Source organism: Triturus cristatus, chromosome 1_1 (genome assembly GCF_964204655.1).
Source record: "Triturus cristatus chromosome 1_1, aTriCri1.1, whole genome shotgun sequence".
Taxonomy (NCBI): domain Eukaryota; kingdom Metazoa; phylum Chordata; class Amphibia; order Caudata; family Salamandridae; genus Triturus; species Triturus cristatus.
In genome coordinates this window covers 359,887,290-360,031,468 of record NC_140579.1, presented here as the reverse complement: position 1 = coordinate 360,031,468, position 144,179 = coordinate 359,887,290, and the positions used below count along the sequence as shown (strand labels likewise).

Sequence of the window (144,179 nt, the reverse complement as noted above, 5' to 3'; positions counted from 1 at the left end):
TAATGGTTAAAGTGGAAACTCTACTGCCAAACTCATATATTGTAGCAACAGCTACAGGTTATTACTGTTCACTAACTCAGAAAATATCTACTCTTATTGCAGCAAAGCGTCTCTATTGGTCTTTTCTCTCTAAAATCAAAAACAGTCCTTCTGTGTGACAAAACACACAGCCGTCTCCCATCGCATCTGAACTTCACGTTGATAAAACAGTTCTGGCAAAGCACATCCTGTAGTTCCCTCTTTTGTTGTTTCTTCACTGTCACACAAGCAGTTACCCAGTGTGAAAGACACACAACCTTCATGCATGTAAAGTTGGCCTCACGTGAAGGAAACAGTTCCACACTTTGCTGATACCTCTTTGCTTGGAAAGAAGCAGTCCATCATGCTCTCTGGTATATATCAGCAGCTGTATCTCCTTGACAAGGGAGGGAAGGGGAGGGAAGGGAAGGGGGAGGGGGGGAGAGGGAGGGCCCCACTCACACGGGAGAAGGGTGTCCCACTCACAAGCGGAGAACTGGGCGAATCTGAAAAAGAAACAAGCATCACTCTTCTTGCAAAAAACATTTTTCAAAAGTACACTTCTTCAGTCTTGCGTTTCTAAAAAAAAAATACAATATTTTAATTTCTGTCTACATAGGTCTCCTCCAGCTCTGGGGAATTGTCTAAGAATACTACCAACGCTTTAGCCTGTGAATTCTTGGTAAAATCCCTCTTTTTCTATACACAGCAAGAAGGGCTGGGGCAGTCTCCTTCTCTCACTTCTCTCACTGCACCCCTCACAGGTGCTGTCCCCCTTCACAAATCTCTGCGGACACTAAATGGCCCCTTGCCAAACATAACAAGCAGAGACTTCTCCGGCTGTCTCTAGCTCGCACCTTATCTCCTTCAAGGTGGGAGTGATCTGCACTCCTGCCAACTTGCGTCGACTATCTGCGACTCTCCTCATTGGGGGGGGGGGGGGGGGAAACCTGCGCCTTTGCAAGCCTCCCAGACATCTATCTCCATGAAGCTGTCCCTGCCTACCGGGGAGAGGAGCTGGAATGGCCCCTCCCGTAGGAATTCCTCCTCGGACTTCACAGAAAGCCTGAACTCTTCTCAGCGTTGCTGGATGATCTTATTACAAGCCTCCCAAACATCAATCTGAAAGACGCTTTCAAATGACCCACTCCCAGAACAACTCTTTACATGTCTGAGAGGAAAAACGGCTTTAACCACTCCTTACCTCCAGCAAGACTTCACATTCTTTAATCTGAAAATGCTCTCCCATTCTGTCTAACTAATTCTAGCAAATTCTTAACTGACATTAGTCTATCGCCTCATGAAAAAAAAAACTAAACTGCTCTTGACATATCAAAAAGAAAAAAGCATTGGCAATATCAAAAGTCACATATCAAGTCCCATGCTACTTCTGTAACAATATCTGGGACAGCATTAGTCAAAGAAGGTATATATTTGTCCAATTCGCAATAATCAACTGTCATTGGCCAAGAATTGTCACCACCTCAATCTGTCAAGCCCTGAATGATCTCACTGATCCCTTCACGCCCATCTGGCATTCTGTACTGTTTCAAATTAATTTCCTTTATAACATAGGGCACCTTCACTGGGAAATCTTGTGTTTCAAACTCCACTTCAGGACTTTCTATCAAATCCTGTGCAAACTGTTTTTCTGTCTGTACATGCCACTTAATAACCATTGCAATCTCCCATAGGCAAACCACATTTTCTCTAACTCTGTTCTGTCCAGTATCTGTTGGTGCGCAAAAGCACAACATTTGTCCAGCATCTGAATTTAAAAGTGACCTGTTATTTCCCTGCACTTTCCTGTAACTAAAAAGGGCACATTGCTCTTGAATTAACTCATCAAATAAATGTTCATGTTTATGAAGTGACCACATTTCAGACTTATTTTACACAATCTGCTGTTCACATTCAAAATCATATTGTTGCATTTCTCTTTCAAAGCAAAATGTATCATTCACTGTCATGTCTAATTTATGGCCGCAACCGGTGATCGTTAAGCCTAAAACATTAGTCTGTTCACTTTCCTGCACATTCCTTTCTGAATCATTCTGGCAGGTCAAAGTAAACAGCTTCAGAGCCTGGTACACGTTTAATTCTGTCTTCAAAGATATTTTTCAAACTGGGCATCAACTAGCTCTGTTTTCAACTCACTACGTTCTTTTTGCAAATGCCCACATGTTTGATGCATATTAACCAACACATTTGAAATAACACCGCTGTCTCTGTCTAAAATGTCATAAAACTCCTGCTGATTAACATCCTTCATTGCAACTCCGGAGTCTTTAAACTCGAAGGAGTCCCACGCTTCAGAGTTATGTTCTGACATTTTACATTCACTTTGCAACTGAAAACATTTGATATGCATTCCTTAGCAAACACTTGAAAGGGATCCAGCCCTTTCTGCCTCACGTAGCAAGCTATTTATAAGCACTTTTTACAAATCACACTTAAACACACACACACACCAATTCTAACTCAGCACAATTAGCTCACTTCACGAGCCAGCACATCATATGGGCTACCCCCATGCAAATAAATCAATTGATATCTTAGAGTCTGCTTTCAATTTCTAAAAAAAATCAAAAAAAAATGTATTTCTTCCCCTTTTAAATCAATGTTCAGATCCTGCAACCGACTATGCCAAAAATGTAATGACAAACCTTACATCTCCCCTGGACCAAGGAATGTACCGTCACTTTCCCAGGGCGAGAATATCAGTTCCAAACTTATGGAATATAACATATACACAGCACTTCCTAAGGTGGGCAAACTTTCAACACTCCCCCCAAAGGCAAGGCAAGAAAACAATAATTTGTGCATCACTTGTGAGGAGTAGCGCCAACTTCCTATAACACAATTACCTGCTAGAAGGGAATTCACCCATCCTTCTACAACAGAATACTTGGCCAAGAAGAGTCCACACCTCCTGCTACAAGGAAAAGACGAATTGGTATATCTGGGATGTATTTATTAGTAAATAGCATCACACAGTAAGCCAAATGCACCTAACATAGCAGACTCTAACATATCAATAGTATGATTGCAAATATCAATCATGGATATAAGAATCAGAAAATAAGAAGGAAAGGAAAGAATTTAGAGACAGTAGCAGAGACACCTCACCTCATCATTTCACCCCACTTTGCTCAAGGGGAGTCCATTGCTTGAACCGGGTGAAAGCTCAGAGGTGACCCCACTTTCCGTGACAACACGTCTGCTTCACGGATGAACTTCCACCGAGCCAGTGTAGACTCCCCTTTTTAATACACATTCAAAACACAGCGAAGCTTCTAGCAAGCCACGCCCCCTAGTTCTCATGAGAGCCAGTACCAGCCTGCTTCAAGGTCAGACCAAGTGTTGATCAGGCCCCTGTTATGACTAAAAGTCAAACCATGTACATTCCTCTGATAAGAACCAGTTCACTCTAGTCAGTAAAATGCGAAAAACAGCAGGAAAGCAAAACATGCCCTCTTCTTCACAGAAAATGGCTTCAGAAGCCATGCACACAAAGGCCCAAAGCAAGATGGAATCAAAAAAGCAAGGAGCACCTATAATTCTCATCCACACAACTTACAAGCACCACTGTGCACACAGAAAAGTTTGAAGCAAGGTAACGTCAGAAGGCAGAATGACATTAGACCACGTCAAAGCCAATAGGTCAAAGTCATAATTCACCTAACCCAAATAACATTATACACTAAATCCCTCAGTATACAACATTGAGCACATGTGTGCACCACCACCCACAAGACTGCACCTCAACATCCCATACCTTCTATTCTTGGAAAGACTATTCCACTAAAAGGCATAACACACTTAAGTCAGTACAGAATGGTGGTGGTTGAGGGTCATCATAGGGTGTCAGACCACAAAAGTGGCTGATTCACTACAGAAGGGTAGCAAGGATGATTATTTTCAAGGGCTTCTTGATGTAATGGCATGGGAGCACTTGTTCAGTAATTGTTTTCCTGAGCTACGCCAGCACCTGATTGATAGTAGGCTGACTAACCCTTGAAAGCTTGCTGAGGAGGCGGACCGCTGGGTCAGTACCAGGGTCCACAAGGGTCCAATGGGAGATTCTGCCAAAGGTGGGCAGGGTCCCCAGCAGAAGAGTGGGGGGGACAGGGGTAACCAGAGGGAGTTCCCAAAAAGGCCCCAAAGTAATCCCCAAGGGAACCAAGGGAAAGGTTCTCATCCTCCCCCACCCCAGAAACCGACCGGGGCCCCGACAGGTCCACCTGTTCAGAAGGGGCCCCTAAAATGTTACAAGTGTGGTACCATAGGGCATTTTGCCTCTGATTTAAAGTGTCCTTTGTATGGTAAACCAGCACCCACTGGTGCTCCGCCCCGGCAGATGGCTAGTGTAGCCTTGGGGGAGGAGAGGGCAGTCCAATGTGGGTGGGGTCCCGCAGAGATGTCCCTTGTCTCATTAGGAGACTGTGAGATGGTCCCCCAAACCCAGCTGCCTGATAACACTAAGAAATACAGGCAGTGGGTAACCATCAATGGCCGTCGGGTGGAAGCTCTAAGAGATACAGGAGCTAGTGTGACAGCTGTCAAGTATCACCTGGTGTCTCAAGAGTAGGTTGTCCCAGGAGCATTCTATCCAGTTGTTGCCGCTAACAACACAGAGAGTCACTGCAAGGTGGCTCAGGTTCCCTTTGAGTGGGGGGGGTCTCTGGTACTCTTCAGGTAGCTGTGAGGCCCGCCATGCCTGTAGACTGTCTGTTGGGGAACGATTTGGAGAGCTCACCTTGGGCTAAGGTTGAGCAGAGTGCTCACCTGGAGATGTTGGGTATGCCGGATTGGGCGTGTGTCACCACACGGTCCATGGCAGCAAGTAGAGGTGCTCAAGAGGTCCTGGAGCCTGAGAGGGAGGCCCAGGGACCGGCCTTAGAGAGAAGAGGCAGGGAGCACGGGAAACCGCCCCCTGAAGTTCCCACGGCCCAGGAGGAAGCAGACCTTGAGGGGGATGCCCTGGAGGCTACCGGGGAACAGATAGCTGAACTGGGGGACCTGCCTGAGCTGACCCATTGGCAGCAGGAAGGAGGCCCCTCCAGGGAGGACTTTTGTAAGGCACAGAAAGAATGCCCTTCTCTCGTGGGTATGCGGCAGCAGGCTGCAGACCAGGCCGCAGGTGATCAGTCTGGGTCACATTTCATTTACTGGGAGAAAGACCTCCTATATACAGAGCCTAAGGTTGCTGAGCCTGGGTCAGCCCGTGCGCTGGTGGTACCCCAGGACTTCAGAGCCTTCCTACTGGGGCTGGCAGGACATTTGGGGCAGGACAAGACCTTTGAAAGGCTTGTCACCCACTTTTATTGGCCCCAAATGCACAGGAGTTCAGACACTCACTGCAGGACCTGTCAGACTTGCCAGGCAAGTGGAAAGAGTGGGAGGAAGCAGAAGGCTCCTCTCCAGCTATTCCCTGTGGTCGGTACCCCATTCCAGCGAGTGGGGATTGACATTGTGGGGCCACTAGACCCCAGGACAGCCATGGGCAACAGGTTTATCCTGGTGGACCATGCCACCGGGTACCCGGAAGCCATCCCTCTGAGGACAGTGACGGCCCCCGTGGTGGGACGTGCACTGATGGGAATTTTCTCCAGAGTGGGATTCCCTCTAGAGGTGGTGTCTGACCGGGGTACAAATTTCATATCCAAATATATGAAATCCCTTTGGCAAGAGTGTGGTGTAACCTACAAATTCGCCACACCTTACCACCCCCAAGGAAACGGTTTGGTTGAGAGATTCAACCGTACCCTCAAGGGCATGATAATGGGTCTGGAAGAACCCATGAGGCGTAAGTGGGACGTCCTCTTGCCATGCCTTCTCTTTGCGTACCATGAGGTGCCACAGAAGTCTATAGGGTTCTGCCCCTTTGAGCTCCTGTATTGCCACACAGTGAGAGGACCTCTAAGTCTGGTCAAGGAAGACTGGGAGCAATCTCCCAGGAAACCTCCCCAGAATGTATATAGCTACATGCTGGCCTTCAGGAATCAGACTAGGCGATTCAGGCAACTTGCTGAGGCAAATCTGGAAGCCAGCCAGGAGGAGATGAAGCAGTGGTACGACCAGAATGCCACTCTGGTAGAGCTTCAGCTTGGACAAAAGGTGTGGGTCTTGGCCTCCGTGGAGCCTTGTGCGCTCCAGGATAAGTGGACCGGTCCCTTTGAGGTTGTGGAGCGCAAGAGTCCTGTTATCTATTTGGTGGACTTGCGGTCTCCAAGGAACCCCTTAAGGGTTCTTCATGTCAACCGCCTCAAGCCCCACTTGGAGAGGTCCCAAGTGGGCATGCTCTTGGCAACAGATGCTGGGATGGAAGAGGAGACCGAGCCTCTTCCTAACCTCCTGTCAGCCCAGGAGCAAGATGGGTCAGTGGATGGTGTCATCCTCTCTTCCGCCCTGACCCCTGAGCAACAGAATGATTGTCGCCAGCTGCTGGGACAATTTTCTGATCTGTTTTCCCTGGTTTCCGGTGTCACTGATTGGTGTGTCCATGATGTGGACACTGGGGATAGTACACCTGTGAGGCACAAGGCCTACAGGGTGACTGACAGGGTGAGGGCATGCATCAAGGAGGAGGTCTCCAAGATGTTTGTACTCGGGGTAATTGAGTCCTCCAGCAGTCCTTGGGCCAGCCCAGTGGTCTTCGTCCCAAAGGCTGCAGCGCCAGGAGCCACACCCGAACTCCGGTTCTGTGTGGACTACAGAGGACTCAATTCAGTCACCAGGACTGACGCACACCCCATCTCCAGAGCTGATGAGCTCATAGATCGGCTAGGGGCTGCCAACTAACTCAGCACATTTGATTTAACGTCTGGGTACTGGCAGATCGCCTTGACCGAGGGGGCCAAAGAGAGGTCAGCATTTTCCACCCCAGATGGGCACTACCAGTTCCGGGTTATGCCCTTTGGAATGAAGAATGCCCCTGCCACCTTCCAGAGGTTGGTCAACCAAGTGTTGGCTGGACTGGATTCGTTCAGTGCTGCCTACCTGGATGACATTGCAGTCTTCAGCTCCACTTGGGAAGAACACCTGCGCCACCTCGGGGAAGTGTTGATGGCGCTGCGGAGGGCAGGCCTCACGATCAAGGCGAGTAAGTGCCAGATCGGGCAGGGTTCCGTGGTGTACTTGGGCCATCAGGTTGGGAGCGGCCAGGGGGCGCCCCTTCAACCCAAGATAGAAACCATCCTGAATTGGGAGTCGCCCAAAACCCAGACAGAGGTGAGAGCCTTCCTAGGTCTCACCGGGTACTACAGGAGGTTTGTCAAGGGGTATGGCAACATTGGTGCCCCCTTGACAGCGCTGACTTCCAGGAAGCAGCCCTGGAAAGTGATTTGGACTGACACCTGTCAGAAAGCTTTTGAGGCCCTGAAAGCTGCTATGTGCACGGCGCCCGTGCTCTTGGCTCCCAACTTCTCCAAAGAGTTTATCGTTCAGACAGACGCTTCAGAGCATGGTGTGGGGGCTTTTCTTTCACAGATTAATGAAGAGGGCCTAGATCAACCTGTAGTTTCCTTAGCAGGAGGTTACTTCCACAGGAACAGAGATGGAGTGCTATTGAGCGTGAGGCATTTGCTGTGGTCTGGGCACTGAAGAAGCTAAGACCCTACCTGTTTGGGTCTCACTTGCGGGTTCAGACAGACCACAGGCCCCTCAGATGGTTGATGCATATGAGGGGTGAGAATCCAAAGCTGTTGAGGTGGTCCATTTCCCTACAGGGTATGGATTTCACGGTGGAACATCGCCCTGGTACAGATCACGCCAATGCTGATGGTCCGTCCAGATTTTTCCGCCTTAGTGATGAGGAACTCCCTGGGGTAGGACAGTTCTCCCCACATTTCAGCTGGAGGGGACACGTGTTAGACCTGGCACCTTGGCGTGAGTCTCCCTTCCACTTTTTTGTCGCTGTGCCTCATGTGTTTTGCTGGTGTTAGCTGCTCAGAGCACTGTGCCACTGCCAACTAGTGCCACAGTGCAAGTGCTCCCTATTTAAAATGTATATGTTGGTTGGATTCCATGATTGGCTTATTTGGTTTACTGTCAGACCCCAGTAAAGTGCACCAGGAGTGCCCAGGGCTTGTAAATACAAATGCTGCTGGTGGGCTTGCATCACTGGTTGTGCCACCCACAGAAGCGGCCTAGTAAAATGTGTCTAAGGTCTGCCATTGCAGAACCTGCGTGCAGTCTGGTACTGTCATGCTGACTGGGCAAGGACACCCACTTGCCAGTCCCTAAACCTCCCTTAACTTCATATTAGTCACCCCTATGGTAGGCCCAAGGGCAGGGTGCATTGTAAGCATAAGGTAGGACAAGCCCTGATGTGTGTGGCATGTCCTAATAGTGAATTACAGCGATTTTCGTTTTTCACTATTGTAAGGCTACCTGTTCTCCATAGACCAGAATGGGCTGTTAGAATTGTTACATTCTATGATCCTAACAGACCCAGGGAACATGGTAGAAATTCGAGTTTAGTATGCCTGAACTCAGAATAATAAAATACATCTTTTAGTAAAGTTTATTTTAATATTCTGTGTTTGCAAATGCCTCTTTTAGAAAGCGGGTATTTGCTTGCCTAACCATGTCAGCCCGCCTCTGCTAGGATGTGTATCTGCTGTCTGGTTTCTGTGAGTGACAGGGCTGGGGAATTCCAGGAGACAGGCTGGGGCAGCCCGGTGGTGAATAGAGAGATCTACATCCAGATGGGTGGGAGGAGTACACCTGGACTCTGAATAGGGCTGTGCTCTGCCACCACAATGCTGGCTCCACCTCCTGTGGAGCGGCTGATGTCTCTGCCCTGCACCCTGAATAGAAAGTCAGAGTCATGTCAACAAAGTGCTCAGGAACTGGTTTGGACTGGGCAAAAGCCCCTCTACCCCAGAGGAACAAAGGAATTAGGGGTATAAGTATTGGGACCCTGCTCCCAAGAAATTAGATCCTTCTTGACAAGAAGAACCTCAGCCTGAGGAGAAGGAACTGGGAAAGCTGTAAGGAGGAGTACTGTCCCTGACCTGGGGGATTGGCCTGCAGTGGTTGCCTTGTTGCTGAAGGAGAGGAGAAAGACTACAAAAGACTTTATTTCAACTTGTGCTGAAAAAGATCTCCAAGGGCCTGAGTAGAGCTGACCTCCTGTTATGAAGTCCCAGGAACAAAAGGACTTCACCCTCAGCTTCCCCCTGAACTCTGCTGTGTGAGTTCTGCCCCTCCTAGAGTGCTGGAACCAGTTCTGGGGCCTCTGGGAGCTGTGCCTGCTGTTGGCAAGCTGGCTAAGAAGAAAGAAACCAAAGATCTCCACTTTTTCACGCACAGCCGGCTTAGCGAGAAAATTTCCTTCGCACCGCTCGTTAGCGTGCAGAATTTTATCGCTGAGGACATCGTCGCAGAGCCTGCTGCCGCTGAGCCAGATCAGCGCTGGAAAAATCATCGCCCGCTCGTTAGCGGACCGAATTTGATTGCTACCAGCCAAGATCCACGCTTCGCCTGTTAGCGGGAAGAATTCTATCGCTGCGAACTTCGTCGCAGAGCCTGCCGCTGCTGTGTCGAATCGTCGCAGAGCAAGCCAAGATCATCGCACCGCTCGTTAGCGTGAGTAATTTTATCGCTGCGAAAATCGTCGCAGACTCAACCAAGATAACCGCTGGTGAAATTGTCGCCCCGCTCGTTAGCGGGCCGAATTTTGTCGCATTGTGCCTTAGCGAGTAAATTTCTACCGGATAAGCTACACCTTGATTTTCAACGCTGAAGTGCCGCTAGGAACTTTTTATCGCATCATAAGGTACTGTGGGTTAAAACGGACGCTAAGGTGAATGATTTTGTCGCTAACCTAAGAACTCTTTCTAAAATCATATTCTTGAACTGTGTATGTCATTTTTGTCGTTATTTGGTCTTGTGCTAAGCCCTTATATAAAAGGGCACTGTTTTTTATATAAATCTAGTGTGGTGTCCATTTGTGGTGTTGTCACTGGATTACTGTATGTGGTCACAAATGCTTAACCTATAACGCTCTGAGATAAGCCTTGTCTGCTCGCGCCAAGCTGCCTAGAGGGTGAGCAGGGGTTATTTTAGGAGTGTAACCCCTTACCCTGACTAGAGGAGAGGGTCCCTGCTTGTCATAAGTACCTACCTGTGCCAACCAGAGATCCCCAATTCTAACAGTCAGTGTCAATCAGTCAGTCAGTGTCAGCTAGAGCAGCTCTGCTGACCTGGTTCTCTGGCTCTAAAGCAGCTCTGTTGACCTGGTTCTCTCCCTCTAAAGCAGCTCTGCTGACCTGGTTTCTCTGGCCCTACAGCAGGTCTGCTGACCTGGTTCTCTGGCTCTAGACCTGCTCTGCTGATCTAGTTCTTAGGCTACAGAGCAGCTCTGCTGATCTGGTTCTCTGGCTCTACAACAGCTCTGCTGACCTGGTTCTCTGGCTCTAAAGCAGCGCTGCTGACCCGGTTCTATGGCTCTAAAGCAGTTCTGCTGACATGGTTCTCTGGCTCTAGAGTAGCTCTGCTGACCTGTTTCTCTCCCTCTAGAGCAGCTCTGCTGACCTGGTTCTCTCCCTCTAAAGCAGCTCTACTGACCTGGTTTCTCTGGCTTTACAGCAGCTCTGCTGACCTGGTTCTCTGGCTCTAGAGCAGCTCTGCTGACCTGGTTCTCTGGCTCTAGAGCAGCTCTGCTGACCTGGTTCTCTGGCTCTAGAGCAGCTCTGCTGGCCTGGTTCTCTGGCTCTAAAGCAGCTCTGCTGACCTGGTTCTCTCCCTCTAAAGCAGCTCTACTGACCTGGTTTCTCTGGCTCTACAGCAGCTCTGCTGACCAGGTTCTTTGGCTCTAGAGCAGCTCTGCTGGCCTGGTTCTCTGGCTCTAAAGCAGCTCTGCTAACCTGGATCGCTCCCTCTAAAGCAGCTCTGCTGACCTGGTTTCTCTGGGTCTACAGCAGCTCTGCTGACCTGGTTCTCTAGCTCTAAAACAGCTCTGCTGACCTGGTTCTCTGGCTCTAAAGCAGCTCTGCTGACCCGGTTCTATGACTCTAAAGCAGTTCTGCTGACCTGGTTCTCTGGCTCTAGAGCAGCTCTGCTGACCTGGTCCCTTGGCTCTAAAGCAGCTCTGCTGACCTGGTTCTCTCGCTCTAAAGCAGCTCTGCTGACCTGGTTCTATAGCTCTAAAGCAGCTCTGCTGACCTGGTTCTCTGGCTCTAGAGCAGCTCTGCTGACCTGGTTCTCTGGCTCTAGAGCAGCTCTGCTGACCTGGTTCTCTGGCTCTAAAGCAGCTTTGCTGACCTGGTTCTATAGCTCTAAAGCAGCTCTGCTGACCTGGTTCTCTGTCTCTAGAGCAGCTCTGCTGATCTGGTTCTCTGGCTCTAAAGCAGCTCTGCTGACCTGGTTCTCTCCCTCTAAATCAGCTCTGCTGACCTGGTTCTCTGCCTCTAGAGCAGCTCTGCTGACCTGGTTCTATGGCTCTAAAGCAGCTCTGCTGACCTGGTTCTCTGGCTCTAGAGCAGCTCTGCTGACCTGGTTCTCTGGCTCTAAAGCAGCTCTGCTGATCTGGTTCTCTCCCTCTAAAGCAGCTCTGCTGACCTGGTTTCTCTGGCTCTAGAGCCACTCTGCTGACCTGGTTCTCTGGCTCTAAAGCAGCTCTGCTGACCTGGTTCTCTCCCTCTAAAGCGCTCTGCTGACCTGGTTCTCTGGCTCTAAAGCAGTTCTGCTGACTTGGTTCTCTGCCTCTAGAGCAGCTCTGCTGACCTGGTTCTATGGCTCTAAAGCAGCTCTGCTGACCTGGTTCTCTGGCTCTAGAACAGCTCTGCTGACCTGGTTCTCTGGCTCTAAAGCAGTTCTGCTGACCTGGTTCTCTCCCTCTAAAGCAGCTCTGCTGACCTGGTTTCTCTGTCTCTACAGCAGCTCTGCTGACCTAGTTCTCGGCCTCAAGAGCAGCTCTGCTGACCTGGGTCTCTGGCTCTAGAGCAGCTCTGCTGACCTGCTTCTTAGGCTCTAGAGCAGCTCTGCTGACCTAGTTCTCTGGCTCTACAACAGCTCTGCTGACCTGGTTTCTCTGGCTCTACAGCAGCTCTGCTGACCTGGTTCTCTGCGCTCACGATACACGCACCCGACTTCGCAAAAATATATTTAAAAATAATATAAGTTTATTATAAGTACAAATATATTATTTTTATGAATATCTTAGATAATCTCTTGCCCTAATATGTGTATTAAAGACACATACATATCATTTTGGAACATAATTTTTTTTTGCGGGAGTCGCGCACCCAGCATGTATATGACGTCAAGCAGGACCCGCCACCGCGCAAGCATCTCGTACCGTAATGTGCATGTGTCGCGAATGCGCAGGAGCAGGAGTCGCGGACTGGTCGCTTACCAATTGCGCACATCACGTAATATTAAATGTATATGATGTAACTGAAAAACATGCAGCCGTCGCACATCGTACGTGGATCCTTCACAACTTTTCTGAAATGGCGGCTAGAATCCACGCACCCACCATGATGAGTACGCTTTGAGTGCGCGATTCCGAAAAAAAAATTGATTTTTTTAAAAAGAAAATAATATAAATATATTAAAAAAATGTATCAATATTTCAGTTTGAATGTTTTTTTTTAAAAAAATGGGCAATTTTCAGAAAAATATATAATATTGTTTAATGAATAAAATATTTATAAATAAACAGTTCAAAAACTGTAGAAAATCAGTACAAAAAAATAGGTATAACTACTATCACACTTAAAAATTTGCATTTAAAAAAACTTTGAAATTCACTGAAAAAAACCACAGGTTTCAGAGACGTTATAGTTAGAAATTAGCATTTAAAAAACCATAGAAATTCACAGGTTTCAGGGGTGTTATAGTTAGGTGGCCATTTCACTCGTACAAAACCATAGAAATTCCTCCGTTATAGTTAGTTCTGCTAACTATAACTCGCGCGCCCGCAATGCACTGCTGATGATGTCACATATTGCATCATTCATGAAATGGTCAGTGACATCACTGATGACATCACTGATGACATCTCAAATGACATCACTGATGACATCATCCACGTGACAATCTGATACACCTCATCTTACACTAGTATAACCTTTCATCACTCACTGTAAAATACAGAGTACCATATTTGAACCCATTGACACACCAATACCAGTTACTACATACCCACTCACTGATTCCTATGTCTACACACACAACTCCCCATTCAACAACAGAATCATTTATACATGCAGTCACTAATTATTAGAACACTATCAAATGCACGTATACACATATATAGACATTGACACATCAGCAGTCATCTTAGTCGGTTATGCAGTCATCCTACTCACTCATGAAAAAAATTAATCACACTTACATTTACTCACTTACACAATTATCCAACAACACCTCATTTATTCAAACACATAGTAACTCATAGTTAATATGTTAAAAAATCACCATTACAATTATACACTCATTCATATAGTTACTCTCACAATCACTGACTCTTACACATACTTATTTATATACACCAACTCTCACATACAATACCTTTTATTTTTTTACTTTGTTGAAGATGTACAACTAAAACATATATTCGCTCACCAACACACCAACACACACATAAATACACTCAGTCACCCAAACAACTGTTTCCACATGCACTCTTAAACCTATACACCTAGTCAATCAACCATTCACACATCTATGCATAGAGTTACACACACCCCATCCAACCACACACAAACTCAGTGTCCCATACAAATACTCACCCAACTAATCAATAACTAAAATACACACTCATGTAGTTAGTGACCAACTGATGCAGCATGTTATACAACAACAGAGACAGTGATGCACACATTCACATAGTTTAGTTACTAATCCATGTATTAAGTGAGACACTTTTAATTACTCACTTGAACAGACAGTCAGACAGCTACTAAATCCTCCATCCAGACAGTTATATATCCACTCAATCTTCAATACAGATTGGTATATATATAATACATATTTAAATTTCAAACTAAACCACATTCACTGGATGATGTCATCAGTGATGTCATCAGTGGTGTCATTTGAGATGTCATCAGTGATGTCACTGACCATGTCATGAATGATGCAATATGTGACATCATCAGCAGTGCATTGCGGGCGTGTGAGTTATAGTTAGCAGAACTAACTATAACGGAGGAATTTCTATGGTTTTGAACGAGTGAAATGGCCAGCTAACTATAACACCCCTGAAACCTATGTTTTTTTCTGTGAATATATATATATATAGATATATGTATATATAGATATATACACATAGATACATATAATTTTTCATTTAACAGAGGGGGAGATGTAGTGTCCTACGGGTTAGCAATGACAGAACCTTTGTGTTAATGTCAGGACTGGAGTTGAGAGAGTCAGATTCCCCCGATTACAACTACTACACGGTAGTCAGACCAGAGTGGGAAGAAGGAAGCGGAGACGTGTGTCTGCTAGATCACTTTCCGCTTTCCTTCGGTTACTATTAGTTTAGGTAGTCGCTTAGTTCCATCCCCTTCCCCTCCTTAAGATGGCCGCTGGTTGGTTCATCACTTCCCAGTTACTTCCGCTGTGGCTGCGTTGCAGTGTTTCATTTTTGATTTAGTGCGCGCGTGGCCAATACGCGGCGCACTTCAACCGTCAAACTCTGTGAAGAGGCGGTTTTCGTCTGGAGATCCGACTCTTTCCCTCAGGTTATTTTCAGTCGGATTCTTGGGAAGTAAAGCAAGTGTTTCCCTGTTTTGTGACTTCCATTTGGCTCTATGAGCGGAGCGTATTTTTCGAGGGAAATCTCCACAGTGTATCCAGAGAAGTTTTGTCAGCGAGAAGCGGAGATTTTAGCTGTCAGCATTTTCTGTGACTTCGTTCTTCTGAAAGTAAGGAGGCAAGGTGGCAAGAGGGAGGCTATGACTCTTGAGAAGTAAGTGCAGCCTCTCATTCAATTTGCTGTTGCCACATCTTTCCAGTGCCTTTATTCCAGAGACAGTTGTGTATTGAATTCAGTCATTCAGAATCAACTACGAGTTCCAGCCAAGTCCTGCAGTAGTTCGATTTTCTAGTAGAGAGGCGTTTTCCATCATCTTAACATTGACTCCAGAGTACCTGAAAATAAAGAGACTTGTGAGGAAAACTTTCTTCAAGTAGAGACCTATCTACTGGCCACAAAGAGCTTCTTAGTAGTATATTGATATATATATATATATAGAGTATACATTAGTTCAGTAACCTATTGTGGAGTACCAAACTCTAAAAGAAGATTCATTACTACTTCAACTCCACCTTCAAATTCAGCGATAGATTCAACTCTCTCAGATGGTAGCCAGGTAAAGATAGTTACTAGAAAGGGTAAAGGGTGGGGAAGGTCTTGGGTAGTTTTGGTTCTCACATGTGAATTTCTATTACAGGAAAAGTTGCATGCCATCCACCCACACCAACTTCCACCTATGAGAATCTCGCTGAAGTTGTATAGAGAGCAGCTACCCACTGTATCTGGACAGGTATAGTGTAGAAGGTGGTAATTAGAACTTTGTGAGTTAGAAGCAGTAGAGCAGTAGTTAATGAGTTTTCTTTGCAGGATCCTTGACGAAGAGGTTTCGAGGCCAGTCCAGGAAGAACGTACAGTGCTGTCTCTCTTGTCTGTCCAATTCCCCTTTCCCCCTCACTGCTGCTCGTGAGCCTTAGAGTTCGCGGTAGCGGAGTAGGGGAGTGGAGAACCAGCATCTGCTCCTGTGGATTAAGAACTCAGCTGAGGAACTTGACAGATTGAAGTGCCTTAAAACTGAATTTTCCACCTGAGCACGATGGCTGAGGGAATTGATGTCAAGGCCCTAGCCACAGTATTAGATAGTATCCAAAAACAGTTAACAGATACTATGGAAGAGAATAGGTCCCTGAGAGAAGAAGTTAGGAAGTCAGTCTCAGATGCTAGTCATTTGCGCCAACAGTTTGAAGAGTTTTCTGGGGGAATTCGTTTACCTGTCAAGGAAGATAAGTCCCCCTCTTTCGCTCCCGCCCCATCTGCGGCGGAACTCACTACACAGGTGATCCACGCAATCTCGCCAACTATCCCTTTGGCAGCCCCTGAGAGATATAGTGGGGACCCGAATAAGGCCCAAATTTTCCTCACACAATGCTCCTTACACTATCTCTGTCGGCCCATAATATTTAAGGAAGATCAGTCTAAGGTGGCGTTCATGCTGTCGTACCTGAGTGGAGATGCCGCCGCTTGGTCCATGCCTTTGGTAAATAACAATGATCCCATTTTATATGGTTTTGAAGAATTCAAGAAAGAGTTTCTACGGATTTTTGACAGGCGGTCCATCTCTCAATCTACAGATAATGAATTATTAGATCTGAAGCAGGGGAATCGAGAATTAGTTGCGTATTTGGCGCAATTTAATAAATTAATTGTTGAAACTAACTGGCCAGAAGCAAAACGTGCTGCAATCTTTTATCGAGGTCTCAAGGATGAGATCAAGGATGGCCTATCTCAGATCCCAAAACGTCCCACAGAGGTTTCCGAATTGATTGACCTCGTCCTTCAGATTGATCAGCGTCAGAATGAGAGGAAGAATGAGAGGAGAAGGGAAACTAGGTTTATCCCTCCTCGTTTCGACAGAATGAAGGCAGAAGGTGCTAAGTCAAGGGAAACGACTTCTGAAGATGAGCCTATGCAGATTGGTTCAGTGCGAGGACCCTTGTCAAAGGAAGAAAGAGAGAAGAGACGTCTGGGTAAGCTGTGCATGTACTGTGGGAATCCAGGTCATTTCGTGAAGGAATGCCAAAAGAAACCTAAGAACAATTCTTGGGTAAAAGATCGGCTCCACCAGTAGAAGGGGTTGCCCTGGTGGAAGCGAAGGAACAGCCAACTCCAGATTTGAAATTGGCGGCAAACACCTTGCAATCTTCGGCCCCACATTTGATCTTATTGGTACGGATAAGGTTTGGTGGGCAAGTCAAGGAGGGGATTTCTGTCATGATTGATTCAGGGGCCACAGGAAATTTTTGTGACATTGGTTTTGCTAAGGCTCTTGGAATCGCATTCGTGAGAAAAGAACGGCCAGAGCCGGTACGAGCAGTAGATGGAACGAGTCTGTCCTCTGGACCCATAGTCTATGATTCTGAGGAAATTTTGTTGTATGGTCCAGGAAGACATTTAAGCTCTGTCCAATTCAATTTGATTGATGCTCCGCAATTCCAATTTATCTTGGGTCTGCCCTGGCTCACTGAGCATAACCCTCAAATAGACTGGGCTCAACGATCCATTCGCATGAATTCAGACTACTGTCTGCAACATTGTTTCCATTCAATTCCAGATACATCAGTTGCAACACTAGTTTCTCAGTCCCAATGTTTAGCCAGTATAACTCAGACCATTTGTGCAGTAGATACACAAGAAATTCCCCAAGACTATGAAGATCTCGCCCCAGTGTTCGATGAAAGAGAAGCGGAACGTTTGCCCCCCCATCGAGAGTACGACTGTCGAATTGAGCTGGAGCCTGGTGCCTCACTGCCCTGTAGCCGAATATATGCACTGACCGAAGCAGAAAATGTCCATCTGAAGGAATATCTGAGTAGATACTTGGCCAATGGCTTCATACGCCCTTCTCAGTCTCCGGTTTCGTCTCCCCTCTTCTTCATTCCGAAGAAGGATGGCCAACTGCGTACTTGCATTGATTATCGTGCCCTCAACTTGGTGACCAAGAAGAATCGTTATCCACTACCTTTGATTTCTGAGCTCTTGGACCAGGTTAAGGGAGCGAAGTTATATACTAAATTGGATCTGAGAGGTGCCTATCATCTGGTACGCATGGCAGAAGGAGAGGAGTGGAAGACGGCTTTTCGTACTCGGTTTGGGTTGTACGAATACCAAGTCATGCCCTTTGGATTATGTAACGCCCCAGCTGCGTTTCAGCACTTCGTGAACGATGTGCTACGCGAATTTTTGGATCGTTGTGCAGTGGTGTATATTGACGACATCCTAATTTTTTCAGCCAGTTTAAAGGAACATGTCCAGCATGTCCGAGCCATCTTGAAGAAGTTGCTTGAGAACCAACTTTTTGTTAAATTGGAGAAGTGTGTATTTCATTCCACCCAAGTTGAGTTTTTAGGATTTGTGCTGTCACCAAATGGTGTGTCCATGGATGAATCCAAGGTTAGAGCCATCAAGGAGTGGCCCTCTCCGAGCTCAGTGAAGGAAGTTCAAAGTTTCCTCGGCTTCGCCAATTTCTACCGGCGTTTCATCGTCAACTTCTCTGAGCGAGTATGTCCTCTCACGAGACTACTCAAGAAGAAGACCAAGTTTGAGTGGAATGCAGAAACTGAATCGGCGTTCAATGAACTTAAGAGAATTTTTGTATCCTCCCCTGTGCTGCTCCATCCAAATCCTGAAGAGCCATTTTTTGTGGAAGCAGATGCCTCCAATCTGGCCATTGGGGGTATCTTGTCTCAGCGCCATAAACAGACAGGTCAGCTGCATCCAGTTGCCTATCGTTCAAGGAAATTATCAGCTGCGGAAATCAACTATCCCATCGCTGATAAGGAGCTGTTGGCAGTCAAGGATGCGTTTTTAGAGTGGAGACATTACTTGTTGGGTGCCAAGCATGTTGTAACTGTCTTTACGGACCATCGAAATCTGCAGTTCCTAAAATCCGCTCGCACCCTAACTCCACGTCAATTGAGATGGTCTTTATTTTTTGCAGATTATGATTTTGTTTTAACCTACAAACCTGGAACAGCTAATGGAAAAGCGGACGCGCTTTCCCGTTTGAATGTGGGTGAAGAAGTCCACACCAGTGACAAAGGGGTAATTATCCCTGTAGAACGAATCATTGGAACACTCTCCTATGCTGACATTGAAAAGAAGTTAAGTGATTCGCAGTCCCCCGAAGAGGTGAAGATTTGGACAGCCAAGGGAAAAGAATTCCAAGTCAAAGAAGGGAAACTCCATTATCTTGACAAGGTGTTGGTGTTAAATTTGGATTTGCGAAGGCAGATCATAGAACATTTCCACGACGATCCACTGGCAGGACATAAAGGAGTGAAGAAGACGTTGGAGCTGATTCGGAGAGAATTTTGGTGGCCGGCAATGGAAGCTCAGGTGCGGCAGTATGTAGCCACTTGTGTGTTATGTATCAAGGGAAAGACACCTAGAAGGGCTCCTCAAGGTCTTGTACAGCCGTTGCCTATAGCCCCATACCCTTGGCATACCATTTCTATGGACTTCATAGTTGATCTTCCGTCCAGTGGAGGTCTTTCTGTCATCTGGGTGGTGGTGGATCATTTTTCTAAGATGAGCCATTTCGTCCCATTGAAAGCTCTCCCCAATGCCACACAACTGTCCAAATTGTTCACACAACACATTGTAAGGGCACATGGAATCCCTAAGACAGTTATTTCCGACAGGGGCCCGCAGTTTGTCTCTCGTTTTTGGAGATCCTTTTTGAAGAGGTTGGGTGTGGATTCTCGTCTGTCCACCAGTTTCCATCCAGAGACTGATGGACAGACAGAAAGAGTAAATCAGGAATTGGAACAATACCTGCGCCTGTTCTTGATGGATCAGGAGGGAGAATGGCCAGATTTGGTTTGGGCAGCTGAGTTTGCTTACAATAATGCTCAGCATGCTTCTACCGGTTACTCCCCATTTTATTTGAATCAAGGTAGGCATCCAAACACCCTAGTTGGGAAAGAATTCAGTGATGTTCCAGCAGTAGAAACAGTAGTACAGGAGTTACACTTGGCCTATCAGTCAGCTTCCAAAAATCTATCTAAGGCAAAAAGTTCTTTTAAGAAGCAGGCAGATAAGAAGAGGCGTCCAAATCCAGTTTACAAGAAGGGAGATCTGGTTTGGGTTTCTACTAGAAATCTACGTATGAAGGGGAACCGGAAGTTTCAACCAAGGTTCGTGGGTCCCTTTCGTGTAGACCGAATGGTGAATCCCGTCAGTGTCAAGGTTAGACTCCCACCTAGGTTAAAGATTCATCCAGTCTTTCATGCCTCCCTGCTCCAGCGTAGTCCCGAGGGTTGTAGGCTAAGGAAGTCTCCTTTGTCAATTCAAGTGCAGGGTAGTGAGGAATTTGAGGTGAAGAGAATCTTAGATTCTAGGCTACAGAGAGGGAAGATTTTCTACTTAGTGGATTGGAAGGGTTATGGTCCTGAAGAGAGATCATGGGAGCCATCATCCAATATTCATGCACCACGTTTGCTTCAAGAGTTCCATCGCACTTATCCCGCTAAACCCAAGGAGGGTAGGAGGGGGGTTTTGGTGGGAGGTACTGTCAGGACTGGAGTTGAGAGAGTCAGATTCCCCCGATTACAACTACTACACGGTAGTCAGACCAGAGTGGGAAGAAGGAAGCGGAGACGTGTGTCTGCTAGATCACTTTCCGCTTTCCTTCGGTTACTATTAGTTTAGGTAGTCGCTTAGTTCCATCCCCTTCCCCTCCTTAAGATGGCCGCTGGTTGGTTCATCACTTCCCAGTTACTTCCGCTGTGGCTGCGTTGCAGTGTTTCATTTTTGATTTAGTGCGCGCGTGGCCAATACGCGGCGCACTTCAACCGTCAAACTCTGTGAAGAGGCGGTTTTTGTCTGGAGATCCGACTCTTTCCCTCAGGTTATTTTCAGTCGGATTCTTGGGAAGTAAAGCAAGTGTTTCCCTGTTTTGTGACTTCCATTTGGCTCTATGAGCGGAGCGTATTTTTCGAGGGAAATCTCCACAGTGTATCCAGAGAAGTTTTGTCAGCGAGAAGCGGAGATTTTAGCTGTCAGCATTTTCTGTGACTTCGTTCTTCTGAAAGTAAGGAGGCAAGGTGGCAAGAGGGAGGCTATGACTCTTGAGAAGTAAGTGCAGCCTCTCATTCAATTTGCTGTTGCCACATCTTTCCAGTGCCTTTATTCCAGAGACAGTTGTGTATTGAATTCAGTCATTCAGAATCAACTACGAGTTCCAGCCAAGTCCTGCAGTAGTTCGATTTTCTAGTAGAGAGGCGTTTTCCATCATCTTAACATTGACTCCAGAGTACCTGAAAATAAAGAGACTTGTGAGGAAAACTTTCTTCAAGTAGAGACCTATCTACTGGCCACAAAGAGCTTCTTAGTAGTATATTGATATATATATATATATATATATAGAGTATACATTAGTTCAGTAACCTATTGTGGAGTACCAAACTCTAAAAGAAGATTCATTACTACTTCAACTCCACCTTCAAATTCAGCGATAGATTCAACTCTCTCAGATGGTAGCCAGGTAAAGATAGTTACTAGAAAGGGTAAAGGGTGGGGAAGGTCTTGGGTAGTTTTGGTTCTCACATGTGAATTTCTATTACAGGAAAAGTTGCATGCCATCCACCCACACCAACTTCCACCTATGAGAATCTCGCTGAAGTTGTATAGAGAGCAGCTACCCACTGTATCTGGACAGGTATAGTGTAGAAGGTGGTAATTAGAACTTTGTGAGTTAGAAGCAGTAGAGCAGTAGTTAATGAGTTTTCTTTGCAGGATCCTTGACGAAGAGGTTTCGAGGCCAGTCCAGGAAGAACGTACAGTGCTGTCTCTCTTGTCTGTCCAATTCCCCTTTCCCCCTCACTGCTGCTCGTGAGCCTTAGAGTTCGCGGTAGCGGAGTAGGGGAGTGGAGAACCAGCATCTGCTCCTGTGGATTAAGAACTCAGCTGAGGAACTTGACAGTTAAAGTGTAATGCAATGAAGGCTCATTTAGAATGCTGAGTTCTCAGTAACACGCAGAAGAATAAAGTTGTGTAATACTAATCCCCGTGTGTGGCATAGTCATTGGTGCGAACCCAGCAGCTGCGGTCCGTGTAGGTAACTGCGGTGGGGCGGTGTAAGGGGGGATTTCGAGGGATGACGCAGAGATACAATTAATTATTTATTTAATTTTTTCTCAGCATTGTGCCTCGAAATCCCCCCCTTACACGGCCCCACCACAGTTACCTGCACGTACCACAGCTGGTACAAAGGCTGGGGAAGACGCTACAAGTACAGGCACCAGAGCCTATCTTCAGCTCCAAGGAGCCCAATACCTTCCTGCTAATTTACCTATAGAACCACGGCAATTGTGAACCAGGGAGGATGGGCCTAAGGGAATTCCTGAAAACTACAGCATGCATGGCATGAGATATCCTTCCAGTATGTGCCGCTTCGTACATGATTCTAACTATCTTTATTACGAGTTTTAGAAAAACTGTTGCAGCGCAAGACCGGGAAGAATGGGGAACAACATATATCGGTATCCTCCCTGCGTCGCAGACCCGTCGCCACACACACTCATTCATGCATGCATTCATTGGTGGGGCCCATAACACCAACACTCACACAACTTATTCAAGAGTCTGCACACCGGAGGGATGAGTGATTCAAGCGCCGGACATGTGGGGGAAACACCTTATAACCTATAGGGAAGGAAAAGTCATTTACAAAATATTCATCAATACCCTTTCGCCTATAGATCCTTAATCCTAAACATCAAGGCACTCCTCCCACTTCGGTCAAATGGACCTAATTAGTTGGATTGGTTGATGGTGATTTAGAACCAGCTAAAATACATTTAAGACTTGAGAATCTATCTTTTAAATGAAACTCATGAATTCTCGTTAATCAATAATTGTTTATCTAAAAATGTTCATAATAATTTAAATTCGCATTTGTCTCGTCAAGGTTTAGAAAGTTTATATCAAAATTTGAGTAAATTGCAGAACATCAAATTTACCTAATCTGGCTATTTGGAGTCCTCTAATTCATTGGCTCTGCATAATTTTGTCGTGAATCGTCCGAAAGCAAGCCAAAGCTCAATAGTTCTTAGCTCGGCACCTTACAGTCCCAAACGTCAGCGTCAGCCTGAACGTCAGCGTCAGTGTCAGTGTCAGCCAAAGCGTCAGTAAGAAGAAAAAGAAGATGACATCCCTCTCTATTCTACTACTTCTTTTATAATAAAATGTAGTACAGAAGATACAATATAATAATTTTGGACAGTCGTGATTGGCTGGTTGAGATCGTCTGATGTCAAGTTTAAGTTTTCAGTTCAGTTCAAGGGGTGATGTCATGAGATTGTCCAAAGTCAGCTTTTTCTGGTTTTATTGTAAGGTTGATTGCTCTCTAGACTTGGCTAGTTGCCCACTCTGTCCTTGCTCTGGTACATGTCGAACCAAAGGTCGTGACAAGGTTTAGGAGAATTTCTTGCGCAAACGTAGCTCACTCCGTGCCTCGTGGGACAGTGGCCACTTTGTCGTGTGGTATCGGCGGCCATCTTGGTTTTAGGCCCAAGTGCTAATTTAAGCGAAACAAACACAAAAGTGTAATTAATACATAGAAATAATAAATGTTGACCCCCTTACTAATCCCTTTATGTGCTTGTATTTATCTAGCGTATAGCAACATTTAAAGCCATTATATTCACCTTTTTGGTCCTCCTCTTGGGCAACATTACAAAAGCAACATATATCATGCAATATTCTAATTACCACTTATACTACTGTTAATATGCGTACAGATTTTAGTTATAAAGGTTATTTTAGCCATGCAAATGCAAATCCCACGTGTAATTCGAATGTTAATAATGTTGGTTAAATAAACATGCAAACTTCTTTAATAATATTATAGTTAATAGATTATTTAATTAGTACTTTCATGCAGAATAGGGGAGGAATACAAAATGTTGTACTACCCGCTCCATCAGGATCAAGCTTTTGGTCCTGCATGTGGTTGGAATATTGTTTGCTGCACTGATACTAAAGGTGTACCGATTTACTCTTATCTCTGAAGGCATGCATTTGAGGGCCATATTAAACGGAAATAAAGGATGACAAGTTGCAACAAGTTCCAAAAACCCTTTTCACAAGTGTGATTTATATACAGATAAACTAAACATTGAACACACAAAATGTCAACCGTGATTCGAAAGAGCAGAATGTTTATATCCCATAGCTGTCACTCCCGCCTTCATAAATTCAGCATGCTTGCACATTTATCCTCAATCAATCAGGGTTTGTATAGCTTGGCTACTCACCCGTGAGGGTCTCAAGGTGCTGAAGGGGGTGGGGGGTTAGGGGCTGCTGATAAGTGTGGGCGCTGGGGGTCAGTCGAAGAGCAAGGTCTTGAGATCCTTCTTAAATTGGGAGAGTGACGGGCTTGTCTGAAGTGGAGAGGCAGGGTATTCCAGGTCTTGGTGGCAAAGTAGGAGAAGGATATTCCTCCAGTTGTAGTCTTCCGGATCCATGGGACGGTGGCCAGGACCAGTTGGGCGAAGCAGAGGTGTCTGGTGGGTACTTAGAATGAGGGGCGGTGGATGAGATATGCTGGTCATGCATCGTGGAGGGCTTTGTAGGCGTGTGTGAGGAGCTTCAAAGTGACTCTTTTGTTGACTGGGAGCCAGTTGATTTTCTCGCAGGTGTTCGGTGATGTGGCTGCGGTGGGAGATGTTGAGGATCAGTCTGGCTGCCACATTTTTACACGTTCTGTAGTTTTGTGAGGATATTTCTGGGTGACGCCAGCGTAGAATGAGTTGTCGTAGTCGAGTCTGCTGCTGATGAGTGTGTGGGTGACCGTCTTTCTGGATTTGGTGGGGATCCATCTAAAGGTCTTGCAAAGCAGGCAGAGTGTGTGGAAGCAGGATGAGGAAACGGCATTGGTCTGGCGGTTCAATGTGAGCGAGGAGCAAAGTATGATGCCGAGGTTTCGTGCATGGTCCGTGGGTGAGGGGGTGTTCCTAGTGGGGCGGGCCACCAGGAGTGGCCTCAATCTTATAAGAGTATTCTCAAGGGAGGAAAACATTTGAAGGCCCTGGATTCTGCCACTTTACCTCAGGAGTGGAAAATAGCACAGGTTATGCCCATCCTGAAAAAACCTAATGTTGTCCCTTTGAATCCAGCACACTATAGGCCCATCTCTGTTCTCCCTTACCTTTGGAAGATAATGGAATGACTAGTTAGTCAACAACTTACCCCGTATTTGGTATCTAATACCCTATTAGACCCTTTGCAATCTGGATTTAGAGCCTTTCATAGCACTGAAACTGCGCTGATGGGGGTTCTAGATACTATATGACTCTCCCTTGATGAGGGCTGTCCAGCCATGGTGGTGTTGCTTGATCTATCAGCTGCATTCAACACCATCTCACATTCGATCATTATTCAAAGACTCTTTGAGATTGGTGTCAGTGGCAAAGCCCTTGGCTGGTTTCAGAGCTTACTCAGCAATCGCACCCAGGTTATCAATCTAGGCCCCTTTACATCTCGGGTGATGTCATTGGGCAGAGGAGTCCTTCAGGGCTCTTCACTGAGCCCTGTACTCTTTAACATCTATGTGGCACCTCTGCCTCAAGTAATAAGATCCTATGGATTTGATGTCATCTCATATGCTGATGATACTCAATTTGTCAGGCTATGAACTGATGCGCCTGCCTTATAATTGGATGACAGCAGGACTACATCTCCCAGAAGGCCGTCCTTCTGGGAAGAGCCGAGTATGTGTAAATTAACAGCAAGCGCACGGAACGTCGTGCGTAATCGGAGTATCGGACGTCTCTTCGTCAGGGCGGCTGCTCTGTTTTTAGTCTACTACGTGTGCAGGACTTCGGATTGCACGCTGGATATTGGTGCCGGTCCTTCCATGAAGGGTCGGTGTGTCTGTATCCCGGGAATCTCCTGAGCTGCTTAGGCCCGCTCAAAGGAGCGGGTGAAGCGTGAGACATCTTTCCTGTCCCGCGGCAGTGGGAGGAAAGACTGCAGGAGTTCCTAGTCGGCTGGCGAAGACATCTTCCCTTCCCTACGGGCGGAAGAGCTCGCCGTCGGCTGGTTTCCCCGGGGGAGCAGGTTTGTTTTTTGTTTGGTTGGTGTTCCGACTGGGGAGGCAGACATTTCTCGATGCTTGAAATTTGGTTCCTCTCGGAGTGAGAGGCAAAACCCTTCGCTGCACAAAAGCTGAATTTTGGCAGAAAGTACTTTGACTATGGGATCCTGCCGGCGAGGAAGGCAACCTTTTTGCATTCAGTATTTTATGCCTCATTTAGCTTTCAAGACTATATATTGAAGGAGGAAGGATCAGAAGCCACAGTTCCTTTGGCTCTTTTGGGTTGAGCCTTCCTTTTTGGGACACGTGACAATTCAAATGGGCTAGGTGGTTACCAACACCTACACGAAACTACCAAAAGAGACATTATCCTTCCTTTTCTGTTATTCTTCTTTTCTTGGTTTATTTGAGTGAAAGAAGGGTATTTATGAGGCTGTTTTGTTCTTTGTGGTAGAAGGACAACATGGGTGAGTGGATTTGTAACTACCCTGTTTTGTTTGTAGGTAGACATTCTTCCAGATAAGAGAGGTATCTTATCTAGTTAGGAAGACACCCACGTAGCTGCTGGAGTTGGATAACAGGTACTGGTTCATCTAGTGAGACTCTTTGAGAGTAGCCAGTTTTGGAGTACATTATTAACCCTGTGTTTTTTGTTTCAGGTATCCCATTCCCCTGCTGCTCCTACCCTAATTCCTATCCTTCGCTTGATCGCCTCAATACTCTGTGCATACTAGTCAGAGTTGGGGATATCAAGAGGTGGACCGCTTTGTGCATCGCCCAGATCCTGAGGATTTCCTGTGATCGTGACACAATTGATCATCTTTACGGGCCCAAACTCGATCTATTAAACTTAAGTTCAGAGAGTGCATGAGGAAAATTGCTTCCTGGATGTCCCACAATTGCCTACAGCTCGATGGCGACAAATCACAAATAGTGTTGTTTGGCAAGGCCCATGACTGCTGGACGAACGATTGGTGGCCACCTGAATTAGGCACCCCCCCTTCAACCCAAAAAGGTGGTTAAAAACTTGGTAATTCTAATTGATAATAGCCTCTCAATGAGAGAGCAAGTGAAATCAACATGTGGCACCTGTTTTGGGATGAAGCGCATGTTAAGAAGAGTATTTCAATGGCTACCTTTCCATACTAAAAAAAGACTCTCACACAGGCACTTGTGGTCAGCTGCCTAGATTATGGACATGCCCTAATGGCAGGGGCCAATAATTTTCTCCTGTCTAGACTGCAAGTAGTCCAGAACACTATGGCCCGGCTGGTCTTCAAACTTACACCTTGTACACCCTCTGTACCCACGCTTAAATCTCTGCACTCTCTTCCCATTAGAAAGCTAGTGATTTTCAAGCTTCTGTGCCTGGTACACAGAGCTCTTCCAGGTAAAGGACCAACGTATCTCCAAAACAAACATTCAAATTATCGACCCACCAGAAATTTGGGATCTAAGAATCATTTCTTGCTCTGCCCACGTCGTATTCGACAGTTAGACAGGGTGGTCGATCCTTTTCTTACATGAGTCTTTTTCATTGGACTAGTCTTCCGCTTCACATTCACATTGCACTGATTTTGTCTGCTTCATAAGCTACTTAAAACCTGGCTTTTTTTTACTATATTTCTTCTTTTCCTTTCTCATTTTGGGACTGTGTTTAGCACCAAGAGGCCCCTAAGGGGGTGATTCGCTGCGCTATATTAAGTTTGGATGACATTACGTAACAAGGCTATGGATGTTGACAAAAGTCCAACACTTTAGCTCTTTACTTGCACTTAATTCCTTAAGGCCATATTATTAAGAATGGCGATATTATCGCCGCTTTAGCGGCAGGAAACTGCCGCTAAAGCGGCAATAAGGGGCTTGATAATATGCCCTTGTGAATTCCAATAGAAGCCAAGGTTTGATGTCCTTCACACCAGAACCTGAGCTTCTATTGGAATTCACAAGGGCATATTATCAAGCCCCTTATCACCGCTTTAGCAGCAGTTTCCTGCCGCTAAAGAAGCGATAATGTTATCGGCATTCTTGATAATATGGCCCTTAGTTCTTTAGCTCTTTACTTGCACTTAATTCCCTAGTTTTACTTGTGAGAACGTGTCACTCAAAGTGCCACATATTTGGTAGAGGAATGCCACACATAAGCAATCTGAAAACTTGGCAGCTATGTTGTTTCAGGATAGTTTGATCTGCAGTGCTGAAATTCACCACCAAACAAGAATAGTACTCGATCATCTTTTGAGATGAATTAATTTGTATTGCTCAGAAAATAGCATTATTAAGATGAAACATTACGATATCTATTTTATAAGAAACAAATCCCATTTTGCTAAGACTTATAATACAACTTACTAGTTTCCATCCTTGTTCTTTCTCTAGATTCAATTTTAGTGACCTGAATGTTTCCCCTAACAAGAGGGATCCCGCTTTTCACTGTACATACTTTATTTATTTATTTATTTATTTAATGCGTTTTTATATAGCGCGGACTTTACCCGAAGGTGTCAGAGCGCTTCACAATAGGAAACCTTGGGGTAACACGCTGGTAGGACGAGCAGAGTGCGGCCAATCGGACTTTCGCTTCACAATAGGAGCAGTAATGATACACAAGGAGAAAAATTACAAGTGAGCATGTTACAAAATCAAACGTTACGTTACATGAGGCAATAGTGACAATTGTGCAAGTATCAGGAGCAAACAAAATACAAGAGGTAGCAAACGATACGTTACAAAAGGAAAAAGTGATGTGTGCAGGTTACAAGAGCATACAAAGTACACAGAGGTAAAAAGTTGCAATAAATGGCAGACACTCAAAACACTAAAACAAACGTTACGTTACATGAGGCAGTGGTGGCCGATGTGCTTGTATCAAAAGCAAACAAAATGCAAGAGGTAGCAAACGATACGTTACAAAAGGAAAGGTGACGTGTGCATGTTACAAAAGAGTACAAAGTACAAGTAGAGGTATAATACTGCACTAAATGGCAGACACTCAAAACACACTGAGAAGGCACTTCTATAGGCATGGAGTACAGAATTTCCTATAATGGAAGGACTTCCTTCAGAAAATAGAGGGTGTGAATTAAATTTGGAAGTGTCTTTGAAGGAGGAGAGCTTTAAGCTCAGTTTTGAAGGCCTGGGAAGAGGTGGTGGTCCGGAGCTGAGGCGGAAGTGAGTTCCAGATTCTCACCGCGTTGCCTGAAAAGGATTGGGCCATCGATCTTTCCTTCTTGAAAGTGGGAGGTTCAAGCAATACATTTTCAGCATTACGTGATGGTCTGAAGCCTCCAGAGAGTTTCAGTTTATTCGCCAGGTAGCGAGGGGAGGAGGAGTGCAAGGCTTTGTGGGTGATACAGGCAGTCTTGTAGATGGATCTTGCCTCTATGGGAAGCCAACGGAGGGTGGATAAAATGGGTGTGATGTGGTCGCTTCTTTTGGCCCCATAAATGAAACGAGCTGCTGAATGGAGAACAGACTTCAGGGGGGACAGGTGGGTTTTGGGGAGGCCAGCAAGAAGAGAATTGCAGTAGTCCAATCTGGAAAGAACCAGCGATTGGACCAGGGTTTTAAGGTCGTGCTCCGGGAAGAAGCGACGAATCCCCCAAAGAAGGCGCAGTTGGTATCGAGCAGACTTTGCAATGGAATCGATGTGGGAGAGTAGATTGAGTTTTTTGTCGAGTATGACACCAAGGGATTGTGCGCTCTCGACAATGATGGGTTTATTATTCAGTAGATTAATCTGATCCATCCATGATTGCACTGGCGGAGGAGAAAGTGAGGAGGAGAGGAGGAGGAATTCAGTTTTGGAGGGATTCAGGATCAGTTGATGAGTTAACATCCAGTTTTGAATGGAGTCGAGAGTAGAGCTTAGGAAGGAGAGATCGTGAGTGGAGGCCACCTTAAGGTAGATTTGAGTGTCGTCCGCATATAGATGATTGTGGATCCCGGATTTACTCAGGAGATTTCCCAACGGTTCTAAATAGAGATTGAACAGTGTGGGTGCAAGTATAGAGCCTTACGTTTCCCTAGGGCTCATTTTTCTTTTTGCGGAATCGCTGTAGTATATTCTATTGCACTAAAAGAAAGAGAAACGATGATCCAAAAGAAAGAGGCATGACGATTCAAAAGTGAGGTCGATACGAAAGTTTACTGCCCGAAGAGCTGTTTTATCAATTTGTAATATAACTAACATTCTCTTTTTAATAGATAAAATCGTTTGTTACAGTTTGTTTGTAAGAAGTATATATCTAAATTGTAAGCGGTGTTATAAATCACTATGATACTGTATAACTGAATTTAGTGTCAGAAAACATACTTCAACATGGCAACTCAACATAGACCCAGAAGAGGCGCTTTGAGCGGGATTGTCCTTTCTCTATGTCCATGGATTTAGTCAGCAGCCATCTTGTCACACCTTGGCCGGCTTGCTCACGGACACTGAGGACACAGGGAGGTGTCTGTGCGGTCGGTGGTGACAGCGGCATTACGGAGACTTGCAGACATGTTGTCCAGGGCGGCTCTCGGTTCGGGTGAGTGATGGGGATACCTTACGTCTTGTGAATGTTTAGCGTGAGCTGGCCTCACGATCGGTTAAAGCAGCGTTCAAAGAAGTACTTCGAATGGCCCTAGTGGGTAGCACTTTAAGGAGTATAGTAATGACAGTTTAGCGTTGTGCGGTCGGGAGTAGGCAGGTGTGAGGGAAACACCCGGGATAAAGTTCAGAGCTCAAAATAGAGACGTTTTAATGTGTCTGTAAGAACAAAACATTTTGGAGTTCATTAACTATATATAGTAGGCCACATGTGGTTCAGTGCTCAGAGTGGGAGCAGGGTATTCCGAGGCGTACAGTTCGGCAGAGGAGTATTGCAAGACTTTAATCAGCAGGCTAATGAGTTGTGGCCTTACGTCCAGAGCTGCCGACTTTGGAGCTGGGGAACCAGGTTCGAGCCTCTGCGTCGGCTCAGCTTCTGTGATTCTGGATAAATCACTTAATTTCCCCTACCACAAAATTAATGTAACCTTGTGTAACGTAACTAGTGCTCATGTAAAGCACTCCAATACCTTCTGGTCGAGTTCGCGATATATATATATATATCTACAAAAAAACCCCAAGCATTGGTATAGCCAATAGGTCTCGCTTTTTGGACCGTATAAGTATTTAGTTATGCAGCAGAATATCCTTGGTGCAACAACACCAAATGTTGCATGGCTAAACACTTATAAGGTCCCAAATGCTAGACCTATTGGCTATGACAATGCTTGTTAATTCTATTATGACCTGAGCTTTTACCAGTATGTTTGTTTGAAAGTGAGCTTTTCAATAGTTGTTTGAAAGTGAGCTTTTCACAGTATATTTGTTTGAAACCAATAAAAGAGCTGCACACTTAAAATAAAAATATTATCTACATTTGAACTTGTAGATCGTTTCACAATCTAATGGTCTAACAAGCTAGTGTACCTGTCTGAGATTCAGTAACCATGAGTGTTAAAAGTAACATTTAGCAGACATCAATAGCTTATTGAAGAATTACTCCCTTTTTGCTTCATAATTTGCAGAAGGCTGCAAATGTCACTCATGATGTACTGCTTCTTGAAATTAGTCAATAGAGCAAACAGCAAGAATCGCTATGGGCAGAAAATAAGCACTGTAATCCTGACATAACTGGGGTCAGTGATTTATGGATTTCAAAATAGTTGTAGCTGCATATGATTTGAAAATGTACTAGGTCACTAATGCACCAAAAATTTTCTTTTGAAATATGCAACAAAATTAAAAACCTCTGAACCTGTTTTGACTCTGTGCAGACTCCTTGGATGACATGCCAGCCGAGCGAGTCTAATTTAAATGCAAATGTCTCGCAAACGTTTGCATTGAAGCCCATTTAAACATACATACGGTCCGCAGTGATGTCATCTGGGAATGTTCTAAGCCGAGCTGACGAGTATAATAAACATTGGAGTGAAGGTGATCGCGATCAAGCGCGGCGGAGGAAAGACACATGGCGGCTGTGCGCGTGCACGCTCGCGTGAACGCAAGTGTTAGGCCAGCGAGGTAGCACTTTAGAAACCTGTACACTAAATATCTCGGCCAGCGCATGCGCTGGATCAGGCGAGACCTAAAAAGAACCTCCCAACCTACGGGGGGACAAGAACGGGCCAAATGGCGCTCAGCGCTGCATCCCAGAAACATGGACCAACATCCGCTGTGCAGGGCGGTCAGATCGCCCCTGAACACAGACTGTCAAAGCAAGTCACACGGTAGATAAAAACATATCAACATTCAAATAAAACCATGATCAACTTACCTGACCTCACTAGGCAACATGTCAGCAGCGCAGAAGGAAAATAACAGGATGTCCTAGTGACGTGCTTCCCCCTTTATGCATACAATAATGGGGGACGTAAATTAGGCCCTTGGTATCAGAGATCATGTAAAGCAGGCCTGTTTTTGCAATCGTGAGTTATTTTGGTTTTATTATACCCCGATGTAAACAGAGCAGAAACAGGATTTTACCGTCCTAAGGCAGCCCACGCCTAATAATATTGCACACAATGTCTTCCTTTTGAAATATCTACAGAAAATAACATTTTAAATGGAAAAGATGACCGTGAACAGAAATGTCTTTCTTACAAACGGGCATTTGATTGGGCAAATTCTAACATTAAGGCAAGGGCTTGTGTTGAGAAATACTATGGTACATGGTACCAGTTGTACAAAAATTAGGGCAAATGTTATACCTGCTGCTCAGCCAGTGTGACTGGGGTGTGGAATGTTGAAGTGTAATGATGCTGTGGAATGTTGGAATTTTGGAGAGAGTCAGCTGCAGGAAGGCTGCTCCTGGTGGGGCTCTTCATGGAAACTACTAATAAAATATCAACAGTAAACTCTGCCCATGCAAAATAATGTCGAGGAAACAGTGTTCGCCATGTAATACAGCCTTGTCCTCTGCACTAATAAAGATACACTGTGCTAGAGAAATGGTTCAGTAAGAAAATGCGTATTTTCGCCACTTTATAGTTTACTGAACATGATTTTAAAAACACGTATTAATCATCCATTGATTTAGTAGGTGCTATGATATGTTATGTTATTTGCACGTATAGAGCGCGCGATTACCCTTGGGTGTCCTGGCGCTAAGTGCTATGATCACATTAATTTAATGTCCTTTACAGTCCTCTTTTTGTATCAGTCCTACGATAACTTATTTAAAAAACTTTATTAAACGTAGGCATAAAAATCCATCATGCCTTTTTAATAATAGGAGGTGCACCCGTGGCGATGGTGAGCAGGACGTTTAAGTGACTTGTAGGATGTCTGGGAACAGTATCAGTGGTGGAAGGAGAGTCGCTGGTGTACACTGTGATATCTGAGATATGATGATGTAGAACTATAAAGTTGTTATTCGCCTCATTACTTTGTAAGTCTTATTATTATATTCAACATTTTGGGACAAGCGTCCTGTGCAACAGCATGAATATAATTGAATTGGAGTACGAGCTGCCACGTTCATCAGCTAACTCCGAGAGTGGGAGTTAAACTGATGACGGAAAAAGTGGGTGAAGACTGAAGAATTAAAAGAATACCCGGTGGTGCAAACCATGAAAGGCGAAGGACAGAGCCTCAGAGCGAGTCGCAGAAGTGACATGGAAAGAACATAGGACCAGGAGAGCTGTAAAAGAATCACCCTCCCGTCGCTAACTGATGCTCTGCAAAGGAAGCACGCTACAAACAAAATAGAGGGCGAAACCTGAGGGGCTGAAGAGAGAAGAAACACCTTCCAGCAGTTATGAACAGAAAAGGAAGTGCACAAAAACCTTACCAGAAAAACAAACCTCAGAGGTGGAAGAGGCACACAAAGAAAGTGCCAAAATAAAGTGGATGACAAAGACAATTGGAGGCATTATTTTTAAATAAACACATCAGAAACTAAGTAAAGTTAATCAAATTAACAAATATTAAATATCAGACAACTGTGTACTTTGAAGATGGGGCCTCTATCAGCGCGTTGGGTATGCCCTGCAGCGCAAGCAAGGGTTACTACTCCGCAATGGCAGAGAGGAGTGTTGCCGCACTGGCTCAGAGCCAGAAGCAAACTAGCATTGGTCGCGGGGAATGCAAAGATGGGGGCTGCAGCGGGAGAGAGAGGCGCGCGCCGGCAAACACGTGAGTGGTGCGCGCGCTGCAGCGCCCAAAGTGAAAGTAATTGAACGTTCACGCGAGCATTAGGCCAGCAAATGCCGGTGGGAAGCACTTTTAAATCCCACTTACAAAAGTCGAGCAACAGCGCATGCGCTGCTGTAAGCTTGACCTAAAAATCACCAAGTGCCATAATGATTGGTCAGAAAGTGGTAAATGGGGGCCAGAGGCAACTGGATGAAGGGGAAATAGAAGGAAGGATCTAGTTCAGATGGTCAGACGGTTGGAAATGGAGATGTGCCATGTAGAGTGGACTTATGAATGTAGGGGATGGGTGCACTCTAAAAAATCACAACTCTGGCATGTGCAGGTTCGGGGGTGGTCTGTGTCTAGAACCTAGCTTCGATTTATTAAAGTTTTGCAATAGTGGCCGCTCAGCATGTGCATCAAATTTGTATTTACAGTTATAACACATGGACACTATGAATTCTGCATACAAAAAATTGGCATATAGTTCACTTGGGACACCATGAGGGGTTAGAATCGTCTAATGGGTGTCTGACATCGAAAGAGGTATCCCTTCCTAACACCCCTCCTACACTCCTTCCCCCAAAATGAGGCCAGGAGTTTGTGGACTTCTGTTGTATTCTAGAACAAGTACCTCTTGCAGCATTTAAACTTAATCGTATAGTAATTTTACATGTATTTTTCTTGCTTAAAACTATTGGTGTAACAGTATCTTTGTTCTCCTTTAAAAAACAAAAGTCTGAAAAAAAGTAAATGAATTTACCTTCCAGTTTTATTTTGCTCTTGTAAGACAACGTCTCCAGGACACAATATTTGGTGTCCTCATCTTTCTAAACAGTATTCTAAACTTCGCCTGCAGAGTTTGCCTTTTAAGCCTAAAACACCTCTTCACATATCCAGTCAGATTTCTCTCAAACTTCTCCGCCCTCCAGGGTTTCATATATGCATACAAATAAAACTATCTTCTTCGGAGACTCCCAAGGTGTGCAGGTTCTTGTCCCCTGCTGCATTTTTCCAAGAGTTCCAGTCAATGGTCCATGACACTTGAGTGTTTATGCACTGTCCCTAGGCCACCCTGAGGATCATTGATATCATTTAGAATTTGTTGTCTGGGAGTGCATGCATTTCTTTCCCAGTTGTGATACCCTTCCCTCTAATGCCATTACAATCCCTTCTAATGTCATTACAATCCCCTCAAATGTGTTAGACTTGGAGTTCATTCAGTTCAGGTGTGTTTTTATTTATTCTATGGGGAATCGTCATCCTGGCAGGGGCATTGGGCCAGACGTCTCGATTGTAGATAAGACACCAGTTCCCACAGTCATTATTTTGTGTGGCATGCAGCCTCCTGGGAGAAAAGAAAAATGACTTTGTCCCCTCTTTCTGGTATCTCTTAGTTATTAAGCATTGTGTTAATTGTATTAAAATTCAAGAACCTGTTTTGAAATAGATGCCACTTGCACTTGTACTGCTTGAGAAAATGATGGCCGCCACACGGTACTGATACTATGCTTCTCACCCACATCAGCAGCAAGTGCTGTCTATGGTGTTCCTTTGCTCTCCTATTGGGTCTCACCAGCTCATCTGCCTGGGTCTTAGGATTTGCCGTGCGACAGGCACAGCCTGGATCACTTGCACCTCTTCTATGCCAACCTGGAGCAAGTCATCTCACTATTCGTGCCTTTACACAGCACCGGGTTTCTACAGCCCAGATATATTTAGTCGTTATGTAGCCCTTGTACAAATCTGACTCAAACCAGCATTGCAGTACAATATAGAATGATCCCAGCAAACAATAGCTAACCGGACATAATATATAACATTATAAACACATCAATTTAGCAATAATACAAAACGAAAATACGTAGTCGGTATTATTTAATCACACTGCTGCATTGAAGAAATACATTGTACATATATTAGAATTAAAGTCAGTACCCAAATAGGTGCCCAAAAGGACAGGGAAAAGAGGGGGGAGAAGGGTAGGTGATTCTCGTGAGGATAAAAGATTGTGAAGTGAGTATGGAAATCGTGAATGCAAAAAATGCCAAACTAAAATAAATTCTGGCCTAAATATTTTGCCAGTAGTACATGAATTATTCATTGATTCAAGTAGCTAGACCACACTAGGGAAACGCAATTAAATATTCTCTGTTTCTGGGGGCTGGCACAAAGGAAAGAGTGTCGACGTTTCGACCCCAAAACATATCGTAGGCCAATTAACACCTTGCACGGGGTCTTCCTCAGGACTGTGGTGGGGGGAGGGCACCTAAAATCAAAGTAAAACACCATTGGTACTGAAAAACAAGAAACAAATAAGATAACCACTATCAAGGCCAATGGGGTCCTTATGTTTACCATATTGAGTGAATATTAGGCCCAGAGGGGCCTTATCAAGGACTATCCATTGAAAATCATCAGCGGTATGAGCAGCACTCTAGGTGGAACTCTTTAAGAGTGCTGCTCATACCGCTGATGATTTTCAATGGATCGTCTTGAGAAGGCCTCTCTGGGACCCAGAGGAGGTAACATTGCATCCATCCTTAATGTAAGGGAATGTAAGTGGATGACCCGTTTTGACTCTGTACTAAATGGTCTAAATGAACTTGACTCCAGTAATGTGCAGCTTGCATGTTTAACCTCTGAGTTTGGGCCCTTCTCGTCTTCGATATTACATGTATACTGTACTCTTAAGGAGTACCGATGTGTTATTTGAATAAGTCGTAATGGTGGTCCATGTGGTTTGTTGTCACCAAGAATGCTATACTGTGACCTCCAAGCACCTACAATCATGTGCACTCATGTTGTTCTTGCAAATTGCTGTAACGTCGGTCCAAAATGATACATTGCCCTGGCAGTACCATGATTGGGTTCTTTATGTACTCTAGTTCTTCATGCACACTTCTGTAAATTTGGTCTAAAATGAGATACATTGCCTGTGTAATAACATGATCAGGCTATCTATGTACAAATGCTTCATTACAATTCTGATCTATATTCCTCAATAACCCTCCACTCCCTCTATTTAAATGACTAGACTCTATCTGCCAATTGATTTTTTTAGCTTCCTGGTTACACCGGTAAAGCCTCTATACCAATTGCTCAATTTTTGAATCTACATTAGTTGAGAGTTACTATTATTTTCTCTAGCCTTCGCGGTTTCACAATTTACATTTCTTTATAATTCCCTCACTTTTTGCACATAGAGCATTCCTTGACGCCATGCGGACAGCATGTAGCGTCTGCTACCGGTACGTCACCGCATATGATGAGCGATGACGATTAGGTCTATATAACGTAGAACGATCTGACGGCTCGGTTCCCTCCTTTCTGCACTGCAACTGGGGCCAGCGCGTAGTGGTAAGTTCTCGCTCCCAACCCCTTAAAACCCCAAACCCCCTCCTTTTGAGAATACAGGGAGAGTGCTTTATTTTAACTCTGTATGAGATGACACTAATCCTTGGCCTAATTTGTTTTAGATTCAGCACCGCTCTCCTTTAGAGGTGGTCCATCACGGAAGAACGGTGAGTGTTTTAAGACTCTAGACTTGGCTTTCTAATATTTGAGTAAATCGCCTCACTAGATGTTACTCTCCTGTGACCCCGTTGCACTTTTACTCTCTCCTGCAGATCCGGTGCTATGTGCGCCTTGAACCTTAACATTAGAGCACGTAATGACACTGCTTGGTTTATTTATTGCTTCATGCCGACTGTCGAGTTGATGTTTGGTTGGTGACTCCGTCCCTTACACTTCAGTTTTCAGATATATCTGCTGAATTGTTCCTAGCCGTCGAATTGGGGCAGGAATTCACTCAATTTGTTTTGCCGTTTGGAAGGGACACGCCGGAAGCATCCGCGTTGTGTGAAAGTGTTGCACTGTCTCACTACCGCCCCTCCACAAACTATGCCGATTTAACTTATTGCCCTATAGTATATAATGGTGGCTTATAATCACTACACCTTATTTTTCAGGTGTTGGTGTCGCTCTATGCATTTGGGAGCCAGTGTGCCCGTCTTTCATACGTCGTAGCCCTCATTGTAGGACTCAATATGGTAAACATAAGGACCCCATTGGCCTTGATGGTGGTCATCTTATTTGTTTCTTGTTTTTCAGTACCAATGGTGTTTTACTTTGATTTTAGGTGTCCTCCCCCACCACAGTCCTGAGGAAGACCCCCGTGTAAGGTGTTAATTTTCCTACGATTAACCCTGGGTGTAGTTCACGAAGTAGCGCTACGCATAGCTATGCAAAATGCACTTCGCGAACTGCGTAGTACCCTGTTCGCACTGTGCAAGATGCCGTTTTCAATGATTGCACAGTGCCAGATGCTTGTCCGCACTGTGCAATCATTGAAAACGGTATCTTGCACAGTGCGAGATGTAGTTTTCTGCGGCTCGTGTAGATTTTTACTCGAGCTGCAGCTTTCTCAACACGGACTGGTAGTTTCTCATCGCGAGCATACGCGACCACTCGCAATGAGAAACCTGACGCCGCGCTTTGAGAATCTCGCCGGGAGGTTTATTTTCCACGCTCGCGATCTGCAACTTTATGTTGCTGATAGCGAACGAGGAAAAAGTCTCCCTGGGATGTCATTTTGCTTGCTCGCGGTCGCCAACTTGATTTTGAGGACAGCAAGCAAGCAAAAAATGACCGCTGCACTACGCTATGCGTGTTTGCACTGTGCTACGTGCAATTCGCGTAGTGCGAAGTAGCGCAAACTACGTGAGCGTAGCGTAGTGCTTTGCCCAGGGTTACCTACGATACGTTTTGGGGTCGAAACGTCGACACTCTTTCCTTTGTGCCAGCCCCCAGAAACAGAGAGTATTCAATTGTGTTTCCCTAGTGTGGTCTAGCTACTTGAATCAATTAGTAATTCATGTACTACTGGCAAAATATTTAGGCCAGAATTTATTTGAATTTGGCATTTTTTGCATTCACGATTTCCATACTCGCGTCACAATCTTTTATCCCCACGAGAATCACCTACCCTTCTCCCCCCTCTCTTCTGTCCTTTTGGGCACCTATTTGTGTACTGACTTGAATTCTAATATATGTATAATGTATTTCTTCAATGCAGCAGTGTGATTAAATAACACTGACTACGTATTTTCGTTTTGTATTATTGCTAATTTGATGTTTATAATGTTCTATATTATGTCCGGTTGGCTATTGTTTACTGGGCTCATTCTATATTGTACTGCTAACTACCCAGGTCCCAGTACCATTGGGTCTACCCATTTATGTATAGTCAAACCAGCATTGGTCAGCTCACTGGGGGATCAAATAGGGTAGACTTATGTCCATTATTGTTCAATAGCAATTTTGTCAACCTACCACATTCAGTACTTTTTTGCAACAATAGAAATGTCAATTTAACAACTAACCTTTGACACTGAATGAGCGTCTCAGTGGGTGTATGAGTGTCTGAATAGATTCTTAAGTGGGTGTGTGAGATTCTCTGATAGGGATGAGCAGCTAACTCTGCTCCGCCTGCTGAGTTTTGTCACTCCGATTGGAACGTGGAGTTCTGCAAAAACTCTGTCAACCGCCGGTGGAGCAGAGTTTACTGGTACGCTCACCCCTAAACTTCATCACCCAAGAGCAGTGTGCCAGGAAGCGAGTTTGCAGAGTGATTGAGGAAGAGTGAAAAGGAGCATATCGTGAAATATAGTACATTTATATATTATAAAAAATATCAAATTCATGCAATTTGAAACAAAATTAAAGTGCAGGGAGTATGTAGATCACTGAAACTTGATTGGTGATTTACGTGAGCTGTTCCCAACTTGGATATATATATATTAGCTGGACATTTCACTCGTACAAAACCATTGAAATTCCCCCGTTATAGTTAGTTCAGCTAACTATAACTCGCACGCCCGCAATCCACTGCTGATGACGTCACATATTACATCACTCATGACATGGTCAGTGACATCACTCATGACATCACTCATGACATCACTCATGACATCACTCATGACATCTCAAATGACATCTCAAATGACATCACTGATGACATCACTGATGACATCCATGTGATAAATTACCACATCTTCTCACACCCTGACAACCTAAAGGCTGGCAACAACTGTCCATGCCAAATTTTTTTCATGTTTCCCATAACCTATCAAAATTGGTTTTACACTTATTTTCCATAATTGATTTGTTTTTTGTTTTTTTGTGTGTGGTAATAGCATTCATCAAACCCTTTTTACTATAGAATGCCTCAAAGGTACCTAAATTGGGCAGTTTAGCATGATGTTTTTTATTAGTTGGTATTTTTTTTCGTACATTTTATTTTTAAAGCAAAGAGCCATCAATATTCCTTTCAGGCTTCTGCAAGCATTTGCATTTAATCAGAGCATTCTGGGAGCATTATTGGTAGCCTCAAATTGTTAAATTTGTGCGCATTTGTATACTGGAAATACTGTTGGTAGTGCAAGCAGAGCTCACAGCATTTCACCTCAAGCGCTATCCCTATTAATAGAGACGCAGCATTAATGATCCATAAATGCAAGTTCTAATAGCCTGACCATATTGATACAAACCTTACCTCATCTGCAGACAATGCTTTTTCACAGATCCATAATGTGGTACTGTGAACTAGCAGGTAATGGGTTTGTGCTGCATGGGATTGGGGCTACTTGTCCAAAGGACAAAAAAAGGAAAAAAAACTTGATGTCATTGATGCCAACTGATATGTCCAGGACGTCGGGCAATAAAAATTCCACACCCATGATGATCTCTTTTATTGGCTGACTTCTGTTCTGCCACTACATGCTTTTCAAACGCTACTTTTTAGGTCAAGCACTCGAGACCTCTTGTATATACTTTAGTATATACATATATACTTCTTTGTGGGCTCACAGCCCGCCCACTACCTTCATTTGTCTGTTTCAGTGTCCTTTAAAAACCCTTGCTTGCTAGTGGTCAAGCCTTCCTCTTTGTCCTCCTTCCCTTCAGTTGTTTACTCCCATGGAGCAGTGCCCAGTACTTGTATCCTTCCACTTGACCCATCGTAGCATCTGTTGGGGGACTACTTGTCCCTTTCTCTAAGAGCATTTGAACAGAACGCTGAATGTCGCTCCATTGTCGTTTCTGTAAACAGGGCTGTAAACCATGTTTTTTTCATATTACTATTGCTGTACATTCAAAGACCAAGCACGGGGGCGTGGCTAGCAGCCAACGAGAATGGCTGCTGCCTGTGAGGGCTCCTAAACCCCCGCTGATAATTCATTAAAATCCGCCGCCATCCACTGCCGAAATTGTGGCAGATACATAGCTGCTTACCCCCCTGCCCTCTGGAAACGACTTCACAGGAGCTGCGACCCGGCTGGATTGTTCGGTGGTCCCGTCTGGTTGCGTCCCGGACAAGGCGGTAATGTCGGCGCTGGCGGATGTTTCCAAAGCGGAGGACCAGACAGTGCCAGGGAGAAGATGTAGGGGCCGGGCGGCAGGACGTCCCAAGGTGCCCAAATCCTGGGCGGGCACTGATGCCGCCGAGGGCCGTGCTGAGCTGCGCTGATATGAAGGGGAGGACCCGGTGAGTGTCTTAATCACCGGAGTCCCGGCTTCAGGGCCCTCCAACAACGTGGCCGCTGGCAGGGGCTGCGTTGGTTCCTGGTGTGCAGAGCTCCCGGCGGGAAGTGAAGACACGGCAGGGACTGCGCGCCCGGACGAGATTGCGAGTGAACCGGCAGATAATAGGTAGCCGGACTACTGGAAGGGGCGGGGCGGCCTCAAACCCGGCGACAACGGCGTTGGCTGGCTACGGGAGGTGGGGGAGGAAAAGGAGGCGGGGCGGAAAGCCGATCGAGATGTGGCGGTTGAGATAGCTGAAGTGTGGCATACAGCGTGGACCTGTGGGAGCCCGTGCATGGCATGAGGCATCGCCCTGTGGTGTTCTACAGCCCTGGGGCCCGGCCCGTGATGTTCTGAATATAAGGCCAGTGGTGGAAGGCACCGGGGGAACAGGACACAATGGCACACAAGACACTTGTTAGCTGTGGCATTGATGTGGTGGCCGGCCCGTGCCCTGCGTGGGGGTGTAGGTTGGCACTGCTACACAAGCAAGGTTCTCCAGGTGACTGGCTGCTGTTTGTGCACCCTACTAAGCACATCGTGACGGTCTGCGCTGCTCGTAGCCCTGCGGGCCAGTGACTAAACGGTAGGGGAAGTCTGCATTGGATCCCCAGACCTATATTCTGCTGAGGCGGCGATTGGATGTCCAGTTAATTCTGCCGGGAGCGGGCTCATAGACACTACCCTGCGCATGGCTTGGGTCGCCAGACCAACACAGGAGCGACTATGGCGATGGAATTAACATTGGGTGCTTTGTCAAGTAATGACGGATGTTGGTAGTTAGGGATACCTGCGGATGGTGATTGCTAGCCCTGACCTCACAGCAGTACAGCATTGGCCTAGGGGAGAGATACTGCCTCCAGCGGGGCGGACCATCGGTGTGAGACATTGTCGACTGCGTGGTGCGATACTGTAACTCCTGAAAATCCCCTGACTGATTTCGGACGGATGGGTGCCGTGGAAGCCGGACTGAGACCTCGAGGGCGGTCTGAGCTTGGTCTGCACTGTCACGGGACGGCACTGTAGACTCCGCATCCGCAAGGGGTTTGGAGTTGGAGTGCCCTAAATAGTGGGGGGCACAGACCACCAAGCCGTACTGGCGTAGGCGGTAAAGTGGGTGAAAGCCCAGTCGCGGTAGCTAATGTTCTGAGGCCGACATACCCAGACCTCGAATCCGACGGAGATTCCTGGGAGCCCGGACACTCCTGTCAACGATCAGCAATTTAATTTCGGACCTGGTCCGGGTCTCCCACCTAGGAGAGCGTCCTTTGTCGTGAACTCATGGCGACAGGAGGGAAAGGGCCCAAGGCGAACGCCCAAAAACAGCTGGCCAAGTTCGCATGGTCCAAGGAAGGAGACAAAGGTGATTCACCGCAGCCAGAGAAGAATGGAGGGGCAGTGGGCCCCAAATCAGGTCCGGAGCCAACTCTGCATGATGTCATGATGGCTATCAATGGAGTGCGTGCATCGGTGGACTCGGTAACGGTGGAGGTCTCATCAGTGCGGACCTCCGGAAGATAGATGAGAAAGTCAAAGAGCTTGGGGTGGTGACGGGTGCCCTGCAGTCGGACACGTCGGAACTCCAGACGCAGATGCTTGCCATGCAGAAGAAACAGGACAGGATGGAACAACAACTGGATGACTATGAAGGTCGGGCCTGCCGAAATAACATTAGAATTTTAGGGGTTCCGGAACGAACGAAGGGGCCGGCAGCAGACTTATTTGTAGAAGACCTTATCACCAAGAACCTGCGGCCTAAGTCTTTATCTAACTATTTCTCTATTGAAAGAGCTCATAGAGGACCAGGAGGTAGACCGAAGCCAGGAGCACCTCGGAGGCCCCTCATTGCTCGAGTACTCAACTATAGAGATAGGGATGTTATACTGCAGACAGCGAGGACCGGTCCTCCGTTGAAAGTAGACAACTATGAGGTAGCCTTCTTTCCGGACTTCACGGACAAGGTTCAGGCCCAACGTCGTAGCTTTCAAGCGGTAAAGAAGGAACTGAGGGACCGGGAGGTGAAATACACGATGCTCTTTCCTGCGAAACTGAGGGTGGAATCGGGTGGCAAGACATGGTTTTTTGATTCACCGGAGGCAGTCTGGGACTGGATGGAAGGATGGAGCACGGTGGGCGGCCAGAGGCGCGAACGCTTTGAACGGGCTAGCCACTGCAGGGGTTTCCGTTTGGAAGTGACTCGGAATGACCCTGCAGAGACAGAAGGTCTTCGGAAGGAACAGGAATGAGGACCCATGGCATCACCGAGTAAGAGCCGGCGCCCAACTGAAAGCGCAAGTATGAGGGTTAGGATGGGGGGGTATATACATCGGAGGTGAGACTTTTACAAGGGACCCGATACATGGTTTGAGACCGATGGGATTCATAAGATGTGATTTGAATGTAATTGGATTCTGTGATCAGTGGATGGGGGACAGCACTTCTAGTTAACTGTGATGTGAGCGGGTGGGGATGGGAGCTGATCGTCCCGTGCATTCCTAGCATTTCAGGGAGGGAGAGAGGCACTCTGCCTGGTTTGGGGGTGGGTAGTTTTAAATCCACGGGCAGGGGGGCAGGGAGGGGGGAGGTTGTTGAGGGGGGTGGGATTAAAGAGGGGTTGCAGGGGCAATGTGTTGTTGTTCGAAGTGTGGGAGGGGGGGATCGGGGGGCTGAGAGTTGGGGGAAGTTATTTCTTTGAATGTGTTATTGGTAAGCAAGGTATAATGGTAACTCGACAACGTATAGTAGTCGTATTGACCATGGGACGGCAAACACTGAGTGGACAGTTTCACGTTTTTTCCTACATAGAGATGATCCGAGTATTGACATTGAGTATGCTACACGGTAATGGGGCAGGATAGAGACCATACCCTCTCCATGATGTCTTGGAACGTCAACGGGGTAGGGGATAAAATTAAAAGGGGAATAGTGCAACAATACCTGAAGAGACAAGCACCTGATGTGGTCCTGTTGCAAGAAACGCATCTGGTGGGTCAGAAATCCAAGGCCCTTAATAGGTGGGGATACAAAATGTTGGCACACGCAGACTACACTACGGGATCGAGGGGGGCGGCCATATTGGTGAGGATAAATACGCCACTTATTGTGCATAAAACATGGGTAGATACAGGGGGTCGTTTCGTGGGGGCAGAGGCCCAGTGGGACGGTAAATTCATCAACATACTCTCTGTATATGTGCCGCCAGCTCTGGGCAAGGCAGCATTGGAAGAACTAGGAAATAGGCTGACGAGACTCCGGGAGGGCAAACTTATATGGGGGGAGACTACAACATGACCTTAGATGACACTATTGATCGTCGCCCACCGAAGTCTAGGGAGAAATCGAACGTCCTAATGGCAGAGTTTGTGAAGGCGATGGGTTTGACCGATGTGGGTCGGGCACTTCACCCAACTGATAAATTATTCACGTATTATTCGAGTGTCCACGGCAGTTTACCACGTATTGACTATTTCCTTACACATCTATCCTCGATGGGTAATTTCGCCCACTACAGGGTTCTGCCCAGGGGTATCTCAGACCATTCTCTGGTATGGATGGAGTATACACACTGGGAACGATAACCACGCACCACTATCGTCATAAATCCATGGCTCCTACATATACCGGATATAAGAAACAAACTCTGTACTCAAACGGAGAATTACTTTACCGAAAATGTGGGCTCAGTCGACTCCGCACAAATAATTTGGGAAGCATACAAAGCGGTCCTTAAGGGGCAAGCTCTGTCACTAAAGACGAGTTATATCGCAAAAAAGCGCGAACTCCTGGTCCAGATAGAGTCCGACCTCCTCGAACTAGAGCGGGAGCATTCACGAGACCCCTCGCCGGACACTGGCCATAGGCTCTTACTGAAACAAGATGAGTACAGGATAAAAACTAGGGAGCACATGGAGACTAAATATCGTGCCACCCAACATAGACTCTATGAGCTTGGGGACAGGGCTGGCAGGACCCTGGCGTGGTTAGAAAAGCGAGAACAGGGGTCTAGATGGGTACACACATTGATCACAATGGGAGGTGAAGTAGTGTTCCACCCGCAAGCAGTAGCAGAGAAGTTTGCTGATCATTTTGAAATTGTATACTCCCCCTCTACTCAATACACGGCGGAGGACTCTCGCCAGTTCCTCCAGGATAGTGACGTGTCGAGCCTCTCGGAGGCGGAACGGAAGACCCTAGAGGCAGACCTTTTGAACGAGGAAATAATTAAGGCCTTGGGGCAGGTTAAGTCTGGAAAGGTGATGGGGCCTAACGGCATTCCAGTAGAGTTTTTGTAGGCCACTGCCTCCCTGACCGTGCCACACCTGAAAGCCATGTATGACGAAAGTCTGGAAGTGGGTAGACTACCAATGGAGCAGTGACTAGCCACCATAGTAGTCATTCATAAGCAGGGTAAGCCAGCAGACAACTGTGGCTCATATAAGCCAATCTCGCTCCTTAATGTGGAGACGAAAGTGTTTGCTAAAGTCTTGGCAAACAGATTGGTGTCAGTTATTGCATCAATGGTCCACCCAGACCAATCTGGCTTTATGCCAGGTAGAAACACGGCGGTTACATAATGTGATGGCTCGGAGGCAATACATCGAAGAGGATGCGGCGGTGCTGTCGTTAGACGCGTCAATGGCATTTGATTCCATTGAATGGCCGTATTTATTCGAGGTCCTAGGGAAAGTGGGACTGGGCCCTAAATTTATAGCCTGGGTAAAGCTCCTGTACACAGGTGTGTTAGGACAGGTGAGGGTGAATGGTTTTACATCTAGAACATTCGAGCTACGAAGAGGCACCAGACAGGGGTGCCCGCTCTCCCCGTTGATCTACTCTCTTATGCTAGAGCCTCTCGCGGCCTGGGTGCGTAGAGATGTGATGGTGCGAGGGTTGAGATGGGCTGCTGACGTGGAAGATCGAATATCCCTTTATGCGGACGATATACTGCTATACCTGGCATCCCCGTATAAATCGATTAGGGTCGTGTTGGATATATTCACAACTTTTGGCAAACATTCGGGGTATGCGATCAATTGGCACCAGTCCGTACTGTTTATGTTAAGAGGTGAAGCCCATCACCTTCCAGCAGATTGCACAGTAGCGGTCGCAACGGAGGGGTTTCGTTATTTAGGGATCTTTGTCACTTCAGATCCGGCTGGTTTTTACAGCTCCAATTTGGCTTCCCCTCTGGCCCGATTACGGGCTGATGTGAAACATTGGAGGTCTCTGCCCCTAACACTGGTGGGGAGGGCGGCACTCTTTAAAATGATGGCCCTTCCTCGTTTTCTTTATATACTACACAATTGTCCCCACGGGGTCTCGGACTCATATTTTAGAGCAATTGAAGGGGAGATTTGCACGTTGCTTTGGGATGGCAGGGCCCCTAGAATAGCAATGCAGTAATTGACGAAAGGCTAGTACGATGGTGGCATAGCACTACCGGACCTACAGCGCTATTACTGATCGGCGCAACTGGTGACAGTTAATCATTGGCAGTATCACCCCCTGGATGACCCAGCTTATGCCCTGGACCGGTACCAAACGGACCGTTCCGGATATTTGGGGCCCCTGTACACGACGGATAGGAAAAATAGGGGGAGGTTCTTTGGACCCACCCAACACACTTTGGAAATCTGGCGTGTGGTCACTGCCCGGCTGGGATGGAAGGGGGTTCTCACGCAGGCTACACCGTTGTGGACCACCCAGAAACTGGGAATGCTGTGCTATCAACCCGGATATCAGCAGTAAGTGATCTGGTAAAAAGGGGAACAATGCTCACCTTTAGTGAACTCCAGAAACAGTATGATCTGGCACAGGGAGAAGTGTATAGGTATTTACAGATTAGACATGCGTTGAAGGCAGCGTCCCCATCCCTTAAAGATATACCAGAGTCATCACCTTTGGAAGATCGTTTGCTAGACCGGCCCCTCACTTCAAAGGCAATATCTCTCAACTATAAAACTGAGTAATCTGCCGGATGCTTTCCCGAAGCTCAGGGAACGGTGGCAAGATGACATTGTTCCTATAGATGATGAGGATTGGCAGACTGCACTCATGTCCCCGCGAGAGGCGGCTATTACACAGAGATTTCGGCTGATTCAGCTTAGGATACTTCACCGATCATACATATCGGGGACAGTTTTGGCGAAAATAGGGACTAGACCTGACGACCGTTGTGTAAAGGGCTGTGGACAGCAGGCCACATTTTATCATTCTTTGTGGACTTGCCCAAAGATACGTGCACTGTGGGAGGGAGCCTCGAACCACCTGAGTACGGCTCTGGGGAAGGAAATACTAGTAACACCGCAATTGGGACTGTTGAATGTGTGGGAGGCGACAGATCTAACGGAGGTAGAACAGCAATTCACGACGCTGGGATACACGCTGGTGAAACGGGAGCTGGCCAGAGGCTGGGGGGGAGCGAACCCACCACTCACCACAGTGTGGGCCAAAGAAATGGACAGATGTATGATGGCGGAGACTGAGGTTTTTAAAGCTCGGGGGTGTCCCAAGAAGTGGGATAGGAAATGGCTACAGTGGAATAAATATCGGGGAGGATCCCTGTGTGTCGCCTACGGTTGAAATGGAGATGGGTAGATCAGAGAGTAATGTAGGACCTGCTTAACGTGTAATCAAAAGTAATGTCTGCTTACTTTCTATTGATAACCTTAAAGGTGTCGTCCAATCATGTTAAATATGGCTGTGTTTGAAACCAATGAACAAAGTTTTAAAAGTAATGGGGGGGGGGGCGGGAGGTGGGGTTGTTCGTCTGGATTCGTTCAAATATGACAACAATGGACGAGGTCAATCCTGCAGAGTAAGATGACTGTTATTTTGAAAATCAATAAAAATTTGTTTTAAAAAAAAGACCAAGGTCAAATGTTGGAGGCTGTTTTCCAAGGGCGCCTTCTTCCACCCCTGCTGCCTCCACGCAAAAAGAATCGTGACCACAACTATTTACATTGATTTTCGTGTTATGCGCTGTCGATGCACAGAGAAAATTGCTTTAGTTACGATTTTTTTTATTAATATTGTCCCAATTTAAGATGGCGGACTCGCGTCAATGTCTCGCAGAGCGTGCACTCGCTCAGCGAGACCTAAAAAGCAATAGTCAGCCTAGTGAAATCAATGCTCATATGGAACACTGCATGACTTTAATGTCACTCTCCCCTTTACCTGACAAGATGACTACCGGATGGACTGCTTTCGTTTTCAGGGCGAGGGAGTTAACTATGACTGACCATCCAAGTCATGGCTCCAATAGAAAGGATGCAGATTAGGAGCCTGCTCTTAATGGCATGTTTGCCATTGTGATAGTTACTACCCCTGGTAGTCTTGATATCATGTCCAGTAGCTTATGGCATTTCCTTCTCAACCTTTCGTCTGTATGTTTCTGTGCCATTATCATAAAGATGAGTGTTAGGATCGAGCTGTGTGCCAGTGGTCTGCCTAAGGCAACCTGTCCACCCTTTAATGTCCCATAAGTGTGTCCATGGCAGTGAGAGTCAACCCTATGCCTTCTAATCAACAGCTGACTGAGCTCTCAGGCATTTCAAACATACAGCAGTTGCTGAGCTTTTAGAAAGTGGCCCATCTGCATGTTGCCACTCAGGATCAAAAGTGACTCCCTTTCAGGTCCCCTATTACTAGATAACATAACTTGTCTCCCTCTTTCCTTTATTTTGCAGGGCTGGGAGTGGTCTTCAGGTCTCTAATGCATACATCATTCCAAACGGTGACTTGGTGCAATATGCTAGATGTGCTAAAACAGCATCTATTCTCTTCGCAGAAAGGAGGTAGGATTTTTTTATGCTTCCATTCACCTTGTAGTCTCTTTACAACACAAAGTCTGGGATTGCTACTGCACCAGTTTGATGGTTCCAGATGCAGGTTGCAGTAGACAAATTGTTTTTTTAATGAATGTCTTGGTCCGTGTCGGGCTTGGATTCTTTGTGCTGTTGTGAGTCCCTTGGAAAGTATTAGAGGTGGTCCTGATAGTATGCAGACCCTGCTTCAAAACAGTTTCTAGTACAATCTTGATGTAGGAAGGTCCTTTGGTGGACATCCATAATGTTCCATGGATGAGAGACCGACATACTCTCACGTTTTCTTCCATGTCTTTTCTCTCTTTAATTTGCTTTTCAAATTGGCCTTAACTTTAAGATCTAAGCATATTCTGAATAGTATAATGGTAAACTAGCTTTCATAGGTTTTGGGTCTGGCAGGTCTCGTACCAGCAAACGGTGAAGAGGAAGGCAGGAGCGGCACAGGTGCAGGGAGGGAATTGATGGAAGTCCATGTCACCTCAGTGGCAAACACATTTAAAATTACAGCTGGGAAAGCGATGATCCAGAAGGATACGTATACTCAAAAGACGCATTCTCCCTAAACTCTGGATGGGCAATAGAGATCATGGCTTTCCAAATGAAGTGCTAAAACTAATTCATAAAAATAAAGAAAACTTATCACACCGCACTGGCCGTAAAATCAATAATCCGGCTACCCATTGAACTAAGTGCATACTTTAGGAGAGTTTGCTTTACCTGCAGTACATTACATTATTGCACCCTCTGGTACCTAGCAGAGAAATTTTAGATCTTCAAGAAAAGGCATACATTCCAGAAACCAAGAAAAACTGGTGCTTAAAATTCTGAAAGTCACAAAGACAGGAAATCTTAGTCTGTTCGTCTGGTGCGTAACACCTAGACATCGTAATGAGGACCTAAGTATTACCCTTATTCACATCTACTGCTGTTTACGCCTCATTACTAATTTCATTTCTTTTTTAACCCTCTTAACTATAAATCCGCACAGCTGTTGGCCTGCCAGTCACGACTGACAGCAGTTTAAATCACTGAAAAAACAACCTAATTTCGGTTTTTATCAACACTTAAAAATAAATGCATACAGGAAAATGTTTTATTGTCTGTAAAAATGGAAAACGTTGGAGCGTTAATCATGATGAGTACAACCAGCGATCCAGAAGGCACATATGAAACTAATTTAGTGTACAACAAAAAATCCACTGGATCTCAAATAACTTGTCACATCTCCAACCTCCATATATGTTGCGAACTGCAAGGGTGTAGTTTACACCAGCGGCATCACTAGGGTTGGTGTCACCTATGCGGTCCGCACCCCCCTAGTGACGCCACTGGCTACCACTACCAAGGAGGCTGTACCACCAAACAAACCGATTTCCTTTTAGGTATTTCCACAGGACCTGCTGGGCAGAGTGTAGGGTAGGTGAATAAAGATGAAGGCCAGCAAAGAAAGGCGAGTTGAGAGCAATCGTACGCGCTGTGAGTGGTGCTTTGACCCTGTCACTATCCGAGAAGCTATGTAGTTAAAAAGACTTTTCTCTTTGAACTAATATAAAGAATTATGCCACATAGAAGTCACTTATTCCATTCATCCAATTGCACACTTTCAACCTCAATTATAACCACTCCGCATGAAATGTTGGAAAATTATCAATGGAAAAATTCTTTCTTTAGTAAAAAACATCAATTGAAGTTTATTAACATATTAAAAAAGTCTCATTATCATATTAAATCAAATAGAACGATCACAAATAAATAGCTATAGATCAGACCTAAATCATAACGACAAATAAAAGAATATTATATAAAAAAAACAAAGTTATAGAGTATAACTTTTAGTTCATGTAGAAATGACAATCAAACATTTATACAGTAGGAGGAACAATAACAGACACCGAAGCAGAAACAATCTGGTGACAATGCACCCTAGTCTCTTAGGGTTCTGTTCCAAAACAAATTCCACCCAACAACCTATGCGTCGACGCGTTTCGGTGGTGTACAATAATAAAAACCACCTTCCTCAGGACTGGCAATATTTGTCCTCCGTTAAATAGCTTTAGCAATCATTCATTTATGTCGCAATAAAAATCACTGACGGATGGCTTCTGGGATAGAGAACAGCCAACGTTCTACAGATGTGTGACTTAAACCAATCAAATGGAGCCTCACTCCATAGAAGGGATCATATTGATGGCTTGCGCTTCAAGGGTGACACAATCTGTATATATAAATGATAAATCCCAGATGTTTCCCGTTGCGCTTCAAAAATGACACGATCCTCAATTTGAAAACACTTTTAGTTAATTTATCATGATGAGAGGCGTGGACCCTACGACGTTTGTTAAAACGCGAACACTGAACCACTAAGCCGTATCCAGGATCTCGGGTAGAACGGAAAATTACCCTCTTGCCCCACAAGGACGGCTTTTTTAGATGATGCATGGCCACTCTAATAAATGAACTAAAAGTGTTTTCAAATTGAGGATCGTGTCATTTTTGAAGTGCAACAGGACACATCTGGGATTTATCATTTATATATACAGATTGTGTCACCCTTGAAGCGCAAGCCATTAATATGATCCTTTCTATGGAGTGAGGCACCATTTGATTGGTTTAAGTCACACATCTGTATAACGTTGGCTGTTCTCTATCCCAGAAGCCATCCGTCAGTGATTTTTATTGCAACATAAATGAATGATTGCTAAAGTTATTTAACGGAGGACAAATATTGCCAGTCCTGAGGAAGGTGGTTTTTATTATTGTACACCACCGAAACGCGTCGACGCATAGGTTGTTGGGTGGAATTTGTTTTGGAACAGAACCCTAAGAGACTAGGGTGCATTGTCACCAGATTTGTTTCTGCTTACCGAAATTACAAATTTGCACATCCAAGACACAATTTCGGTGTCTGTTATTGTTCCTCCTACTGTATAAATGTTTAAATGTTTGATTGTCATTTCTACATGAACTAAAAGTTATACTCTATAACTTTCAGTTTTTTTTATATAATCTTTTATTTGTCGTTATGATTTAGGTCTGATCTATAGCTATTTATTTGTGATCGTTCTATTTGATTTAATATGATAATGAGATTTTTTAATATGTTAATAAACTTCAATTGATGTTTTTAACTAAAGAAAGAATTTTTCTATTGAAAATTTTCTAACATTTCATGCGGAGTGGTTATAATTGAGGTTGAAAGTGTGCAATTGGATGAATGGAATAAGTGACTTCTATGTGGCATAATTCTTTATATTAGTTCAAAGAGAAAAGTCTTTTTAACTACATAGTTACCGATGCTCTATCCCGTTGGACTTTATTGAGCTCCTCTCCTTGTTTTGCAAGGCAAACTATCCGAGAAGCGCCATTCAGCACCAACTGTGGAATTTGTGGGGATTTTGCATGTAATTCCACATAGGCAGCGATTCTCTAGTCGTGCCTCTGCTGTCATTGCACTGTCACTGCCGGAGCATAGAATGCTGACGGATTACAGGGTACACATTTTTTTAAATACCTTTATTTGATATAAAATTACACTTGTTACTTGCAGCAGCTGAATTCACGCCGTACACCCCTGTGTCCCACTTCCTTGCTCTTTTATATTATTATTGAAGCTTCTGGGTGCTCTAGTTGCAAATGCATGCTTGAAGGAAATAACGGAGAGGTGTCTATTTTACTGCTCAAGACGAGACAGCAGCTCGATCTGTGCTCGTTCTGTTTTTTAGCACATTGGGTCCCGCAGTGCGACTTCAGTGGCGTGTCCTCTCCGTACCTCAACACTCCCCCTACCTCCGTACTCCCCTCTGCCCCGTACCTCCGCACTTTGCTCTGCCCCCACCGCCGCAGTCCCCTGTACCCCTACCTTTGTCTCCCCTGTGCCCCTACCTTCGCACTCCCTTGTGCCCTGACCTTTGCACCCCCCTGTACCCTGCCTCCGCACTCCCTACCTGGGCTCCGGGCTGGTCCGCGGGCGGGGGTCCCATTATTTTGCATTTTGGTGTCACCCGGTGTGGTCCGCACCCCCTGCCTTCCCCCCTCCCCCCCCCCCCCCCCCACAGTTCTAAACACCACACTGTAGTTCAGTGGCCTCCAAGACAAAGCTCAGATGTCTTTCAGTCCAGGCTGTGACACGAAAAGCATTCTAATTGTAAATATGGTGCTATATCGAAAAAGAGCCTGACTCAAGCTGTAACGGAACTCCATTTTTTCTAGACCCCAACGCCACATCGGGTAGTAGCGCCCACCTGAGTACCTATGTAACAACTTGAAGGACCAAATGTGGCCTTTGCACCATTTGTGGGGTATGAGGGGGGAGTTATGAGGGCATAAGCGCCACAAACATAAACCAGCATTGGCATAGCCAATAGATCTCGCCTTTGGGACCTTATAAGTGTTTAGCCATGCAACGCTTTATGTTGTTGCACCAAGGATATTGTGATGGATAACTAAACACTTATAAGGTCCAAAAGGCGAGACCTATTGGCTATGCCAATGCACATGTAGGAGTTCTATGGTCAGTAGTTATGTTGGTACTATCCTTGACAGCACTGGTAAGGGTAATGGGTGGTGCAAGTTGCAGTAGCATCCTGAGAAGGGCGCTGGCAGTGACATATTCACAAATTAAGCACTTCTGAGAAGTAAATATGATGTACTAAAGGAACAGCAACTTGAATTGGTATGTTACTACACATTTGCGACCACCATATGCTGATATTTCAACATGTGTTTCACAACGTTTTCATAAATAATGAGTGAATATTTCAGAGGAATCTATTCAGTGTGCTGATAAAGCACATGGCAGCAGTGATAGAAGTAATGGTCATTTTCATATTTCATCCCCTAGAATGTCATACAGGCAAACTGAGGGCAAACATTTCTTTTGCTTTGTTACGTTATCTGGCGCCTGCATAGTGCACTGTTAGCATTGTCCAAAGCAATTACAAGTGGACAATCCTATTTTATGGAGAGAGGCATGTGGTTGTAGTATGACCTATGTGAGAGCCTTTGGGTCCTAACACATTTGGTTTTGATATGGCGAAAGCGGCACTTGCTGTATGTGTGAATATGTTCAAAGGGTATGCCAGAGAGAGAGAGATTACCCTGCATGCAGTTGCTGAGTTCCTGTTCTGATGGAATATAATTTTGTTTTGTATGTTTCACTAGTTTCTTGGCTGAATGAGTCTTATTGGAGGATGTTTAAGTACCACTTAAGGGCCGATATTTCGAATGGCTATGTTTGTATAGTCTTGTGAAAGGCTATTTGCTTATCTGGCTGTGGATGGATTTGGACTGAGATCAATCACTCTCTGAGTGGGGTTGTGTTGAAGCATATTACTTTTGGTAGTAGTGTGCTGGATCAGAAGCTTTGTCTTTGGGAGAGGAACTCACATTTGTTTTGTGAAATGTTGATCCTTTTCCTCACAGTGCTCAATGTTTTAGGCCCTTTTAACGTTATCCAGGCCGACATGAGGAACCAATTTACGGTTACTATGGTTGGGGTTATATCGTCTATGAGGTCCATGTATAGAAGTAGCCTCGAGCAGTGAGTTTAGCATCCACTGTAATTTGTTTTGAAGATATTTCTGGTTCCTAGGAGCATAATTGCAAATCATTCCTGTAGTGCTGTTGGGAGATCAGGCACTCACCTGTGGCTTGAAATCTGAGGCCTAGGTAGGGAAAAGCCACCTAATGCCTTGAAATCCCTCCGCTGTGCCGAACGGGGCAGGATTCAGAGAGGAGAAATATCTCAAAAACACGAGGACACACGCGCCGGATGCCAATTCCGAGCAATTGCCTGGACAAGGCGCTTTTATTACTTGCTGGGAATCTGTGTCCCCGAAGACCCGGCGGAGGTGAGCTGCTTTACGGAAGCATCGCCGGCGTAATGCGCATTTTTAGGTCTCGCTGAGTCAGCGTGCATGCGCTGCTCGGAGAGACTTTAGTAGGTGAGTTTTCAAAGTGCAGCTGAAGGCCGGCGGTTCGCTCGTGCACGCTCGCGTGAACGCAAGCTTGTCGCCAGCCAGCAGCACTTTGAAAACTCACCTACTAAAGTCTCGCCGAGCAGCGCATGCGCGCTGACTCAGCAAGACCTAAAAACGCTGAGTGATGAAAAGGACCCAGCAACTAAGGGACTAATTGTTGGTGTTGAACAATATAATTGTTTTTATGAGTATTCGCAATTCACAGCCAATTCGGCTTTTTACTCTCCAGATGTTGATAAATTGACAATTTGGTGTAATAACCTTTTTTACATGTCTTGTAATGTCAACAACTGTTAGGAAGCAATGTGTAAGACAAAGTTGATAAGTTTTAAGCAAAGCTCTGTACAAAAGAGACCTATACACACACGCATGTATGCTCACTTTGACACCCGCTCTCGAAATGTACCAGAAAAGTGAACCAGAATCCCTTCAATACAAGGCATCTACCCATTCACACATACTTACAGCACCAGAGGAATCTCTGCAAACCATTCACCATCTGCAAAAAAGTTACGTAGACCATTTTCATTAGTGGCATTATTTATTATATTTTCTGAAATGCATTTTTGGCTAAAGTGGCTTCTTGGGACTATGCGACTGTGAATATCCAGGAAAAAAAGTCGGCACATAAGGAGATTTTCATCTGTTTGTAAACATAAAGTGGTTGTTGTTGGCAGAGGTGCTGCAGCATAAAAATCCAAGCCATTGCTCCACCGGTGCCCAAAGCAGAGTGCTTGTACAGGGTTGGACTTGAATAAACATTTTGTAGCGACAGAATGCCCTGAAAGCATAGGGTTGCAATCTGTACACCAAGAAGAGTATTCAGTGCCTTGAATTTTAAGAAATGATTTATTGGAATTCACGGGAAAAGGTCAGAAAGGAAGAGGGATGCTTGTTGATTGTAGGGAGATACTATTGTGTTCGCGATCAACCTTGGCCATGGCCACCACTCTGTTTGCTGCAACATCTAAATTTTTTATGGATGTAGATTTTAGCTTGTTTTGCTCAGATGATGCACTATTTCCATGTAACCAACTTGCACCTACCTGGCTATCACAAAATGTAATTAATGTAGCTGCTTACTTCCTTCTCTCTGCACTGACATTAGATGGTATATTCAGCTCCCACTGCTCTCTGCAGAGAAGAGACATCCCCTTTGGCTTGTACAGCACCTACACACACCCGAATCCACTTCCTGTGCACTAATTGTAACCTGCACTCATTGTTACCTGCAGTTCGTTTTCTCCCAGTGTCGCCTGCAATACATCCACTCCCAGCAGCACCTGCACTGGATCTATACTAAGTAGCCCAGTTCCTGTAAGTGGCGAACATGGGCCTGGTGGAACTGGTGAAGGCTTTGAGAGAGGTGTGACTCAGAGGTCAAAGAAATGAACTATGTGGTGCTGTATATGTACACTAATTCAGAGACTGGGAGACAGAATGACCTGCTTTGAGAATGGGAGATGCACACTGTCAGCAAAATATTCCCCATCCCTGCAGGAACTAACACCAAGTCCATTCCATTGGCAAACGTGTGCTATAAAGATATAAAGTAGCATAATATACCACTCTGTCTTTAAAGTCTGTAGTTGCTTCCTCTGCTAGTCCTGTATCAACTTTGTACTGTTTTCCTTTCTGACTTAATAGAAGATGTCACACTTTTGTTTTAACTAAGTGAGATCAGCTGTGTCATTATACCCGAATGTTCTTGTTGGGAGTTCATGGGATGACGATTTTATCAACAAAAAACCACTAAACATAAATCATGTTCCTTACGCCTCTTGACGATTTTGAAAATATAAACTTGCAAATTTAAACAGTCTACCGCTGACATCCAGTTCTGAATGTTGTTTCTTCTGTTGCAGCTTCTGCCTTAAAACTCTGTGCCCCTCAGTGTCGGGTAAGTGCAAACCTTTATTTTTCTTACACTGCTGACTACATTGCCAGATGCACACTTCGTAATTTTTCTTTGAACCTAGGTGTTTGACTTTGGCAGTACAAAAGCTTCTTATCTCCTATTTAGAAACTAGTCCATGAAACTGTCAGCCTGTTAGTATAATGTAATCATGCTACCACTCTTTGTGGGTGACCGCCATGTTACATGCCTTCTGGCAAGATTACTGTTTTCCCTGTATTTACTATAAGGTACCTCACATAGGCATGATTAATCTATGTTAAAAACATTTTGTTCAAAAGACCAGTGTGACTTTAAGTTGTTAATGTAAAACATGCTCTGCCACAGCCTTCAGTGACTACTTTTGACATTTTTGAAGTTTTTCCGAGAAGTTATTCTTTAGTAATGTTGCATCTCAGCTGATCTCTAGCGAGTTTAGGAACCAGATGTATTAAGAACAAGACATGAGTTGAACCACGAATTTTTACAGTCGGACTTTTTCTCACTTCTTTGTCCTTCCTTACCCCTTTTATTTGAATAGAACTTATGAATTATTAAAAGAAAGCACTTTCACTCATGGTCCATAGAAGCAAACATCTGAGTAATAGTCTACACCGGTTGACACAAACATGCAGTCAATACTGAAAAATGTTTGTCGATTTTTATCTTCACAATAATAGAAATAACATACAACTAAAAAAGTATTATTTGCAATCTATGTAGAGTTTTGCATGCCTCAAGACCTCTTCACACTGGCCAGCAACGTTTGGCTCCGTTGCCACCACTTCCGGAGAAAGGAGGCAAAGTCCGCCATGGACTGATTCCTGAAGAATTTTTTCAGTTCCTGTATCCCAAAACAGGAGTTACAGGTTTGTTGGCCATTCATTTCTTTTTTTATTATGTTCATATAGCAAAGCTAGGTCATTTAAAAAATATAATGCACCATTTTACACACTGAATGTTTGCAGTGAGTGAAAGAAAAGCTTCTGCTTAAAGAATAGCAAATCTGCATTTGCCCTGTCTTGTGCCTTAAGAAAATGTACATGTAAAAAGGGAAATAGATGTGTTATATAACAGCATGTTTAAAGTGGATTGTACTTTAGTATCTTCACTTTTCTCAGGATAAATATGTGGTGCGTATTTAATCTGTGGATTTTGATTCGACCTTTTAGTGTGTATTTTGTTCTTATGAAATTGGTTGGGCAATGCTCCTAGTCAGCCTATATTGCTCTCAGCAAGTTTTGCCAAATATAGGGGATTTACTGACCATCTACCCTGAAGTTATCTGAAATGCAGTCCTCCCAAGAAAACATGCATGTCAGCTTGCCAAAAATTTACTTGAGCATTGTAGCAGTAGGCATGTCACTTGGCGCAAATTATGAATGTGACACTTTTCTAAAATATACAATAGTTATTCATAAGACAATCAACATACATGTAGAACAGACTTTTATATTGTATTGCCCACCCCCAATAACCACATGTTACTGCACCACTGTGGGCTATGTTCCTTTGTGCTTCATACATACTGAAAGGCATGCAGGAAACAGAATTATTGTTTTCAGTTCAACTTGGCAACACTACAACATGAAGCGTGAAAACCGGTCACGTCAATAGAAAGGATACGAGGAGGGAGGTGAGGAATATGGTTCTCTTTCTTTACTGGCATATAAACGGCAGCCAATCATATATTTAATAAAGAACATTAACAAACTACAAATCCCATGAAACAATATTACCACTTCACCCCCTAAATATGTCCACCAATCCTATTAACCGTACACAATCAAAACTGAGAGATGCCATCTTTCTGCCTCTTTGCCGTTAAACAAGAGTCCAGACGTTCAACAGTTCTGATTATTAAGCTCAAGTCATTCACTGTTGCCATCTGAACGATGATGGCTAGCCTCCAAAATATCCAATTCTGCTGGGCCTCCTTTCACTCCTGTTTCTGCTCAGTACCGGAAAAGGCAATAAGAGGAATAAATACTCTCCAGTAATAACCAGGGACGGAAAATGAGCAATGCATTTTACATAATTGTCAGTAAGGCATAAATCCAATCCATGGACCTAAAAGCAGATGGAAACTTAAATTAGAGACCTATAACTGAAGACTTAGAAGTCCTATCTGGGTAGGATAATCCTTGCCTCAGTGTCCTTAATCGAATCTAAAATTCTTGTCTTGAAAGCTAGAAATGTTTTTATTCTATGTCCGGACCGGAGACTTTGATAAGCTTATTCGAAGCTTGACTGCTACTGTTCTAGCCACATGCACAAGAAGCTTTATAGGATTGTTTAAATGTAGGATCAGCGGACCAATCTGCAGCTTTCAAGATATCTTCTAATCTGGAACCCAACATGTAGGAGACTGGCTTAGTATATGGTGAACACTTATGTTAGTGTAGCACTCTGCGCTAATCCAGACATCCCTTATTGTGATTTTAGTGGTCTTGGACTAACATAGAAAGCTCTCCTAAGTGGTAGCTGTGGAGAGCAGCCTCCAGGCTTAGTCCAGAAGGAGTGTAAAGCAGCTTGTTTTACCAGTACTTAGTCTTATAGTGTAGGTTAAGTGAAAAAGCACCACACAGTGTAGTTATAAAAATATGTATTTATTATGACCACTCACTAACACTACCCGGAGATATACCCACAATACTTTGATAATAGAACACGTAAGTAGCACAAATACACAGTGGCCTCCAGGGGGAGACCAAACCATATACTAAAATAGTGGAATGTGAACCACAACCTAAGTCGAGGCTGGGCCCAGAAGACGTAGAGGAGTCGGGGAGCCAAGGAACCACCCAAGGTGAGTATCTTGGAACTCCACGGAGTCCGTGTGCAGAGTGGGAACACGACCGTGTGGTCAATACTAGTCAATGAGTAAGTCGCGGTTGCAGTTTCAAAGAAAGAGGACCCTTCGCAACAGACTCTGAAGACACCCTGTGGAAGATGGAAGGTTGGAGATTCACCCCACCCATTGATACCCCAGGAACCAGGATCCCTACGCCAGGGAACCCAGGTGCAAAGTGACGTCGGAAACCACTGTAGACCACAACGGCTCCAAAAAGATGCCGCTGGCGAAGAAGATGAAAGAGTCCGGAAAGGATGCGGGACAGGCTAAGATCTTGGGTGCAGGAGATGCTTGAGGCTGGAGCTTCTTGGAGCCCGAAGATCTCAAACTTGCTAGTAAGACAGTGCAGGCATTGAGGGAGTTGCAGAACCATCACCTGTGTTGTTGAACCTTTCGGAATCCTCAAAATAATACCCAGCTTCCTCCTGTAGTTCATGAGGCCCTTAATAGTCTGGGTCAAAAAGGTCACTATCTGTCATATTGACACCGTATGAAAGGTTTTAACAACACTCTTGCATTTTAAAGGTACCAAGTCTCCTTAGAGGGGACAGATAAGGGGGAGCGACCCAGGAACCACCACAAGTATGGCTCAAGCCAGCTCCTCAGGCAAGCCTGTATATTAATTATTGCAGCTCTGAAAGACCCTGTTAGTGCTTGGGAATGGAGCATAAACTAATATTCCACTTTTCAGGGCTTTGTAAATATGGCAATCTGTCTAGAAAGAGCAGATCACTCAGCCCCTATCATTGCATCCCAGAGAGATGTCTCTCTCCCCTCTCACCCTCCCTTATGCCCTCTCCCCTACCGTGGTCAACCAAGTGCGTTCAGAGAATCGACGGCTACATGGAGATCAAAAGTGGACTATACTTGTGTTGTCCAGTTGGGCTACACATGCACCTCACTCCCAAAAGAACTGATGGGTTTGTCAATGAAACTTTGATTTGGAGTAAAGGATGCAATCCAGCTCAAAAATGGGTTCGAATGCACACACAAGTGGTAGGGGATGAGCACAGTCAGCGTGACCCGAGCGGGATACAGGTTAGAAAACTCAAAATAATAATGGTCATAAGATTAATGCGCACAACCCTTAAATCAGTGTTGGTAGCAAATACAGCAAAACCATCAAATACCGACAGATTAAATACCACAAAAGCGAGAGGCCCTTATCTTGACTGCTGAGCAGCAACTAAAGCGGCAGAAAGATGGGGTCTCTCAGTTTTGATGGTTCAAGGTTGCTATGATTGGTGGACATATTGAGGGGGTGTGCACATATGGTTTCATGGGATTTGAAGTTTGTTAAAGTTCTATATTAAATATTTGACTGGCTGCTGTTTATATGCCAGTAAAGAAATAAAAGCATAATCTGCACCTCCTTTCCCGACATAGAATTACTTTCTCTCAGTTAAGTTCTCTTCAAAATAAAAACATCCCAATGCTTTGCTGTAGACGAGAAAAATGTCAACGGGGCTTGACTTGGTAAGATTCAACAGTCCTCTTTTTCACAAATCATGATTTTGAATGTATATTAACACTCTGCTTTCCACCTTTAGCAGTGTAAAGATAATTATGTCTCAGATTCTTTTTGACTGATTTACATTTGTATAATAGAACTCACATTTTTTAAATTTTAGCACTTTCTCTTGCACATATGCCTTCTGAAATTGCACAGCGTAAATACTCCCAGACTGTTTTGATTTCACTGTAATGGGTGTTGGATGTGTGACAGTTTTTGCATCTGAAAGAACTAAAAAATGTAAAGTGGCTGCACAGAAGCAACAACACTATTTTTGGGGCCACAGGAATTGTGATTTTGCGGCTCTAGCGATTTTCCGCTTAGTTATAGATTTGCCATATCTGCCACATAATCCATCCTCTGCATAATCTGCGGATTTTACCCCAAAAATAGTTTTTGTTTTGCTCTCAAACACTTTAAAAGTTACAAAATATGCAACAAATGTGTTGCTGCACGGTGGAAACCCCTTTCCAAAACTGGACTGGTCACCTTTTATGTTGCTTAATGATATATTTGGGTGTTAAACTGGTACTAATAAAGTGCAAAAAATGCCCAGAGTGTTACCAAGTTTAAAAATGACGAAATAATGAAGTAATACTATTACAAAATGTGCTGCATTCTGCCACATCATTTGTTTTTTCTTCCTGTATAATTTACTCAACCCGGTCACATGATTTGGCCTTCTCCTGCCAAATAATTCCAGTGGCCCTGCCTGTAGTTGCCTAATTGATTCTGTAGAGATGTTCATCGCTAACCCTACACAAGCAGAATCAGTCCAGATGCTGAGGCCTGTGGAAAAGCTTAGCATATGGCCTCTCTGGAATTTTAGAACCAGGCCGGCTTACTGGCTCTTCAGCTGTTCTCTCATCTCACTCCAACTGCTGTCCTCCACGAACTGCTCCAAACTCCCTGAACTCCTCCAACTGCCCTGTCTCCTATTTCCATCTCCTTTCTAAATGGAACGGTGGATTTTCTTTGCCACACTTGGCAGTGTTGGTTCAAAGCTTAACTGCACAATATCCCTGCATTCATTTAGAAACCTACTCGCAACCTTGAGGAGTTGTTTCCCATCGTCCTTCTATGTCCTTCATTACCACAGTAGTGTTGGTTAGGACTTTCAAGACCCCATAAGTTGGTCGTCAAAGGTCTCTGCTACATGCCCGAAATCCAGAGTCTCCATGTAGACTAGAGCAACTACTTTCTTGGATTTCATTTTCTGGTGCAATGAGGACTTGTGCCTTACCATTCTGCACCATGGACAGGAATATTGCACTTGACCAGCTCAACTACAGCTTTTGCATGTAGAAAGGAGTTAAAATTTGCACAGTATGGAAACCAGCCCAGAGGCCCCTCTCTACACCTGGTGTACTTTATAATTACAGAACATGTGCTACAACACAGAAATTGTAATGCTTTATATTTGATAATGTTATACTGCTCATTTGTGTAGTTTTTCTCTACAAAATAAATACTACATACCTTGGCTACAATGCACCCTTCCTAAATGAGCACGCATTGCTGAGTATTGGTTTTAGATGAAAACAAATGACCTTTGTGCTTATAAAGAGAAATAGGTTAGTTGTATTTCTCCTGTACCTTTCACTGGACTCCTAAACTACTTCCAAACTAACAAAGTGAAACCATTGCACATTTCTACTTGGCGAAAGTCAAACGTTCTTCTCAGTAGCATAGACTCTGAGACGGTTTTTTCGTGGGCTGAGCAAGGAATCCCTGGACACTGCTGTCTAATCAAAGAACTTATAGGCTGGAATTCATTCTCTCTCCCTTTTTTTTTGTTTTTTGTCCTCACTTACCATATTTTGATGAATGCTGACTTATGTCTTTATCTTTTGCTGAGAACAGTTTCTCACTTTTTTCTAAGCTGTCTAGACTGTCTTCTTTAAGTAATTATGTTGGCTGTTTTCAGCAAATGTTCATCCTGTGGTTGGAAAACATCCAGAAGGGATGGTCGCAATCAGGGGCAGTTCCTCCTCTAAGGCAGAGGAGCTTCGCCCCACTGCCTTGAAGAAGGAAAAAAAGGAAAAAATAAAATGACGATAACAGTTATTGTCTTTTTATCTTGTTGCAGCAGCTTTACGTTACAGGGCGGGGCTGCAGAGCAGGGGAGGAGCGGTATATCCCTTAAGTGTGCAATGACTGTTTGGTTGGCCCTCTCGGGCCGTCCAAAACAGTTATGCACACTGTCCCTGTTCTCCATGCAGGCTCCATTACAGCCTGCGTGGAGAACGTGCCCACCCCTCCAGTCCCTAGCTGAGGGCCGTGTCATGGCTCTCAGACCCTTGGTCAGAGGAGACTGGCTGTGCTTCCGTCCAAGACGGAGGAGAGCAGGAGCTGAGTCGTGAGACCCGGCGGCAAGGTAAGTGTGTATTTTTTCCTCAAGTACAGGTCACTCCTTAAAATCCTTTTGAGGTTGCTAGGGAAATGTTTACCTGGTATCTTGTACCAGGGCACCTGTTGATGCATTGATTCAAGTACTTTGCAATTGTTCTCAATAACTCAATTTTACTAGCCTGTAGTAAAACATTTGTAATGAAAACCATCGTGTTTTTAGTGAAGTAAAGTTTCACATGTTCCTTTTTAGGTTTGTGGCTGTTTGGGTGCATTAATACAGAACAGAACTACAAATCACTCTCTCAACTTGAAGGATTTATTTCTTAGAAAGACGGAGTTATTATCTAAAAGTATCTAGTTAACAATTTAATGAAACTGAGTTACAGTAGAAGGGAGAACAGACTTGAACCCTTCATTATTCCACACTGATTTAAGTTGGAGATAAAATATTAGCTTTTGGAAGTTTCTTCTTTTGTGGTGCTGCTCATCGGTAACCAAATGTGCAACACATTTTTAAAATGATGTTTCTTAATAAATTAATGGAATGTTTTACAATTTGCATGTTTCTTCCAGTTGAAGATGTAAAATCAATATTTATGATTGAATTGATTCCTGTGTTTTTTTTATTGTGTTGGTGTGCAGCCAGATAGCTGTTTTTGTTGTCAATGATAAGTTGGACCTTTTATTAAAAAAAAAAAAAAAAAAAAAAAAAAAATTTAGGTTCATTTAAACATGTTTACATTCTTATGTCAATAGGTTCCTATATGCTGGGCACTGGGCTTTTGCTATACCTGCTTTTTAAAGAGATCTATATAATTAACCATGAAACCATTGCTGCTGCATCAATCAGTATTGCCATCATTTATGGAATTAAGAAATTTGGACCCAGCGTAGCAACTTTTGCTGATAAATTGAACGAGGTAAGATCAGTGTGCCTGAAAATTAATCCATATCACTTGCGCAGACCTTGCAGAGTTTTTCTGCTTAAGCTAACATGACTGCAATCCAGGCTGTACACGTGTGCTGCTCTAATATTTTTCATAACCCATATTTTACAATTTTAGGTAAAGCCAGCAAGTCTGGTTTTCGCAAGCTGGTGCAACGGTGTTTTTTAATTTTTTTTATAATTGAAAGCCACAAAAATAAGAAGACAAACTACTTGTTGCAGTCTTAAACGCAAATCTTAAAAGTAAACTTAATACAGCAATGAAACCCTTTTTAGCTATAATGCGTGTCATGACTAAAGTTTTTGCAGCATAAAATATCTTCTAGATTCACAAGCTTTACACAATTCTGCATTATAAGGGTTGGATCCGGAAGTATTTCTGTTGTAAGACGTTTCTTAGTGAGTGAGCATCAACACAGGCTTGTTAAGGTAACGAGTGTTACCTTAACCCCACAGTGCCTATGTGCGTGCCCAGCAGCTTAAGTTGGCAAGGAGGTCTCATCGAGAAAGATCCTGATCATTTTGTCAAAGAGTTGTGCATACCTCGTGAAAAAACTTGAAAGCGCGCAAGAGAAGTAATTGAGACTGCCACTAGAGAGTTTTTGTGGGGGGGGGTTCCTCAATGCCATTTTAGAGTAACGCTTTGAATATTTTTTGCTTGAACTGCCTCAGGACTTTTGCCCTTAAGGAGCAGCATACAGAATGTGCGTTCTGCTTTCCAAGAGAGTAAAGGGGAGGGTCGTTTTCTGTACTGTTTTTTTTTAAGGCGCATTGGGCCACTACAATCATGGCTTGGCTGTCAAAGCTAGAGAAGCAAAAACTGGGGTGCTCCATAGATGGGTTTCTCTGACATCGAGGATGGCTGAGGAAGCAGAGACAGACCTCGAGGATATTTCACATGGTTGGGGAACATCATGACAAGACTCTATACCGCCACATGCTGGAAAGGCCTTCTAGGTGTCGCAGGCAAGACCTCCAGGCCAACACCTAAGACACCACAGCACTAGTCGTTGAGTGAAACTGTAGAGTCACAGAAGATCAAGCCCTTAATGCAGGAAAATCTTGTAATCAGGCGTGCTCAGGATAATTCCCTTCCTAATGGGTGAGGGGGAAAAAGCACCAACAAGAATCTGTCGAAGGGAGTAGTCTAGACTTCTGAGGAAGAAAGTGCAAAGGGGAAGGAGCGAAAGCCACTAAGGAAAGACCCGGTGCAACAGTAAAACCTCCAACATTGGTGAAGCAGCTAACTGCTTCGGAGTGGAAATGGAGGTAGAGAAAGAAGGAAACGTTTAGCCCAGTGTACAGAAGAAAGCAATTCCTTCCCATGTTACCGAATATTCTCCCAACAGGGTATGAAAGTGTTCTTAAAACCAGGAACTTCGAAAGCAGTGACCTTTTTTTAATAGAAATAAATGTAGATCATGCACTCGGAACCCTAAATATATCCAGGGACTTGTTGAGGTAGACTTATAGATAGTAACCAATGTGACGAAGAGTGTCATGTCACCAGCATCTACAGGGAGTTTGCTAGACAGGGAAAGGAAGTTGAAGGCAGGAGAATGTAAAGACCAGCTGCCACACAGTGGTGTGTAGCATTATTTTATGACCTGCTAAAAAGACATGCACGCCAGTACTGGGAGGATGCATATCCCAGAGGAACACCAGAAGAGTACTAAAAGTCCGGTTGAAGAAGGCAAAAACATTATTAACTCCTACTTTAAATCTGCCTTAGACCCTGCTGACTACAGCGTGCAGGCTGCTCGCAACGGGCACATTTCTGAGGAGGCGCGCGTGGTGTGCATCTCTGGATTCATGCCAGAGATCCAGTCAACTATCATTGGCATGCCCCTCACAGGAAACAACTTTTTGGCCCATGGATGAATCGGGCTATGGAGGCAATAAAGTAACATGAGACCGCAGTGGGAGCCGTATAAGTGTTTATTTCAAAAGGGGAATCCCTCCATCTGTACTGTGGAAAAAGGTTCACAACATGCTGGTACAAAGACAGAGAAAAGTGGCAGCAATCAAAGACCCGTTTTGGGGCGGTAACTCCTGAGGATCTGTCTCTAGTTAATCACAGTGACTCGCACACAGTGCCTATTGGGCACAAAACACCGGTGGGCGAGTTGGGTTGGGATAAAGGACTTCTTAAACAACTAGAAGTCCATTACCACAGATAAGTGCGTTCTAAACATTATAAGACACGGCTATTGCAGAGACTTTGAACAAAAAACCTCCAAAGCCCCCAATGTACCAGGGGTACATAAAGGAACAATTAGAAATCTTACAAGCAGAAGTACAAGAACTGCTGCAGAAAGATACTAGATGGTTCTGCACTAGAAAAGAAACCCAGGTGTGTACTCTTGTTTTCTTTATAGACCCTAAGCAAGACTTAACTGTATGGCCTATTCTGTACCTAAGAAGATTTGTAACAGATTTATAAAAATACAGTGGTTCAAACTGATAACCTTATAAGATGTTTTGCAGCATAAATAATTTTCTTGATTGACGTGCTGTGCATTATTTCCACCACCTAGTATTTAAGTCCAGAATCGTTCTAGTTTTTCTTTTTTTTGTGGGTGTCGGCGAACACCATTTAGTGGTATGTCCATCCTCTGTGACGTCAGACGGTGCCCCTGAAGTTCCTGTGCGTAGTCGCATCTTCAGATTCTTTGGTCGGTTGTTAGGTCTGGTAGCACGACGGAGCAGTTCTGAAGACCTTTTGAGAAAATCAAAAAAGTAAGGAAATTGACAAAATCGGCGAAGGCTGCGAGAAGAGCAACAAACACAGAAGGGGATTCGATGGGAGACCATGCTGCTCTTCACCACGTGGTTGAAGAATGAAGAAGGGATAGGCAGGTAAGGGTCATGGAAAACACCCTTTTCAAGTTGGGGCCCAACTGCCACCAGAAGTTTGCACAGAGACCTCCACGGAAGTCTGCAACCTTTGTCTCAGGAAAATTGCGCGCTACTCACCCGTGAGGGTCTCAAGGTGCTTGGGGGGGGGGGGGGGGGGGGTCGTGGGACTGGACTGCGGCCCTGCTCACTATTTGTACAGAATACTCATGGTACGTCGACAAAGGCTAGAGCATTAAACAATGGCCAGCACTCAGAAGAGGGAGTTATCGCTCAAGGACCTCTGCTTATAAAGTGACGAGGATGAGAACATCAAGGAGGTAGACACAGCTTGTGGAGCGGAGTCTGACATCGAGATCTACGCTGCCGACTCAATCGTCGGAAAAGGAGGTGAAAGACACAGAAAAGAAATCCATGGTTAATAAACAGCCGAAAGGTGCAGATGCTAAGCTCTCAGGCAATAGATCTCAAAAGGCAACTTCGGCTTCAAAGCACTTGTCGACCGAAGATCAGCCAAAACCAAAAGAGGCACACGGATCCCAATCAATGAATACAGAGGGGGGCAAGACACCATCAAAACCCTCGAAGCTACCATCCGCTCGGGAGGGAGCGTGAGACCGAATTAAGGCCTCGGATGCGGTAGACCTGTTGCCAAAAAAGAGACATACCCTCCACGCTGAACAAAAAGCGCTCGATGTCGGGCAGAAGAGCAGGCTCGAGGCTGAAATGGCTGTCCTTCTGCAGAGGAAGAAGGAAGAAGGAATTTGAAGATTCCTTGAAGGAATTTCATATTCCTGCAAAACTTTCGACCACTGAAGCAGAAGACGAACAGTCAGGCATGGAGGCCCAGGCAACCCTGAACCTCATGAAGAGGAGCAAGAAGAGTTCTACGAACTCGGGGACATGACAGAGTTCAACGGTCAGAACCAGTTTGAGGTGACATGGCAGTATCTCGACGCCGAGTCTCCGTAGGAGGGGGTAGACCACACTCTTCTAGACCATCTCCTGCAGATGACCTATTGCTGTACTGTGGAAATCTGGAATAATTTCCGTTAGCATAAGCTGAAGCCATCTTGGTTGTGGCATCCATTTTGTTGGCTTTGTAATTCTCCCATCCTCCGCTGATTGTCTTTTTTCCCTGCCTGTGCTGTCTATTTTAGTTGACTTCCTGACAGCTAAAAGCAATATGCATGCCAAGAGTTTGTAGCTGCCAGAACACCTGGTCTCAGACTCAACTGTCAATCTCTTACTGCTGCCATAAGCACTCCTGCTCCCCCCTCCCATTTTGCTGACTAAGTGATCTCCCATCTGCTCATGTATGTCGGTAACTATTCCTGTGTAGGCCTGTACCTTCTATTTGTATCCACAGGCGTACCAGTGCAAAAAAAGCTGTATACAAGTCCTGTGTTCTGTGACTTCAATGTACTACCTCAGGCAGCACTTGAGTGCTGTGTGGACGTAGTCCCACTCATGAGTGATTAATAAACTTGTTATTTGAATTCCAGCTTCAGTGCCATTCTCCATTTTATTGGTCTAAGGACCCGTGGACAGAGAAGGGTGACCCCTGCAGCGGTGTGCTCATTAAAAGGAACTTCTGATGGATACATCTTCCTGCGGATTCCTCACCTTGTGAATATCCCCTGCGCCAGCATTCCACGGAATTCTTCCTAGCTCTCCACGCCGACGGCTCGCTACTCCGTATGACGTCACCTGAGCCATAAGAGAGCCACGTCGGCGTGATGAAGTCAGTTCCCTTTTTTCTGCGCCGTTGACGCGCAACAGTTTTCTAGCACTCTCCTTGGTTGAAGAGCTACTTTGTTGTTAACTTGTGAGTTACTGTTTAAAAAAACAAAAAACAAAAAAACAACTCAGGTCTTCTCCGTAGAAGTCTGGTTTTAAGCCGTGTAAGGAATGTGGGGGTCACATGTCCATCACTGACCCCCATGAAGATTGCTTATGGTGTCTGTCGTCGGATCATGACGTGGAGGACAGTTCCTGTTGCAGGGAAATGAATCTAAAGGCACTTATGGCCAAGGCAAAGAAGGAAGGTAGAGGTCGCAAGCGAGGTAAGTCGAAGCCTGAGTTGTCGACTTCTCACTCTTCGAGGTCGTGAAAGCATAAGTCTCGGCGACGATCGAAGGGTAGGGCTTCTAAGTCGCCTTCACCTTGACGTCGCGGTAAGGACTTTGTTTCACCTTCACCGTCTCCTCGTGTCACTCCGGAGAAGTCTCCTACGCCTAAGGTTATTCCGGCGCAGTCTCCGGCGCTGAGGAATTCACCAGCTTCCGACGCCGGGCCGGATCAGGATGCTGAACTCTTTCCTGTGCCTGAAGGTGAACCAGTGGATCTTACGGCTCCGGCGTCGGTTACTCCCCGGCTGGATACAGGATCGACTCCATACACGCAATTCCCGACTCCAGGGGCGGATCCGTCGCATTTTTTAAATGCCATGTATGGAGTATTTCATAGAGCAGCCTTCCCATCCGAAGCACCTTCAGGTCCCGTGGGTCCGCTGGCATTCAATTTGGGCGTGCCACAACACTATGCTCAGGCACCATTTATGCCCTTCATCCGTCATGGCAGTTTCCGGCACCGTCTGGAGAGCCTTCCTCCCGGCCTCGTGTGGATCGTGTGCCTTTGTCGTAACCTCCCTCTGCGCCAGCTGTGCCGCGTGTGGTGCCGCCGACTCCACGAACGGCGCCGCCGGCGCAGTGTCCACGGATTCGTTCACGGAGAAAGGCTGAGGCTTTTAGAAGAGCAGTATCGTACAGAGGAAGTGGAGGAAGGTGAATTAGATGAATCAATGGATGAGTTTTAAGGAATTCAGGAGGCAAGCGGATTGGACACCACACCTGAGTGGGAACTTTATTCTTCGAGGTCTTCTCCGCATCAAGAGCTGGCTCCTTACCATTTGGTAATAAAGAAGGCTGCGGAGCTTTTCGATTTGCAGTTGTCTTCTGCTGAAAATAAGCCTAACTTATTGACGGAGGTTCCACATTCACCTTCCTCAATTGTTGAGCCTCTGTTGCCTTTTAATGAGGCCATCCTGGATCCTATCTTGGACGTTTGGCGCAAGCCACTTCCTTCGCCTGATGTTTCAAGGGCTGTGGCTAGAAGATATAGAGTAGCTCCAGGGGATCCGAGCTTCCTTTCTTCACATCCATCTCCAGAGAATTTGGTAGTGCAAGCAGCCTGCTCCAAACAATCTTCAGGAGCATTTCCACAAGCTCCAGCTGACAGAGACTCAAAAAAAATGGAACAGTCAGCTAAAAAGGTGTTCTCCTCGGCTAGTATGGCACTGAAGTAAACTAATGCCACTTGTTTGTTGGGCTGCTACATTAACACTTTAATGGACTTTGTAAAGCAATTAGCCCCCAAATTGCCTGATGAAGAGAAGGGTTGCTTTATGGAAGTTCTTTCAGACGCTCAGGCTGCAGCTTGGCAGGTAATCCAGTCAGGCTTGGATACGGCTGATTCTGTTGCCAGAGCTATGGGTACTTCGCTCTTCTGGATTTTCACCTGGTGTTCAGGCCACTCTTGTTGACTTGCCCTTTGATGGCACAAAACTTTTTGGAGAAAAAGCAGATTCTGCCTTAAAGAGGTTTAAGGATAGCAGGGTGACTGCGAAATCCTTGGGATTGCAGACCCAGTCGAAGGGTTTTGTCTTCAGAAAGTATAGGGGTTTTGGAAGGTCTTCCTTTCGCACCTTCCGTCAACCTCAGCAGCAGCAGCAGCAAAATCCACTCTATAAGTCCTATAGAGGAAGACAAAAGGGACGATGTGGTTCTGGCCGCAATCTCTCCTCCTCAGCCTCCTCTGCTCCCAATGATGCTACAGGGAAGCAGCCCTAGATCCCCCCCCCCCCCATCCTGGATCATGTGGGCCCTGTTGGGGGTCAGGTGTCTCACTTTATGCAAGGTATGAAATTGGTCACAACGGACCTTTTTGGGTTTTAAACCTTGTGGAGAATGGGTACGCACTTCCCTTTCGGGAATTTCCTCCCACTTAGGTTTTTGCTCAGAGGACCATCAGCTTCTTCTGCAGAAGGAGGTTCTTGCATTGCTACAAAAAGGTACAATAGAGGTGGTTCCAGAGCAGGAAAGGGGTCAGGGATGCTACTCCCGGTATTTCCCGATTCCCAAAAAGGACGGCAGATTGCGTTCAATCCTGGACCTCAGTCTTGAACTTTTACCTGAAGCAGGAGAAATTCAAGATGCTAACCCTTGCTCAGGTTCTTCAGGCGTTGCATCAAGAAGACTGCATGGTGTCGATCGACTTGCAGGATGCATATTTCCACATCCCAATCCTGAAGTCGCCCAGGAAGTGTATCCATTTTACGGTTGGGTCGCAACACTACCAGTTTGCGGTCCTCCCGTTTGGTCTTACTACTGCGGCCAGTTGGTGGCAGGATCAGCCATCCTCTCCACCAATGACAAAACATCACATCGGACAGGTAGGTTTTTCAGATAGTCTGAAAGGGCTACTCCCTCCTCTTCGAGACTGCCTCTCCTTCCATGCCTCCAACTTACGACCGTCTGACGAAGGACCACCTCAACTTGCTTCAGAAGGAAGTCCAGACTCTTTTGGACAAGGGAGCCATACACACAGTTCCAGTGCCAGAAGTAGGTTGTGGTTGCTATTCCCGCTACTTTCTGATCCCGAAAAAGGACAATGGCCTTCGCCCTATTCTAGATCTGCGAGTCCTCCAGAAGTAAAAGTTCAAAAGGGTCACTCTGGCTCGGGTTATGGTTGCCCTGGAGACTGGATAGTATCATTGGACTTGCACGACGTTTACGTTCACATTCCCATCCGACCTGCCCATCAGCATTACCTGCAGTTCACGGTAGGCCACCAGCACTTTCAGTTCAGTGCTCCCCTTAGGTGTAACCAGCGCCCCTCAGGTGTGCACCAAGGTAATGGCGGTGGTCACAGGTCATCTGCTAGTCTTCCTCTATCTAGACGACTGGCTGTTTAAGGCACGCTTGCCCCAGACTGTCCTCCCACCTAAAGACTATGGCAAACCTCCTCATTTGCGGGGATTCACTATCAACGTGCAGAAGTCCCACCTGACTCCCTGTCAGACTCTCCCTTTCATCGGAGCTGTCCTGAACGCAGTGCAGTTTTGGGCTTATCCTCCTGATAAGCCCTTATCCTCCTGAGCGGCGAGTCCAGGATGTTCAGGCTCTGATACCAATGTTTCGGCCTCTATCCTAGATTTCTACAAACTGAGGCTGCCAGGCCTCATGGCCTCCTGCATCCTGCCAGTAACGCATGCCAGATGGCATATGCGGGCTCTGCAGTGGGACCTGAAGTTCCAGTGGGCACATCATTAGGAGAATCTCTCCGACTTTGTCCGGAGAGAACTGCACAGGGTGTTCAGTGGTGGCTGACCAACCACGATTGGGTCAGAGGCAGAACCCTCTGCCTTCCCCAACTAGATCACAAAGTAGTGATAGATTAGTCACTCCTGGGATCGGGGGACCATCTAGATAGGTGAAGATCAGAGGACTCTGGTCTCCGGCGTAATCTGAAACTCCATCTGGTGCTCCGAGCGATTCGCTTGCCATTGAATGCTTTTCTCCCTTCGATCAAGGGAAAGCTGGTCCAGGTGTTCACGGACATATGTTCCTACCGGCCCCATTCATCATGCCTCAGTGGGACCTTAATTTGGCTCTCACCTTCCTTATGTGTGCTCTGTTCAAACCTCTGCACAACTGACCCTTCCGGCTGCTTACCATCAAATAGCCTTTTTGGTGGCAATAACGTCTGCCCGAAGGTTGAGGGAATTGCAGGCTCTGTCATCCCGGCCTCCTTACCTAACCATCTTCATGATAAGTTTGTGCTTAACACTAAGGCCTCTTTCTTACTGAAAGTAGTAACCTCATTCCATGTGGGGCAATCCTTCACCTTCCCCAGTTTCTATACTTCTCCGCACCCCTTTAAAAAGGAGGAGCGTCTACACCTTCTGGACTCAAAAAGAGCGTTGTAGTTCTAACTTGACTGCTCTAAAGGGTTCCGGGAGGACGACCAACTTTTCTTGGGACAAGTTGGATCAAAGAAAGGTTGTGCAGTGCAGAAGAGGACTATCTCGCGATGGATCATTCTCTATCAACATTTGCTTTGCTCTGGCCAAGAAACTGCCTCCTGAAGGCTTAAGAGTTCATTCCACTAGCGCTAAGGCTGCAACCACTGTGTTGCAACGTAGTGTTCCAGTGTTTGACATTGATCAGTCAGCAGCGTGGGCATCTCTGCACACATTTACTAAGCACCTCTCCCTTGATATTCAAGCCCGCAGGGATGACTTTTTTGGCCACCCTGTCCTGCAGGACTTCTGGGTATAAACGTGTCCGCAACCCCTCTTCTGGGGATGAAATTGCTTGTATTTCTAGCATATGGTAAGGAATCTGCAGCTAGATGTCTCTTTCAGATGGAAAATTTACCTTCGGTAACACCTTATCTGGTAGAGACAAGGTCTGACAGCAGATGCCTTACCGACTCACCCATCCTCCCCACACTGCAGACAGTTTTTTAGGGTAAGGGCTGATCCCTTTCAAGGCCCTAGTTCTAAGCACACCGCTGTCGGTGCACTTCATAGCTACGCACTCCTGTCATTAAAAGTCGTGAAAAGAAACGGATGTCAGTACACCAAGGTGGCGCCTAAATATTGTGACGCACACGTCATTTTCATCGCGGATGATGCCGACTAAGTCACACAGAGCCGACCCATGTCTCATATCAGCCGGCAAGCAAAAGACTTCCGGATCCAGCTTGACACCTTGGAAATTCGAAGGAATCTGCGGCTAGATCAGGTCACTACCAGAAAGACGTTACCGAAGGTAAGTAACTTGTCCTTCAGTCCGCCTTCTACCAATGGAACTCTGGTGTAGCTACAGTAGTACATTTGGTAATTAACTGACACGCTGCTACTGCTAATGAAATACAAGTTTCACTCCGAATGCCAGACTTTTTTCTTACATGGACGATGAAGATATTGAGACTGTATAGAAAATGTCCTCCTTTTTAACTTTCTGGAGCACAAACGATAATTTTTATGTCTCAATCAAACCATTCACTTTGTTCACTTAGTGTAGTCTCCTGTAATTGAAATGCATTTAATTATATAGCTCCAATTCCAGCAACATGATAAGGTGTTTACCACAAATATAGAATGTTAGAATTTTTCTAGTTCATTAGAACACGGGGAGCTGGGGGAAATCTGCAGTGAACCTCTGTGGAGTCAAATAAATGACCTGCTGCCACTGAAAGTACATGTTTAGTAGCTCGTCTTTTGAGTATTAGAAGCTGCTTAATGGTTTCTGGAATAACTGGAGCCAGTTTCGGGAAAGTCACTCTTTGCCCCTTCAAGGAACTTTGTGCCATTTTAGGACTCTACTGTCAAACGTATTTTATTTCATTTATAGTACCATAGTGCACATGCACCCATAACCATTAAAGCTCTTTACAAGTATCATTACCAAAGAAGGAGCTGCTAGAGAATGGCAACAGATTCACAGCAAATAGTGGGCAATGGATGAATGCAGAAGAGATTGAGGATGGATAAAGTAGAAAAGAGAACTAACATGCAGTCTCGTATGCCTTGGGAGAGAGGCTCTGTCAAAGTAAAATTCAAAATAGATGTTTATCTTGGTGTTTTTTTGAATATCTCATTCATTGTGGATTTCTAGTGGGTCAGGTTTTAGTGCAGAATTTAATCCATTTAGAATCCGCTTATTTTGTGTTCCACCTTTTCTCCATCTTCTGATATTCCTACCACCATTATTATGAATGAATTTAAGATTCCATGATGGAGAAAGGAATCCTACCTGTAACACCTCTTCTAAAAGGGTACCTTTTGTTAGCTTCATGGCAAACCAACCATTTCCCCTAAAGGAAGCCAAGAGACTGTAAATGTAATTAAGACTGTTCTTCCCACGCCAAGAAATGAACCTGTGCCCAGTGAGGCGACAATTAATTTTAGGTTGTTGGTGCCTTAAAGGCATAATACCTACTTGGTTTCCTAATATCTCACGGCCTTTGTTTGCTATATTTTTGTTACTTTATTTAGGTAGGTAGCTAAGACCTTGTCATGAACATGAGATATGTTTAGCAAGAGCCCTTGGGCTTGCCATTTGATTCAGTGCTTTGTCATATCCTTCACAGACTGGATAAGCCCTGAACGGTATTTCAGTTTCACAGTCCTGCTACTGGGTTCAGCAAGCCACCTTGCTTCCAGTGCATGCATTGATCGAGAGGCCCCCATTCATGCTTTATTTTACTATTGTTTCTTTTTAGGTCTCGCCTGGCGTAGGCTGCGCACATGCGCAGTCTCGCTGGCGAGATTTAATGAGATGTGGTATTTTCTGTAAGGGACATTAAGCCCCGCCCCTCTTTTCCATTGGCTGGTGTCACCGTTTATGCTTAACGGTGGCCAGCCATTGGAAAAGAGGTGTAGGCGACGTCTTTGCTTGGCTTTCTGAGCCGTCCCATTTGGACGGCCTCGCCTGCTTTGCGTTCGTCGCAAAAGGTTTCTTATCTTTATGGGGCCAAACACATGGCCCAATCAAGACAAGCAACCTTTTGGCAGGCGAGGCCGTCCAAGTGGGACGGCAGAAAAAGCCGAGCAACTACGTCATGGCGAGCGCTTGTTAGCCCTGCTTTCAGTGCCCACAATAAGGCGCGATTGCTTGTCTTTACTGTTATGTGTCTCAAGCATTTGTTGGATAGTTAGACAGAAACCTTATCCGGTTGAAAGAAAAGAAAAAAAGTGCATTGTGGCATTTACAATTGGATTTTTCCACTGTTTTATTTGTGCTCAGCGTGTAGTTACATTGTGTAACTCTTGGACACCGCCAGATGAGAAAAGTTTTTATTGGCATACAAACGAAAGGGTGGAGCCCAGGAGGCGGATATTATTTGTACACGATAAAGGCCTCTCCCCTCACCGAGCCCAGCCCTTGGGAGGTGGGCTGGGGTGGCATCGGAGACATCCGCCTGCTGCTGCACCGCCAGTCACCAGACTGACAGAAAACCTAATTTAGCTAAAAAAGTTAAAGATTTGCAGTGGGATGGGCGGCGGAGGGCGGGTCTGCCATCCTCCTCGGGAGGGGCTTGCCCTGCGTGCGAGGGAGCAGAGCACATTCCCAGTTTCCTGAGGAGCGACTGCACAGAGGCTTCTCGGCTCCAGCGCGGGCTCTGGGAGTTTGTGGCGGTCCCTTAAGCAGGGGGTGTGTGCATGGTGCTGAGGCGGGGAGGCTGCGGTTCGAGTCTGACTAGAGGGGAGTTCACACGCGGCGCTGCTCCTCGCACTGACCGGCAAGTGCTTATATACCCTCTGCAAAAGGTATGCATGCCCCTCCCCCACACACACTCGCACACCACTACCACTCTACTCTTTTACTAAAGAGGCAAAGAATGTATTTTTTCACTTTTTCCTTCGTTATTTTGCTATAAAAAATATATTTAACCCAGTGCAACCCGAGAGGGGCATATAACGTGCACTGAAGCCCAAATCTTGGCACAAAGAGAATGACTGACATTAATGCCTGAATAAAGAAATTAGGGAGGCCAAAGAGGAGAGTGGAGGTTTTCTTTCTTTCTGTGACAGTCCTTAATGGTTTAATATGAACTGTACGATACTTTGGGATGTTGTAGTTTTGTTACTTGTGAATCACTATGTCAAACCACCAAGCTAATGTGTATTTTTGTGTAAAGCGGCCTCAATATAGCTCAACGCGCCCGAGGCAACTGCAGTCTATATTGCATGTTATTGGCACGTAACATTACTGTAAGCCTGTTAATATAGTCCAGAGCCGAGAACGTGTGCGTTTTATGATTTCTAGGAATCGATGCAGAGAGGTGGGGAAGCTTGGGTGTCCTGTGACCTCAGTCCTTGTGGGGGGGGGGGGGGGGGGGTGTTGCAGTTTCTCTCAGACCCTGGGCGCGGTGAGCCAAGCGATGCCCTGTGAAAGTGGGCATATACCCCCATCCTGGTGTGGTGTCACGTATAGTTGGCTAAGTGAGAGGGCAACGTCGGGTGCAAGGCACACCTGGCGGGCACGTTCTGAGCGTAGGACTAGTGGGCCTTGGATGAGTGAACATCTGGAAGGCCCTGATGATAGGACAACAGGCCATTAATCCTGGGCCCTTCTGTTTTTATTTTTTTTTATTTTTTTTTTAACTAAACTCTTCGGGCAGGTGGGAACGCAAGAGGGAAGTTTTGTGTGTGAATCAGAGTGGGCGGTTCTAGGGAAAGGGTGCACTGCGTGAGTTCTTTAAGCGGTTCACCTCTGGGGCCTTCTAAAGCAGAGCACCTCTGGGCAGATTCCGAGCACAGAGACCACGTCCTGGACACAACAGTGCACCTCTCATACAGGAAACAAATGTACATGCACTCATGGCGAGTTATATGTTGCACAGGTGGGCTACTTGTGAAAGTAGGGTCACACCTGGACAAGTCCTGATCGCTAGTTGCATTGTGTTTTCTGAACATTGCATATGTGGAATTTGATATCTGGATAGATCCTGGCTGTAGGGTGAATTGTGAAAGCGCAGTACATACATTTGTGTGATTTCTTATCTAGATCAGCTGTGAACGCAGGGGCATCGGCCTGGCTTCTAGAAGCAGGACACGCGTGGGTGAGCCCTGAACACGGGATGCATCCTGCTTTTCAGTGCATTGCTCGTTCGGATAACTTTGTTAGTAGTAAATATTTATTTACGTTGTTTATTGGTACTCCTAAAGGCCAGCCTGCTGAGAGAGAACCAGAGCAGACCTGCGACTGGCACACCCCCACAACATGCCCGAAGCAGAGCTGCTGCGCCCCTGCCTGACTCCTGTTTCTGATTATTTCCTGTGTCTACTTAACCACATGCCCGAAGGAGAGCTGCTGCTCCCCTTGCCTGACTCCTGTTTCTTATTATGTCCTGTGTCTGTCTATACAGGGCCAGGACGCAGCTGCAGCATACGGGTCTCTTCTCTTGATATTGTACATAATGGGTTCTGTGAATAGTTTTTAAGGGCCCAGCACTGTCGGCTCAGTACATGACTCGGTGACGAGTGACCAGCCATGCATGACTCGCTGACCAGCCATGTTAACAAACGCACTCACTGCTGCCAGCCGCAGCGTAGCTTCGGGTCCAGGCAGCAAGATATCCCCCTGCCCTCCAGCAGCAACAGGCCCCCAGGTATCCGAGGCTTAGAGGAGCTGGGTCTCTAGCTTACATTGGACCAGAAACAGGCCTTACAGGTACAGAGTCCTCTAGCCTGTAGAGGTACACTGACTATGCACACAGTGCTATGGAGAACGTTAATGCGTGAGGCGTCTGACGGGCTGCTCTTTCCCAGCAGCTCACACAGTAGGAGGTTTTGCTAAGCTTGTCCCGAGGGAGGGAGGGTGGTGTTGTTCGCTGCAGGGTATGAGGTGACGTGCATCACCAGGCACGTATACGCAGGACAGAATCGTTCCTTGAAAAAGGCGGATCGGCATATCCGTGAGAAAGTGCCCTGCCGCACATGATAAACCACAAATAATAAGCACAAGAGTGAGGGAGCGTGACCTGCTTCGCGGAGGTTAACAACGCACTAGTGAGACAACGCCTCTGCGTCAGAGGAAAGCAGCACAAACATGCCCGCAGAGGATAACCAGCATTGGCATAGCCAATAGGTCTCGCCTTTGGGACCCAAAAGTGTTTAGTCATGCAACACTTGATGATGTTGCACCAAGGATATTGTGCTGGATAACTAAACACTTATAAGGTCCTAAAGGCAAGACCTATTGGCTATGCCAATGCTTGTTTTTCCCCCGTGTGTGTTACCTTCAAGCTGGGGATTGCTGTCGGCGAAACAAACCACAGCCAAACCAGCTTTTTAGGTCGAGCCTAGGCAGCGCATTAGCTGCTCTGCGAGCCATGCTGTATTGGAGTATGTACTTGAAGCCGCGCCCAATCTCCGCTCATATTTGTCAGTGGTATGTGTCATTGTCCTTCGTAAGTGCAGGCTTCTGATTCGTAATTAAGCGTTTTAGTCCCTCCTTAGTACCGCCTTGTCTTCATTTGTAACCTCCCATGAGGACTGGCACTTTTACTACGGTTGTTGCACGGTAGGTCTTATTTAGTCTGTGAGCACTATTTTTGTCAATGAGTTTCTGCTGTTTCAGGCACGACATGCATTCCTCCAACGGTGTCCCCTTTTTAAAAAAATTTCTTTAAGCAACCACGTCTTTCTTTACTTTTGCACAGCGCAGCACTCCTGCACGTGTTATGCTACTTCGGTGGGGGCTGCCCTGCTTTATACTATTTAATCATTTGATTTATGCCACTGTGCTCCCGAAATGGACGCTGCGCTTTATTTTTCAAACGTGCTCCCTCCCCACTTCGCAGCTGGCCGCAGCGCTTTAATTGCAGTGGATCGAATCCACAATAGCCATATGTGTGTGTGTGTGGTAACCGCTGCGCTTTGTTTCATGGCGACCGCGCGCCTTTCTTTATATGCAGCTCGCTGTATTTACCTTTAAAGGTTTTTGTTTTTTAATTATAAAGCGTCCCATGCCGCACTTTCACTTTAATGGCTATTACTTTTTAATTATGTTCTGTCCACCCCATCTAGCCCCCCGCTGCAGGAATGCCGTGCGCAGCTGGCGACGTGTTAATTAAATATGTGGACACTATTGTTCCCCTCCCCCATCTTTGCCCTTAGTGTGCCTTTTTTTTTTTTCCACGCGGTGTCCACTTTATAGTGTTTGCGGGTTTTTTTGGTTAGTTTTTAGGTGTCGCCTGGCGTAGGCTGCACGCATGCGCAGTCTCGCTGGCGAGATTTAATGATATGGGGATTTTTTTTAGTAAAGAGCATTAAGCCCCGCCGCTCTTTTCCATTGACTAGCGTCACCGTTTATGCTAAACAGTGGCCAGCCATTGGAAAAGAGATTTTTCGGACGTCCCATTTGGACGGCCTCGCCTGCTCTGCGTTCGTCGCAAAAGATTTCTTCTCTTTATGGGGCCAAACACATGGCCCCATAAAGATGATAAACCTTTTAGCAGGCGAGGCCGTCCAAGTGGGACAGCAGAAAAAGGCGAAGAAAACGTCATGGCGAGCGCTTATTTATTAGACCTCTGTGGGGCAGTCCTTCTTCACTGTTTAGTGCTGGTCTGCCTGTCTCGGTTTCCAGCTGGTGTCGCCGCTGTTTCCGCTTCCTGCATCAGTTGTTGCTCAGCAGAAATGGCGTCTGAAGCGGAGGTAGATGTACCCAATGTGGACACTGCCCTGCAACAGTGTTCGGCGCGTGAGGTTGCCACGGTATGTGAGGGGGAGGGGTGTGTGGAGCTGTCATAGAGAGGTGCAGCTGTCAACATGTTGTTCTGAATCTAGGGAGGGTGCCGGCAAACTAGCATAGACAGATAAAGTTGGAGTACTAGTTTGTGGGCACCAGCATTCCCATCACCTCACAGTCCGCGATGTAACCAGTTCCTTCCACTGACTCAGCTGCCCGGCAGTGACATTTCTTCCAACCGTCCTGTCCTGATCCCCCACGGTGTGAACCGCGGTATATTGGATCCAAAGACTCTCTCCGTATATAATGCGATATGTCTTCTGTCAGACACATTCGCCAGTTAGCTACATTCCCTGGGAGGTTGCTGTAGTTGCTGGCATGAGTCTGGAACACACACTGCCTGCTGTCCCTCTCATGATGGGCTTATGTCAGCAGTTACCCGGGACTGCTTTGGCAGATGCACTTTACCACCTTTTAAGCACAAGTGGGTTTTGAAGGTATGACAATCACCCAATTGACACCTGTTAAATGATCCGTTTTCAACGTGATATTAGGTTTGAAATGCGCCAATAGTTAACGGTGGAGTATGTGCTACTGCGGCCGTAAGAATTGTTTCAACCACCGATGACGAGAACCAAGAGCGGAGCTCTGCTGCTATTTCCGTAATTGCCTGCGAATCTCCGTTTTAGAATGTCTTGTTTCCAAATCCTATGTGATCAACAGAAAGAGAGCTTTCAGAAGTATTACAGTGAAAGTGTCTTATGCTCTGCCCACATGTTGGTTACCTTGAGTAGAGCATTTGATCAAGCAGATGTGTGCTTCAACTGAAAAAGAGTTCTTGTATTGCACTTTTTGGCTCGTGGGAAAGCTTATCCTTGTCATGGTAGCAAACCAATTATCAAAGTTATATACCTGATCTGCTTATTAGGAAAAGGTAGTATAAACGCAGCAGGCCTGACTTATTTATTGTGAAAACACTTGTTAAAGTCAGTAGGCATTTGAGGGTGTTTCGCTATTACTTTCTCCTAAAGCTTGCCTAAGGGTATTTTATTACATGAAATCTTGCGGATTACCGCAATAGGCAAGGATTTTGCTGTTGGTTACCTCCTTTTGACAAGCCATGGGAATAGATGATTTGCACTTTGATAATTGTTGTTGTGCCATCTTAGAAGAGATAGTTTTTAGCTTTGCCAACTGTAATTTTTTTTAAATAAATTTTTTATTCAATTACTGTATGCATGATGGTTCCACCATATGCAAATTTAAGTAGGACTTTGTTGGTAATGGTGTCAAGTCAGTGGGTCTTGGTGGGTCTTATTAGTTCACTGGCAAAACTTAAGTCACATTCGGGAAGTTTGTGTTTACTATGAAAAGTTATGAACATGCCAGTAAGCCTGACTTACTTATTGTGAAAAGCTTTTGTTAAAGGTAATAGGCTTTTAAGGCTGGATTGGTAATTACATTGTGCGAAAGCCAAAAAGTAGGCAATTGGTTACATTGAATCTCCAGAATACATATGTATGCAGGGATTTTGGTTCTGATTACACCTTTTGACAAACCCTTGTCGTAGAAGATCGCCATTGTAATAATTCCTTCTAGAATCTCTTCAAAGTCCTGATGGGATTGGTTGTCTGCCAGGATATTGTAATAAAAAAAAAATGATACATACATACATATGTATGTGTGTCTTTTTATTTTGATATTTAGATCATGTTACAGCTCTCCAGACAGTGCTAATGTGCCGCTTACTTGCAGCACATTTCCTCGGTGCGCCAAATTGTGCACAGCCACTTCCCCTAAACCAGACAAATGTCATGGAAAAGTATTATCCATATTGTAGCATTGTTTTGCCATTCAAAGATGGGTGATACATTTATTTCTAAACATGGTGGCCATAAAGAAACTTTAAGACAATGATGCAGTATGTGCTTGAGAGTAAATATTCAGAATTTCAACGCATGCTTGAATAAATATTCAATGTCATCGCATGCTTGAATTAGACCGCATGTTTGAGAGTAGATATTACGCGGAACACGAAGAGAGGTCTGTGGCCCCGACACGTCCCTTGAGGAAACTTGGAGACCTCTTATTAATAGCGAAAAAATCTGTCGAGTGCTCGAGGTGTGCTCACCCGGCGGCTCTTGGAGCACTTAGCAGAGCTACCAGAGAGCGAAGAAGTGCTTCTCCTGACTGTTTACCGTGAAACCTCGGGCCGGGGTAACACTTCTGAGGCTGTCGAGCGCCTCTTGGCAGCACTGGAGGAGCTCTTGAGCGAAGCACTAAAATCTGTCAAAGACACCACACAGGAAAAGCAAGAAGCCTTCTTCTTGCTGGGTCACGCTCTTTTATACAAACCCCTATTCGCAGGGCAGATGAAAAACAAGGATCACTTTACAGAAAAGCTGACCCTGCTGGACATGGCCGGGCAGGGAGACTCGGGTGATACAGTCCCGCGCCTTTTGACACAAGTTACAGAGGCCTTGACAGCTGCAAAGCAGTCTCTCCAGAGTCCAGACATCAAGGCTGTCACGTCCAAGGCCTCCCGGCGCATCCTGACAGAAGCCCTGCAGCTGGCGAGCGCCGCGCACAGCTCCGCCTGGACTCTGTACGGTGCAAGTCTGGGGCACGGGGCGCTCTACGAGGCCCGCCGCCTCTTTGCAACCCTCACAGGGCACTTGAGCAAAGCGGCCTCCGTGGTGAGATCTCACCGTGAAAGCAATGAAGAGCGGGGAACGGGGCCCGTGGGAAAGAATGAGACGACTCGGGCCGCCGAGCGCCCCTGGAGGCAGCTTGAAGCCCTCTTGATTGCAATGAAATCTGCCCTCAAGACTTGGGATGGGGCTTTCCAGGGGCTCGTGGACCACCATGGAGAGACCCAGAGTTCAAGCCCTGTGTCCGAAGGGCAAGGAGGGGGCACCCCGAGTCAGGCAGGAGACGGCGGGGGGGGGGGGGGCAGGCAGGAGACGCGGGGGGCGGGCAGGAGACACCGGGGGGGGGGGGGCGGGCAGGAGACGCCAAGGGGGAGAGTGACAAGTCTGAGGCCTTCCGCCTCCTTTTGATGCCACTTGTAGAGCTCGAGAGCAGAGCACAAGACATTGTCCTGACATTTCAACATCGAACTGGGGATCAGGGACCTCTTCAGAGCCCTCGCAGAGCACCTGAAGGAAGAGGTGTCCTCACTGTATTCTTACAGTGTAACCAAGGGATGGGCGACAAGTCTGTGACCAGCCAGCTGCCTCTCCTAGCAGGATCCAGTGGAGAAAAGCAAAAGGATCCAGAGCCAACCTCCTGCGGTAAGTGCCCCGACCCCCATATGATCTACCCCCACCTGTACTGTGCGTCCAGGAGGGGCTGTGGTGAGCGCCTACTGGGGAGGGGGTTTACTGAGCTGTTGGCACACGGGGCGGGTGCATTGACACTGGGCATTTGGTGGGTGGGCACAGAAGTGCCTGGTAGTTACAGGAAGCTCTGCACATATACTCACACCAGCGAGTGTACTCACCGAGTGAGTGCAGAGCGGGCCCCACCTAATGGAGGAGGGCTTTACACTTTCACATGTAGCCCAAGTCACATTAATTTAGAAATGCATCAATGACTTGTTACAATTAGAATGAAAATATTTGAACTATAGTAATTTGATGTATGTCAAGCGATAACAGTAAAAAACAAGCATTTGCAATGCAATAGGTCTCGCAGTTACACAAGTTAAAGCTATTAGCATTGTAAATGACAATGCTCTTTATTTATGTTTTTAAAACTAAAACAAATCTAAAAGGAAGGCATTGTTATATGCAATGTCAATAGCTCAAACTTGCATAAATGCAAGACCTTTTGCATTGCAAATGCTTGTTTCTATGTTGGGGCAGCCCTCGCCACCTGCGCCTCTGCAGCACACATGGTGCTACCTCAACTCCGGTTGCAGCCAGTGCTCCTGCGGCTAGCTATCTGCCTAACACCCGCCTTTGCCACTTTCAGGCTCCCAGCCCGGCAAATGGATTCTGCAAACACGCCTTCTATTTGACATTAAATCATCTGTTCAAAAGGTTACAGTCAGAGTTTCTCCCAGGCTGGCTGCGTTAAATAAGCTGGCTGTTCTCCCAGTCATAAATCTGACCATGGTTATTTTTCGCCACCTTGCAAATCTCGGTTTGCCGTAATGAGAGTTGGTACATGCTTGCAATTTGGGGAACTTCTATGTTTTATCCTCTAAAGTGAGCACAGAGATAAGCAGGTTAGTCATTGCATGCTCTCGATGACACCTTGCACAATTCTGTCCTGAGTTTGTTTTAACGTGATCGTTTACATTGCAGCCTTCCAAACAATGTTGTTTTTATTTAAACTACTTACTAAAATACTGATATATCGTTTTACTGGTATGTTAAGCATTGATCAGATAAGATCGTATCAATTAGCACTTAGTGAGAATTCTCGATTAAGGAATATGTAATTGCATTTTTTTAAACCGGCACTATAAATAACTATCTCCTGTGAATCTTTATAGATCGGATGCGATAAACGAAAATTAAGAATGCTGACCCGTAAGTAGGCCACATCAAGATTTTAGTGCCTGTAAGCACCAAAATTGAAGTCCAAGTATGTATAGGGAATTTTTCATCAGTTACATTTTTGCAGGCGTGACCTGCCTTAATTTGTCAGGAGAAAAATCGAGCATTGAACTTTACCGACAAACGTATAATTTGGACATATGTGCAAACAGTGGTTTGGTCTCTGGCCTGTCCCTTCAATCAAGAAAATTCCCCTGCTACCCTGTTCTTTTTTTGAGGCACTAAGTTGGCAGGGTATGCCCAAATGTGGGTCCCTTGCTCACTTTGCCATTGGATTCAAGCTAGCCTGGCTGATGAAGGGTGTTACCCAGAAACCAGTCCTAGGATGCTTGTTTCTGGTTCAGTGAAGACAGGGTTGACAGTTCGGGCTGGACTGTTCCCATGAGGCACAGGGTCAAGACTGATTTGCATATTGCTGGGTCTGAACTGAGGTTGCGAAGTGAGCTATAATGATGGATTCAACCTAGATCTGTGACTGGGGTGAGTGTCTGAAAAGTTTCAGCGCTCCTTCCATTATCTCCTTGTGTTTGCTTTTTTTGAGGCACGGCAGGAGTACAACTTCTAAACACCTCAGACACTCACAGTAGTGGGAATACTCAGTGCATCCCACATTTGAATTGTATTTATCCTTGAATTTGACAGTCCTCAACAATTTAACAGCATTTGAGAAGAGTGATTGCATTTCTGCACTTTCATAAGTGCAGCAGGTGTAGTGCAAATGAGCTATCTATCACCTGTGTATAAAGAGTTTCAGGAATTCAGAAAAAAACCCTCAAGTGGTAACTTCAGAATAAATCTGTACAGTTGGGTGATAAACTAAATAAACTATATCAAAGAGCCTTTGACTCTGAGCTTTGCATAAAAAGGAAAATTGATAAAAAGCGCGTCTTGCATTCCATAGCCACGGTCCATAGACTGTATGATTCTTATGCCCTTTTGTGATGGGGACCTTGAGGTCTGCTTGGGTTTGAGCAGAGAGCAGAAAATTATGTACTGTTGCATTTTGTAAAATGGTCCGGAAAATGCAAATAAGAAACGGGGGTATCAAAGAGTGGACTGCAAAAAGAAGAGCGAAAACCAGAAGAGCAACTGGCTCCATCTAGGCTCCCAGGTTTTGGACCAACATCCCCAACATCAGAACTGTTCCAATCCTGCTACAGCACAGAGGATCTGAAAATCTACCCCTTCAGTAAATCTAGGCTTTGCTACCCTCGGACATTGTTTGACTGTAAACAATCCAGAATCTTGACTCCCACTCTTACTCAAAACTCGATTGCACTGTAGCTAGCTTTGTGCTTTATGTATACCTTTGCATACATGCATACACATGCAAAACTGGAGAAAAATAAAGATAAATTTCTAACTGAAAGGTATTTATCTTAATTTTATGCACTTGCATGAAGCAAGTGGCATGGGCCATTGGTCTCTCAATTCAGATATGGCTTTAACACCCCTCTCCCCTATATTTTAAGCTTTATTACCTTATCAACTTAACCAATCTTTCGATTTTGACATTTTGCACACAGCTGGTCCTCGATTGGAGACGCACTGTTTTGCTTTCCTGCATCCCGGTGGAACCACTACTGGCCACCAGCTGCATAAATTATGTTGCATGGTTAAATGCTTATAAGGCCCCAAAGGTGAGACTGATTGCATTGCAAATGCGTTTTTTTTAGGTCTCTGCTGTAGACCGTGAACACGCTGTCTTGAAGAGAAATGCTGTATCTACTTTGTGGGCTTCCGCCTGCCCATAAGCTTTTCATTTGCTGGCTCTGTCATCGCTCCATTCTTCGTTCTCCCTATTTGTCCATGGCATGCATGCGTCATGCCTCTTCCAGATTTAGCCCTTCACAAGAGCAGCAACCAACTACTCCTAAACATTTTTAGCGGCCATTTTAGGGCATTGTTTCTGCACTTTTTTTATTTCTTTAAGTGCGCTTTTCACTAGCAACCGTTACGACTGAGCTTGGGACCGCCCGGCTCACTAGGGTTGCACCATATTGTGCAGAAAAGTTATAATCTTGTTACGGTTACCCTTATTGTAGCTTGCTACAAGGTTATCTGGAACAAAGTTTGGCCACAAGTAGTCCGTAAAGCGCTTTTGGTTCAAGTTTTCGTGCTCCGTCCTGTCATTTTTTCGGACTGGTGAATGTCTGGAGGGAAGGCTAGACAACCCTCTTGGATTCACCCTTTCTAGCCTCAGAAGAAGCGGGGGGTTCAATGACCCACTAGAGGGGTGCATTCCTAATCATTCTGTGCCCACCCCATACACTCCACTGTTCAGCAAACTGATACGTGTGGGTTTGTACTGCTTTAATTTACGTACTCGTGTAGGTGTGACACTGGTGGCACATGCAACAATCAGAATTTGCACATGTCTTCAATGGTGCGTTTCAAAGCCCTGAAAGCACGAATGCGAATTGTGTGAAATGTGACTCGAAACATGGAGGTGCCAATTACATTACAAATACAAGCAAAATGGCTCTACCAATTGAACGCTCACCTCTTAATATATGCCGTGAGGTACAGATCGCAAGTTCAAATCCCGACTGAGCGACCCAGCCTCCTGTACTGTTGTTTAATAGTAACAAAAACTGCCATTTTAAACCGATTACAGCACCTGGAGGCACAAGAGGTGTGGCGCCGCGGCCAGGGCGACTGACAACGGAATCTGGGGATCTCGGTTCGATCCCCAGCGCCGGAGGCAGCTTAGCCCAGCACCATGTGACTCAGGGCAATAGCTTGCTTAATCTTCCCGACGGCCCCTAGCGCTTAGAGACCCTTACGGGTGATTGTTTGCTCTTTACAAATGTGGATTATTATTATTGTATAGTAAAGCGCGAGGAACTATATAATTGGTTAATATTTTAGATGCACACCTAACATCAAGAGTCGTGTTCCTTTTTCAACATTTTGCTCTTTATACTATGGAATGATGACGACCACGCAAACACTAGAATCGTTCTTTATTATCCCAACTAAAATCCAACTCCTTTTAAATCGAATACCAAACAGTTGTCCAAGACATTGCCAGCCTTTGCCTTTACTTGTCTAGGTCTCGGAGCCATTTAACACCATAGGATGGTGCTTCATGTGTGAAGTAAAGTTTCCCATTACGCCATAAATCAGGCTGACACGAAGTCATTATAGAAACAAGCATTTGCAATGCAATAGGTCTCGGATTTGCGATAGTTGGAGCTAATGGGGTTTTAGATAACAATGTCTTTTTTTTTTTTTTTTTGGTTTGGAGTGGAGTAATGTGGGTTGAATTGGAATTGTGTGCGGTGGAATTGTGTAGTGCATTTGTGTAGTGGAATTATCTGGCATGGTGAATAGATGAGGTTAGAGCTGCACAGAATAGATAGAAAGGAAGATGGAGAGGGATAGGTAGTTTGTGCATAAAGTGGTGAGTGAACTCCAGACGGAGCAGAAAGTGCGTGAGAAAGAAGGGGACAGCAGACCAGACGCATAAGGGGGGTGCACCTGTGTATGCAGAAGACACCCCAAGAAGAGGAGGAGAGCGTGGGTTTGAGAGATGGAAATCTTGAAAAGGTATAGGAAATAAACTGTGCTTGAAGACCTGAAGAGAACCAATATGAGAGAGGTGGGAAGAATGCGCCAGAGAGCGGGTGGGACAATTGGGAGGAGCCCAGGGGGAGGCAAGAGGTTGCCATTGCACACCATTAGAGAGAAGGCAGTCTAGTGGGAAGACTGGGAGTGTGAGGGAGGGATGAGAGGGTGCAGTGGAAGGGGCAGTGGAATTGCGAGATGAGGGGGTACAGGGAGTGTGAGAGACCGATGAAAAGGGCAGTGGGTGTGTGGGGGAGAGATGATAGGGTTAGTGGAAGCGTGAAGTGGAAATGGGTTGTATTGAAATTGTTTGTTGTGAATTGTGGTGTGGAGTTGTGTAGTGGAGGTGTTTGTCATGGTTTTGTGGAATTATATGGATAGTAATTAAATGGTATTAACTGTAGTGGAATTATGTCGAGTGAGATTGTGTGTTATGGAGTTAATTATGTGGAATGGCATCTGGTGTTTAATTGTGTTGCGTGACACCAAATAGCACCACAGTTGACGTACTATGACATTAGTGAGCCTCAAATCACCACGGTTATAATATGGAGATTTATGGGAAAAAAGTCATGGACTTCGAAGTTTTGATAGTTAAACGTGTGGCAATGTTTCATCTTCAGAAAAGTAGAATTGTTTTAAAAGTACCAATTATAAACAATATCTGCTACTGCAGACAAATAGTAAACTTGTAGGATGCCTTGCTGATGCCAGTATGTTAAAAACTTGCCCAAAGTACAGCAGTTTGACAGTGCTCGACACAACCTTTTGAAACGTTTTTCTTTTCGCGTATGAAAGCACTTCCAGATATAGAAGTTCAGTCTACCACTTGTACAAAAATAATACTTTAAATAAGTACTTCTCAGTGTAGTGCTATAATGTGCCTACTGGAGTCAAAGCTTTTTTGTTAAAGAAATACACTTTGGTTAGTCAATTAATTCATTAATTACTCTTCCATGGCACATCTATAGATTGAAAAGAGCACCTTTAGGTTCTGTCTAGGCACTGCACATGGTAAAATCTGGTTAACAACTATCAAACACAAACAAAAATTAAAGTAAGGGTGCTTATACTACAAAGAATAAGACAAATTAACCCTGCATTTGCTTGCACATTTCAGAAAGAAGCTGCAAAAATAATCAAGTAATATGCATCATGTCACTCCTGCCATTAATCAATATAGGTTTGTTTTGATTGCATCACCGACTGGTGCAGTTAGTGAACGCATGGGTGCTCAGACACTTGAATGGATGTCATTTATTGGGCTAGCAAACAGGCACTTTCAAAGCAAAAAGGCAAACCGTCCCAGATCAAAGTGCAAGACACAGGACAGAAATGCAGAGCAGACAGACTGCACTTACTTGCAGGCCAGGCAGATGCGCATTAATGTAGTCATACTGGGTGTCTGTGCAGACCTGCAGTTCACACGACATGCAGCATAAGTGGTGCAGGCATATAGTCACAAAAAAAAGTCGATCTCCTTGGGGACTCTCGCTGAGAAAGCAGACAATTTAGACAGACAAACAAAATTCATAAGGTAGGCAGATAGACCTAGTCATCTGTCAGTCGATCCTCCCAACCGATTATCCACCTATATATTCCTATTTATCCTTCCATTCACGTACATCTACCGATACATAAGCATCTAGCCGCACGTTCCCATGTGTTGATCATGCACCTTCAAACAAGCATTGTTCATCTATCAACACTTTCTTCCATCCAACTATGCATCCTTCTGGTTGTTTGCATTCACAGCTGTACACCCAGCCAATCATGCTTTTTTATAGCCACACAGTCGTAAGTCGATCCATGAATCCAGTCAACCAGCATCTCCCACTGTATCTGTGTTCTCTGACTGCATGTCTGTTTGCGCGTTGTCTTTCTATGTGTATCTGGGTATTGTCTTTGTGCATATGAATTACTGTATTTTCCTTGGGATCCAAAAATATCACGTCTTATAGCATTGACAAAAGCACACAATCCCATTAAACAAGCCAGATCTATTGGCTTTGCCAATGCTTGTTAATAAGAGATAAGCAAACAGTGTGTGACGTTGGATAATCAGTATTAGTATGTCATTGGCTATGTATTCAATTTAGATTATTAAAATGTTCTGGGTTTGCACACCAATGTGTACAGTTTTACGTTTACGAATTTATTGCACCTGCCAGTGAGACAGGGCTAGGATTTATACTTATCTCTAAGATCGTAAAATGGCCTCATTTGGAAGATATTCTTAATTTGTGGACAACGCAGTGTGTGCTCTGTAGTTTAAGCACATTGTACTGTAACATATTTTTTTCTTTTTGATCAATTTAGGAGAAAGTTGCTAAAGCCCAAGAGGTGAAAGATTGTGCAATTGAGGCCCTTGAACAGGCAATTGCAGATGAGAACAAAGAACAGTGGCGTGTTGAGGGGCGCCATTTCCTTTTTGATGCTAAGAGAGTAAGTTTAATCCTACTGTTGAGAAAAGAAAGGTTCTCAATGTTGTTCTAAAGTGCTGTAACTGGCTAATTGCTCAGTTCGAAGTACTTGATCTTGAAAGCATGCTGGATTCCCTTGCCCTCTAATATCCACAGCCATGAAACTGCGGCAAAAATCACATCTGCAAATATAACAATCTTAAGCTGAGGTTGAGCACCATAGGTATGGGAGAAAGTCATACATGTATATTTGAATCCTCGTTTATTCTATGTTTTATTTTAGGTTTGATGTGAAACTTATATAGCACAACTGTCGCCCTACGGGCATCCTGGCGCTTTAGACTGGAGAAACATACCAGGGGACAGTGGGAGAATCAAGGGAAGGGCGCAGGTTTAGACTTTGGGATACAGCCAGGTTTTAAGCCCCTTGCGAAATTCGAGCAGGGAATTGCATTGCCTCAGATTCTGAGGGAGTTTATTCCACATGCCAGAAACCACTATGCTGAAAGCCCTTCCGCCCACCCTGGAGCGTTTAAATCTCGGGACTACCAATAGACCAGCTGTGGATGAACGGAGCTGCCTGATGGGTTGATGACGAGCAAACTTTGCCTGTAGGGGGACTGGACCCAGTCCATGCACTGCTCTGAAAACCAGACACAGGGACTTAAAGGAGACCCTTTCCTTGACAGGTAGCCAGTGTAGGTCCCTCAGTGCTCCAGTAGCCAAGGAGCGGCGTCGCCTATCAAGAACTAATTTGGCTGCAGCTGACTGGATCCTTTGCAATCCCTGAAAGATATACTGCGGGGCCCCCAAATATAGGGAATTGCAATAGTCCAGCCTGCTTAGCACCGTACTGCGTACCACCGTAGCTCGCGACTCCCTAGGAAGTAAGGGTAGAATGCTGCGTAACAGACGTAGAAGGGCAAAGCAAACGTTAGCAGTCTTATTAGCCTGGGATACCATCTGGAGGTCATCGTCCATAATCACCCCGAGATTGCGTACCTTGCTGACCGGAATCAGAGGTTCTTCCTCTGGAGTAAGTCTCAACTCAGAGGGAAGATGTTTAGGTATCCTGGATGGCGAGCAGAAGACTACCTCCGTTTTTCCACTATTGAACTGTAACGAGTTCCTTCTGAGCCAGTCCGTGGTCTGCTGCATACATTGCTGGAATAAATCCATAGACAATGCGTCATCCCCTTCTAAGGAAAAGGCCAGCTGCGTGTTGTCCGCATAATTCACCAGGCTGACTCCAAAAGATTTAATTAGAGGGAACAGGGGCCACAAATACATGTTAAAAAGAATGGGACTAATCGCAGATCCCTGCGGCACCCCGTGCACAACTGGAGACCTGCTGGAGGAGAAAGGTGTTAAGGTGACTACCTGCTGTCTACCTTCTAGGTAGGATTGAAGCCATTGCAGCGCCCTGCCTTTAACACCTATCAGCTTTAGTCTCTCCACTAGAACTGGGTGGCTCACCGTGTCGAACGCGGCTGACATGCCGAGAAGCACTAGGATCATGGCATTCCCATTGTCGGCACGCATTCGAAGGTTGTCTAGCATGGTAGTCAGAGCCGTCTCAGTTCCATGGCCAGGACGAAAGCCAAACTGATCACTGTCAAGCAGGTGGTTCTCCTCCAGAAAGCAGGACAATGTCTTGCTCACTGTTTTTCAAGGATTTTCGCCGGATATGGTAAAAGCGAGATAGGCCTATAGTTAGCTGGTATCAAGGGGTCCAGATTCGGTTTCTTAATCAGTGGGGTCACCACTGCTAGTTTCCAACAATCCGGCACAGATCCAGCCTCCAAGGACTGGTTGCAGATCAGCCTCAGCCATGGAAAGGTATTACGACCATATGATTTTCATATTTTGTGAGGGAAAGGATCTAAAGGGGAGCCAGAGGACACACTTTGTACCAGGCTGTCAAAGGCCACTTGAGATAGAGTTTGAAAGCTGTCAAGGGTCGCAGTCAGTGGTAGATCTCCATCACCCGAACTACCTATCTCCTCCGTACCATCCTGAGTGTTGTCCTGTAGCGTGTTGACTGTGTTAGCGATTTTTATTTTCCTGGAAAAAGGAGGCAATTTCATTACATAGGGCTTGCGAGGGGACTACTCTATTATTCATGCAAGCCGGGGTAGAGAGGTCCCGGACAATCCTAAAAAGGGCTTTAGTCCCGTTTGATGCCTGAGAAATTGAGCTGGCATAGAAATCTGCCTTGGACCTCAAGATTAGAGCTTTGTATTGTTGTTGAATCAGTCTCAAATCTTTTTTATCGTCCTCTGCATAGTTTTTCCTCCATTTCCTCTCTGCTTTCCTTCGGGAAAGTCTGAGTTGTTGCAACCCCTCGTTATACCAGGGTGCTGACCTTTTTCTCCCCTTCTTTAGTAGCTTTACAGGGATAATTTGATCTAAGATCTCAGTTATATGCCCAGTGAATGATCTATAGTTTTCATCCACTGACTTGACGAAAGAGAAGTAGCTGACATCCAGAGATGTAGTTAGGGAGTCAACTTTGGCCAGTTTGGCCCATTCTCTATCCTTCCAATAGGAGAACTGCTGGCTGGACTTATTCTTCAAACAAGGCATCATAATGCTCAGGCGTATAAGAGAATGGTCTGTCCAATTCAGGGGTGTTATATTTAGTATCCTAGTTGTCGCTGGATTAGGGAATACCAGGTCCAGGATATGTCCCTTCTGATGTGTTGGACTTAGCACCAATTGGTGGAGATTCAGGTTGGTGCATGTATACTGAAGGCCCCGCAGTTGGCCACAAAGACCTCCATCTTCTCTGAGGTTAAAGTCACCTAGTATAATCCTATTAGAATGCGCAAGTTTTAGGTTAGTAATAGTGTCAGCGAGAAGGTGGAAATGTGTGGTCGCGCCCGGGGGCCTATAGCATAGCATCCCCGTGAGTATGCTCCCACTAGGAGACTGTAATGAGAATCCCATTATTTCTATCCCCCCTACCTCATCAATCTGAAAGGGTATAAAGTCTAGAGTCTCTTTGAAAATCAATCCCACTCCACCTCCTCTACCTGTAATTCGAGGTTTGTGGATGATTTTATATCCACTAGGGCAGGCACTGCTCATTCCTACAGTCGACTCTGCAGTGGTCCACGTTTCCGTAATGAAGAGTGCATCTAACCCTGGGTCTTCCAGGAGGCCCAAGATCTCCGAGGAATGCTTAACAAGCGAACGGCTATTTATCAGCCCGCAGGTGAGGGTAGTTCCCGTTATTACCTTAGCACACATTGTCTGGAGGTTGTAGCCTTCGGATATATTCAACCGCAGTAGTTGTTCTCTGCCATACGTTTCCGCATGACAAGTGACCTATTGCATTTGTGTATAGAATTAAACAGAAAGCAATTGGTTATATAGTGCCCTGGCATGTGGTGAATGTAGAAAGACATTCCGTCCTACCACTGAATTTATACATTTGCCCTACTCAACTCTTAGACATTTTAATGCTGTATATTTATCCATTCACCCAAATGCTCTACCACTGAATATACAAATTTCATCCTCCGTTTTTGCGACAGGAAGGGCCAGATCTTATCAGACTTTGTCTCCGCGGACTGTCCATATGACTGTAGGTGTTTTCCGTTTGTATTCTAATGACACATTTTCTTTATTGTGTAGAACAACGTTGTCATGCTACTTGAATCAAATTATCAGGAAAGACTACACACAGTTTACCATGAGGTGAAGAAACGCTTAGACTATCAAGTCAACATGCAGCATGTGAAGTTCCGCCGGGAGCAAGACCACATGGTGAAATGGGTAGAGAAGAATGTTATTCAGAGTACATTTGATGTCTCTGAAATTTTTTGTATGAATTCAGCAATGCAATTAAATCCCCATGCCCTTTTCTCAGGGAAAATGCTGGTCAGAGAATTAAAATGCTACTTTGAATACTGCACGTATGGGAGATAACTGATGTATTGCTATCATAGCAAACTTTTATTAACACAGGTACTTTAATGTTATTGTTTTGGTGCATATGGAACATCACATGCTCTTAACAGTGTTTTTTTGTGTAAACATTGTTGAAATGTTGTTTGACAATGTTTATTGAGCTTATATAGCTGTGACTGTTGGAGCACTTTTCAAAGCTTCATATCACACTTTCCTCTTTTATGACTTAAAATCATATGTTCGAGGCATGTGAGCTGTAGATCACATGCTTTGCATACTCCTGCCATCTAGTGTTGGGTCCGGATGTTTGCAAGTTGTTTTTCTTCATAGAAGTCTTTCCAGTCACGAGGTAAGGCGGCGACTCCTTTCGGTGGTAGTGCGCATGGGCATCGACTCCATTGTTAGATTGCTTTTTTCCGCCATCGGGTTCGGAAGTGTATTGCTGCTCCCTGTTTCGGAATCGGTCCTCCAGTTCCCCTTGGTGCGAAATCCACTCTACCCTCAACGGTATTGTTTTCGATCAAATTCCCTTTTCTTCGCGGTTCGACTCAACATCCACAAATCTACAATTTTGATTGCGGTTTTCGCGGGTGGCCTTCCGGCCTATCTGCGTCAGTCCGGCACCTGGTTAATCCATTGAAATTCTGCCTCCTGTGCCATGCGAAATACGTACCTACATCAGGTGTGTAACTTGCGCTTGTGCCCCAAGCACAAAGAACAAGATAGCGGAGTGTGTCGATTCCTCAGATTGAAAAAAAACTCTCCGTGATCATCGGGCTCTACGTCGAGAGATGCAGCAGCAGCAGTTGGACGACACACCGGTTCTCTTCGGCGAATGTTCTGACCAAGAGGATGTCTCAGCGGCTGAAGAACAACACGTGTCAGCGGCATCGGACTCCGAGGCAGAGTTGCAGATTGTCCCCTAAGATGACGATGTGCCGCAGGGACAAGGGGACGCGAGTACGGAAGACCCTCTTCTCGAAACACCCTCACCCTCCCTCCCCCCCTCTCCACCATCCCTAGAAAATCTAAGGCTTTGCCACCACCTCTGCCTTCAGGTCAAGGTCAGCAGCGAGAAAACATTGCTAATGCTCTGCCTTCCGGCTCAGCGCCCAAAACACTCTTGTCAAGCCTTCAGGCTCTGGATCCACTGGCCCAAAACCCACTTCTGAGCCGAAACCTCTGGGATTTAAACATAAAATGGGCTCTGAGCCAAACGCTTCGACACCGAAACCTAAGAACGGCACCAAAAGGACATTGTAGCTCTGCACCGAAAGCTTCAGCGCCAAAAATTAAACAGCTGCCAGTTCCGCAGTCGGATCCAAGCATGGACAGTGTACCACCCAAATCTGATCCGAAACAGAAAAAACTCTATATTAATCCGGATACTGGACATATCCACGCTAAACCGCCATCCAAACACAAGCTTCCGGATGACAACAGCTCTAAAATTCCATTGAAGAAGAGACCTGTGGGGCCTAGTCCTTTCCACATCCTACCTTCGCCTCATCCTCCCTCTCCGCCACAATTTGATCTTTTGCACATTACACCTATGCAGTCTCCTCTACCTTAACTGGATCATGACACTGATGATGATACACACTCGCCAATAGACCCTTGGACGGATTACACCATTGATCCTCCACAGGATACAGACCCAGACCTTTACCCTGCCAGACCATTTCCACCCAATGACAGTCTATCCCATCAGGAGCTCATTACTAGAGCTCCACATTTTTTGCGGTCAATAAATGAAGATCTTATAAATAGACTTCAGGTTCTACAGAACACGGCTGCTAGATTAGTCCTCGATCGCCCATATAGATCTCCTTCTGCAGCATGTTTAAACACTCTTCACTGGCTTCCAGTGAAAAAACGAACCCTTTTTAAAATACTATGCTTAACTCCTAAGCATATGTATGAAACCGGTCCAAAGTACTGGCTGCCAAAGATACGCTGGTATCAGCCGCCCAGGATGCTGCGCTCTAGTGATATGGCACTGCTGACCCCCTTAGAATTCACGCTGTTAGGCAAGGGGGTCGAGCGTTTTCTTCTTTGGCACCAGCATCCTGGAATTACATGCCTTTCTATCTCCGCAGTACGTCAGAACACAGTAGTTTCCGCAAAAAGTTGAAGACCTGGCTTTTTGGAAATGACATCCAGTCCGTCTATCGGAGCTGTCTGCAAGCGCCATGAGACTCGTGTGAGTGATATACGCACGATACATATGTTCTTGACTTGACCATGGGGTAGAGCTTCATAAAGAGTCCTTAGAGGATGATTTTCTCTTTGAAACTCTAGCAACACATAAATCCAGTCAGACACTGCCTATGCTTAAAGGTATGTTACGGCACTTAGACGACATCTTTAAAGACCTTGTACGTGCTAGGATCCTCACTCCTAGAGTACATAAGAAATATAAACTTTCCTCAACAGACCCTATTTTAATTAAGGGTCAGTTAGCACTGGACTCTGTAGTGGTATCCAATGCTAGAAAGCGAGCTAATTCTCAAGCATCTGGGGTTGCTGCTTCCGCAGATAGTCAAAACTAATCAATGCTTCTGGCAAACGTGTAGCTGCGCAAGCAGCTAATCATTGGTGTATTGCTAACACCCAAGGTCTCCTTGCAAGATATGATGGAGCCCAGATGAGCATAAGGCCACAGCACAAGACTTGGTGCAGGAAGGTAAACTGATTTCCAACACCTCCCATTAGATGCGCTCTAGATGCGGGCGATACTGCAGCTAGAGGGATAAATACTAGCATCGTACTCCGCAGACATGCTTGGCTACGTGTCTCAGGGTTCAAACCTGAAGTACAGCAATCCATTCAAAACATACCCTTCGACAAAAAATATCTTTTTGGCCCGGAGGCTGATCAACCGCTTGAACAAATTAAAGATACAGATGTAGCGAAATCCATGGGAGCGCTTCAGTCTCCATCTAACGGGTTCCTTTCAGTGCTCTTTTTACAGGGAAGGGTCCAAATCCACAGGGACAGACAAACACTTTGTCTTGCAAAAACACTTCTCGATCATCCTTAACGAGGATTTTTCAGGGGGGAGTTACAGGAGAAACAGTCCAAGGCACAGAGGCAAAACACCACACCCCGCAATTCCCATACTGCAAACAAGCAGTGACTTCCTCACATTTTCCTCCGACTATTCCACATCTGTCAGAGGAAAACTTCAAGACTTTCTCCCCCTTTGGAAATCAATAACAACCGACAAGTGGGTGATTGGAATTATCCAACATGGTTATTGCTTGGAGCTTACCAACAACCCTCCAAACATTCCACCTCGATATCGCAAATTGTCAACAGACCACCAGCACTTGCTTCAACAGGAAGTGCAATATCTATTACTCGCAGGAGCTATAGAACCAGTCCCACTTCAGTGCCAAGGGTCAGGGGTTTATTCCCTTTACTTTCTAATTCCCAAAAAGGACGACTCTTTAAGACCTATTCTAGATCTCAGAGAGTTAAACAAATGCATATGGTCAGAGCACTTTCACATTGTGACTCTGCAACAGGTACTTCTCTTTTACTGCAAGGCGACTTTGTCTACTCTGGATCTAAAAGACGCATGCTTAAACATTCCAATTCAAGAGTGTTCACCAAATGTCTCGCAGTAGTAGCCACTCATCTCAGAAGACAATGTATTCATGTCTTTCCTTACCTAGATGACTGGCTTATCAAAGCGTGCACTTATTTCAACTGTATACTACACACTCAGGCAACAGAACACCTACTTCATCAGTTAGGGTTCACAATCCATGCACAGAAATCATATCTGTGCCCTGCACAGGTGCAAACTTATGTAGGAGCTACCCTCAACACTCTCAAAGCTCTAGCCTCTCCCAATGTAGCCAGAATTCAAAATATGCAGGCCGCAATACTACAATTTCAATCCAATTGAACATTACTAGCCAGAGGTTTTATGCAACTGCTGGGAATGATGGCAGCCTGCATTGCAATCGTGTCTCTTGCAACCTCTACAGGAATGTCTAACGCACCAGTGGAATCAATTGCAGGGTCAATTAACCTATCTAGTGTTGGTAGACGGCCGCACCCATCGCTCTCTGCAGTGGTGGAACCCCCATCAAAAGGGCGGCCCTTTATAGACGAGATTCCACAGACTCTACTGACAGCATCTTTAACCGGTTGGGGTGCTCATCTCCAACATCACACAGTACAAGGGCTGTGGGCAGATAATCAAAGTCTCCAACTACCTGGAACTTCTAGCAGCGTTTCTAGCACTCAAAGCTTTCCCCACTCACCTTCTACGCAAGACTGTCTTATTACGCACAGACAACATGACAGCGATGTATCATTTGCAGAAACAAGGAGGGACACACTCTCTCCAGCGGTCGCGCCTAGTGCAAAACATTTGGAATTGGGCAATTCATCACAAAATGTATCTCCTAGCAGAATATCTTCCAGGGGTGGACAATCAAATTGACGACCTGCTCAGCAGACACAGGCAATAAGTTCACGAGTGGGAACTTCATCCCCAAGTTCTTCTTCCCTACTTTCAACAATGGGGTTTTCCACATATCTGTTTGCTACAGTCCACAACGCAAAATGCCCAAACTTTGCACCCAGATTCCCACACCGTCTATCCAAAGGCAATGCTCTATAGATGAATTGATCAGGAATATTTGCATACGCTTTTCCGCCTCTCCAACTAATTCCATTAGTGGTTTGGAAGCTCAAACATCCCTCACATTGATATTATTAGCCCCTCACATGGGCTCGTCAGCATTGGTACACCACCCGGTTAGAACTGTCAGTGGTGCCATATCAAAAGCTACATCTCACCCCCAGTCTCCTCACTCATGCCATGGAGAAATCAGACATCCAAATCCCAAAGAACTCAACCTAGCGATTTGGCTCCTGAAGTCATAGTTTGGTTATTTACAATTACCACCAGACTGTGTGCATATTCTTAAAGAGGCTAGAAAGCCTACTACTAGATCGTTATGCAGCAAAATGGAAACGGTTTGTTATCTATTGTTATAACAGCATCAATCAATCCACTTGATGCCTCAGTACGAAACCTCATGTGTTACCTGTTGCATTTACAGCAGTCTGGATTGGCTTACATATCCATTCAGTTACACCTAGCAGCAGTAGCTGCATACCTGCAAAATAGACAACACTTATCTCTATTCAGAGTACCTGTGATCAAAGCTTTCATGGAAGGATTAAAGAGGGTGATACCACCAAGGGTTCCCACAGCACCAGAAGGGAACCTAAACATTGTCCTTACAAGGCTAATGGGTCAAACTTTTGAACCAATGCACAAATGTCAGTTACAATTCCTCTCATGGAAGGTTGCTTTCCTTATAGCAATAACCTCACTAAGGAGAGTTGGTGAACTTCAGGCATTAACTATACAAGAGTCTTTCTTTCAGCTTCACAAAGATAGGGTGGTTCTTCAAACCAATCCTAAATTTCTTCCTAAGGTAGTTTCTGCCTTTCATATCAATCAGTTGAGTTGCCCCTGTTCTTTCCTCATCCTGTAGCAGAGCGAGCTCTATACACACTTGATGTTAGACAAGCTATACTATATTATGTAGAAAGAACCAGAGAATTTCGAAAAACAAAGCAACTATTTGTTGCTTTTTCTCCATCACACAAAGGCAATCCCATAACCAAGTCTGGTATTGCAGGATGGATTGTAAAATGTATACAAACGTGTTATACTAAAGCAAAAATAACTCTAATAATACCCCCTAAAGCACATTCCACTGGCAAAATAGGGGCTACTATGGCTTTCTTAGGTTATATTCCCCCTACCGACATCTGTAAGGCAGCAACATGGTCTACACTGCACACATTCACCAAAAACTATTGTGTAGATGTGTTTCCGAGACAACAAGCAAATGTAGGCCAGGCAGTACCCAAAACACTATCAAACAACTGCAACCACTACAGATTAGCCACCGCTTTGGGAGTATACTGCTATATAGTCTATGTAAAGCATGTGATCCGATAGAGACTACTAGCAGCAGATTCCTTAACGTAGAATTATCACCAGGCGTTAGACTGGATCCGGAAAAACTTTGCCACAGCACCTCTGCGCGTCGGGGGGGGGAGGGGGGGGACGCGGTACCCGTGACGTCAGTGAGGTCACATAAGTCCCACCCCGACGTGCTGACGTCAGTTTCCTCCTTTTCCGCGTGCAACGCGGATCCAGAGTGTGCTCCTTAGCCTGTTTTCGGGCCTCTTAGCGCCTTGAGTTGGGAACAGTGTACCATGCCTTCGGGCTTCAAGACGTGCACTTCGTGTGCACGTCAGATGTCGGCGACGGACCCACACACTATGTGCATGTGGTGCTTGGGCGAGCACCATGACTGTACGGACTGCGAGGCTGGCCAGCATCTTAAACAGAAATCTCGGCGGGAGCGCTGGATGAACTTGCTGTCGGCCCGCTTGTCCAGGTCGGTGTCGTCGCAGTGTCCATCTCCTACCTCTGATGGTCATGGGGCCGCCGTTTTCGGCTGTGGCATCGTCCTTCGCCGAGGCCCCATGGGAGTTGTTCGCCCGCAGGAAAGTCTTGCAGTTTGCCGCCGAGGCCTTGACTTCCTTCGGCAGAGGGCGCCGGTCCCTCCTGGGATGTGCGTCCTCTTCCGTCGCCACCCTATCCGCCGTTTCCCGGCATTGGGGTGACGAGGGCCCAGATGCGAACCTACGCTACGGCTCTGCAGGCTTACTTGAGTCCTGACCCGCCCCCCCCTTCTCCTCCTCTTCTTACAATGTCCGTAGATTCCTCGCCGTGTGCGGGGCCTTCTGCGGACTCGCCGGTGGCTTCGGCGCCAACGCGTTTGGTTTCAGGTGTTGGAGGTGTGGTGCCATCGAGGTGCGGCCCTTCGGGGTTCCCCTCCTTGGCCCATGGTGTCCCAGCCTCGCCGCAAAGCCCCATGGGGTTCCCTGCGGTGTCGCAGGAGGTCACCGGGACTCCGAGCTCGCACTCCAGTCCTCCTCGGTCCTCTGGGCAGGCAGCTGTTTTCCTGGAGGTCGAGCTGCCGCTTCTCCGGCGTCCATGGCATTCCTCCCTGGCGCGGGTGGCGCCGCGGGTGGAGGCCGGGACTCTGGACACTTCCCCGGGCCCCTCTTGGCGCAGGCAACTGCCTCGTCGGGGGCAGAGCCGGCGCCTTTTCAGCGCCGTTCATTGGCCGCTTCGGCCCGACCCCCCTCTCCAAGGCAGCACGTGGTGGTGGAGGTCGACCCGAAGCCACTGGTGGACACTTCGGCACCGGTCGAGGACTCAATGGTGCCTGTGTTGGACTCCCGACGTCAGAACGTCGACACTTCTCTGGAGGTCCCTTCCTCTCCTGAGGGTTGTAGTCTCCTCTTCGCCGGAGACTGGACGCTGCGTTGTAGCCTTTTCTCCGGCGGATTCTACGCCGTCTCCACGTTCACAGCCCCCGGACCCGCTCTTCCGTTCCCTGCAGTTGTCTGCCCCCCCCCAGGGTTCTCTGCCCTCTCCAGGGACCCCTCGGGTCCCCCACTCGTCAGTGGGTTTCCCATCCCTCAGGGCCTGGTCTTTTCTCCCTCCAGTGGGGCAAGGGCGTCTCAGTTTGCAGCCTTCACCCACGGAAGAGTTGCTTTCCCCCCCACTTCGCCCCACGGAGGCAAGTGTGGCCTTTGTCTGGGCCATTTCAACTGGCATTCTGCAGATGGGGAATCCGGTTGCCTCACTCCCTTCGGACCACTTGTTAGAGGTTCTCCACCAGGGATCTGGTGGAGGGGAGCCGCTTCTCCCATTTGAATCGTCGCTCCATAACTCTTCTGGGGGCTTGGGGGCCCTCTGCCACGGGGGATCTGGTGCCTCAATGGCTCCGCCACCGTCCAGCTCCGCACGATCCCCTTTGTCTTTTTTTCCCACCCCTCGGCCCAGGGCCCTGTCCTGCGGGCTGCTTTTCCTTCCTTGCCTTCACGGGAGGCTCGGTGGCTGGACTCCTGGGGGCATAAAATTTTCGCCTCCACTAGCGCTGCTCTGCGTGCCCTCAACACTTTGTGTGTTGGCCATGGTTACTTCCGATCTGTGGGATTCCGCGGAGGCCCTTCTGTCTCGAGCCTCCCTAGAGGGTGCCCGCGCGGATCTGCGGCACCATGTGCGGGAGGGTCGGGAGTTAGCTACTTTCATTCTCCGTTCGGCCTTGGACGTCTGAATCCCTCGGCTGTGCTATGGTGAGTTCTGTGGCCCTCCACCGCCATGCTTGGCTGCGGGATCGTGTCTTTCCAGAGAATGTTCAGGAGCGTCTTGTGGATTTACCCTTTGATGGGACTTTATTTCACACCCACGCAGACTCTGCTAATCAGGGACTCCTTGCGGGGCTCCGTCCTCCTCCTCCTCCTGTAAGCTTGTCTCTCCGAGGCCTTATGGGAGGCGTTATTCCTCCTTTCTCTTTGGGGCCTTAGTTTTTAGTTGGCCTGTTGTGTACTGTTCGCGGCTTTGAGAGCCTTCAGGGTCTTTCAGTTGGCACCTTTATTCTTTTGGCTACTGGTTCAGCGCTTCAGCTTGTGGTGTGTGTTTTTTACTGTTACGTGTAGCGTTATAGGTCCTCAGGCTGGGCCCTTTGTGTCTTTTTTGGCTGGTTAGTATGCCGTCTGTGGTGTTTTTCACTGCTCTTTTCGGTTCTTGCCCTCTGCTGCGGGTTTCCCTAAGAGGTGTTTCCCCGACTTGTTCAGGGACGATTCATACCCTAGGAGGGGTAGTTGTTGGCTATTGTATAGACATGTTTTAAGCTGGGCGGGCGTGGATACCTTTTCGGGTTCCTTGCGTTTTCCTGGCGTCCCGATATGCCGCTTGGTGCGGTCTCTCTTTCCTTGTTGTTTCTATCCTCTTCGCCTCTGGGTCATCGGCCCGACCTTTATCATTCTGATTACAGCGTCGTGTCTTGGTGTTTCTACCTCATTCGCCGCCGTTCCGGCTAGGGCCTGTCTGTCTTCGTCTTGCACTCGCCTTGTTCTGAGCCACTGCTTCTGGTATTTGCCAGCTGTTGCTGCGTGTGCATGGTGGTTTTGGTCCCCCCTCCGTGGGACTCGCCGTGTCTGCGTGTGCTCCTCTCCCTTGTGTGTTGGAGCTTTGCGCGTCTGTCTTCTTTGTCACGTCTGCGCTTCTCTGCTGTGGAACCATTTCGGCCTTGTTCCCTACTTCGGGATAGACACCCATTCAGCTGTGCCCTTCGCTGTGTGTGTGTTCTCCTGGGGTGGGCTCTGCCTCCGTTACGCCTCTTCTCCTCCTTAGAGTTGCGGGTGGTTCTTTTCTTCCTTTGGTACTCGCTTGGTGCTATCTGCCCTCCGGCTTTTCTGGCGGACGCTCTTTGATCCACTGGTCAGCTTGTGGTATCCTGGCCTTCCCTTCTCCTTGTTTTTGCTCACTTCTGCTTGTTTTTGCTCACTTCTGCTTGGTGGGGGTTGGGCCGTCCTTCCTGTACCCATGCCACATCCCCTGTTGGGGCCCTGGGTCTTCCAAGCTGATGAGGTTCTCTCGCAGACCCTCCTCCCCTCTGGGTATGGCTAGGGTATCTATTCTATGTTAAGGAATCTGCGGCTAGTAGTCTCTATCAGATGTACAAGTTAATTACCTTTGGTAACGATGTATCTGGTATAGACTATTCTAGCCGCAGATTCCTTCACGACCCGCCCTTCCTCTCCGTTCTGCGAGGACTCTTCAGCTGATCTTCTGCACTTGCCTCACTCCAGATGGCGTTTGTCTCCTGTGTGTGCCCTCTTTCTCTTCCTCCCTGACGGGATGCTTCGTTCTGTTTCTTTTTCCACTCCTTCTTTTGTGGTCATTGGACGGTAGGTTCATGTGTCCTTCTGCATTCCTTCACCCTGGTTATTCCAGGGTGGGGCTTACTCATACTCTTCTCTCTCCCTCCTCCTTACTTCTCTAGGTTGGGGTTTCTTGGCTGTGCCTCTGCCCTTTGCTTCTTACAGGGGATACGACACTCCTTGATAGTGTTGTCTTGGGGTGCTTTGTCATTCCTCCTCTGTTCTAGTCTTGTTGCCTTTCACTGTTACAGATTGTGGTTGCTGCCTTTGTCATCTGCCACGTCATTTGTCATGGTTTTCTGCCTCCAGGGAGGTTAGTGCCTTCGCATTGCAGGGTTGCTTCTCACGGTGGTGCTCTGCTCTTTCCTTTCTATGATTTTCAGTAACGCAGTGCTTGGCACTGTCCCTAATGGTGCTGTTCTTCACCATTCGCTTCTTCCCTTTTTGTTTCACTGATTTTTTTCGTACACTGTTCCCATACTCTCACAGTTTTGTTGGTGGTGGCTCCGCGTTGTGGCGCGGAAAAGTTCTCCGAAGAAAACGGACGTCAGCGTGCCGGGGTGGGACTTGTGACCTCGCTGACGTCACGCCGCGGACGACGTCGGGGCGGGGTCGCGTGGTACCGGCACGCAAAGGTGCTGTGGCAAAGTTTTTCCGGATCCAGTCTCACGCCTGGGGATAATTCTACGTTAAGCAATCTGCGGCTAGAATTGTCTCTACCAGATACATCGTTACCGAAGGTAAGTAACTTGTACATCTACTGCTCACATGCCTCAAATGGATAATGTTACTTACCCAGTAAGAATCTGTTCTTGGCATGTAGAACTGTAGATTCACGTGCCCACCCGCCTCCCTGTGCTCCTGTAGTTGTTGTAGTTCTTTATTTACATTTATACGCATGGACATCTCTATTCTACACTTACTAACTCCATTCTCGCCCTCTGCGGAAAAACAATCTAACAATGGAGTAGATTCCCATGCGCACGATCACTGAAAGGAGTCGCCGCCTCGTGACTGGAAAGACTTCTTTGAAGAAAAACATCCGGAGCAAACACTAGATGGCAGGAGTATGCAAAGCATGTGAATCTAGAGCTCTACCTGCCAAGAACATATGCTCACTGGGTAAGAAACATTATCATTTTGGCATTCTTCTATGATGGCAACAAATTGAGATCACCGATAACTCATTTTCTATCCTTGTCAAAAAGTGCAGCATCCTGGTCGAAAAGTAATGTTTTTGCACAATTTGTCAATACCATTTGGAATCAAACTGGAATCTTGATAGAATAAAAAGGCAGTTCAGATTTTTTTTCTCTATGGAAGTTAACTGTCCACCGAGAGAGATCTAATCATTCTTTTTACACCTTGATACCGTCCTTGAATTTCAATCACTTGCTACCTAATTTCTTATTCTTAACCTGTCTCAACTGTCCACAAACCTGTTCGCCCAATCTCTTCCTGATCACTCTCTGAAGAACACTCCTGTGTCCTCACCCTTTGCACCCACGTCCATTAATGTACTCACTCCTTCATTCTCCACTTCTCTATGTGGATAATGCCAAAACCTTCTCATTTCCTATGTCCAACCCTTGACCCCTAAAGCCACAGATATCAGGCTGCTTTGCAGCCTTCAGCCACTAGATTGCGTTCTGCTTACACTCCTTAATGCTGAACTCGTCCAAAACATGAACAACTAACTGTCCTACTACCGCTGCCCCTGTTCCAAACAGTAGCCATTCTACTCCTGACACTGCCCATAAAAGCTGTGTTCCCTATGTGTATTGAATCTTTGAAAACTTGCACACTACTTGGCTTAGAGTACTAAACATTGTCTGAATTTGCCCAAACTTTCCCTTCCACACAGCAAAAGCTTTTATCTTTGCACTAGTCTACAACCCCCAGCCCCACTCATTAGCCCTACGCATGCTGAAGTTCGGCACATGTGACCCTTAACAACCTTTCCAAGCAGACATGTATTGGATTGTCACCACCAGGCTTCCTTTTGTCCGCCAGCTAAAGAACTTGGTAGAAGTTGTTGATCCTAATATAGCCAAACATTTCATTAATAAACTACCACCGGTTCCTTAATAAACTGTCTCCTGAAATCCTACTTTGTTACATCTGTGCTCAGCCAGATCTCCTAGTGATACATTGTCCTTCTCAGTTTATTGGCAACCCTCCACTGTTCCTTCTGACCTGTGTTCAACCGTAATCATTCACCATTTTTCTCCACTTGTATTTGTGGTTTGTTTTTCTAAAACCTTCAAACCAACAATGGAAGAACTAGTTACGAAGTCGAACTAGTTAAGAAGTCAAACCAGTCTATTTGTCAGCTTAGCATTCCAACTTATGTCAGGAAGCATTTCCACAACATCAATACAGGTAAACTTCTGCTGTACATTTTTTTTCTCAAATGTATTTTTATTCAAGAATTTCAAAAGTCAATAAGAGGCCAGACACACCCCTGTAAATCATATTGCCCATGTACAGCTTTCACAAATAGTAAAGCATATTTGACCTTAAGCAATACCAACTATCCCCTCCAGTTCTCCCCTCGTCTCATTCAAAATTACTTAAACTTGACCATGTCATTGCAACTGGAGTAGATTCAAAGCCATTCCAGAGAGCACACAAGTGTCTTGAATAAATAAATGATTGCTATTATAAATAGCAGCAGGGATTTAGTGGTGGCACAGTAGATTTTGTAAGAATACTCGCATGATCAGACCCTAGGCTCGAAGTCTAGTCGAACAAGATGTTTAAATCCACTCCTAAGTAGCTTTTTACTGGTTTTCAAGTTGTAAAATGTCTGTTTTCAAATTGTAAATTAGTCTTTCAATGACAAGAGTATACTACAGATAAACCGGTGGGTTGGCTTCGATTTTCCTCTCCCTGAAGTGCTGTGAACAATTTAGACCCCTAAAGGCAGTGCCAGGTAAGAATTAATAGGGAGTCCATCTATGTGGGCCCCATAATAGGGAGTCCATCTATGTGGGCCCCAATCCCTACAGTAAAACTTGTGGGTACTTTTGGATGGGGCAGCTAACTATGGCCTTTAACGATATTGAGAACTTTTGAGAACCTCCACCAGATTTGCATGGTGCTCCAAATAAACAATCCTTCTCAAACTAAACAGCTTGCCGACAGATACATTAATTGAAGTTTATCTGTGGTGTAATACCAGTCACACAGTGCCATGGAATGTGCCACCTTTGTCGTAGAACTTCTTGTATGCCTAGAATTTAATTCCTAAGACAGCCCCACTGTGAACTTGAATCAACCGCTCATTGAATTTTTTATGTATTTATTTGTGCCCATAGATCATTAGTTGCAGGTGATCAGGGTAAGACTGGAGCCTGGATTTGTTTTAATCTTCTCAAAACTCATTTTACAATGGCTTGATGCACCAGTGGATACATGACCCAGAGTTTAACATGTTCTTCGCAGAACCTCTCTAACCCGTCAACTACAAAGTCCTATTTATGCTGGGCAAATAATTTTATCACCATATTCTTAAACAGATCAGAACTGCCCCATACAACCTCCACCCTCCTGGGTACAAGGGTCCCAAGGTCATTGATGCTTTGAAGCGGATTGTGAAGTGAATGGATGTGGGGAAGTGACAGAAAAGACACCAGGCCATGTATAAGTGCATGCAGTCTTAACATCCTTTCTGGATTGATTTTATCGGGTGCAAATATATATGATCTTGGCAGTAAGTTCCCACTGGATATCATTGGGATGCCCAAAGGCAATCCACAAATAGCTGCCTTGTCCATACACCAAGTTTATCAGGCTTATTTCTAGATACCTAGAAACTGTTGTGACCAGCAATAAGATTTTAACCTTGAAAATTAAATCAGTAGTTAAAAATGAACTTAATTCTTTGTATGGTTTTCATAGGCCTAAAGGACCTTATTCCCAATTCCTAACCATTCTAATTTTACTTAGAGAGACTCAGCTAAATGTGGAAGTGGAGGACAGGAGTTTTGGCATCACTGTTAAATATGCAGTCCAGGACACATACAGGTAGACCGACCGACATTAATGTATGCACTGCTGTGAAATAAACGATTGTGTATCTCAAAAGTCCATCCACGGTCAAATGTGGTTGGATGTACTGGGATATGAAATGCTGAATGATTATCCATGTGTACATTTACAATGTGCTGTGTTTTTTTCCATAATAGGAGAAAGAAAGTATTGCAAAGTGTATCTCGGACTTGAAAGCGTTATCCAAAACTGCACTAGCCAGTTTGTAAATGCAAGATTTTACTACTTCATGTCACTGAGCATCTGGACTAGAGCTGTTCGAATACCGTGCCCTGTAATCTAAATAAAGTTGTTTCTTAACTATATCTGGGTGTGGTTATGATTGTAGCTGGAAAAGAAATTACAAAATGTTCTTTTGTATTAGAGTATTTCGTGTTTTAGAAATATGATGGTCCAGTCATTGAATTCCAGTGAAAGTAAATCTAGGGGACATGCGCAGGATTATGGGATTCTAGTAAGGTGCTTTTTCACTTTCTAGTCTGTGTGATGGTTTAAAGAGAAAAAAGTGTGAAAGAAGAACACCGCATTTGGGCAAGTTTGAGTCAAATTACAGACGAGATAAGTTGCAGTGAAATGACATAACTACCTGAAATTAAATCGAACCTAACGCATTTGTTGGATTTAATTTAAGGTAACCATGCAACAACTCATTTTAAGTAGCTCCAAGAAACGATCTCTAGTGTTTGGTAACGCACACTTGAAGATAACCCTAGTCTCCAGAGTTGCGCCATATAAATAGTGAAAAGAAAAGTACCCTATGGCTTGGAGGATGGTTATGATACTGATGGAAGACATTGCTGTGCTCTAAACCAGTTCTGGTCAGCTCCCCTATCCCCACTTGGATGGGTGCCAGCCTGACTAGAGAGAAAGGGAAGGCAGGCCTAGGTGTGAGATTAATCTGCTAGTTTCAAGGTAGGCATATTTTGATGCTCAGGAAGGGGGTTGGACACAATCCCCACCCCCCCCCCCCCCTCTCTCTCCATAGGCAGGTGACTGCTGGACATTGGCATGAAAGCTCTTTGGTTTTAGGTAAGGAAGTGACAACTTTTTAAATGTCCAAAATAGTAATATAAAATCAGACTTGACCGTTGGGTTGAATTTTCGATAACTATGAAATCGAGTCCCTGAATCACTTTTCTAGCTACTCCCAAACTGAATTTAGCACTTGGGTGAGCCATCCTTGCCGGAGATGAAAAGAAAACACCTTTGTAGGGTTTTCACTGCCAGGACATGTAAAAACGTATACATATTGTACTTTTTCAATGCCATGCACCCTGCCTTATGGGTATTTAGTGCCTTCCTATGGTGACATGTTTTAAAAAGAAAGGTTTAGGCCTGGCAAAAGTTTTATTTTGCCCGTTCAATATGGCAGTTTAAAACTACGCACCAGACTGCAGTGGCAGGCCTGGTGACATGTTTTACAATGCTACGTTGGTGTGTGGCACGAGTGCTACAGTCCATTGTTGCAAAAACAACAGTTGATGGACAGAATGCAGAACAATGTCATACATTCACCCCAGTACAGAGATCTGGGCCTAAATCCAGTCCAGCCCAAACTGCCAAGCCAGGTCCTTCCTGGACTGGAACCAATCATCCTAGGACCGGTTTCGGGGTTTCACCCCTCTTCAGCCAGGATAGCTTGATTCCAGTGGCATGGAGAGCACGGGACTCAAGTCTGAGCATACCTGTCAATACCATGTTCCCATGAGGCACAGGGTCAAGACTGATTTGCATATGGCTGGGTTCAAACTGGAATGGCATGGTGAACAAAAAAACAATGGATTTAGGCCCAGATCTCTGTACTGGGGTGAATGTATGACCTTGTTCTGCATTCTGTCCATCAACTGTTTTTGCACAGTCCACTGTTGGCATTTAATTTACATGCTTTTCAAACGACTCCTCTCTTCCATTACCGTCGTGTCAGCGCTGATCATGGCGAAGCCCAGCACCTGTATGTGTGCCATTCTTATGAGATTCTTCAGCGTTTCAACTGTTATCAAGGGCAAACATTGATAAGGTTGCAGAATCATTTTAACCCCTGTCTCTTCATCTCTTCCTCTGCTTGGCTCACCAGGTTTTCCTTCTGCACCAGTCTTGAACTCAGTTTGTTTACTTAATTTCTCCATCCCAGATAGCTTACTTTCCATCTGAACCAAGCGAGTTTCCACTGTTGCCACCGCTTCTTCTACAGCATCAATCTTATATTATTTTGTTTAGGATTGCCATCATATTGCTTTGACGGGCCTTCTCGTTGTATACACTGGCCCCAATTTCCTGTCTTTCACCTTTCTCTTGCCTCAATCTGATTTAGGGCACAAAGAAGTAATTGTTCACTCTTTTCTCAGTTTATTTGCCATTTTTTGGATATCCATAGTATGCTTTGGTTGTCAGTCTGAAAGTTGTTCTCTCCTCGAGCTACTTAGCTTCTGTCATGCTCTCTGGGGATGCTTCCCACAGTGAGGCTTCCATCTGACCGCATATATATATGGTGAGGGTCGTGATTCTGCCTGCATACTCCAGGAGCCACTCGGATCAAGCTACTTTTTGTGGCTTAATGCCAGCTTGTAAATACGGCCCTTTACACGCATCACTTCGCCTGAAAGCAGCTTGCAATGGGTGTTGCTGTGGGCGTTCCTCATAAATACCCATTGGGTTTTGACACTGCCCCAGATTTACAAGGAGGTGTAAATCTGAGGCAGCGCCAAAAACTAACGCCATGCAAGAGCACGCTTTAGAATGGTGAAAAGAGGAGAAATGCTTTCATTTCTCCTGTTTCTGCTGTTTGTGTGCTGCATTGAGCAGCACATATATAATTAGCAAAACACCATGAATGATTGTTTATGTGCAGGAAGGTGTCCCATTAAATAATGACAATTTGGCATTCTGTAGCACACATAGAAGCAACACATTGCCATTATCACATAAACAATCATTCCCTGCAGCACAGGCACCCTTGCACTATGGTGCAAGGGTGCCTGCTTTGGCTCTAGGCAGCTACTTTTAGCGTTGGGGCAGAAACAAGGGTGCACTGTATTGTTGTAAATGCGGTACATCCCTGCATTTTGGAAATGGAGCACAGCCCTTCCAGATTTGGCGCAGCTCTGTGCTCCAAAATTTCATTGTAAAAATGCCCCTAAGTGTGTCCCTTTTATTTTATCCCCCGAGCCGTAATTATTTCAGTGTCCACCACCTCTCCATCACCTCAATGCTCCTTAATGTAAACTCTTTTTCAGTGGGGTCCTGACTGCCTTGAAGCCACACACTGAACTTAAAATGGGAGCATCCATCACCCTCGACCCCCACCCCCTGCCCCCAAATCTAGCTTTTGATAAATCTTTAGATGAAGCAAATGAAATAGGAATAGGAATGTCGTAGTTCTTATTTGACAACGTTCCATTTAATTATATCCACCATGTTCCTTCTATCACTAGGCAAAGGCTCGCTGTTGTTTCACGTCAATCTAGCAGGGGAGAAGTTGCTGCAGAAAGCATCCCTAATCAAGTAACTGAAGGTCTTCTGGCTGGTGGGATTCGGATTTTGTAGGTTTATGCACAAATCGGGGAGGGTCTAAAAGTAGTGGTTCTGTCTTCGATCATGCACTAATGAGAAATTAAGCACTGGGTAACACCGCAGACGTGCAGTTACCAGATGCACCTCTATGGATGACATGCAGAGAGGACAAAACTTTGTCTATGCCTCTGTATTCACCTGCTCATATTGCAGAGAAATGTTAAAATGCACAGCTTGATGCTCTACACATGGCTGTTCTGTGGGATGTTTCAAAATGTCAGTAGCACTGATAGCAGAGCCAATAACATAAGGTGATACAGTCACTGTCCATCTGTGCACGCTGTGCTGTGGAGGCTGATGTAAAATGTGGAAAACTCCTAAAGCAGGCAGCGCTGAAGGGGTATGACCCACAGTCCCTGTATATGTACTTTATGCATTGTTTATGCATTTGTTAATTACACCAGTGGGGAGATAGCCATCTGTCTCTAGCCCAGACCTCCAAAGAAAGGGCAGAGGAGCAGTTTCCCGGATGCCTCCAAATTCCACCTCGGTCTTCTCTTAACAAATAACTCTTAATTAGATTTTCTGGCTTTTATCACTCAAAGATGACTGAAACCAGCCAAATGCATTGTGTACAACTCTAAATACGATGCAAATTTAAATGCTACAAACTAGTTTATCCCAAACTGTGTCGAGCGAGATCAAGCAGCACAAAAGCTGTTCTCTTTTCCATTGGCATAATCCTAGATTGAAATCACTAAAACACATTTGACATGTTTTTAAGTAACTCCTTTCTCATATAATCTGGAGTAGAGATTCGTTGTGGCCTGCTGGAATGAGAGTTCACACCAGAGGTGGTATCATACACAAGGCACATTTTCTTGTTTTGTTTGCAGTTTAATATATCGTGAGCTCGGCCCAAAGGTATTGGAATATTTTACATGAGCATCAGTTAAATTACACAGACGCATTTATTTTTAGGTCTTGCGTAAACCGCGCATGCGCTGTTTCTTTGAGACATTTTGTTTACTGTTAGTTGGCTTGGAGCCCTACCATTGTCTCTGCTTCCTTGTTCCCCCCTCCCTCCCATTAGCATTCCCCACCCTTGTTTATTTAGCTTTCACCAATGTTTTCAACTGGCTCTCAGCCACATCCTTACTGAGTTTTTTTAAAAGCCATTTTAATTTGCCTGAATTTGTGATTAAGGCGTGACTGTGAGGGGACCTTGCATGTAAGCTTTTGTTTATTCCTATCTCAATCCCACATATCAAATAAGGGAAACTGCTTGCATGTAGTAAACACTCCGTCCCATTCCATCTCCTTGGCCATAAGAAAATGTACTTCCATCGCTCTCTTCACTTGCAATGCTACTGGGAAATTTCTCATTCAACTTTTTTACAGGAGTTTTATGGGTTCCCCAGCTTCAAAGGCCGTTGATCTACATATAACGAGACCCCACATTGCTATGTGTTTTGTTATGCGCAGAACTGTGGCCTTCAAATCTGGGTAACACCATTCGAGTCCCTGCAGCGCCACAACTTCCTGTGATTATGGTGCAAATTAGTTGACATGTAAAAGACAGAATAATCCATCCCCCGCCCCTTAACATTGCTAGTGAAAGCAGTATTGGAAGCACATTTTCTTTTCTCAATCGAAAGGGGCATGTTTTTTTTACCTTTATACTACTTCGGACAATGCTGCCTTTCATTTGTGCAGTTAGACCGTTTTAAGCAATTTTTGCGACTACATCTCTACTACAACTTTATTCGCCTAGAACAGGGGTACTCACAAACTTTATCTTGGGGGCCAAATTTACAGTGTGGTTTGTGGCCGAGGGCCGCACCGGTGGGGGCGGGGGCAGTGGGAGAGGGGGCGGGGCTAGAGCAAAAAAAAACTGACCATGAGGTTGAACACAGGCCCCTGCAACAGACACCTTCGTCCACTGAGCCACCAGACCCGGCATTCACGCATCTCTATCTATCTATCTATCTAGCTCTGTCTCCCTCCCTTTATCACTCTCCCTCTATCACTCTCCCTCTCTGTCTCCCTCTCTCTCTCTCTGTCTCTCTCTCTCTCTCCCTCTGTCTCCCTTTCTCCCTCCCTCCCTCAGTCTGTCTCCCTCCCTCTCTGTCTCAGTCCCTCCCTCCCTCTCTCTGTCTCAGTCCCTCCCTCCCTCTATCTCCCTCCCTCTATCTCCCTCTGTCTCCCTCCCTCTGTGTCTCCCTCCCTCTGTGTCTCCCTCCCTCTGTGTCTCCCTCCCTCTGTGTCTCCCTCCCTCTGTGTCTCCCTCCCTCTGTGTCTCCCTCCCTCTGTGTCTCCCTCCCTCTGTGTCTCCCTCCCTCTGTGTCTCCCTCCCTCTGTGTCTCCCTCCCTCTGTGTCTCCCTCCCTCTGTGTCTCCCTCCCTCTGTGTCTCCCTCCCTCTGTGTCTCCCTCCCTCTGTGTCTCCCTCCCTCTGTGTCTCCCTCCCTCTGTCGCCCCCCTACCTCTGTGTCGCCCCCCTACCTCTGTGTCGCCCCCCTCCCTCTGTGTCGCCCCCTCCCTCTGTGTCGCCCCCTCCCTCTGTGTCGCCCCCTCCCTCTGTGTCTCTCCCTCCCTCTGTCTCTCCCTCCCTCTGTCTCTCCCTCCCTCTGTCTCTCCCTCCCTCCCTCTGTCGCACTCCCTCTTCCTCCCCCTTTAATCTCACCCCCCACAACCCGCAATACACACACACACACACGGCTCCCAGCACAAATTAACACAATCTGGTAGTGGGTGCGCATATGGAGGGAACACTGGTTATATCCTTGCAAGTTCAGTAGCCTCTGGGGACATCCGGAGGCCACCCAATGCCCCAGGGGCCACCGGAAGAGTGAGGGTGGGAGGGTAGGAAGGAGTGAGGGACACGGGAGGGGTGAATGAAAGTGGGGGGTGAGAAATTCTGGAATCAGGAATGAGACTGGAAAAAGGGAAGCCACAGAGGGATGGGAGAATCAGGGCCGGGGAACGGTGAGTGATATTGCGAGGGTGAGGGAGGTACGAAAGAGGGGACACTGGGGGGGGTGAGGGGTAGGAAGGGGGCTCGGAGTAGAGGGCCTCCGAGGGCGCCGGGAGTAGTGGGTGGAATGTTGGGTGAGGTGTATGGGGAGGGTCCTCAGGATGGAGGGACACCAAGAAGCAGGGGAGAAACCAGATGTGGGGAGAGAGGTGAGGGTCAGGGGCGCGTGAGGGGGGCTGGAGTGCTGTTGAACAAGCCAGAGGAAGGTGGGGGGCAGTGGAGGGGTCAGTTAGAACCGCAGGGTCGAAGAATACTGGAACGCTGATAGGATGATGAAGACAGATTTACGAAGCGCACAGATGCTCATGGGAGTGACATGGCGCTATATCATATTTTCGGAGAAGGCCGCCATACTCTGATCTGGCAAATCCACATTCAAGTGTTCCCGAGGGCAGCGGAAGCAGCGAGTAGCAGGAGCCCCAGCGCGTGCATATGAAACGGACCACCCTACAAACTTGTTTGCTAGTAAAATTACCAATGCTCGGGTGCAGTAGGCTTCTCTCTGTTTTGAGCCCCGGTGCCACTGCCCCTTCCCCCCCCCCCCGTCCGTCACCTCACCCCGCGCTGAGACAGCTTCCCTGGAACGCACACAGCCGCCGCACCCAAGTACTTCACAGGTCTTTTAAAGACCATTCACTTGTTAATGAGGCTTTGTTGTATTTCATCTCTTCTTAGCGCCCCTGCATCTCCTCTCAATCAGAGGGGAGATGCAGGGGCGCTAAGAAGAGGTGAAATACAACAAAGCCTTATTAACAAGTAAATGGCTTTTTAAAAAATTGCCCGGCCCCCATATCTCCGCCGGTGCTTGCACAGATACGATGTCTGCAAGGTCCACGTGCCGCCAAGGAAGGCTTGCCGGGCCGTTGGCGGCCCGCGGGCCGCACTATGAGTACCCGTGGCCTAGAACAATGCTGCTTTTTAATTCTTTTGTTAGACCGCTTTAAGCAATAGTTGTGACTGCAAATACACAGGATGTGTGCAAGGTACACGCAGAAATGTTTCTCTTCACTTCTTTTATCTTATGGGTGTCCAAAATGCAACCAAGAAGAAAGATTTTCATTCAGCTTAAAAAATACCCTAATTCCTCCTTGGACAACGCTGCTGTTCATTTGTTAAGTTACAGCTTTAAATAATACTGCAACTGCACCTCAACCCCAAACTAGGTTGTATTCTCCTGGAACAATGCTGCCTTTCAATTCTTTTGTTAGCTTTATACAATAGTTGACTGCAAAAACATATGATGTGGGCAAGGCACATGGGAACCTTCACTTATTTTAGCTTATGGGTGTCCAAAATGCAACCAAGAGAGGTACATTTACATTCGGCTTTAAATTTACTATAATTACAACTTGGACAATGCTGCCTTTCATTTGTTAAGTTAGGCAGCTTTAAACAATATTTGCAACTGCACCTCAACTACAAAGTAAGTTTTATTCCACTCGAACAATGCTGTCTTTCAATTGTTTTTTTTATATTTAAACAATATTTGTGGCTGCAAAAACATAGGATGTGTGCAAGGTACACGGGAAAATTTTACCCTTCACTTATTTTAGCTTATGGGTGTCCAAAAAGCGACCAAGAGGGATAAACATCCACATTCAACTTTAATTAGAACTTGATTCCATTTTTGTCAATGCGGCCTTTCATATAAGTTAGAGAGATTTAAACAATATTTGCGACGGCACCTCACCCACAATTAAAGTTTTTTTTTTTTTTATGAACTTTACTGAGCCAATAAACTAGCTTCAAGGACACACTTTTGCTGCATGTCTAAAAACAAATGGCATTCATTCTTAGCTCAAGCACACATATTTAGGGAACTGCTTGCACGTGTGTGTGTGTATATATATAAATTCACTGAAAATAACATAGGTTTCAGGCACGTTATAGTTAGGAATTAGCATTTAAAAAACCTTAGAAATTCACTGAAAAAACCATAGGTTTCAGGGGCGTTATAGTTAGCTGGACTTTTCACTCGTACAAAACCATTGAAATTCCCCCGTTATAGTTAGTTCAGCTAACTATATAACTCGCGCGCCCGCAATGCACTGCTGATGACGTCACATATTACATCAATCATGACATGGTCAGTGACATCACTGATGACATCTCAAATGACATCACTGATGACCTCATCCAGTGAATGTGGGTTTTTCAGAAAATTACATATGTTTAATATATGTATATCTCAAGGTCGATGGAAGAATAAATGGGTATATAAGTGTCTAAATGGATTATTTGTTTTTGAAAAATTGATTGTATAACTGACTGATTAAGTGTAACTTAGTGAATACATGGCTTAATGAGTAATGTTTAAATATGTAAATATCTGTATCGGTCTCTCACTGTGTATAAGTGGCAGCACGGGTTGGTGAGTAGCTACATGGGTGTCTATATAGGTTATTAGTTGGTTTTTTGAGTGTCTGTATGGTTCGGTGGGGGGTATTACGTAATGCATAGGTGCATGAATGAGTGACTCACTGTTTGTATGTGTTGGAAGACAGCATGTGTGCAGGACTGTATGGGTGGATGAGTGTGCATGGGTGTGTTAGTGAGTGAATGACTGTCTCAATAGTGTCTTTATGAGGAACTACATATGTTTTAAACTAGTATATGTGACTATTGGTGTATATAAGTGAGTATATGTGAGAGATTGGAAGAGTTCCTGTATGAATTAGTATGTGTTTCTATAAGTGATTGTTTAAAAGACTAAGTATGTGTACGTTTCTGTAGAAGTAAGTGTGGTGGTGTGTGTATAACTGTATATGCAAGTAAATTGATGTTTGATTCTTTATTAGCATGAGTGACTGTGTGTGAGTAACTCTATGGATGAGTGGCATTGTGTAACAGGATGTATAGGTGTATGAGTACATATGATGAGTGAATACATGTATGAGTGACTGTATAGGACTGTTGGTGAATGAGTGATGTGTATGTGGATCTTAGAATTACTGAATAGGTTGTTGTAACTGGTATTGGTATGTCCATGGTTTTGAAAATTTTAGTTTCTATTTTTGAATGTGTGTATCAAAGGTTATATTAGGGTGAGAGGTCTGCCACTCTATCACAAGGATGATGTCATCAGTGATGTCACTGACCATGTCATGAGTGATGTAATATGTGACGTCATCAGCAGTGCATTGCGGGCGCGTGAGTTATAGTTAGCTGAACTAACTATAACGGAGGAATTTCAATGGTTTTGTACGAGTGAAAAGTCCAACTAACTATAACGCCCCTGAAACCTATGGTTTTTTCAGTGAATTTCTAAGGTTTTTTAAATGCTAATTCCTAACTATGCCTACAGAGATAGGACATGTGAAGAAAGAACGCACAGAAAGAAAAAAAAGAAATGCAGAAAGAAGCAACAGAAGTCCTCAAAGACGAAGAAAAGTGCAGAAAGAAGGATAACGTGCAGAAAGAACAAACAGAAGAGCAGAAAGCAGCCTTGTTGCAAAATCATCCTGTACCCTCAACTTTTTCAGACGGATACTGGTGGTAACTGAGTCTGACTAACCAGTCCTAGAGCCAGTGCTATGTTAAAAGATACTCAGAATACAGTGAAAACACCTACATACACTAGGGAACACTATGCGTTGGGGTCCCCCTGTGATTAGCATGACCTCCTCTGTAAGCCCCTAGTATATAATAGGGCAGGGGGATTAAAACTACCTCTTAAAACAGGCCACAGGGCGTGTTTGCACACGTCACCCAGGTCCCGTCCCCTCCCTTCCCCACTGTGTTAACATGCCCTGTGGTCGTTTTAAGTTGGGAGATTAAGTCCATTTGAATCCTGAGGGTCCCTTGGGTCCAACTAGACCACTAGGTACCTCCAGTAAGCGCCACAGAGCTGCGTTGCAGAGAGGTGTAAAAAGGGGCGTGATCTCAGAACACCTGTCTGCAACGCAGCTCTCTGGCGCATACTGGAGATACCTGTTTGGCTAGTTGACCCTCAGGGACCCTCAGTATTGAAGGGGAATTAATTCCCCAACTTACAACTGACCAGGGGGCGCGTTTGCAGAGTACTGCAAGGAGGGGGTGTGGCCTCCGTCGCGATTTTTTTTATTTTTCTAAGGAGGGCTGTGTGGCCCCCCTTCTTTTTCTAATTTATTGGTCCTGGGGACCCCATCCCCCAGGGACAGCACCCTAATTTTTTGTTGTTGAAAAAGATTTATTTGGGGGGGCCGCGTTGCCCCCCTCCCAAGGCCTTGATCAGCCCCGGGGACCCCAATCTCCGGGTCATGGCCCCTTTTTTTTTGTTTTTTTAAATTCTTTAGGAGGGGGGCTGTGTTGCCCCCCTCCTCAGGCCACTTATGGCCCCGGGGACCCCATCCCCCGGAGCCGGCCTTTGTTTTTTATTATTTTAAAAAAATATATATTTATAGAAACACCTAGGACATGCTGGACAAACCGTATGTACCTATCACCATGACGATTTGCGTGATATTCATTAAAAGGCGACTATGCATATAATGAATCCACGTGGAATGTATTTACACCGCTAATGAAGCTCTGACGTGTCTGACGCCCTACCGCGCCTAATCCTGGTGCCCCCTTGGTGGGTACTCTCCAAGTAGACACCCTTGTCATTTATTTATACAAACATGGGTAGCTATTGACGGGCACATTTAATACACACGCACACCAAGCCATTCAAAGGGGATTCGACAACAATTCGACCAAACTATGCAAGAAACCCCCCTCACGGTTAATAAAAAACACATCCACCGCCGGATGTGTAATACTTTTTATTTTACTCTGGAAAGGAGACGAACCTCACTTGAGAGTCACAGCGTGCTCCTGGCTGAGCCCAATGCTGTGTTACACCCACCAGTGCCCGCCGAGTGCCACACACCTCTGTGTTGTATTCCACCAGCTAGTACGTATGCTATGACACTCTCTAGCCCATGTGCACTGTAACACCACCCCGTGAATGTCATGCCACACTTGACTTCGCACGGGTTATATTGCCCCATCTAACGTGCCTTCCTCGATGCCTATGTTATAACGCACAGCGCTATGCCATACATATTACAATCTGGGATCCATATCTTTGTCACAGTGCATATGCAACGTTACACTCCCCAGCACATATTTTATATTACAACTTTAGAGACTAGTTAGGTTACACAACACTGCCCTGTGCATATTACACTCCAAGGCGCATATCGCATAGCACGCGCTAGTGCCTGTGCTATCTCGCGCTCTCCAATGAATCTGTCATTGCGCACAATGTATTGCATATTATATCTCACGCCCCGGTTCATCTTGTATCCCACTTTTTGGTGCATAGTTTATACCATATACTACATCTAGTTTTCATTTTCAATCGTGCTCTCAGGACTATGTTCTATATAACACTGCATCCACCTACCCTTTTCACGGGCATTACATTTTGCGATGGGGGTGTGGAGGGTCAGGGGGTGTTTCTGCCAAGTGAGCCCGGAGTCCGTCACAAACGTCCTCTTCTTCCTGAATAAAAGTGAGATTATGTTGCATACTTGTTCATATTTTAAGTAGTTCGCACAGACACACATTTTAAAAAAAATAAAGTTCCTAATACCCACCTTCTCTGAACAGTTAGCTTGCTGCCCCATCCACCTCCTCCCTATCCTGTGTTGTCTGAATCCATGTACTAGCCTCCTCTCTCCTGCCATGCATGGTCTGAGGTGCTGCCACTGCCCTCCATTTAGCATGATGTACCAGTCCACTCCTCCATTGCCCAATTCTATGACCCATCATTGACCTCCTGCTTAGCCTCTGTGCTTAGCTTGAAGCCCCTATTCTCCTTCCCCCTGCCCTCCGATGTCTTTGTGCATGCCCCTGCTCCATCCTTTTTGCCCATGTTCCATGGACCTGCCACTCCTATCTACTCTCAGTCTTCTGTTGAGCTGCCACTGCCCTCCCACCTGCCTAGCATTGTCAGATGACTGTAACCTGTCCCTGCCACCTCCACCCTGCCTGTCCACATGCCATGCCCCTATCCCCTTCCTCCTGTCTTCCATGGTCCATTTTACTGCCACACCCTTCTGCCCTCCCTGGTCTGTTGTGCTACAACTGCTCCTCCTGCCTGCCCCACGCGGACTGTTGTGAGGCCCCTTCCCCTGAACTCTCTTGTCTGTGCCCAGGTCCTGACCCTCCCTTCTATCCTCCATGGTCCTTTGTGCATGCCCCTGCACCCTCCTTCTTCCCCATCATAGCCATTGTGCTGCCACTAACCCTCCCGCTTGCCATGCATAGTCTTTTGTGCTGCCATGGCCCCTCCCACCTTCCCTGTGTGGTCAGCTAGCTGCCCCTGACCCCCTCCCACCTTCCCTCCATGGTCTGTGTGTATGCCATCATAGTCTCACTGTTGCTCTCCATGGTGTGTCTTGTTTCTAGTGCCCATCCTGCCTGACCTCCATGGTCATCTTGCTGGCCCTGCCCCTTTGCCCCCAGCCCTCTGTTTCCATGTGCAGACCCCTATTCCCTCTCTCCTGGCTTGTCTGTTCCATTGTAATGCCCCTGATCCGTCCCTCCTGCCCTTTATGGTCTGTTATGCTGCAGCTTTCCCTCCTGTCTGTCCATTATGGTCGGCTAGCTACCATTGCCTCTTCCCCTCTGTTCTCTGTTGTCCATGTGCACGGTCCTGTCCCCTCCCTATTGCTTTCTATGGATTGTTGTGCCGCACTCCCGTCCCGCATGCCCTGTGTGGTGTATTGTGCTGCTGCAAACCCTGATGCCTGCCCTGTAGGGTCAGTTTTGTGCACCTCTCCATGTCCCTCCTGTCCTCTGTTATCCGAGTCCATGTCTCTACCCCAATTCCTCCTGCCTACCATGATCCAATGTACCATACTTGCGAACATTTTGAACTTGGTAAGAGGGAGATTTTGAAAAATAACTGGGGTATTGATTTTCCCCTTTGAGTTGCATTGAAAAAGAGGAGATTGTAGACAGGAGACCGATCAAATAAAGCCCATTTGAGCTTAAAAACATTGGACGTTTCCTGGCTGAAATGGGTCTGTTGGCATGTATGGTTGTACTACCACTGCCTCTTCCTTCTGCCCACAATGGTCTATTATATTGCCACAGCCTCTCTTGCCAGTCCTGTATTGTTGGTTTGTTGCCCCTGCCCCCCTTTCCACTGCCCTCCATAGTCTGTTGTGCTGCCACTGCCCTTCCTGCCTGCCCAGTGTGGTAAAATTGTTGCCTCTGCACTCGCCTACCTGCCTTCAATTTTCAGAGTATGTGCCCCTGGCCTCTGCCTCTCTACAGTATCCCAATGAACAACTAGATTGCTAACATTCTATATTTATTACAAAAGTGTGGAATGCCTGACGTCATCTTGATGTAATCAAAACTAATACCTAGAGCATTTCCTATAGAAATTACATATATGAGAGGGTCTTAATTGCATAAAAATTATGGTTAGTGCTCTAAAAAACTAAAATGAGGACATAGTTTCTGAGTTTTCAAATAGCGACAAAGAACTTTTAAATTATTTGTAATCTTTGTTTTTTTATCCAGTTGACCACTTGATTAAATGTTGCACTTAGGGGAGAGGATGTGGTGTTACTTCCAGAGCTGCAGACTTTGCAACTGGGGAACCAGGTTGGAGTTTCTGCTTCAGCTCAACATTCTGTGATTCTGGTCAAATCACTTAATCTCCCCATGTCTACAACCAAAATGAATTTGATCTTGTGTGATGTAACCAATGCTCATGTAAAGCACTCCAATACCTGCCAAGTCTGCACTATATAAAACTGCAAATACACAAAAAATAAGTGTTTTGCACACTTCTGTCATTGGGCTACATGTGGGCTACATCTGGGTGATATTTGTGCTGCATTTGGGCTCTTTTGTCTCTGGTGGACATCTTGGGAGATTTATTTGTTATGAAGTTTCCTAATTTCCTCATTTACTGCAGTCTCCTCAGTAGGAAATACTTTCAGTTTTTTTACTTTGGTTCCATCAAGAAGGCATTCAGATGTGTCACACATTTGCCATAAATTCTGAATGTTAGCACTCTAGTTGCTCATTAGATCACTGTAGTAAAGCTACTGCTCACCAGGGAAGTCTGCTGCTGGTATTCAAAGTGCATGATTCAGTCTGCATGTCCGAATTTTTTTATGAAATAGAAGAGGATTTGAGAAGTCAAAATGTGCCTTAATTTTTCTTTCTGCAGCACTAATCATAATTTCTATGGCAAAATGAACACCCTCATTTTGTTCCTTTGTAAATTAAATGTTTTAAGAGTTACCACTTTGTTCCAATCAAGATGGCTTCAGGTGTGCAATCCGTTTGTCATATGTAGGACTGTTAGCTCTCTAGTTGTTCTTTAGAACACTCTGGGAAGCTGCAGTAGAACACAAAGGAATCAACTGACAGTCCCTGCCCTTGTTGGATGTACATGTTTTACTGAAAATGTCAGACTTCATTCTCACATGACTGAGAAAGATAATGTGAATTTACAGAAAATATGCTCTGTTTAGCTTGTAGATCACCTTCCAAACCTCTGTGGGAAAACATGAGATAATAGTTTTCTCTGAAACATGATTCATGATATCACAGCAAAAGGCTTTTTCACATGGTAAAATCACCTTAGAACACACCACAATTCCTAAAATGAGTATGAAACCATCAACAAATGATTTATAATGTAACTAAAGTCTTAAAACCTTCTATTAACTGCAATGCTTTTTAATGAGGTGCTATCATGTATATTGGTCCCAAGATGGCTGCCAACACTTCTTGGATGAAGTACTGACAGCCAATCAGATCTCACGATGAGATGTGTGGTTAGGCTCCGCCCAGATATATCTATCTTTTTAACTCTAATTTTCTCAGGAACTACTGAACGGATTTACACCATTTAAGCAAAAGGCACGAGTGTGAACTGAGGACTACCTCTTTGCCAAATTTGATGTAATTCCGTTCAGCCGTTCGGTCTGTAGCTGCGTCAACAGGTCCTATGGGAAAATGCATGGGGAAAATGTGTTTTGGGACCCCCCTTTTTTCTCGGCCACCGCTTGACGAATCACCGTGAAGTTTTCAGGATAGGAGCAGACCGGAGCTGACCAAAGGTTTGGAAAATTGCGCGAAGATTCGTCAATCGGCGCCAACGTTATTCCAAATAGAATGTTGTGGATTTCCTATGGAAAATAGGTCCTAACTATAACTATCTACTGGCGACTGCCAGTAGGTTTTTTATATATATATATATCAAGAAGACTACTCCCAACAGCCTTGAAGATCCTTCAACTGCCAAAGAAGTAAGTACACGAGCCTGGAATTGGTGCTGGTTTCTTTTATTTACCCAGAGCGACGGCCATAACGTTTCGGCTCCGTGGAGCCTTGATCACATGACAGCTATTTGCTCGTGAAGTTACAAATTTAAAGTGAAAAAGTAGGTCACATGGGGGGAATCACTTACGTTTGCGGTCATAGACATAGACAAGGATATAACACCATTGGTAGAAAGAGAAGAAATATCCAATCGCCAATTTACAAGTGATCATAAATCAACAAGTAAAATAATAAATAAGAATACAAGCAAGTAATAATTTACAATGTCGGCATAAATGCTTAGAAAATCTGGAAAGGATAGGAGCAATTGTCCATTGTGAGACCTGGAAATATAGATAACCAGTTGCTCATGATTACTAAAAAAAACAATCGGTTGAATCACACAGTACTTGTCAGACCGTAATGCCATAAAACTGCATATCACATGTAAATAAATATATAAATATATATTAAAAACATTTCTTGGCATAAAAACATTGATAAATGTGGTTAATCCAAGTTGTCCCATGGACCCCTCTTAATGGAAAAGTGAATAGTGCAAGAAAAAAATATAATAGATAAACTAATAAAATATAAACATTCAAATAAGCATGCTATTTAAAGTGCCTGAGTTCTAATGCTAAGGGATACTGCATAACCTAAGTAATTGGAAAAAATAAATGCAGTTCTCATCTGGATGTAGCACAGGGATAGGGTAAATAAATGGGTGAACACAACGTGGGTAGAATGGGTAGCATGAAAGGCAAATTCATGGATAACGGGGACTCCTTATCGAGAGAGTCAAACTAATTCTCAACGGGTTCATTTAACGTGATGGGACCGCGGAGGGTCTCAGTTGTTATGCCAGTATGAATCAGCTATCATGGTCAAATAGACAACATACGGGCGGTAGTGGGTGCGGAGTTGAATCCCAGGCTGGGGAACATTACAATCTATAATGGGATCAGGATGTGCAAATCTCGCAAATTTTACATGAGAAAAGTACATTATGTCAACAATAAATAGTAAAATACTAAATAAATAACCTAAAAAAACATATTTAATAGGATTATGACAAATGACTAAAATTCGTAAAAAATAGCTAAGAACACATCAGATAAAAGGTTTCCCATTAAAAAACAGTATAAAAGTGTAAAATCAACCCAAGCATGTATGCATGTCCTCTGTCATGTTTAGACCTGTGGGGACCTTGGTATTGAGTTGTAGGATGTATCTTGTTTCCAATTTGCGGAGATTAGACTCGCGATCCCCACCCCTTCTACTGGGTTCAATACAATCAATAACATAGTAGCTTAAGCCCCTATTGTCACTACTGTGTACTTCCCTGAAATGACGTGCCACGGGGTAGGTATTGTCTTGGTTGGCAATCGCACGCAAGTGTTGTAAAATGCGTTTGTGTACCGCTAGCTTCGTGCTGCCTATGTACTTCAGGTTGCATGGACAAGTGAGGACATATATAGCGAATTCCGTCTTACAAGTCAACAATTTATTAATCCTGAGCTGTCTCATGCTAAAAGGATCAATGTATGTTTTAGTATTAACACCGTGTGAACAAGCTTTGCAGGTTTTGCATTTGTAAAAACCACTGTTGAGTTGTAGCCATGATGTTTTATCAATGGTTTCAGGATTCGTGTTGACCAATGCTTGTCTCATAGTGGGGGCTCAGCTGTGTGTAATAGTAACCTGGTGTGGTAGCAAGGAACCTAAGATAGGGTCACTGCGCACAATGGGCCAGTTTTTGTTGATGATTCTACGCAAATCAGTTTGTTGTTTGCTGTAGCCCATGATGATCCTAAAATTGTGGCATGAATTTTTATTGGCCTCCTCATGATTGGAGGGCAACAATGCGTTGCTAGATACCCCACTGATGGGTTTTAGCAGATCATCACGATTAAGAGCATTAGATCGGACTATGGCACTTTCAATGATGTTCTCCGAGTAACCCCTCGCCCTGAACCTAAGTTTACTGAGCTCTTGAGCTATCCGGAGATCCTTGTCAGTTCTACATATTCTCCTCAGTCGTACCATCTCCCCATAAGGTATACTATTAATGAGGTGGGGTGGATGTGCACTCGTAGCGTGTAAGGTTGTATTACCTGCTGTGGGTTTACGATGTAGCCTAGTTTCTAGTTTGCCCGCATGGGTGTATACCTCGGTGTCTAGGAAAGTGACATGGGTTTGGCTACATGTGGCAGTGAAATGGAGGTTGAGATTATTCACATTTATACTCTCAATAAACCCATGTGCCTCCTCTAGTGACCCTTTCCAAATTACAAATAAATCTTAGCCATAAGACAACATTATCTGCAAAGCACTGAGCATAATCATGGCGAATGGTAGTTTCCTCCCAGTAACCCATGTGGAGGCAGGCGTAGCTAGGGGAAAAGCTAGCCCCCATTGCTACGCCCCTCAATTGCCGATATAACAAGCTGTTGAACATAAAGTTGTTATTAAGGAGGCAGAGTTCCAGCATCTCGATCAACATGGCATTGTGGCTCTCAAATTGGGTGGGTTTGCGTGAAAGAAAATATTTAGTGGCCTGGATGCCGTCATCATGGCTAATGCTGGTGTATAGTGATGTTACGTCCAAAGCCAACATCCAATAGCCATCCCTCCATTGGACTCCATTGATCTTCTGTAAAAAATCCCCAGTGTCCTGTACATATGAATCCAATGATCAAACAAAGTCTTGTAAAAAATAATCAATGTATTGGGACGTTTTCTCATACATACCCTCACGTGCTGAGATTATTGGTCTGCCTGGGGGTTTAGCAGGATCCTTATGTATCTTAGGGATAAAGTACAGCGTGGGAATTACAGGGTTATCTTTCTTCAGGAAGTTAAATTCCGCTTCCGTAATGAGCTTGCGTCCCCTCCAGTTGACCAATTTGTCCCGAAATTCTTTGTTGGCAATTTGGATGGCAGCTGCCGTTGTACGAGTGTAACAGTTCCTGTCATTGAGTTGGATGGAGGCTTCGTGGTCGTAAAGTTCCTTGGTTAATAGGACGATGTTGCCACCTTTGTCGCTCTGGCGAATGATGATCTTTTTGTTGTTTTTGAGTTTGCTGATAAGTTGACTATATAGCCGAGATTGTCGGTTGTAGCGTGGCTTCCTCGATTGAATTTTGGTATGCAAGGCTTTTATCTCCGTTGTCACATTGTCATAGAAAATATCGATGGCATCATGGGGCATGACAGGAGTGTACGTAGACTTAGGTCTGAAGGGCGTTGTGGGCCCCTTGGAGCTTGAGCCATCCGGACAGTTTGCACTGACTCCTGCTCCCTCTGTGTCCCAAAGATCCTGGATTGCCTCCTGCAAGGCGTTATCGTTGACATAGTCGGGAGGATTGCGTTTATTGTTGCGCATCGCAAATGATTTAAGCTTAAGTTTTCGAACAGCTTTATAAACATCGCATCGTACAGAGGCATAGTCAAAGTTGTTTTGAGGTGCAAAGGATAAGCCAAGTGCAAGTATTCTCTTATCTTCATCGGTGAGCTCTAGAGATGTCACATTGATAATGGTATTGGCATTCTCACACATTATTGATTCTTCGTCCAATACCCCCTTCCTCTTCTCCTGTTCGAATTTGCAGTGTTTCTTCCTTGCCCTCTGCCTCTGCCAGGATTTGAAGTTTGAATGCTTCCGGCTTGATTTGTCATTGCCGGTCTTGGTCGTAGGGTTTGCCTTCTCTCCTCGCATAAAAAATTCATTTCTTGTGCTGGAGATGGTCTCGGTATCGTACCCGCTGCCAGGTTATCACGTAGTTCCGATTCGGAGTCGCTACCACCCATTGAGCTAAGATCTGACTGTGTTGTGTCGTTAGAGGTAGTCCCTTTGTTGGGGCCCCGACTAATGGGAGCCGCTTTGGACTTAGAGATTCGCAAAGCATCGTATCTTTTTGAAAAAGTAAAAATTTGGCCCAATTGATAATCATTGCGGTCGCGTTGGAACTTAAATGCTTTTCTGTCCATGATTATTTTCTCCTCTTTCTTGAGTCTCTCTGTCATCTCTTTCCTTAGTTTGTTTTTCTCGTCGGAGTCCTCGATTTTATCAAGTTCCTCATTTAGAGCATCGATTTCCTTAAGCAGTGTAGCTCTGTCGATATCAGCATATTTTATCAATATTAGGACCATTTTACGGGAGGATTCCAAGTTCGCCTCTGCCCATTCACGCATAAGCTCGGGATTCGGGCTTTCGTAGCTGGGTGCCGTAAGGATACGCAACCCTCGGGGGATGCGATTTACATCAATGTAACTTTGTAGCGATTTCGACTCCCACCACTTGCTCTGTTCGTTTTTGAGTTTTTTCTCCAATGTTTTGAATTTGTCTTTTAAAGCGTTTCCCTGTGTTGCCCCATCCGTGATGAGATCGTTTCGAATAGTAGCAGGCACAGGTAGGCTGTCTGAAAACATCGATAGTGCTGCTGCCTCCCGTTCACGGACGCTGTCTGCCGTCATGCTCAAATCAGGGCTCAATTGGTTAGCACGTGGGGGCTGAATAGATGGGTCAAACTTTCATCAACAACCTTCCACTGCTGCACAATAAACTCGCCAACCCCCGATACCTCAATAAATCACTCGATGTAATCTCCGGTTCTTCTCCTGTCGTGTCGTCCGATCACGGCCTCGGTAGAATCACCCTGTTCGCAGTTCGACGCCACCTGTGTCCACAGGTACGTTAGTCGAGGTATATATATAATATAGTCACTGAAAAAAACCTAGGTTTCACACGTTATAGTTAGCTGGACATTTCACTCATACAAAACCATTGAAATTCCCCCGTTATAGTTAGTTCAACTAACTATAATTCCCGCGCCCGCAATCCACTGCTGATGACGTCACGTATTACATCACTCATGACATGGTCAGTGACATCACTGATGACATCATCCAGTGAATGTGTCTTTCTGAAAAATTAATATTTTTTATATATGTATATCTAAAGGTTAATGGAAGAAAAAAATGGGTAAATAAGTGTCTAAATGGATGGGTTTTTTGGTAAAATCAATTGTATAACTGACTTATTAACAGTATCTTAGTGAATACAAGTATTAGTGAGTAATATTTAAATATCTGTATCGGTGTCTCACTTTGTGGATAAGTGGCTGCATGGGTTGGTGAGTAGCTACATGACTGTGTATATGGGTTATTAGTTTGTTTTTAGAGTATCAGTATGAGTGTCTGTATGGTTCAGTAGGGGATGTTACTTAGCGTATGGACGCATGAATGAGTGACTCACTGTATGTATTTTGAAGACAGTATGTGAGCAGGACAGTATGGGTGGAGGATGTGTGTGTATGGGTGAGTAAGAGAGTGAATGACTGTCTCAATAGTGTCTTTATGAGTAAGTCCATATGTTTTGAACTAGTATATGTGAGTATTGATGTATATAAGTGAGGATATATGAGAGTGAGAGATTGGAAGAGATCCTGTATAAATAAGTATGTGTTTCTATAAGTGATTGTTTTAGAGAGTAAGTATGTGTACGTTTCTGTAGAAGTAAGTGTACTGGTGTGTGTATAGCTGTACATGCGAGTAAATGGATGTTTATTTGCATGTGTCAGTATGTGTGTGAGTAACTCTATGTATGAGTGTAGGTGTGTAACAGGATGTATAGGTGTATGAGTACATAAGATGACTGAGTACATGTATGAGTGATTTTCTAGAAGTGTTGATGAATGAGTGCATGCGTATGTAGATTTTGGAATTACTGAATAGGTTGTTCTAACTGGTATTGGTATCTCTATAGTTTTCAAAACTTTAGTTTGTATTTTTCAATGTGTGTATCAGTTTATATTAGGATAAGAGGAGGTCTGCCACTCTTACACAAGGATGATGCCATCAGTGATATCATGAGTGATGTCACTGACCATGTCATGAGTGATGTAATATGTGACGTCATCAGCAGTGGATTGCGGGCGCGCGAGTTATAGTTAGCTGAACTAACTATAACGGGGGAATTTCAATGGTTTTGTACGAGTGAAATGTCCAGCTAACTATAACATGTGTGAAACCTATGGTTTTTCAGTGAATCTGCAAGGTTTTTTAAATGCTAATTCCTAACTATAATGTGTGTGAAACCTATGGTTTTTTCAGTGAATTTGCAAGGTTTTTTAAATGCTAATTCCTAACTATAACGTTTGTGAAACCTATGTTTTTTTCAATGAATTTGCAAGGTTTTTTAAATGCTAATTCCTAACTATAACGTGTGTGAAACCTATGGTTTTTTCAGTGAATTTGCAAGGTTTTTTAAATGCTAATTCCTAACTATAACGTGTGTGAAACCTATGTTTTTTTTACTCAATTTGTAAGTTTTTTTAAATGCTAATTTATGTATGTATTATGTTTTTTATATATTTATTTTACAATAAACTACCTATGTATGACTGTATCCTGTAATATGGAATGGCTCAGCTCTTTTTTTTTTTTTTTATTTGGATAAAGTTGAACAGCATAGTTAATATCTTCTATAAACAGTTAAATTTTTTTTAAATTATTTTTTAGGGTTTTTGACGGTGCGCGCACCAGCAAAATCAAAAGCATTTTTTTTCCTCTTGTGGGCCCTTTTGAGACCCTGTGACAAGGCCTAGGGTGTTGGGAAGTGTATTCCGTTACTTGTTTTCACATTCTTAACTTTTCTCTTTGGCTATCTTCTGTCACGGGGATGTGCGCATGCATGCTTCGTGTGCGCATGCGTGCTTCGTGTGCGCATGCGTGCTTCATGTGCGCATGCGTGCGTGCTCCGTGTGCGCATGCGTGCGTGCTCCGTGCGCGCATGCGTGCGCGCACGGCAAGTCATGTGATTACGAAACAACACTTTTCATTGGTTCATAGTAGTTTCAGTTCCAGAATCTTCAAACACCACACCCACTCCCCTCATTATTTCTTCTTATTTTCTGGGAGAAGGAGCTGAACAGCAATGGCAGAACAGCAGACTTCTTCAGAGAGTGAGGAGGAGACCTTTGTGGCAGCAAGGCAGAGGAAACCAAAGGACTCCTTCATCTGGAAGTTCCTTACTTTTCCAGAGGGTCAGAAGAAGGTGAATGCCCCAAAAGTCACCTGCACTGTTTGTGGAGTTGTTTTGTCTCGAGGAGATCCTAAAAAAAAATACTCCTTCAGTATTTATACTATGTTGAGGCACTTTCAAACAGTGCATCCTGTGGCTTATGCACATGAGTGTAGAACAGCCACAAGGGCCAACCCTCCAGATCCTCAGCCGAGCACATCATCTGCGGCTGCAGAATCACCAGGTTCCAGACCTCTGGATATCCACCCTCTGTTCCAGAGGGTTCATATCCGGTGCAATGTGTGCAATGTTGTTCTCTGTTATGGTGAGAGCAGCATTAACCTGATAGAGAACAAAATCCAACAGCACAAATGCACCACCCCATAATTTGTTTTTTTTGTTCCTGGTGAACAGTTTTTCATTTTTTCATTTTTTTTTTTTTTTATGCTGCTCAACAAAAAAAAGTTCTTTTCGGAACTCACTTCACTTCTCCAAGAAGAGCTATATTCTTAATATACTGTATTGTAATGTTATTGAATGAATGTGTAGTGTATACATGAATGATTGAAATGACTGAGTGAAGAGGAGGAAACGACTGACAGAATGAGTGAGAAAAGGAAAGTATGATCAGTCATGAAAGGGAAGTGAAAGACTGACTGCAACAAAAGGACTAAAGGTAGAGGATACAGGTAAGAAGAGTGAATGAGTAAGGGAATGGCAGTGAGTAATGGAGAGCGAGGGAGGGGTGAGTGAGAAAAGGGGAGTAAGGGACGGAGATAGGAAAAGGGAGTAACAGATGAAGCGGATGAAGTACTGCAGGGTACAGGGATTGAAAGTAAGAGAAGTGGAGTGATGGTGAGATAACGGGTATGAGGATTAGAAAAGGGGGTAAGGGAAAGTGAGAGATGGGGAGTGAGGGTATGAAGGGATTTAGGAAACTGGAGAGAAAGGGAGACAGGATTTCAATGAGCAAAGCAGAGTGAGGGAGAGTGAAGGAAAGAATGCGAAATGGTGAAGGGGTGTGAGATACAGACAGGAGGAAGTGAAGTAGGAGAATAAGAGTGACTGAGAAAAGGATAGTGACAGTTAGGGAAGATGAGGGAAGGAGAATGACAGAGAAGGTTAAAAAATTAACATAGATGGAAAATGAGTGATGGAAAGAGGAGGAGTGGTAGAAACAGAGGGGCAGATTTATAACAAACTAATGCAGCACGGTGCAGCAAGTAATTTTGCTGTGCCGTGCTGCGTTAGTTTCGAAGCACAGAGATGCGACATATTTACACGAATTTGTCGCATCTCTATGCTTCCCCTGCGCTGGCGCACAAACTGCAGCCATGCGCCGGCGCAGGCTCCCTTGCACCATGCTGCAAGGATGCCTGTGTGGTGGGGAGATTGTTTTTGTGCAGGAAAGTGTCCCTTCCTGCACAAGAACAATCACAAGAGGCTTTTTCCTCTTTCAATGTGTGCTGTAGCATGCAGCACGCACTGAAAGAGGAAAAAACGAGGAAAAATGAAAACATTTCTCTTCATTGCGCCTCGCTACGCCACCTCTAGGGTGGCGTAGCATTCACACGTATCTCCAGAGTTACGATTTCTCGTAAATCTGGAGATGTGTCTAGTTCTATAGGTGTTGCGTGGGAACACCCACAACAACACCTATGGAACGCCCCTTCAATGCACAGTGCTGCGTGTGAAGTGGCTGTATTTACGAGGAGAGGAAAAGTCACGCAGGGTGGCTTTTCCTCTCCTTGTAAATATGGAGGAGCCCCCTGCGCCACCAGTACGTCATGAAAAGTGACGTAGTGGTGGCGCAGGGGGCTTGTAAATCTGCCCCAGAGATGTTAAGGAAATTAAGGGTAAGTCAGACAAAGGGAGGGCGGCAGAAACAGAGACAGAGAGCAAGGAACTGAGAAGGAGTAAGTCAGTTAGAATGACTAAGACATATGGAGACAGGGAGAGAAACATGGTTGAAAAAATAGTGATGGAGGCAGTAAACCTAGGGGAGTAGTAGAGAAGGAGTGAGGGAGTTACGAAAGAGCAGTAAAGGAAGAAGAGAGAGGGAAGGGCAATGAGAAAAGCAGAGTGAGGAGAAGTGAAGAAAAGAGAGCATGAAAGTGAAGGGGTGAGAAATACAGATATTTTAAACTTACCTGACCAACAAAATAACTTAATTAGAAATAAATGGGTTTTTTTAATTACAAGAAAAATGGATTCAATTTCCTCAATTTTCTTTCTCGATCTGGAAAAAAAAGAAAAAAAGTAGTAATATTTAACAATACATTTTAGAATACAGTACACATATATTCATATTTAACAAAGTAATTGTTTGCCCTTTTTTTGCTGTTTTCAGAATATATTGATTTTCACTGAAAATAGTGAGATCAATTGCATTCATCACTTAACAGCGGGCAAAAAAATTAACAATCTGAAAGATTGTTTAAAAAAGCCCTGAATCTATCCTCAGTAAAACATACCTTGATAGAAATGTAACATATATATTAAAAATATCTTCTAAGAACAATAACTATTTGCAATAAATAACGTCTGTAAATCTTGTTGCTTAAGCACATGCACCAACATAATATCGGTCAAAGAAGTCCACAATAGAAATATTTACCTTTCCATGAGGCCAAATGGTAATTTTTAAACCCTTTTTAGGTGAAATATCCAATGGTAATCTTATAAAATCGAAATAATGGTTTCTTCAGATGGTGCAATTTGTATCTAAAATTTTGGTTTTAGAAAAATTAAGTAGGAATTTGGTAATCCTGCAGGCAAACGTTGCTTGAAAATCAATTGAGAATCATTACACAGTGTCCAGCCTTTTTCACATTTTAGATAAACTGTGTAATGACCAGAACTTTTAGAAGGTCCATCATGGAAAATTATTGCAACTGCAACAAAAGTCTTTCCTGATATTGATAATTGATTTCCTGTAAACTTCTTTATTAAAGTGTCCAATTTTGTTCCATCAGCTCTACAACGTTGCATCATTAAAATTATATACTGTCCATATTTCTTTAAAAATAACGTTGATAACATTTCTGATTTACATTGAGAACATTCCATGTTGTGATTTGCATCTTTAACTAATTTACTAAAAGTCACTGCTTTACTCTCTGGTAATGTTAAATGTATGAACCTTTCAGAATCAACATTAGTGCTGCATGTGTTCATACAGTTTTCACAACAATGTTCCCATTTATAAGAGAGACCAACCATATTTTCTATTTCTACCCCTTCATCTTCCAGTACCATAAGCATATACATTAAGAATTCCTGTGCATCTTGCTGGACATTTTCAGTAAACTGTGTACATCCAGAACATACATCTAAAAGATTTCTAACATCAGAAGCACTTTCTATTTTAGTTTTATCATTACTCAGCTTCTCATAAAGGAAAATCAGCAGAGAACAAAATCTTTTTTCATGATTTAGTATTATCTGCTCTTGCAAACTTTCAAGATAAAATACAACATTCAGCACTACATTAGTGTAGCAGTTGACACCAGAGCTATTTTCAAAATGACAACCAACAACCTCTTCAACATTGTCCTTTTTCTTTTTGTTTGCAATCACATCACTCTTCTTTTGTTTTCTCTTCTGTACATCCTCATTACAGATATTCTCAATTCTCCTTTTCCGACAAACAACACGGTTTTCAAACACAGGATACTGACCTAAATGAGGAGCATAGCTTCTTCTTAATCTATTATACTCCTTTACACAATTTGCATCAGCACTAACTTTTGAGTCATCAAAGTCGGTCATGAATAAACCAGATAATTTTTTCACTCGTGACAAAGCAACATATGCCATACCTTCTTTAAACACACTAGATCCAATATTTACAAAAGCACTATCTACAGTTAGTCCTTGAGATTTGTGAATAGTTACCGCATATGCTAGAGAAAACGGAAACTGCTTCCTACGTACATACAAGTATTTCACAAGCAAAAAACGAACTGAACAACGACTAATGTCTTTAACCTCTTCAATCTGATCAAATTTTATTTTTAAAAATTCAATTCCATCTTTTTTCTGGTAGTTAACAAAACCCACAACTTTACCCATACCTCCATTCACTAACCCTTTTTCTACATTCAAATTACGTCTTAAAATTACTCGACAGTTCATACATACATAAAGATTCTTTTCTAAACCAGCTGTTTTCGATATATTTTCTCTAGAGAATCCAATTTAGTTTTCAATTTGCCTGTCAATGTAATAGTTATTCCTTCATTCTGTATTTTATCCACGGCTTCCATTTTCATAATCTCTTCATTTTCCAATTTCAAAAGTTCTTCATTGAATATAGAGCATTCATGTAGTGTTGGCATTAAGCAGATTACAGTATTCTTTTCTGCAATTTTCTTGTATATTTTCTCTGGAACTATTTGTTCTGTTGGAAACAAATTACATAGCAATCGACTCTGTAAAGCTTTTCTGCCATGTTCTGTGAGTAGTCCAATTCTGATATCTTTGAGAATACTTGCATAATCATCATCATTTGCTTGCTGCATATTGGTAATGAGTTCTTTGTACTCAAAGTATGACCAAATATTCACATTACCTATACTTCCTAACGACTTTTTCGTGTCTTCATGTGTAACAGTAATAAATACTGGTTGTCCTTTAACTGGAGTGAGCTGCAGTAGATCCCCAAAAACTATAACATGAATTCCTCCAAATAACACGTCATAGTCTGTCTTTAGAATTTGCTGCATTCTTAAATGCACAAAGGCAAGCATTAAGTTTGATACCATGCTTACCTCATCAATAATGAGAACTTTCATTTTCTTCAACAGTCTTGAAACTTCAAAACCTGCTTCTCCTGTTAGCTTGTGGTATTCTATTTTGTTCTCATGCTCTACTGGTAACATTAGCAAATGATGTAAGGTAATTCCTTTTATGTTATATGCTGCTAACCCAGTTGGAGCAGTAACAACACAAGACAAAGGTGAATCTGTTTTTTTCTGTAGTTAGCTTCTAATTACTTTAATTAAGAAACTTTTTCCAGTTCCAGCTTGTCCACTCCCATACATTCTGATTGGTTCAAATGCTGTGCATGAGCACTCTTTATTTTCATGTAGTAATCCATGATCAATTTGTTTTGTGACTTCTTCATAAATTTGTTGTTGTTCATCATTCAGTTGTTGTTCCAAATTTGGTAAGTCTATTAAATCTTCCTGAGCTTGATTCATAGCTGTTTCCACTTCAGTCATGGCTATTGCAGCTTCATTTTCTACGATTGGTTGTCCTAGGGGATCTTGACTGAGTGTACCAGAACTTTGACTGTCTTGAGACCTGTCTCTAGCTACTTCAGCTGCAATTGTAGCTTCTTGTTCAATTTCTTCATTTAACATTTGTACATAATTTGAGAAAGTACTGCATTCTATGTTATCTTTGCATGCATTAAAGGAATCTTCATAGCTCTGAAAATCTCCAAGTAATTCATCCTCTGAACGCCATGGTTTAAACAGCTGTAAAAGTGCAAAGTAGTAAAATTCGTTTTTGTCAGTAGTGTCGCAACTCAGCTTCCTGTGATTAATCAAACTTCCTTTTGTTTGTTTCACCAAACATCCTTCCTCACCAATGACTTTATATTTTCCATTGTTGTCTTCTGTGGCATTCCGTTTATAAATGTAGTTCTGCAGCACTTCATAGAGACACATGTTCTCAAGATGATGACTTCTGTTTGGGTAATATGTGTCCAACATATTTGTTTTCAAAATGTCTGTACTTTCTGGTTCGTTCTCTGCTAAATATTCAATTTCTCGAATAGATTTCAGTACCCGATTTCGCATTCCTGCAAGGCCTAAACTTTCCCAAATTATTCTTCTGGATTTGGAGTACAGACTTGCAGATGATAACCTATCTGAGCATTCGTATGAGCCAATTTCTCGATGCGATAACATCTTTAAACTGAAACTGTATAGCTTTTTACTGACCGTCTTCTCGTGAGAAATCTCTTCCCACAATTCTTTCAATTCCGTTTTCTCAGATTTAGTGATGTAAGATGTGACATACCGAGCAACAGCAATAGAATTATCAGCTACATACTGAATATCCATGTTAGCATTCCACATGGATAAAATGACTGGGTTGTAGTCATTTATATATTTTGACTCTTCTTTTCTTCTTAGGTTGTAGGTATTTTTCGGAGATTTTCTTGTAATAGTATGTCGCACAGCTGACATAAAACTGTTTACTCTTCCTTTTGAAAGAACAGGTCGTGGAAATCCAAATCGAAATTTTGTGTAGAATTTATCTTTACTCTTGTACTTTCGTCGACAGTATTTTCCACACCGATGACTTTGGAAACGTAAAACTTGCTCTTTTAAGTTTTTTTCTTCTGTGCTTTTAGGTATAGCATATGTTGCATATTCTTCAATGAAAGATAAAACTGCATCATCAGAATCTGTTCCAAATTTTGGGGCATCCTTGATCCACAACACCATATGAATATGAGGAGCTCCTCTTGCTTGGTACTCTTTTCTCCAAAAGAAATCCACAACTTCTCCAAGAGGTGGATTTTTTTTATTGCAGATGAAGGACATCATAGCCTCAAATCTATGATTGAAATATCTGCAAACATTAACCGGATCCAATGAGCACAGTTCTCCTGCTATTTTGTATTGGATGTTTTCAATATTTGAATTTGCCTCTCGAAGAAAATCCAGTAAATCATCCCAAGCGTACTCAGCACAGCTTAGGGTAAGGAACCATGTAGGAGTTCCTAAATTCCGTAACATACATTTCAATTCTCCATGGCGTTGGTACCAATATTCATTAGTTCCACGCTGACAAGCCATCAGATTAATCAATTGAGATTCCAAATGATCATCTCGCTGTTGCACTTTGTTCATAAAATCCTTTGCAGACACATTATGTAGATGTACTCCAGTTTTTAAAATGTGATTTACTGCATAAGATAGTGCAGACAAGTCACTTTCAAATAAAAGATGGAACAAATAAGGAATACTTTGATGAAATCTTGGATCTTCTGCATATAATCTTGTAGTCAGATACTCAGAAGCAGGAATCTGTACTGGACGTTCATCATATCGTCCAACTTTTCCTGTAGGAAACAGCTGGGGAAACAACGAGCTTCCAAGCTCTCAACCCATACACTCACGGGAGTTCCTTTTGCTTTTTTCATCTGAAACAGATCAATAGTGTTTCCCATAACTTCTTTAGAATGAAGAGGATGTATGCTGAAATGTTCATAAATTTCTTCTTCTTTTGACTTATCCACTTTTTCAATTTGCCCAGTTGGTATTCCTGTGTCTGCTAGTAAAACTTCTTCATCTTCATCCATATAAATTGATTCATAGTACTTATTATTTATTTTCAAAAATAAATTTGCTCTTTGTACTTTTCGTACATCTACTAGCTCCTGCCAAATTTTCTTATTCTTTGTAGGTACACCATTAACCAGAATAACTAATGGTTCAGTTTCCAAACTATCTGCATCAATTGTTTCAATATTTTTTTTCAAATCTAATGGCAAATAGACAACTCTTCCTTTTAAACCTCTTTGTAAATCTGAAGGAGGTAATTTACCTGTTTTGGGTTCCATACGAACTATAGTCTGAAACGGATGGACACATTGAATGAGTATAAACTCATACGTATTTAAATCACTAAGTTCTGCAGGAATATCAACCAATTCTAAATTATTATGTACAGCTCTAGCTGGCATTTTATTTTCTTCTAACTTGTTATAACAGTATTTACAAATACGCTGATCTTCACCCAAATCAAAACAATTTTCCAGAAACAAATATGTAGCAAAATCCTTCCACTCATAATTATTTTCTTTTTCACTTTTTTTTATAGAGATCAACATTCCTTGTTTGAGTTTTATAATGGCTTCTCCGGCAACAAATACAAGTAATATTTGGTCTTTCATTAGAGATGATAGTAAATTTTGTCATTTGATCTTCAAATTTTTTTTCTAACAGTGGGTTCTACATTCTCTTCCACATTTTCTTCAATAACTTTGTAATTTCCTGCACTTTCTTGCTCTGGACCAAAGTAACAAAACTCAATATCCTCACAAACCTTCTTCACATCTGATACAGATCCACGGAACAGAGCACTATTCAACTCATTTAACTTTAGTGCTGGACTTTTAGCAAAATACAATCTTCTCACAAACTTTCTCATTTCAGTATGATGTACTGCCAGCATCCTAAAATGGTGAAAAACACTTTGACAAACTTTCCTAGAAAGACAAGCCAGAGAATGTCCTTGCAAACCAGTATTCTTTCAAACTCTGCATGGATCTAGTCTTTGAAGCACCTTAATCTTCTGTTTAACACTATTTTTCCTATATTCTCTTAGAAAGTCACGTAATTGATTCTTGTCGTACAGTACAAATACTACTACAATTCCAAGTGTACACTGGGGCTTTAGGACGTTTCCCCATAACCTCATCAGCTAACACTTCTTCCTCATTTCTTGGAACCATTTTCTCCTTTTCCATTACACAACCATCCTTAACTTCATAAGCTCGACCACTGGCGTCAACTGCATGCAGCAAACTATTACTTTGAAGATAACTCTCTTCATTAAAAAATGGTTCAGTACTTGAACTATGCTTCCATTCTCCTAAGAACACTTTACAAAAGTAATTTTTTTTCACTACTCTTTTCCTTTTTGCTTTTTGACTTCATTACATTGACTATTTTATCTAATGTACGGATCCTGTTCAAAATTAAAATGAATAGTTTTCTTTTTAATTCCAAAGCCTTTGCAACAATTGATTCAATATGTTTCTTTTTCTTATAAAATTTTGCTTTCTATCTATATTTTTTCACATCCTTTAGCAAATTGAACATCACTCTTCTCTGAAACATTTTTCTACGAATGTTTTGAAATTCTGTTTTTCTTTTTAAGTCATTCTTTCTTGCTTCTGATTGTACATTAGCATTTAGTATTTTCTTTGTATTGTCTTGTTGTTTTCTACTTGAAACACTATTTGCAGTGGATATATTTTTTACATTTTGTCTATGTTTGAAGATATTTTTTAAAAATTCCTTAGTCTGCTTACCAGAAGACTTTTTCTTTTTTCCAACATGAGGTTCTTCAACTCATTTGTGTTGTCTAGTTGTCTTCAAATATAAATGTTTTTGCTGTTCTTTACTCTTTCTTGATTTTATAGGCATGTTTAATTTTTTTCAGTGTTGTTCACCAATACCTAAAAGACTAAAAAAAAAAAAATACCTTTATGTAATTTAAATATATTACTATATTTTTTTTGAGCTTTTCAAATCCTATCATATGAGCTGCCCCTTTCCTACGAGTGCAAGTCTTACAGAACAAGAGCAACACGAATTAAATCTCTGACAACAATTCCTGTGTGCACACAGACTCATGGTGTGATTCTAGGCAGAAAACGATATTTGATTGGCAATTTCAAAGCACATTTACTACTGTGGTAGAGCAAGTGATAATTACTGTAACAGCCTGACACATTTTCCTTATAGTTTAGAGAGGCAGAAAAGAGCACATGTCCTAACAGCTACTTGAGACCAAGAGCATGTGGAACCTGGGTGAGTGATTAGACTAGAGCAAAGGAAATGAGCCTAGGTGATGTTGAATGTGTTAGCGTTACACACTGCTATCTGAAATACCACACAGTGCTGAATAGTAAGCATGGGAGTGCAGGAGAAGCACCTGGCTGTGTGCTAAGAGTGTGTTTCTGAAGACTGTGTATTGTCAGGTGCAAGAGAGATCTGCATGGACACTTGCACAACTGCATGAAGACTGCATACATGTATGTAAGAGCACATGTGGTAAGGGTTAATTGGGATTTTGAACATGTAGGAACTACCTCACCCATTGCAGGAGTGGAAGGAAAATCTACCCTGTTTTCAAATGTGATAGCATATGCCTCGCATCTGTAAGATAGTGATTTCTGCTGAATGCTAACCATCACAGTTCAAGAAAACAAGCTGCCCCTTTCCTACGAGTGCAAGTCTTACAGAACAAGAGCAACACAAATTAAATCTCTGACAACAATTCCTGTGTGCGCACAGACTCATGGTGTGATTTTAGGCACAAAACAGTATTCCTGGGTGATACCAGTACACCTTAACGTATGGTGGAGACATACTCCATAATATCTTACAAGTTCAAGGCAGTTAAATATCTTCCAAAACATAAAATGTAAAACACAACTTCAAAAAAAGAAACAAATTTCTATTATTTATATCAAAATACACCACATACATCCCCTCTCAAATTCATAGCTCACCTTTAAAAGTAGTTAGTTGAGAAAGAAATGTGGCACTCACACAGCAGATTATCAGAGCCAGAATCTCTGAGCTGTACACCTCTCACCAGAACCAGTAAATGGCAAACTTTCCCTCTCTTTTTTCACACATATACATGTTATCTTCAAATCACATTGCTTCCCACATTTTTTCAAATGGAAACACACATTTCTATTGGTTGCAAATTTCAACCCTTTTCCAAATCATTCCTACCCCCAACATGACTTCTGCCTGCTACCATAGCAACAGGTCATGGAACACTGGTGTGAGCAGAGAGGTAAGAATTTCACGCAATGTTTCTAATCCAAACGGCAAGAGTGCTTGGCTTTTCAAACCTAACAGCAAATCCAAAGTAATGTTCTGTTGGAACACGTTTTTCTGAACCAATACAAAACATGCTTTTAAAAATGTAAACATACAGCCTAGATTTTAGTGTAGAATGGTGTGAAACAGCCAATGAGTTCTTTTTATTAAAAAAAAGTATGTAAGCCTCCATTTTACAACTATCTTTCTTTTCATATTGCCATTCTACTGAAAGACCCCTTCTGAGTGCATCCAGATCTCCTTGAAAGATGTTCACAGTGTGGATTATAGGTCATAGCTATATCTTCTGGAGTGAAAAGTATGCAGAAAAAAGAGGTATTGTGAAAGACCTTGCTTTGCCAAATGTAGACTCAATGGATTGGTCAGAGAGGGTTAAAGTGGCACCAATTAATGCCTTTGGTGAAATCCTTTCTACATCTCCCACAGCCTAACCTTATAATTGTGCACTGTGGTGGAAATGACCTAGGCACTTTAACTGGGGTAGGTATGGAAATGCTTGTTAATGACACCTTTGTGCAATTGATGTCACTTTTTCCACAAACTACCTTTGTATATTCCAATATATGCCAAAGGCAAAAGTGGAACTGGTCCAACCAATATTGTCCGCAGATTGAGAAAGCAAGAAAGCGCGTCAATAAGTCTGTTTCTGCTTTCCTCAGAGACTATGGTATGGGTTCTATATACCACAACAACTTGCGTTACAACATGCAAGGCATTTATAGAGGAGACGGTGTACATTTCACAGATGAAGGGAACAGAGTCTTCCTCTTGAACTTTAGACTGTGCATCGGTACTTACTTGTAGGTACCAAAAAACACTCAATGAACACAACGGCTCTTTTTAGAGCCAACCAACATCTAAACACTTAAACTTGATTTTTAATTCTATTTTTTTTTTTTACTTTTTTTCCACCGTGCGCACCCCGCGATTTTTTGAAAAAAAATAAAATGTTTTTTTCACTTTTCGGGATCCTTCAGAGACCCCCTGACAAAGGCTAGGGGGTCAGGAACTCTCTACCCTGTCCCCTTTTCACGTTCTCCACCTTTCTTTTAAATGGAAATACACATTTCTATTGGTTGAAAATTTCAACCCTTTCCAAATGATTCCTACCCCCAACATGACTTCTGCCTGCTAGCATAGCAACAGATCATGGAACACTGGTGTGAGCAGAGAGGTCAGAAGTTCAGCACACAATGTTTCTAATCCAAACAGCAAGATTGCTTGACTTTTCAAACCTAACAGCAAATCCAAAGTAATGTTCTGTGGGAACACATTTTTCTGAACCAATACAAAACATGCTTTTAAAAATGTAAACATACAGCCTAGTTTTTAGTGTAGAATGGTGTGAAACAGCCAATGAGTTCTT

General features: G+C 44.6%; 1 protein-coding gene across 1 annotated transcript; it reads left to right on the top strand.

The window, feature by feature from the left end:
- Positions 1 to 37,499: 37,499 nt before the first annotated feature.
- LOC146870210 (ATP synthase peripheral stalk subunit b, mitochondrial-like) lies at positions 37,500 to 101,563 on the top strand. Its single transcript, XM_085630529.1, has 6 exons — positions 37,500 to 37,517; positions 49,266 to 49,373; positions 57,247 to 57,281; positions 64,751 to 64,914; positions 91,516 to 91,641; positions 95,259 to 101,563. The coding sequence occupies exons 4-6, from the start codon at positions 64,759 to 64,761 to the stop codon at positions 95,550 to 95,552; spliced, it is 576 nt and encodes a 191-aa protein (XP_085486655.1). The 5' UTR covers positions 37,500 to 37,517; positions 49,266 to 49,373; positions 57,247 to 57,281; positions 64,751 to 64,758; the 3' UTR covers positions 95,553 to 101,563.
- Positions 101,564 to 144,179: the final 42,616 nt, after the last annotated feature.

Coding starts and splice junctions, on each gene's coding strand:
- LOC146870210 (XM_085630529.1), top strand. CDS start 64,759: ATGCTGGGCACTGGGCTTTTGCTATACCTGCTTTTTAAAGAGATCTAT. Junction 64,915..91,515: donor TTGCTGATAAATTGAACGAG/GTAAGATCAGTG, acceptor TGATCAATTTAG/GAGAAAGTTGCTAAAGCCCA. Junction 91,642..95,258: donor TCCTTTTTGATGCTAAGAGA/GTAAGTTTAATC, acceptor TTTATTGTGTAG/AACAACGTTGTCATGCTACT.